Genomic DNA, 144179 nt, shown 5'->3' on the forward strand with positions numbered 1-144179 from the left:
CGAAGACCCACTTCATTTCTTTCCAGGTTCCTTGTCTCCTTGAATCCCTACAAATCATTGCAAATGTGAACAGTGGATCCACTATCCACCAACCAAGAATTGGTCGGTTCAAAAGACAAATTAGACTCATAAAGAACGTGAACATCACATGTACCTTCTTTAGCAGCCTCTGTTTCATCCGGCTTCTTATCTTTCAAAGTTACCAGGTAAGCACGACAATTTCTTTTCTAGTGACCCTCCTTCTTGCAATAGAAGCACTTGCCTTTGCCTTTATTGCCAGACTTCCCACCCTTGACTTTCAGGGTCTTGCCCTTACTTCCCTTTTTCTTCTTCTTCCCATTTGAAGAAGGCTTTGCCTCAGTTGCATTGACCTTAGCCTTGTCCTTTTTCAAGGATGCTTCAGCCTCTACCAGTGCATTAGCAAGCTCGGTGAGCTCCATCTCCTTCTCGGACATCTTGTAGGACATCCTAAAAGGTGCGTAGGCAGAAGTGAGTGACGCTAAGATCACATCAGTCTTGTATCGCAGGCTGAAATCAGTCTCCATGGATTCTAATTTTTCAAACAGATTGATCATTTTCATTACATGATCCGTCACTGGAGTCCCCTGGGACATCTTGGAGTTATGGATTTGACTCACCGCATCAGAATGTCCATGTGTTAACTGCCTATTGAACAATTCAGCAAGCTTATCCATTTTACCCCCAACAGTGCGTATATCCTTGATTGAGTCTACAACTGACTTTTCCAACGATCCTAGGATATAGAGTGATGTCTTGGAATCCCTCATGAGGAACTCTTGCATCTCTTCATTTGCCTCAAAATCGTTCGGGTCGGGTTGAGGAGGAACTTATTCATCTAGAACTGTGTACAGTCCTTCAGCAGTCAGGAGCAACTTAATGCTCTAGTACCAATCAACATAGTTTGTACCATTAAGTTTGTATTCGCTAATGAGTGTTAACAGGTTGGAATTAACGATAGCCATCATATATTAATCTACACATGCACAAGTAAATAACCACATGCTAATTAATGACCATTGAAAATAATAAATTGAGCACACACACATCAATGGTCTTTCATGATTTGGGTTTCCCTCATAACCCAAAAGATGAATTGGATACCTACAACCCTTGCATGCATAACTTACCCTGTCGGGAGTCATTATACACACCATGGTAGTGTGGACTAAGCTGTCCGCCTTATGGGCTTCCAATATTTTGGCCACTTGGGTGTCATGTCCAGATCCTGTCGGCTGACATACACCCAAGTACTTATCTATTACATTAGTTAGAATCATAGAATCATGAAAGATGGCCCACTGTTGCAGTGTCCTCTTACTATCCATACCCTAACGTATCTAGATAGAGGTAAATATAGATAAATGTGTGACAAAGGTCCTGGCAATGTCCTGTCGACTTATGCGGGGTCATGTCATACATTTTTTACATTTATCTTCAATAGGAGGCCATGGACATGTCTACCGATTAAGACTAGTTCATATCATACATGTATTGTGAATAAAGAGGGATTAATTAACTCTCACATACATGGATAGATTTAAACAACATAATTAATCAACATTAATTAAAAGTGATTATGGGATGGCGACATTTTTATCAGAAGCAATTAAAGAACCCTCCCAATAAAAATAAAACTAATAACTTTGGGTGCATTTATCATGCCATGGATGCCACGCCTCGATCATCTCCTCCGCCCGATTACGTCTTCAAAGTAGGTGACTTCCATCTCCATAAGCTTTGAGCACCGCATGTGGATCACCATCAACATGCCCTGGGAGTCCTAATTCCTCTAAAATTACAATGGAAACCTAGAAAAAATTCTATACACTTTCCTTTCCATAATAATAAAGAAACTCCGCATGGAGAAACCAACCCACCATTTGGGCTGCCCATGGGGTGGAGTATATTTGTTTATAAAAAAGATAGGGGGAGAGAGAGAAAGAGAGAAAAGCATCACATCCACCCATAGCCCCATGTATCACATACATAAACAATCCATCCATTTATTAGAATGCCATTCCCATAATCACATCATAATATAATTCCATGCATGGGCATTAAAGCAAGTAAACCAAAAATTAAAACATGGATTCCTTCAATTATTGAACCACTACATCGCATGTGATAACATGTATCCAAGCCCATACAATTAAAATCGCATTTTAATTGCAAGTGGGTAAAGAGGAAATCTCTTCACCCATCATCAACCTCCAAAAAATAAAACAAAATAATAAAATTCTGTTTTGAAAAAAAATGTTTTTTAAAAATTTTTTTTTTTTATTGTTAAACTGGAGGGAAAACAAGGGGGGTGCATGCAGCCCACATGTGCAGGCTGCAGGCACTCCCTGTGCAGCCCATAGGCACAAGGCCCACGGACAACAGCCTTGGGATGCAGGCCGCAGGCCTACTGCCCATAGGCTAAAGCCCACGAACAGCAGCTTATAGGCCCGCAGCCCGCAAGCTTGCTGCCCACAGGCAGCAATCCGCAAGGGGATGCGCACAATGGTAGGTTCATGGGGGAGGGCGTGCGCAGAGGCTTAGCAACGTGCGCTTCCCCCCCACATATAGAATATGATTAAAAATTTTAAAATAAAAAATTAGTAATCACAACCTAATTGGATACATGCTTCAATAATTGGAATAAATAAAACAAATCAAATCCATCATCACATGGTGAGGTTGTTACACTAACAACCTTGTAACTACCCATGTGCACATGGGAAGGTTGTTACAACAACCATATTTTAACCACCCATGTGCCAACTTGCATCCCACTCATGATAATTACATTAAACTATTAATTATCTAATATTCATGGGTGGGAAAGGTGACTCTGATACCACACTGTTGGCCAAACAACGGTCCAGGGATCGAACCATGGTTCCCTAGGGAGACCAAGATATTTATCCTTAGGGTTTTGCACGCCCTGGGTTAGCCCATGGTGTCCCATGGGTGCCCCATTTTAATTTTTAGGGGACGAAGAAACTCATCCCTAGTCCATCACATGGCAAGGGGGATCCATCCCAAACTCGAATGCGCAGTGGAAAAGGTCGATTTGAGTTTCTTTCGCATCCCATAAATATTAATAATCGATGAACAGAAGAAATTAATAAAGAACTGCTAACCAGGTGAGCCTCAAGTGTTGCTCCTCCAATAGACAGTGGTTCTTCCTCCAACGAGCGCTCCAAGCAAACAGATCTGAACCTCCAATGGTGCTACTAAGGTTCTACACGCCAGTCCCAGATGCCCTCAAACTCCTCAGCCCAGATCTAGGGTTTCACAAACCCTAACTCTCAAACACAGGTGAGAGAAGCAAGAAGAAGAAGAGTGATCACAAGAGGGAGAGAGAGAAACCAAAAACGTAGGAGAGAGAATGTCTGCTCCAAAAATGTGGAGAGCTTCCCTCTTCTGCATTTTATGGTCCCCTATTTATAATAATAGGGTTTAATTAAATCCTAGATAGATTTAATAGAGCCCTAGTGAGAGTCTAACTCTCTCTCTCTCAGTTTGGCAGTTCTGTTTAAACTCAAAGTGCTACCCAGGTGAAGAAGCAAAATCTTATAGGGAAAGTATTAATTAGATTCTTTATTTAACTATTAATGGATAATTACAATTAGCATCAAATCCATTAATTAAATAAAGAGTCAAATAAATTAGCAAATTCTAAATAACTCCCTATATGATAACAATTTATCATATACAACCCCCCACTAATCAACACCATCATTATGGAATCTAGGGCATGTACACATGTACTGCCAAACCCCAATCCATAGTACATGTCCATATAAGAGCGTCTGTGCATCCGATCGGGTCCCGCAAAACTCGATATAATACTTTATTTGAAATAACTATAAATAATGTATCATTTTATGTAAAATAAATTTTGCAAAATCATTTCCAAAACGGTACTGGATCCAGATTTTGATCCGACCATGCACAGACAGTCTCTATCTTGGTGTTCCCCAATCGGGCAATGGTGACCATGTTGGATAACTCCTTCACTCACAAAGTGTTCACGCATTGCCCGAACACCGGCTTTGACTCGCTTGAGTCTCAGTCATTGATGAACCAAAGAATGCGATCACACTTTGCAGTGACAGGGTTCCCTCAGGTACAGGGTGTCGGTGACACATGTCTATCCCTTCCTACATCTAACAGTAATACATGAGGGAATCGACAAAGTAGATTCTTCGCCAATGCACACATCAAACATGTGAGCACTCGCATTCGTACCCTGACATCACATGTCTAGGCATACCCAATGCGACGACCATATGATAAGGGTGCCCAGCCCAAACCCTAGTCGTGACTACCATTTTAAGTATAACGTACGGACACATAATGCTCAAAAAGTTTATATCGCATGTGGCAATATTAAACTAAAATGTATAAATGTTCAATACAAAGGTGAACTGGGTTGAACCGGACCGAACCAAGTTTGATGGACACACACTTGTCCAACACACTATTCATCATCATCATCATCACCTGTGTTTGTTGTTTGTTCATGGCTTCTGCTACTGGGTTCATCATTGGAACCGTCATTGACTTCTCAGTTGTGCTATAACCACCATTTTCTGTACAATTGATTCAGTTTTACATGTGGGTTAGTTAATCCCAATTCTTGATTTTCAAAACATTTGAAACATTTAGGTTACTAAATGGATACAAAAGATGAATTTTTAATTTTTGAAAAAAAAATAACTTTTTAATCTAGTTTATAAAGAAAGGAACAGAGAAAGGAAGAACAACTTCAAAGTAAAATTCACCTTTGGATGATCCATCTCCATTAATTGCTGTAGTATCTATAGCTTTGTCATGACTAGTGAATGAGACGAAGGAAGTCAGAGTACGTCAGGTGGTGATGGCATCATCGATCGGGGCGGTTGGGGTTGCAGAGGAGGAAGAAGAAGAAGGAGAAGAAGAAGGAGAAGAAGAAGGAGAAGAAGGAGGAGGAGGAGAAGGGACGGCGATGGGGTGGGAGTGTTTTTACAATTACCACCCCAAAAAGGGCATTTTGATCTTAAAAAATTCGTGACAATGGCACACTCTCACGACTAACCCCTTTCGTTACGAGTCTGTAACGGTGGAGGCCAGTTAGTTATTAGTATGCAATAGGGGAGGGTAACAGTTGTTTCAAAGCTTTTGGGGGGATAATAATAAATATGAAAGATTTTGGGATGGTAATTATAAAAAACCCCTTATTTTTTTGGGGAATTGCTTCTCTGATTGTAAGAATAGCTCCAGAATGGTTGTTTGATAAGAGGGCTGTACTTTAATGGGGTTTTCCTCCCCTATTTATTACTGGGTTCTAATTGCTCGCTTGGTGTAACAAAAAGTAACGTACGGTATAACTGGTTTTGAAGTTGAAAATTTGCTTTCATGTAATAGTTCAAGATTTTTCTCTATATATTTTTATAGTATTAATTGTTTATCTTCCATGCTTGTGTCTCGTCTCTGTGTTCTGTTCCAATAACTTCCAGATAGGTCATTGCAACTGTAGAGGCTTTTATTGTATCATACTCCCCTTCTGATTGGACCATTAGAGGTCCTCTTGCTATTGTGGTAATTACCTCCTTAGAGGTCCTTAGTTTCAACCAAAAAAAAAAAAAAAAATTACCTCCTTAGATACTTTGATCTCATAGCATAATAACAATCTAATGAGTCAGATTCTTTTGTATGGTCAAAAGTCAAATCGGCTGGGGATCCGCAAAAAATGCATTGATTAGATGGATACTATCACTTAATCGGCTGGGTTCTTTTTTTTTTTTTTACCTTAAACTGCCTGTGTGCTGTTTGCAATCAGTGGCAGGTATAAAACCATCACATGTAAAATGTGTGTGCATAGGGCATCTGGAAATATATGGTCTAAGACAATATTATAGTTACCTTAGGTTCATTTTAATTGGTTTGATATTCTGATGCGTCTGTCCAGATGAGTTATTGAGTTGCTTGTGGACTCCAAGAACTTCATCAGGGATTAATAAATGAATCATATCGGAAAGGTGTAGTCCATTTATCAAATTTTTATTTAATTAATTGAGTTCTATTGACTTGAAAACTTACGGGTTGCCACCTCTTCAATTCCTATCAGCATCCTATTAAGTTAGGTTGATTTAGACAATTCAAGCATTTGATTAAATTGTGTTGTCTTAAAACAAAGAAGTTAACCTCTAATACGACCTGTGTTGGACAAGTGTGTGTCCATCAAACTCAGTTTGGTTCGGTTCAACCCGGTTCACCTTTGTATTGAACATTTATACATTTTAGTTTGATATTGTTACATGCGATATAAACTTTTTGAGCATTATGTATCCGTAAGTTATACTTAAAATGGTAGTCACGACTAGGGTTTGGGCTGGGCACCCCTATCATATGGTCGTCGCATTGGGTACGCCTAGACATGTGATGTCAGGGTACAAATGCGAGTGCTCACATGTTTGATGTGTGCATTGGCGAAGAATCTACTTTGTCGATTCCCTCATGTATTACTGCCAGATGTAGGAAGGGATAGACATGTGTCACCGACACCTTGTACCTGAGGGAACCCTGCCACTGCAAAGTGTGATCGCATTCTTTGGTTCATCAATGACTGAAACTCAAGTGAGTCAAAGCCGGTGTTCTGGGAATGCATGAACACTTTGTGAGTGAAAGAGTTATCCAACACGGTCACCACTGCCCGATTGGGGAACACCAAGATAGAGACTGTCTGTGCATGGTCAGATCAGAATCTGGATCCAGTACCGTTATGGAAATGGTTTTACATAAAATGATACATTATTTATAGTTATTTCAAATAAAGTGTTTTATCGAGTTTTGCGGGACCCGATCAAATGCACATACGCTCTTATATGGACATGTACTATGGATTGGGGTTTGGCAGTACATGTGTACATGCCCTAGATTCCATAATGATGGTGTTGATTAGTGGGGGGGGGGGGGGTTGTATATGATAAATTGTTATCATATAGGGAGTTATTTAGAATTTGCTAATTTAATTGGCTCTTTATTTAATTAATGGATTTGATGCTAATTGTAATTATCCATTAATAATTAAATAAAGAATCTAATTAATACTTTCCCTATTAAATTCTGCTTCTTCACCTGTGTAGCACTTTGAGTTTAAACAGAACTGCCAGACTGAGAGAGAGAGAGTCAGACTCTCACTAGGGCTCTATTAAATCTATCTAGGATTTAATTAAACCCTATTATTATAAATAGGGGACCATAAAACACAGAAGAGGGGAGCTCTCCATGTTTTTGGAGCAGACATTCTCTCTCCTGCATTTTTGGTTTCTCTCTCTCCCTCGTGTGATCTCTCTTCTTCTTCTTGCTTCTCTCACCTGTGTTTGAGAGTTAGGATTTGTGAAACCCTAGATCTGTGTTAAGGAGTTTGAGGGCATCTGGGACTGGCGTGTAGAACCTTGGTAGCACCATTGGTGGTTCAGATCTATTTGCTTGGAGCGCTCGCTGGAGGAAGAACCATTGTCTATTGGAGGAGCAACACTTGAGGCTCACCAGGTTAGCAGTTCTTCATTAATTCCTTCAGTTTATTGATTATTAATATTTATGGGATGCGAAAGAAACTTGAATCGACCTTTTCCGCTGCGCATTCGAGTTAGGGATGGATCCCCCTTGCCATGTGATGGACTAGGGATGAGTTTCTTTGTCCCTACTGTGATAATAAATTTTATGGGACCCATGAGGGAAGAAGAAACCCTAACAGGGATGCACCAGGGTTCCCATGGGCGACCATGGGAAGCCCTAAAAATTAAAATGGGGCACCCATGGGACACCATGGGCTAACCCAGGGCGTGCAAAACCCTAAGGATAAATATCTTGGTCTCCCTAGGGAACCATGGTTTGATCCCTGGACCGTTGTTTGGCCAACAACCTGCATCTTGATCAACTTAGTTTCGGATCTCTGAGTATCAATTTTTCTGGGGATCCTGAAAAGAATATACTCATCTTGGTGACTCAACTTGGTAGCTATGTTGCCTTGACACTTTCTAATTATGAGCTGTACCATTATCCCACACCATACTCTCCTTCTCACCCGATTACATCCTTTGCTGTGTCCCGGTAGACATAGCAGCCAACATAGAGAAGCTGATCTGATATGTGTTTTGGCACTTGCATAAGATTTTGAGAACTTGAGTGCTCAGATGTTAAAAGCTACACTTCTAGTTTGCTGTTGATTACTGAGACAATTAATGGATCATTCTTGGAGCAATGAGGTGCACATTTCATGCTAGCTATTGTCTTACTCTGACTGCCATTTTGTTCATATTCATATCTGCTTAAGGCTGTGAAAGTTTGTATATGGCTCTTCGAACAAGAGCAAGCTTTAGGATTCAGCAGTGTCTCAACAAACATCCGAATGACAGTCATCAAGCTCAAGTCTGGAGGATTATGGATCCATGCGCCAATTGCTCCGAACCAAATATCTAATTGATGCTAGTGAAAATTTATGCCCTATGCCCTATTATCAAAATATCTATAGGGGAAAAATGGGCAACAAAAATTAGTATAAAAAAAGTTCACTCCAATGTGTTTACACCCTATTTTCAGTCTATTTCGGTCAATAGACAAATAGACCGAAATCTACTTATGTCAAGACTGATTTGTTAGCAAGTGACCGTAAAAACAATGATCGAGATCAATGGTCAGTTAGAAACGGTCAATGACCGAAAATGGTCGAAATGGTCAATGGCCGAAAACTATGCATACTTCAAGGTCATGCATTGCACGTGCCATGTAATAGGTTCCTTTTTGAAATTTGAATAACTAAGTGGGAAGGTGGTGAAGGAGGTTATGTGCAGTTACGTAAACACCTACAAGTGCTCAAATTTAAATTCAAATGTGAAGTGATGGAGATGGGAAGTTACTCAACCACCTAATGACTAAAAGGGATTGCCAGCTACAACTATATAAGTGATAATGGCGATGAAGAAAGGATCCACAAATCAATCAAACAATTTGCAATTTATCTTTTATCTTTTATCTTCTTTTTTTTTTAGGAGTAGTGTAACGTAAATGGTTTCTGTTCTTTTCCTTTAAAGAACCTGTTGGGGTTACTCTCCAACAACACTATGTTCTTAGTCAAATTGAAGATCTCTACAGTCCTTCAATGGCAAGATGGGAGCATCTCAAAAGAGGCGTCATTGGGCGTTAATGGAGGGTTTGTAAACATTTTACTATAGCTGTATCTGGAGAGTAAATTAATTTGATTTCTCCTTTTCTTTTTTCTTGGCATTGCATTTGAAAAGTCCTTGGATTACCAAGGCACTGGTAGAACCCACTCTTTGATTCAATTCATTTTGTGGCATCTTTAAATCACGCTGTCGATGCTGAATTTTGTGGCAACACAATGCAAACAAAGAGAGAGAGAGAGAGAGAGAGAGAGAGAGAGAGTGGAATGAGAAATCGACCAAGAGAAGGGTCTAGCTAGGTAGATCCCCAATTCCTGCTGAGGTGGTGCAAGTTTCTTTTGAGACCACCTTACAACACAATACTTTAAGTGCATGATTCTCTTAATAGCTTTGTTTTTCTTGATGAATAGGCTGGCTATATGAGATAGATCAGTTTATTATATATTCCTGAGCTAATTTTAGGTTGTACGTTTAGGCAAATGGAACCCTAATTGTAAGATAATAGTTTTTTTTTTTTTTCGATAAGTAAGATAATAGTTGGATCCTTTTTGATAAATAGATTCCAGGACGACGATATATATGAATTATCACTAATGCATTTTTAAAGGTTTTTTAATTTTAAATCAATGTATGGAACGTAACTGCAAGAAACTCTTTCTAGATGCTATTACTTTCAAGTAAAAGTGTCTTTATCTTTTAATCTCAGCATCTTATTGTTGTTCAAAAATGTTTGATCGTGGAATGTATGCTGGCTGGCTGGCCCAGTTGGTTGGTTTTGGTGGAAGCAAGGAGATTGAATGAATAAATAAAACACGAATAAAATAAAAAAAAAAAAAAAAATGTTGAAAAAAAAAAAAAGTGGGGAGGGGGGGGGTAGCAGAAAAAACGCCCCCCCACCCCAAAACAAAAAGGAGACACACAAAAAAAAAAAGCAGAGGGGGCGGCCGGGGGGGGGAAAAAAAAAAAAAAAAAACCAAAAAAAACCGGGGAGGAGGGGGGGGGGGGGGGGGGGGGGCGGGGGGGGGGGGGGGGGGGGGGGGGGGGGGGGGGGGGAAAAAAAAAAAAAAAAAAAAAAAAAAAGGAAGAAGGAGGGGGGGGGGAGGAAGGGGGGGGGGGGGAGGAAAGGAAAAGAAAGAAAAAAAAGGAAAAAAAAGGCCAAAAGAACAAAAAAAAAAAAAAAAAAAAAAAAAAAAAAAAAAAAAAAAACCCACGGGGGCGCCCCCCCCCCCCCCCCCCCCCCCCCCCCCCCCCCCCCCCCCCCCCCCCCCCCCCCCCCCCCCCCCCCCCCCCCCGCGCGCGGCCCCCCCCCCCCCCCCCCCCCCCCCCCCCCCCCCCCCCCCCCCCCCCCCCCCCCCCCCCCCCCCCCCCCGCCCCGGCCCCCCCCCCCCCCCCCCCCCGCCCCCCCCCCCCCCCCGCCCCCCCCCCCCGGCAGCCCCGCCCCCCCCCCCCCCCCCCCCCCCCCCCCCCCCCCCCCCCCCCCCCCCCCCCCCCCCCCCCCCCCCCCCCCCCCCCCCCCCCCCCCCCCCCCCCCCCCCCCCCCCCCCCGCCCCCCCGTTTGGGATTAGATCGCCCGGTGGGAAAGATTAGATTAATTATTTATTTTCCACTATATATTTAAGCACCTTTAGGGATATACTTTTAGAATAATAGAATGTACGTCGTGGTTATGTATCACATCCATGCATGAACTAATTTCTTTAGCATTTATGGCAGACCCCTACGTACGTACACATCTTAGAAATATAATGTTTTTCACTAATTTGGGTGTTAGCTAGTATATTGATGCATTAATTTATGGTGGAGCTGGAGCTGGGATAGTTGAAGGGACTAATTCTCATCTTTATTTATTAGAGTGGGAATTAAGAATTGGAATTGAAGACATATATCCATCCCAGGTCTCTCTCTCTCTCTCTCTCTCTCTCTCTCTCTCTCTCTCTCTCTACGTACTTAAATTCAACAATGCAAATAATCTGTAATTAATACCGCGCACGCGAGTACTTCAAAGTGGCCACAATGCCAGTATACATGTTCAGTTCTCAAGGTGTTCATTGTACGTTCATTAAACTGTTTAATTGATCTTGAATATTCAACTCTCTAATTAAACAGTTAATTATATGGTACCAGTAGTCTTTTTGTGAATGTGTACGTGGAACAATATTGGGGTTGTTGTTTATCTTCTTTATCAGTTAAAATACATCCCGTCGGATATATTTTATAATCTTAGTAATATTGGCTATCACTCGCTGGCGGGGCTAGAGGCATGCCAATCATTGAAATGGATGATGTAAAATGATTCTGAGCCAAGTTGCAAGCTAAGCCGGGTGGTGGTCTTAGTTAGTAAATTCGCGTATCATATGCGTATTATACGCGTTCCCATATTTTTAAATGTATAATACTTCCGTTCTCGTATTTTCCCATATTTTTATAAAAAAACACGTTTTTTACTTGATCGTGTATTATACTCGTATAATACGCGAATTATATGTTTTTTTTTAAAAAAAAAAATTACCCAAAAGATTAGAATTTAGGGAAACGATTTCACTTTCCGTTTCGTCCCTTTCGATTTGCGTTGAACATCCAACCGTAGCAGGCAACAGTAGCTGCCCTCCATCTCCAATCATCCTCGCCATCTCCGTTCAACAAAGCGGCACTTAAGTCTTGTACTCTCTTGTTTCTCTGGTCTTTGAACTTTGATGGTGGTAGTGAAGCAAATGAATCTGGTGTGATATTGGCGAGAACGGCTCAATCTCTATTCTATTTTATTCTTGTTTTTCTGTCTCTTGTAGCTAATGTGTACAGTGGAGATCCATATCTGGAACTCTCCCTCTTGTCTTGTTTTGGTTAATTAGTGGGAACTCATCCCCCTTCACAGGAACACATCTGGTTAAAAATATATGGTTATCTCATTATAGATAGAAAGAAATGTAATATTGGAAGAATGATTTAATGATACGGCAATCAACTTGCTCATGTCATTTTCAGACAATCTACATTCATTTCTTGTAGATTATTGATATTTTGGTATGTTAAATGATAATCTTAGAGATGTTATATAACATATTATATTATTGTGTTTATTTTAGTTAATAAAATCATGATATTATTTTATTTATTAGGTGGTGAATGCATGTTATATAATGAATATATGTCCGTTTTTTTAAAAGTATTATTGCCGTCTATGCCGTATTATACCCGTATTAAACGCGTACCATATTATTACCGTATACGTTTTATGAAGCCGGATTTTTGAAAAGTATTATTACCGTCTAGTCCGTTTAATTGCCGTACGTATCCGTTCCCGTTCAATTGCCGTTCCCGAACTTACTAACTAAGGTGGTGGTGCGTGGTGGGACTGGAAGAGACGGAGAGATTGAGAGAGTAGAGAAGAAAATAGCAGTAATTTATGTTACCAATAAATTGAATCAGTAGCTGATACCAATGTATCTATGATGTAACATTCTCTTTTTCTTCCATCTTCTTTCCCTTTGATGAGTCATAAATCTCCCAACCAACCGGAGGTCGCCACGTGGATGTGCTGAGACCGAGGCCTTGGGCCGAGCCGAGCACGACCCAGACCGGGCCAAACCGTTCACCCGGAAGGAAGCAACACTTCATTTCCGATCTGGCCAAGTACATAGCCCGACCGCTCAGCCCGCCGAGGACCAGGTCGAGAACCCAGTGCGCGGTACCATACCTCGTCCAAAGCAAGTAAATGATCTCCTCGGTATGGCTGAGGCTCAAGCCAGCCGAGCCATTAGCCGAATCCATACAGGTCAGCCCAAGGTCGATCACCATGATTTGGTCGAGCTCCAGCGCGGCCGGGGGAAACTCCCAGCCACAAAGTCCGAGACCGCGGACAGAGGCCAAGCACCCCAACCACGTCAGTCCGAGGCCGAGCACCGAGGTCGAGCCCTCCTCCACAGAAGCTACCATAACTCCCCACCGGGGATCACGATGCCACATCAGCACCGCCCGAGTATCGTGGGATAAGGATCGAGCCACGATCCCGTCACGATACCAAATCACACTCCAATAAGGGCTCATACCTTAGTGAGAGTCCGATCCCAAAAATAACTCTCCACTCCGCCCTGCGCGGAAGAGCCCTGCCAACAGAGGACTCTTACCATACAAGGACTCCTCCAACCACCTCACCTCATTTTATAAATACTCAGGTATGGAGCTCAAACGCTCATCTCACTTTTTACTAGCTGTTACGCTGTTGCACTGGAGACTTGACTTGTGCGTCGGAGAGTCCTAGGCCGGAGCCACACCGGCTCTCTTGCATTCACTCGGTTTTTGCAGGCTCATCCGTGGGTGAACTGGGTGACGGAGGTTTTCACACACAACAGATTTGGCGCCGTCTGTGGGAATGACGTCAACTAGTCATCGTCGTTTCTGCCAATCCAAGGAGCGAAGACAATGGTGGTGCAAACAAGACCAGGACAGCACGGCTCCACCTCCCGCGGGGATGAGCTGCAACCTGATAGGCAAGCGAGATGTTCGCCACCCCCCAAAACATCGTAGCAAGGCGCAACTGGAAGACCCCCAAGAGCGGGGGACCCGCAGGCCAGCGTGGGTGCCACGGCCAACCCGATTCCCACTGTGGATGGTGGGAATGGTGCAAGTGTACTGGACACGACGGCGAAAGGACGACTGAGGGCCGATCCAAACCACCCAGGGCAGAATTTGCCGCTGCCACTACCCGTACTGGGAAATTTGGATCCGGAAGCCCCGACGAACAACCGACAAGCCATAGGCGTTTAGCTTCAACTGCTGCACACTAATGAGATGCTGCGAACTCTCATGGGACAGATGGCCCAGGGCGGGTTGTCAGGCCAACCACCAGTTGCACCCCCCTTGGCACCGGTGCTCATAGAGGGAAACTTGTAGCAAAATGGTGGCCGACGTCAGGCCGAGCCTAGCCAAGCAGTGTCATCTCATCCGCCCAGTCAAAAAACTCCTCCTCAGCGTCCCAATAGGAGTGCTCGACGGGATGAGTAAGAGCATCGTCGGAGCTCGAGGACCGGGCGAGAGATCAAACTAGCGGCATCGGTAGCTAGAAGATCGGTATTTCCAGGCCGGCTCAGAGAGGACGGACAGCCGAGGGGACACCGAGAACAACAGGAGGTAGCCCCCAGGCATCGAAGCCCGCCTCTCTGAGAAGAGCAACCGAGAAGCCCCCGTAGGTCCAATTTCTAGGGGAAAGAAGAATAAGGAGGGGTGATGCTGATCGAGCTGACCAGAATGGCCGACCTCAACGGGATGACCGAGCGAACCGATCCCAAGCTAAAGGATAAAATGGTTGACCTCGGTCGAATGAATGGGACAATTTGCACCAGATGGACGAGCCGAACACCTGAAACTCAGCTGGAAAAGCGGCTACGAGACTTGGCCAAGCAAGTGGAGAGATTGAAGAAACAGGCGACCTCGGACGCCTATTCCCTAGTCGGACGATACCCTTATCCTCCCAAGATCATGACCACGCCACTATCGGCCGGGTTCAAGCCACCTCCCTTCGACCGGTATGATGGGATGACCGACCCGATGGATCATATCAACTACTTTAATGCGATGATGACCATGTACGAGGGAACCGAGATTGTCTCTTATCGGGCTTTCCCCGCATCTCTTAAGGGTGTGACGACCTCATGGTTCTCCTGGTTGCCACCGAACTCCATAATAAGCTTTGCTCAACTTTGCCGAGCCTTCGTCATGTGCTTCCACGGTCAACCTCCTCAGTGTGAAGCAATGGTTTGATGTGTCGATCCGAGCGTTCGTCTCACGTTTCAACAAAGAATCCTTAGACATCAAGGATTTGGATGAGGCTATGGCCCATACTGCGATGAGCAACGGGCTCACTGACATGGACCTCATTAAGGACTTGGCCCAGAAGCCGACCAAAAACCTGGCCAAGCTCTTGGAGAGGTGCAATGAGTTTACAAATATGGCAGAGGTGCTCCAAGCCCGGAAGGGGAACGAAGGCAGAGCCGAGAAGAAAAGGCCGACGATCGATGACCGCAAGGAGGAAAAGTGGCCCAAGACTGATCGCCGAGCCGAGAGATTAGACTGAGCTCGGAGCCCTGATTACACCTCACTGAATACCTCGCGTAAGGAGATTTTGATGTAAATACAGGACAGCGGGTACATCCACCGACCCTGGCCGATGCAACCCGGGTCATCTCAGAATCCCAATAAGTATTGTCAATTCCACAAGGACACCGGTCACGACACAAAGGATTGTTATCAGCTGAAAAGAGAAATTGAAGAGCTGATAAAAGTGGGGCACTTGAAGCGATATGTCAAAGGAGGCCGAGAAGAAAATGGGGGTCAGCGACCCGAGGATCACGATAGGAGAAAGGCCGAGCCGAGGACAGATGGCCGAAGAGCCGAGCACGACGAGGCCAAAGACAGGATCGAAAAGAAAGATGATGGATCCGGGCAGAGCAGTGACAAGGGAGCCCCCATATACACTATCCTTGGAGGTCCTGGACAAGAATCCAGACGGAAGGCCAAGGCGAGTGCCTGGTTCGTAGGGGTCACGGAGATGCCGAGCAAAAAGCCAAAGTCCGAGGCGACAATCTCCTTCACCGAAGCTGACCTCGAAGGTATATGTTTTCCTCACTATGACACTTTGGTGGTACAGGTAGAAATTGCGAAGAGACCCGTTCATCGGGTATTGGTCGACATGGGGGCATCTGTGGACCTCATGTCGCTCGACACGTACCGATAATTTGGCTTTGGCGATGATGCACTTAATCCAGAAGGAACTTCCCTCCATGGGTTCTCGGGGGCCGCCGCCACAATCAAGGGCTCAATCGCCTTACTGGTCACATTCGGACAAGCTCCATATCAAGTGACGACCCAAGTCAAGTTCATGGTGGTACGGTCGGTGGTGGCTTTCAACGCCATACTCGATCGCCTATCACTGACCACCCTTCAAGACATTATCTCGCCGACACACTTGAGGATGAAGTTCCCCATGAAGAACGGTATCGGTGAGATCCGAGGTGACCAAAAGAAGGCCCGAGAGTGCTACGCCACCTTCGTCAAGCAAAACAAAGGAAATGTCTGAGGAATGGCATTGTGCATTGGGCACCTTCCTAAAGACCAGCGAGATGAGCTCACTGAAAGATGTGGAAGACCCGTAGAAGACCTCATCCCATTCTCCCTCAGCAATGAAGATCCAACGAAGATAGTACAACTCAGATTATTGCTGAGCGAAGAACAAAGGAATCGGCTTGGAAACTTCTTAAAGGCGAATGCCAATATCTTTGCCTGGTCAGCCACCGACATGCCGGGCATACAAAGGAATATAGCCAAACACCGACTCCATATGGATCCAAGCCGAAAGCCGATCCAATAGAAGAAAAGGAACTATGCTCTCGATCGGCAAGCCACGATTAGAGAGGAAGTGGAGAAGCTCCAACGATCAGGGTTCATCTGGGAAGATAAGTTCCCAACCTGGTTGGCAAACATCATCATGGTTCCCAAGCCGAATGGAAAGTGGAGGATGTGAGTCGACTACACCGACCTCAACAAGGCGTGCCCGAAAGATGAGTACCCGCTGCCTGGGATCGACTTGTTGATAGATGCCACTGTCGGGCAGGAGATGCTGAGCTTTATGGATGCGTACTCCGGCTATAATCAAATTCTAATGCAAGAAGAGGCCATGAAGTATGTGAAGATGTGAGAGAAGTGTCAGCTCTTCGCACCAGTGCCGAGCCAACCTGTAACAAAGCTGACTTCGATATTGAGTCCGATCCCCTTCGCCATGTGGGGGATGGATATACTTGGAGACTTCACCCCGGCTTCCAAAAATCGAAAATACGTGGTCGTTGCCATTGACTACTTCACTAAGTGGGTTGAGGCCGAGCCCCTGGCCACCATCACCGAGAAGTGCATGGAGAAATTCTTCAGAGACAAGGTGATCTATCGGTTCGGACTACCCAAAGTGCTCATCACTGACAACGATCCACAGTTCAACAATTCGAGTTTCCGAGAGTTCTGCAAGCACTTCTACATCGATTTTTGCCCAGTCTCGATAGCTCATCCACAAGCTAATGGGAAAGTGGAGGTGTCGAACCGAACACTACTTGTGGGGATCAAAAGAAGATTGGATGAAGCCAAAAGAAGATGGGTGGAAGGGCTACTGAATGTCCTATCGGTGTATCAGACAACCACAAGAACACTGACCGGGGAGAGTCCTTTTCGGCTAGCATATGGAATCTAAGCCCTCACTCCTGTCGAGGTCAAAACATCATCATACAGAGTGCTCAATTTTGATGAGAAGACCTACGAAGATGGGCTTAGAGCCAACCTCGACTTTCTCGATGAAGTCCGAGAGAACGCCTTGCTTCGGAACACAGCTTACCAACAAAAGACGGCAAAGTACTACGACTCAAGGGTAAAGGAGTGACATTTTCACTAAGGAGACCTCGTCCTCAGAAAGCTTAGCGCGTCCCAACCAAGGTAGTAAGAAAAGTTAGCACCAAATTGGAAGGGACCGTACATAGTCTCCAGGCAAATTTTCCCAGGGACATATTACTTGCAGACTCCGGGAGGCAAGAAGGTACCGAGGCCTTAGAACTCAGAGAACTTAAAGAAATTTTTTCAGTAAAGTATTTAGCTCAGCCCGTCTACAAGCGAGCACATATGTATTTGGCTTCGGCCAAACATCTTTATGATTCAATAAATTGAGTTTCTCCCACATTTATAAATGCATTCTGAGCCTAAAAATGCCAAGTCGTAAGACCAGTCCTCATAGACTGACCGACGTATGAAGACCGACCCTCATAGGTCGGCAACAAGGTCATAAGACCAGTCCTTATAGACTAGCCGACGTCTGAAGACAGACCTTCATAGGTCAGCAACAAGGTCATAAGACCAGTCCTCATAGACTGGCCGACGTCTGAAGACCGATCCTCATAGGTTGGCAACAAGGTCATAAGACCAGTCCTCATAGACTGGCCGACATTTGAAGACCGACCCTCATAGGTGGGCAACAAGGTCATAAGACCAGTCCTCATAGACTGGCCGACGTTTGAAGATCGACCCTCATAGGTCAGTAACAAAGTCGTAAGACCAGCCCTCATAGGCAGGCAGACCGAGAAACTTAAACTCCCTCCACGGCCAAGCCGAATAGAGCCTAAAACCAAGCAAAAATTTCTAAGGCATTAAGCTCGGCCATGAAGGGCGGCTCAGACGCACGGCCATCAGTACGATAACTAACCCGAGCTGGTCACTAGAAACCAAAAGAGAAACTTCCCAAGGATATAAGGTCGGACGAAGATCCCGACCCCAGTCCAATGAAGCATTGCATGGCCGAACGGCCAGGTCGAGCCGACCACCCGAGCCAGCATTGCTAGAAGCAACCAAGTTCTTGACCTCGGCCAAGGAAGCTGCCTAGCCTCGACGTTCGGGCGGATAGAATAACGACAACAAAATGGAAAGAGACAATTGCTGAGCTCATACACTTAGCCAAAATTGGAAGAAAAATGTTGCATTCATTAAAGGCCGAAAGCTCGGCATGGTACAAAAAAGAGCCATTCGGCTCGGTACATAGAAAAAAGAAAGGGAGAAAAGAAAGCTATCAAAACCCCAAGCATGGGGATGTGTACATTAAAAGGAAAAGAAAAGTCTAGGGCTCGGCGGCATCAAGGGATTCCTTGGCAGCAGGGTCCTCGGCGGCTAGGTCCTTGACCGCTAGGTCCTTGGTAGCAGGGTCCTCGACGAGAGGGGCGAGCTCATCCCTTGGGGCGGTCTCGGTCAAGCCGGCCTGGTCAACCTCCACCCCGACATCTTCGCCCAACTCCTCGACCACAGTGGTCGCATCATCGTCGAATCGAGAAAGGTTGAGGGTGGGGTAGGTGGCCTTTATCTCCTTCAGGAGGTCGGCTCATCCTCGGTCGTAGCCCTCGGCATATGAAGGCATCCTTAGGCTATGGTACACCTCTGCGTACTCCACGGACATGAGGTAGTCGGTCATCGCCTCGGCCCGGGCGCGCTTCAGATCGGCTTCGGACTTCTTTTTGGCCTGGTCGAGCTGACCCCTCAGAGCCTTAGCCTCATCCTTGTGCTTGGCCATCTCCACCTTAAGGCTCTCGACCTCACCCTCGGCAATTCTGAGCTTCTCAGCAGTCTCGCGGCCCTCCAGGACGGCCTCATGGGCGTCCTATTTGGCTTTCTCGACTTGAACCTCAAGAGAAGCGTTCGCGGTCAGAAGCTGCTCAAACCAAAGCATGGTCTCCACTGCCTTGGCAAAGCCCTACAAAAAGACATCCGAGCTAGAATCAGGCCGAGCCCATCAGGTCAGACCAATCAGTAGGAGCCGAACAGAAGCTTACCATGTTGAAGTCCTGGAACAGAGAGGAGAGGAGCTCGGGATCAAACAACTTCTCGAGCATTTCCTTGTCCTTGGGGAGCCGACTTGGGTCGAGCCACACCTTGGCATGGGCAGCCGACGTCAGGGCAGAGTCCCCTGGGAAAAGACGCCAGTTCGACCAAAGTGGAATGTTGCTGGCCGAGGTCCTTGCCAAGACCAGCAGAGAAATATTTGTGGGCGAGGTGACCGGCGGAGGGGTGCCACCCGTCAGGTTGATGGAGATCCTATGGCGCTTGGGGTTCTTCGACGGGCTCATCTCGCCCTTTTGACCTTTCCCCTTCCTCGGTGACCCCGCCAGGTCCTTACTCTTCTCGACATTTTTCCTCCTTTGCTCCGTGAGAGTCTCGACCCTGAGCCGAGCTGAGTCCATTGGAGGAACGTTTCTGACCACTGCAGAAGAAAGAAAAAGAGAAATCAGAGCGAGCTAAAAGAAAAAGTACAAGTAACAAGCTCGGCTTAGATATCCTACCAGGGGTCAGATTCCATCTTTGAAGAAACCCCTCGTTCAAGAGTTGTAGGACATCGAAGGGCGGGTGCTGACGAATCAGATCAAGCGAGGTCAGCTCATTCTCATTCAGAGGCAGAGCCCTGTTGATGTAGCCCAGATGGATCTCCTTCTACTCAGTTCGGAAGGGGTAGTTCGGGATGGAAGTGAAGAGGAACCGAGGCTTCCAATGCTTGTTGGAGGTCGGGGTCCCGACCAGAAACTTATGGCTAATCAGGGCAGACCCCTTCCCAGTTCGATGAGTAAAATATTACCACCCCTTCTCCGATAACTTCTTTAGAAAGTAAAGCCTAGAGAAAAGGGCCACGCTCGCAGCTCAGCCCATCTCACAGAAGAGGATGTGGAAGCCGTACAACGTTAGCCACGAGTTCGGCACCAGCCGACCTGGGGATAGGTGGAAGTGGTCTAAAATTTGATCCACCAAGTCAAGCACTGGAAGCCTGAAAGCGTACTTGAACGCGATCTCGTACAAGGCCACCTCACCGAGCCAAATAAAACAGGCCACCTCCCCAGGACTGAGGGCTTGGAGCTTGATCTCCTCAGGAATGGCGTAAGTGGCTCTGAGGTGTAGGAGGTCGACTTCGGTAACTATACTTGGGACTGTGCCGACGCTACCTTCCTTCGGCTCGGGAACGTCGTTGGAAGAATCGACCGAGCCGACCCCCTCTTGAGAAGACCTCTCCTTGGCTGACTCATCGTCGTCTATGGAAGACGACCCCGAGCTCTCGGCTTGGTCTTCATAGATTGGCTAGGCCTCATGGTTAGACTCCGTGGGCATGGGGACTTCGGCGACGTCGGCCTGACGAAGCTCAACTATAATGGGCTCATCTGAGGTCTAGCCCAATAGGTCTATTATGGGGGAGTGAGTAGGGAGCTCTCGGCTCGGACTCGCACCCTCAGCTGCCCTAGTGGACACCTTGCCTGCATGACTACTACCAACTGACATGTTGAGGAGAGAGGACTTATTGGTTGCTGAAGCCTGAACGAAAGCTGAGCGCTTGACGAGCTAGAAAGCTGGAAGGCACCGAGCACTAGAGGAGCCGAGGACTCCGAGCTAACCGAGCACTCTGAAGATTTGAAATAGTGAAAAATGAGTGAAGGCGAGTCGCCTATTTATAGCCTCTGTATAGACAGGATCCGACAGCCGAGAAGGATTTAGCAAGATTCAACAGTCTAGATCAGGAGAAGATTTGAATTCCTAAGCACCATTATGGAGCCAAGTAACGTGGCACTGACACCCCAACTGTCAGGCCGTACAACATCAAATCGACAAAGTAGAAGAGCTCGGACTCGGCCTCGGGAGAAAATAAGTAGTCAGCAGAGGCTCTACTCATCAAGGCCGAGCCGACCCTTGATGAGTGGGGGGCTTGTGATGAGTCATAAATCTCCCAACCAACCAGAGGTCGCCATGTGGATGTACTAAGACCGAGGCCTTGGGCCGAGCCTAGCACGACCCAGACCGGGCCGAACCTTTCACCTGGAAGGAAGCAATACTTCATTTTCAACCTGGCCGAGTACATAGGCCGACCACTCAGCCCGTCGAGGACCAGGCCGAGCACTCGGTGCGCGGCACCATACCTCTTCCAAAGCGAGTAAATGAACTCCTCGGCATGGCCGAGGCTCAAGCCAGCCGAGCCATGAGCCGAATCCATACAGGTTGGCCCAAGGTCGGCAGCCATGATTCAGTTGAGCTCCAGCGTGGCTGGGGGAAACTCCTAGCCACATATGCCGAGGCCACGGCCGTCGAAGGCCGAGCACCGAGGCCACAGCCAGAGGCCAAGCACCCCAACCACGTCCGTCCGAGGCCGAGCGCCCATGCCACGGTCGCCCGAGGCTGAGAACTGAGGCCGAGCCCTTCTCCACAGAAGCTACCATAATGCCCCATCGGGGATCATGGTGCCACATCAGCATCGCTCGAGTATCGTGGGATAAGGATCAAGCCACGATCCCGTCACGATACCAAATCACACTCCAATAAGGACTCTTACCTTAGTGAGAGTCCGATCCCAAAAATAACTCTTCACTCCGCCCCGTGCGGAAGAGCTCTGCCAACAGAGGACTCTTACCATACAAGGACTCCTCCAACCGCCTCACCTCATTCTATAAATACTCAGGTATGGAGCTCAAACGCTCATCTCACTTTTTACTAGCTGTTACGTTGTTGCACTGGAGACCTGACTTATGCGTCGGAGAGTCCTAGGCTAGAGCCACACCGACTCTCTTGCATTCACTTGGTTTTTGTAGGCTCATCCTTGGACGAACCGGGGGATGGAGGTTTTTAGACACAACACCCTTTTTATTTACTTATTTATATTTTTTCCTTAGAAACTAAAACGGCTAAAGTCGCTATCTCTTATGGATCCCTGACCTACACACCTACATAGTTGCTCCTTTGTTTAAGCATGGTAGGCTACTAAGGTGAAGTGTCTAAAGAAGAAGAAGAAGAAAATGAAGAATGAAGATCAGAAGAACCACCAAATTAGCAAGGCTTGCCAACTGTGCAGATGAGTGCACCAGCAAAGCGAGTAAGCTCGGGGACAGGGGTGGCGGGCTTTGGGTTGATCATGTCTTCGCTGGAGAAGGACTCCTTCTTTAATGGGGATCTAGATTGGATGAAGAAGGCACCGTTCTCCATCAGATCACCCTCAGATCTCCAGTCCCAGTTCTTCCACACGTCCTCGATTGTGCAATCCCTATGGGTAACCTGCTTGAATGCCGATGAATCTGAAGCAACGCAGCGGTTACCCTGTCTAAGGATGGTTGGGTATGTGCTGCCACCAATGGCGTACATTTCCCAGTGGGTGTAATCGTTGTTCACCACGTGGGTGAATCCCCATCGGACCCTGGGCATCCTCTGTACTAATCCTTGTCCGAAGTGGTTGAATGCTACGGTGACCTGCATCTTCTTGTCATCGGCGTAGGTGTCATTTGCTCCTAACAACAACCCCTATTATTATAAAAATTAACATAATAATCAATAATAATCAATAATAATATTAGGGTCACCAAAAGCATCAGTGAGTCGACTCGGAAAGAAACTCAGCCGATTTCTAGTTAGTTATATTAAGTTTGTTCGTTCGTTCGTTAGAGAGAAATCAGTTAGTTTCAATTAGTATCATATCATCTAATATAAAATAAAAAATTTAAAAAATTTAAAAATTTAAAAAATACAAAAAAGAAAAAAGGTTAGTTAGTATCGAGAGTTACTTACATGGTCGTGGCTAGAGAAGTGGTTATTGGAGATGGTAATGGCGGTGGAACCCATGACGGTGTCGATGAGTCCATCCTTGCAGTTGGACATGGACAAGTGGTCGATCCAGATGTTGGTGGATCCGAAGATGTTAATACCATCGCCATCGCTGGCGGTGCGCTGATCGTAGTGGTCGACGGAATCACGGATATCGTCGCCGTTGGTGGCTTTGATGTCGTGGATGTGGAGGTTAGTGATGATGATATCGTGGACGAACTGGATGGTTATACCAGCGCCATTGGCGATGTGAACGTTGGCGCCACAGCCGTCGATGGTCTTGTTGGATGTCATAATGAGCTCTTGGGTGAGGCGGACGGTCATGTCGTGGGCAAAGATGATACAGAGTGGCTCCTTCTGGATGACACCGTAATGGAGGGAGCCGTTCTTTGGGTTGACCATGTCGCTATCAGAGGGGTCAGTGACGACGTAGATGCGGCTGTTCTCGCCACCCCTAGTCTTCCTGCCAAACCCCAGTGCGCACTTGGCGTAACTCTTTCGATTCATCTCCCAGTTGGCCTGGCACCTCCAGTAGCTGTCTATTGGGTTCGTTGCCTCCCCCCCCCCCCCCCCCCCCTCCCCTTCTTCTTTCTGTTGAAGCAATGACCTTCTCTTCAATGCCCCTTCGAAGTCCGCTGCTATATGGGCCTTCACAGCATAGGTGAACAAAAAGAAGAAGAAGAAGAAAAAGAAAAAGAAGATGTTGGGCTTAATAATAGCTAACTCCACCATTTTGCTCTCTCACTCTCACAGTGTCTGTCTGTCTCTATTTTATTTTATTATTATAACTTCAGATTGATAATTGTGAGATACTGGATGAGCGATGGCGAAAGGTAAGATGGATTCAGAGATAAATTAAAAGACCAACAACAAATAGAACCCACCCTCACTTTACACCATGCTCGGTTTTTACGTGGGTTGTGAAAAGCATCATCATGTCTTTATATATATAGGGGCAATGGATAGCCCAAATTAAAACAAAGATCTGATCCAAAAACCAGGACCAGAGGGTGATCCATAAATAGAGAGAAATGGGGCGACAAGGGAGGCCTTCCACTTTACCAATAACCATTTCATCTCTTGTTTTAATTTCTTCATTTTGCATGGCCTTGAGTTTTGCATGTCTTATTCTAAATAAAGACTTGTTTACCCAAAAAATAAATAAAATCTTCATTTTGTTTTGTCAACGGGGTTGAATATATCATACTATTATATAAGTGCATGAACTCATATTTCGTGGCTATTTTTTCACTTGACTAATTTACCCTTTTCTTTTATTTAAATACTATCTCTTTCTCATTATCATTTCTTTCTTTCTTTTTTATTTTCCGATAGTTAAGGTACCCTTCATTTTTTTTTAATACTAAATATTCTTTAAAAAATTTGTTCCCTCTTTCCTTTTTCACTTTCACGTCTCTCTCTCTCCCTCTCATGCTTTCTTTTTTATTATTATACTCTTTCCTTTTTCTATCTCTCGTGTTCCTCCCTTACCAATAGGAATCTCTGTAATAATTATCTCCATCCCTTACCGATATACCATATCTCTCATATTTCTTCAATAGAAACCATCTTTTAAAATAGATTCCCAATCTTCAATGCATCTCCCCTTTCCAATTACTTCTTGGAAAGATTCTCTTGATTTTCACATTGCTCCAATTTTTAACTTCCCGTCTCCAGGTATATCGTATAATTTGTAAATAATAGTTGCCCTTACTGTAACCTCCCTAAAATTGTTGAGGAATTTTTTTTGTTACATATTAGAGGAGTCAGTTTTTCCCCCTTTTCGAATGATTTTCATTTCTCCTTATGGAATCTATGCTGTAGTGATTTGCAGTATCGAAGTTTGAATTTCATCGGTATCCAAGTTGTTCTTCCAATTTTTGGGTGGGATTCACGGTTGACGAATGGAAGACGTGGGTACGCAAGTCGCTTCCCCTATTTTCTTTCACCAGGCTCTTACAGGTCGATTCTGTGAAGCGCCTCCTCTGGCGAAGAAGCGTGATCTGTCATGGCAAAGCACTACTTTTAACCACCAAGCGCAGCAGGGTTCAACTCACCTTCCCAATAGGTGAAGGGTGATTGGAGCCCCAAGGTTTGGGACTGGGACAATGCAAATTTCATTGCCAAGCCCTCGGAGGGCGATGCTCTTCGCTTGGGGAAATCTATAGTTGAACTTGGAAAGAAGAAAAATAGGAATGAGCAGGTTTTGAAGAAGAGTACTGGAGATGAAGATGGTGAGAACCTCATGTGGTAGTTTATATTTAGTTGATGAGACTGCATTGAGACCCAATAAACGAGTCCGATCTGGTTCTCTTGGTGGCGGGAGCTACCCAATGTGTCAAGTGGATGATTGTAGAGGAGATCTATCAAATGCAAAGGATTATCACCATCGACATAAGGTTTGTGAGCTTCACAGCAAGACCACCAAAGCACTTGTGGGGAAGCAGATGCAGAGGTTCTGCCAGCAGTGTAGCAGGTAAGTTCTTCCTTCAGTATCATTTGGAATTTTAGTTTTATTCTTTTCATTTCTGCCAGTAGTGGGTCTTTCGTCGAATACTTTTCTCCCATCTTTCTAACCTATACTGAGTTGCTTGTTCCAGTGCAAACTTGTAAAATTGAGTGGTTTGGGAAATTAGATACCATTTTGAAGTTGGTTTTGCCTTCCATCGATTTCACCCCCTTTCTGAATTTGATGAGGGTAAGAGAAGCTATCGGCGTCGGCTTGCTGGGCACAACCGGAGGAGGAGGAAAACACAACCAGAGGATATTTCCCCACGGTTGATGATACTTGGAAGCAGGGAGAACACTGGTAGTGGGAACCTTGATGTTGTCAATTTGTTAACTATTTTAACTTGTTTGCCAGGTGAGGAAATCTTGTTTTTCCATCTTGAGAATTGCCTCCATAGTTTCAATCTTTTAGATTTTATAGACATATATGACTGCAAATGCAGGAAATAATAACGATAAAAGTGCAAATAGTCCTCCAATACCCAATAAGGACAGGCTCATCCAGATTATCAGCAAGATTAATAATTCGCTACCTCTTGCTTCAAATTCTACTTCTCGGTCACCATCAGGAAGTTTTGAGCTAAATGTTTCACAACAAGCTTCGTCAGACCACTCTAATAAAATTAATGGCAGCACATCTGCTCCATCAACCATGGATTTGCTTACTGTTCTTTCAGCTGTGTTAGCATCTTCTCCTGATAGTCTTGGGATCAGTTGGGGCCATTACATCTCCATTCCAATGGCTCAGTATTATTTTTTTCCCCTGGTTATCTTCTTAGAAAAGTAGCTACAGATCCCTTGAGACCCATTTCGAGCTTACATCATCTATTTTGGGGAGGGAGCCGATCTATAGAAGCAATACTAGAACATACTCACTCAGGTTCGAAATCTCTTTATCTCTGACTTCACGGTCCGTTGGAATTCAAGCCCAAAAAACCACGTTGTTGAACTGAGAGCATGGAGAGCCACATCTATCCAAGAAGCATCAGTGTCATGGAGCTGATTCATATTTTGCCATCGCCTGTATTGGCTGAAGATTCTAACCCCAAGAAGACCCATTTACTTGTATGTATTCTACTCACCATTATTATGAAAATTTCCTTTCTTCCATAACCTTTGTGTTCTTCCCCCCTCTCCCTTTTCATTGTTTGTTTTGCATAAGGCTACGTTGTAGGTTACAAAAAGCCACGGTTCATCTCTCTCTCTCACTCTTTTCTTCGTTGCTTGTTTGTTTTTTTGTTTTTTGTGTTCTGTGCACGTCTCGCTAGCTATTTCCAGTGGGGGCTATTACATCTCCAATCCAATGGTTTTGTGTTGTTTTCTTTCCCAGGTTGTCTTCTTAGAGAAGTAGCAACAGATCCCCTGAGACCATTTTGAGCTTACATCATCTGTTCTAGGGAGCAGATTTACAAAACCAATACTAAAACAGTCTCACTAAGGTTTGAAATCTTTATATCTGTAACTTCATAGTCCAGTCAAGCTCACCAAAATCACGAGCGTGGAGAGCCTAAGAGCCACATTGTTTTCGTTTTTGTTCAGCACTCTGTTATTAGATTATAATTATTAATACATGTCTCTGTTGGACTTCTAAATTTATTATTACCACGGTTAGAAAATAACTATAACTATATGAAGCACCAATCTCTGTGCTTGCTGCTTAGCTTGCTCTATGTATGGTTTTGCATTCTTATTTTAGCTTTCATTTTCACTTGCATGTTATGCGTTCTTTCTTTTAACTACGGATTGATATAAACAAGATATTTGGCATGTTTTGAATGCTTACCATCTTATCTGTGGCATTTCGTGCTCTATTTGGCAAATTATTGTTGGATTTGGTATTTGGTGAATTTGATTTTGATTGTGTAATTTTTCTAATCAATGAAGTTATTTAGAAATTTGACATCATCCTCCCAGTTTGTTATTTTATTACTTAGGGCTTGAACGCGTTACTTCCTGATTTGGTTGTACTTTTTCATAAAGGATTGTTCTTTTTTTTTTTTTTTTCAGTTTGATTGTGAATCCAAAAGATTGTACAAACCAGTTACTTTGATATTCAGTTTTTAATTGTTGCACACCTAATGGTATTCATTCGACATGAGCATTTGTCTTCTTTCCTTACCTTTTACACCCCCAATTTCCTCTTTTTTGCTAGCAGCTTTGTAGGGTTTTGGCATTCATAAATATTTTAACTTTTGGATCTACTAGCAACAGGAAAAGAGAGTTAAAGGGTACGGGATGTAGAGAAATAACAATAATAGGAAATAGAAGTAGAGAGCCATTAGAGAGAAATAAAATATGAGACCTTGATTACGGTCATAGGTAGTCCAACCTTCAATCAGAACTTTACGATATGAAGTTATATGTACTGAGTTATTGATTTTCTTTTGTTTTAGGTGTGTAATCATGAAACATGATATGTGTGGATTTGAATCAGCTTCCCCACTGCTCGGGGTTAATGAAGAGCTTAGCAATTTTTTGTTAAAAGACCCGTCATTAAAACTACTTCCCAGAACAATTGACATGAGTTATGACCTTTCATATTAATATATCAATATTTCCTTTCCTCAGAGAATGTGATTTCGTTTGGATTAGTTTTTGTAAAGGCTTATTTTATCCTATGTTTTAGTCTGGTGGCTTTCACAAAGAAGCACAACAAAATGATGATGCATGCAGAAGGTAGAACACACTCGCTTTCATCTTTAAAGATTTGAATGCTAAAGACTGGTTTCAGTTATTAATTAAGGTAGGAAGCATCAAATAGTCTTGGAGTCTGGTTCATACTTTTCTGTGATTCTGGAAATTTATTTATTTTTTGTTTCTAAACCCTAATGTTCTAGCTTATTAGAACCACATTATCGAATTAAGAGTTTGCTTTCTACATGGAACTGATCATTTGATTCGTGAAGTGCTAAGTTGTTAGTTCAATAGGATGATCTCAATTTTGTTTATGATAATCTGGTTATACCATATAGTAGGTAACCTTATAAGAATTTTAGCCGATATGTCCAACTTTCATGCTGCAAGTGTCTGTAGCAGTGTGCTGAAAAAGATCTCATGACAATGGCGTTGAACGGTGACAATAATGCAAGGTGCACTTCAATGATTCATTGTTACATTATTGTCTACACGTTTAAGTTTCACTTCTTTCCCTCATTTGTGAGTTCCTATTTATATTAGTTGTTTGGTTAAGCTTTGATTGTTTTGTCATGTTTAAGGTTTACTTCTCTCTCTCTCTCTCTCCCCCTTTGTTTTATTTGTTTGGTTCTTCAGTTTCAATTCCCTGCATGGATGTATCTGGGGCTTTCTCGCATTCTTATATTTTCATAAACTTTTGTCATAAATATTCTTGATTTCTCCTATACATACTTGCACTTCCTACTAGCACGGTGTGAGCTGATTGTAATGGATATGAGCTGCCCAGAAAAATATTTGTTTTTTAATTGCTTGTGTGACTATGATTGGTTCTTTATGCTGGCCATAAACCTGATTTTACATGTAACACATTTAGTGATTTCTTAGGCTTGATTGATTAACTTTATTGTTGCATATTTGATTGTACTCTGCAGCATGCATCACAACATAGAAAAAAGAGTAACTTGTAGTGGAAAGTTAATAGTTGTGGTACATCAGTGGACAACATTGGTGAAGGATCAAAATAAATTTCTATTTCTAATACTCAAAGAAAAATAAACTAAATTACAAAGGCTTCTCCATGTCTCCAACCTTTTAGGGAATTTTATTACTCTGTTTAGAAACTATGTTTAAAGCTGAAAATTAAAAAAATAAAAAAAATTCTAACATGTGGCTCTCCTTGTTTTTGGATTTTGTGGTGATGTCATTTCATACTCTCTCCTTTTCCACAAACTACATTCATGTCCTTGAATACATTTTCATCCATTTTTACCTTGCATCAGCTATATGTGATCTCAGTTTTCCATCCTGTAAGGAGTGTTGAAGAAATCCAAAAAGAAGTTGTGAAAGAAAGAAACACATTGCTTGCTGAGTCATCAAAAGCTGTCAAAAAAAAGGGTGATGATTCAGCAAGTTTGGTTGAGTCATCAATTTCATAAGTTGGAATTGGCAATCCTTGAATTTTATCTGGGAATTATCACGACTTTTTCTTTCATGTGAACATCTACTTAACAAGCACGATTGATACTGTCAAAATATGGGAATTTTATGGAATGAATAGCCTAATAGTAAAAAGTAATGGCATATGATGAAATAGTTTCATATGAAATTTAAAAGCTTGTTGATTCTCAATATTTAGTTGAATGGCTCCTGATTGGTGTTATTAATTATTGTTAGATGGTGTATGAATAAGAGGACTGGAAAACCACGCACGGACTTATCTGGAAGTTAAGTTTACTAAGGGATTTATCTGGTCACCAACTTATTTATCCCAAGTGGGTAGCTTAGTTGGTAAAGACCAACACCTCATAATTAAGAGTTCATGAGTTCAAACCTCCTTGGGGCTTACCTATAAAAAAAAAAAAGGATTGGGAATCTGAACCGCAATAGCTACTATTGTAGCCCATAATCTATATTCTCTATGCCCAACAACAAAATGTTCTTCTCAACCGTAGGGACGTAGGGAACAAGGAAGAAAACCAAATAATGAAGAAAACACCCCCCTCATACTACTATAAACAAATTTCATTCTCTCATATCTGATTCATTTTTGTTCTTCAGATCTAACAAATTTATTTGTGTTCCAGTTTTAGCAAAAATATCTTGGGAGAATTATATATTGTAGAATCCATTGGTTTAAAAGTTATTTTTAGTCCCAACAACCATTTCTTAATTGAAGATTCAACTGAGCACTTAGGACTTACATTACATTCTCTCATAATTCCTGATAGTTACTCTTTATGCTGGACAAATCTGATTGCCTCTAATCAGTTACAAAACCAAAGAAATGGTTGGAAAGGAATCTGATACAACATAGGACCTCAGCAACAAAGTGACCCAAACGGCCAAGGGTGCATGGGAAATGACCAAGGAGACCAGTAAAAATATCAAGGAGACGATGGCTACCAAGGGCTAAGAGACAAAGGAATTTATGAAAGAAAGAGCTGAGACTGTCAAGCAAGCCATGAATCCAAGAAATGATATGCTCTACATGTCTTCCAATCATGTTCAGTCGATCTGCTCAACAGGATAGGCTAATGTTATATTTTCTATAGCTAATTTTTTCTTATTTAATTCCCTTTCATGAAGGGATGTTATTTGTTAAAAATGGAACAAAATGTACTATTTCTATTTATAATTATAAACAGTTCAAAAAGGAAATGATGAAGGTTCTGATTTTACATTATTTCAGAATATTTATGAAAGTCTTAAGATATTAGTGTTTATCGTTCATTCAACCCATAGTTTTCATTTAAAAAAAAGTTTAATTTAGCTAATTTCTCTTATGTTAAAATATCTCGGCCACTTTTAAGAGAGCAGTCTTCAATGGATACAAAATCTTGATGATCTCTTAAAGGCTTTAGTCTCGTGTCAACTTAATTGCCATATCTGTCTCCCAAGTCTGCAAAATCAATTGCTACAAACTACAAAACTATCTACAATTGCTCCTTCAGTGTATATTTATTAGTATTTGTTTCTACTATATTGTCCAGCATTTTCTATACCATAATGTTTTATGATATGCATCAATATTTATTGAAAAAAGTCAAGTACTTGATACTATTTTCTAAGTTTCGTTACCTTATAAAAAAACAAAAATAATTTGCTCTCCAACACTTTAGAAATGCTTACACGTGCATATTTATTTACTAATATATATATATATATATATATATATATATATATATATATATATATATATATCATACTACTATTATATAAAAGCACGTTGTGGCAAATCTTTCAGTTACCTATTCTACCCTTCATTTTTATCTAAAATTCCATTCTTCAATTCTTATTCATTATGTCATTCTCTCTTATAATTTCATAATCTTAGGAACCCTTAGTTATAATTAATATTAAAAATATTTCTTATTATTTAAAGCAAATCTCTCCACAAAATTAGATTTACCAAAAATAAATCGGTTAACAATTATGGAGAGAAAATCTCTCCAATTCTCTCTCATAAAATTAAGGCAATTAAAAAAAAAAACCCTTAATTAAATAAGGTAGATATTCATTCTCTCTCTATCTCTTTTGCTTGTTGTTTTTTATTTTTTTTTTCAAAAAATACTTTATTCTCAATGACATCTCCCCTCTCTCTCTATTTGAATCCACAAAATCTCAAAACGTTTCTTGTTGTTTTTTTTTAAATATCTTTTTTTATTCTCAATGATCTCTCTCTCTCTCTCTCTCTCTCTCTCTCCAATTCCATAGCAAATACCAATATCGATTCCTGGCCGATCCCGTATCGATGGGTTGGTACTAACAAGGGTGAAAATGTTAAAAAAAACCTAATTTTTGAACAAATAAAAGGGTAAACCTAACCGATTGATCGAATTAGGTTACCCTTGTTTGTACTGACCGACCGATACGGGATCGACCAAGAATTGGTATTGGTCTCAGTCAATACCGATCCAAATCGATCTGTCAGTTAGATTTACACTTTTTTGTTCAAAAATTAGATTTTTTTTGTACATTTTTACTAGATCGATTTAGTTCAGTATCGGCTGAGACCAAAACCGATTCTTGATCGATCTTGTATCGGTGGGTCAGTATAGATAAAGGTAAGAATATATTTTAAAAAAACTAATTTTTTGGAAGAAAATAGGGTTACCTAACCGATGCAGTCCGATAAATACGTTCCTCGATCGGTATCGGTGGAGATGGAGATCGATATTGATTCCTGGCCGATCCCGTATCGATGGATCGATACGGATAATGAAAAAAATGTAAAAAAAAAAAAAAAATCTAATTTTTTTAAAGAAAACAGGGTTAAACCTAACCGATCCCGACCAACACGACCGGTTTGCATCGGTTAGATTATCCTATTTTCTTCCAAAAAAATTATTATTTTTAAATATTTTTACCCTTGAGCATCTCTTTTCTCTCAATCTCTCACGTTGCCTTATTTCTCCGTCTTTTTCTCTCCTCTCTCCCACTTTCCTTTTCCTTTCCCTTTTTTCTAACTTTTTTGGAAAACTTAGCTACTAAAAAATTAATTTCCTTAATACCTTCCGTCTTTCACACGCTGCCCTCTCTCTCTTTCTAAAATATCCCACTCCTCCTAATATGGCCACCCACCCCAATTTATATCTTTTCAAATTCTCTCCTAATCTCAGTTTCCTTATCAGCAAAATCATAAAATTTTAGTATGGCCAAGACGGTTATTTTTCTCTCTTTTCTTCTAACATTGCTTTTAGTACTCTTATATTCCTTTCTCTTCCCATCAAAACCCTAGCGCCCACTACGATTGCAAAATCAGATTGGTGAGGTACTCTCTTGGTCACTTTCTCTTCTTCTCCCATCTTCAACTTTGACTCTGCAATTGAGGTAGCAAAACCACCAGAAAAAGGTAAGAAACTAGGGGTGTCAATGGGTCGGGTTGGGCCGGGCTTACCCTAAACACTAACCCAACCCTAGATGTGAATTCACTTAGAGGGGGGTGAATAGGTGAAAGTAGGGAATAAAAACTTATTGTGACAATAAACAAGTTATCAATGAATTAAACAAAAAACAAAGATAACGCAAGAGATTTATAGTGGTTCGGCCAATACTTGCCTACGTCTACTCCTCTCACCTTAGAGAGAATTCCACTAAAAATAAATCTTGAGTATGAGTAAGAGAACTCGTACAAATCTTGATTGAGAGCAAGAGGACTCACCACCACTCTTGATTCCGAGCAAGAGGACTCAACCAATCTTGATTTCGAGCAAGAGGACTCAAACTACTCTTGATTCCGAGCAAGAGGACTCAAACAACCATATAAAATAAAATGGTACTAAAATTAGGATTACCTCAACCTTAGATGTATAAAACTACTTTTCATCTTTGAAGCTTGAAGCTAATTGAGGTGGAGTAGTTTAGAGAGGGAATGTACTTGAATGAATGCTTTGATAAAGAGTGCTTTGAATGATCAAGTACCGAAGTCTTTTTTGATGTCTTTGATTAGCTTTAATTAATTGTGATTAGTCTAATTGAGCTCACCTATTTATAGGCAAAGGTGCTCAAAGCATCTAAAACTTAATGCTAATTTAGTACATAATTTAGTCTTAATTCAGTATGCCGTTTTCCAATTCGATATGCCGGATCATGGAATCTATCCGTTGACCAATGGTTAAATCCCAATAGTCAAATGCCAATTTGGTATGGTGGATCATGATTCGGCATGTTGGATCGTGATTCGGTATGCCGGATCATGATTCGGCACATTCCGTTTGGTTACTGTGAGCAAAACCCTAAGATTGTATTTTGTAGGCAAAATGGGATTCGGTATGCCGGATCAGCAAATTCTGCTGAACATTTCAAAAACTTTGTTGGACTTACTCGGGTGATTCCAAATTGGTTTGGTCATATGGATTTGGTTAATTAAACCTCCTAAAGTCCATCTAAATGAATGCATGCTTGTGTATGTGCATTACATCATTTGTGATTTTAATTATGATCATACAACTTAGTACAAATCTAAGTCTTCAATCTTCTTCAATTTTTGAATTTCACTTCTTTACACGAATGTCTTCAAAGTGAGTTCCTCTAACTTGTCTTGATCTTTGTCTTCAAAATTTTTTCTCCATTCTTTTTATTCTTTGATGTCTTGAAAGATTGGACAAGTTCAATTTGCTTTGAGCATCAATCTCTTAAATTGAGTGCTCCCCCTCACTTGGTGCTATGCTCTTATTTAAACACCTTAAACAAGAGTTAGTACAATTCGATTTATTTGTTATCATCAAAACATATATATCATCATTATAGATGATTGGAGTTAATGTATGAGGACTTTTCCTCAACAATCTCCCCCTTTTTGATGATGACAAATATAAATAAAAAATAATGCAATATTCAAAAAATATATAACATTAATTGCATAATAAGTTCAAAGAGAGAAAACTATATTACAATTGTTCCTCCCCATTTCTCTCTCCCTTTGGCATTATCAAAAAGCGAGGATAGAAAAGAAAACAACTTAATAAAAATTTGGTCCCCAAAGTGTGTTGGGTCCATCAATGTTAGTATCATACCTTTCTCTTGGTTTCCAAACCATTTGTTTACCATACCAATTTGGATATGATTGGGGGTTCCAAGGTCTTTGATTTTTGGGTGGTCTTTGCACTTTAGAATGACTTCTTCTATTTTGACCATTATAAGGTCTTCTAGGATGATGGAAAGATTGGTTCATGTGATAACATTCCCAAATAGTATGTCCCTTCTTGTTGTAATTATTATATACAACGATTTGAGGGATATAAGGAGTCTTCCCTTTGGGATTTGGTTTGCTAAATTGAGGACTTTCTTTTTAGAGTAACATTCCTCAATACAGTGTCCTTTCTTCCTACAGTAATTACAAAACTTCTTCTTTACTTTTTTATTTGCCATTTTACTTGTACTTGGCCCTTTGACTTGATTTAAACTTTTGTTCACATCATAGCCTACCCTTTCTTTGCTGAGAGGTGTTTTGGAGGCATTTCCAAATAAGATGCCAAGAGTCTTTTTCCCGTTAATAAAGGATTCTAAAGCTTTATACAATTTCTCTTTTTCTTCTTCCAAGATGTTAACTTGAGAAGTTAGAGTTGTGTTTTGGTCTTTAAGGGTATTTATCTCTTTCAAGAGATTCTTTTTGGTAGTAGCTAATTCCATGCTACTTTGGTAGAGGTCTTCAAAGGCTTCTTCCAATTCTAAAAAGTCTTTATCCTTATGAGATGGGTAAGTGGGGGTTACCTCATTTTGAGTTTCTTCATCTTCGATAGCCATGAGTACCAGATTGGTTTGTTCTTCTCCTTCTTGAGATGCTTCATCGTCCTCTTCTTCATCACTTGAATCAAAGAAGTGTTCAGCTTTGTAGGCTTTCTTGTATTTCTTTATTTTTTGACAATCTCCCCTGTAGTGTCCTGGTTTTCTGCACTCATAGCAAACAATGTCTTTTGAAGTGGAGTCAGTATTTTCTTTAGAAGTACCCTTACCTTTTTGGTCTCTTGAGAGTCTCCTCTTATTGAATGAGGTTTTGCCTTTATTCTTCAGGAACTTTGAGAACTTCTTTCAGAGATATTCGATCTCGTCATCGGATAGTTCTTTTTCATCATCACTAATTTCATCTAATTTGAATGCTACAACCTTCTTCTTTGGTTCTTTTGGTTTAACCTCCTTGGTGTCCAGTTTTAGTTCCATCTCATGGGTTTGAAGTGATCCCAACAGCTCGTCCAGACTTAGCTTGTGGATGTCTTTAGATTCTTTGATTGCTGTAGACTTGGGTCTCCATTCCTTTGAGAGAGATCTCAATATCTTTCGAACATTTTCACCATTGGAGTAAATCTTTCCTAAACCTTTCAGCTTGTTTACAATGTTAGTAAAACTTGTAAACATTGCATATATGCCATCATTTTTCATTTTAAATAGCTCATATTCATTTACAAGCATGTCAATCTTAGATTGTTTGACTTCTAAAGTACCTTCATAGGTAACAATGAGCTTATCAAACATCTCTTTGGCGGAGTCACCCATACAAGTTCTATTGTACTCCTTTTCTCCTAGAGCACATTGGATGTAACTTATAGCTACATAATTGAGTTGGACTTTTGCTTTGTCAGCTGGAGTCCACTATCCTTCGGGTTTGTTTATAGCTTGGTCCATTCTCACTGACTTTCCATGCATCAATGTTATTGGCACAAATGAAGTTCTTGAAGCGATTTTTCCAATAGGAAACTCCTTCACCTTCAAAGAAGGGGGGTCGGATAATATTGTATCCTTCAACCTTATTATTGACAAAGGATCCCATGGTCTTAAACTCTTAGTTGGATTGAAAAATAATCACAGTCTTGAGCTCCCGCTCTGATACCAAATGTGAATTCACCTAGAGGGGGGTGAATAGGTGAAAGTAGAGAATAAAAACTTATTGTGGAAATAAACAAGTTATCAATGAATTAAACAAAAAATAAAGATAACACAAGAGATTTATAGTGGTTCGGACAATACTTGCCTATGTCCACTCCTCTCACCTTAGAGAGAATTCCACTAAAAATAAATCTTGAGTATGAGCAAGAGAACTCGTACAAATCTTGATTGAGAGCAAGAGGACTCACCACCATTCTTGATTCCGAGCAAGAGGACTCAACCAATCTTGATTCCGAGCAAGAGGACTCAACCAATCTTGATTTCGAGCAAGAGGACTCAAACTACTCTTGATTTCGAGCAAGAAAACTCAAATAACCATATAAAATAAAATGGTACTAAGATTAGGATTACCTCAACTTTAGATGTATGAAACTACTTTTCACCTTTGAAGCTTGAAGCTAATTGAGGTGGAGTAGCTTAGAGAGGGAACGTACTTGAATGAATGCTATGATAAAGAGTGCTTTGATTGATCAAATACCAAAGTCTTTTTTTATGTCTTTGATTAGCTTTAATTAATTGTGATTAGTCTAATTGAGCTCATCTATTTATAGGCAAAGGTGCTCAAAGCATCTAAGACTTAATGCTAATTTTGGACATAATTTAGTCCTAATCCGGTATGCCTTTTCTCAATTCAGTATGCCAGATTATGGAATCTATCCATTGACCAATGACTAAATCCCAACAGTCAAATGCCAATTCGGTATGGTGGATAATGATTGGCATGCTGGATTGTGATTCGGTATGCCAGATCATGATTCGACACATTTCGTTTGGCCACTGTGAGCAAAAACCTGAGATTGTATTCTGCAGGCAAAATGGGATTTGGCATGCCGGATCCAGATTCGGTATGCCGGATCAGCAAATTCTGCTGAACATGTTAAAACCTTTGTTGGACTTACTCGGGTGATTCCAAATTGGTTTGGTCATATGGATTGGGTTAATTAAACCTCCTACAGTCCATTTATATGAATGCATGCTTGTGTGTGTGCATTACATCATTTGTGACTTTAATTATGATCATACAACTTAGTATAATTCTAAGTCTTCAATCTTCTTCAATTCTTGAACTTCACTTCTTTACACGAATGTCTTCAAAGTGAGTTCCTCTAACTTGTCTTGATTTTGTCTTCAAAATTTTTTCTCCATTCTTCTTGATTCTTTGATGTCTTGAAAGATTGGACAAGTTCAATTTGCTTTGAGCATCAATCTCTTGAATTGAGTGCTCCCCCTCACTTGGTGCTATGCTCTTATTTAAACATCTTAAACAAGAGTTAGTACAATTCGATTTATTTGTTATCATCAAAACATATATATCATCATAATAGATGATTGGAGTTTATGTATGAGTACTTTTCCTCAACACTAGAGGCCTTAACCTAAACCCTGACCCGATCCGACCCTGCCAGGGCCAAGAAACCCTCAACCCAGTCCTGACCCTGCCAGGGTTTTTCCTGACCCGACCCGGCCCTGATTGACCCTGTCTTAACCCTGACCCTGGCCCTGATTTTGTCTGTAATCCCATGTGCCTTTAGGGCTTTTTTTGTCTTTTACTTTTTAATTTTTTTATTAGGCTATATATATAAATAAATATTAGACCAAATATATATATATCGTCAAACCCTGCCACTGACTGACTGAAATTTTGATTGAAGGACAGGAACCCCTAACCAGGCAACCAAGTACACTGTGGAGTATCACTCCAATGATTTGAATTGATGAAGAAACCCCGTGCATGTCTTCCTACATACCTGTCAGAAGATGGATAGCTGATCCCTACAACTGCACAACTCACAGTATAATGTACTGCCTAGACCCCAGGTAATCTCTCTCCTTTCCATAACTATGGGACCCACCTCTGGAAATGTGTGTAAAAGGCTCTAATTGGCATGTGGGGACAATGCCCTAACTATGGGTCAAACCCCAATGCAAGCCCACTGAGATTCAGCCTTGTTGAAATCTCTAGGCGATGCAGACAAAGCCCAGAGACATCGCCCAGAGTGAAAATAACATATTAAATTGATTTTAAATTATGGGGACCACTTTTATTGGACATGGGCACCCTCCATAGGTTGAGGGGAGTTTGAGGGACCACCTCATACCCTTGGACCACTGTGGACCCCAACAGTGTGCCCGGAATCATTGAGAATCAGTCTAAAAACCCATTTTGAAAAAGGGCCTTAACCAGCCAAACAGGCCTTAGTCAGCCTAGGCCTATAAATAGTAGTGCCATGGGTTCATTTAAACCCTTGGCTACTGTTCAAATTGTGGGGAAGGGAGAAGAAGGAAAAGAGAAGAAAAGAGAGGAAAAGCGAGGAAGAAGAAGAAGAAGAAGGAAGAGAAGAGAACCAGCTTTGCATCCAAAGCTTAGAATCAAGCAGCCATAGACCTGTGCAGGTGTATATCTCTGCCCCTACCTGCTGCTCCCTTGGATGCTTGTTATTTCAATGAGTTTCTGCTCTATGGCAGCCCAGAACAGCTGGGAACTGCCAAGAACTGCACCAGATCTGCCATACAAGTATGAAGCATGGAAGATCTGGGGATTTGATGTAATTTTACAGGTCTATTATGCTGGTCTTGGAATCGAAACTTGGCTGTGCATGGCTGCACTGCCCAGTTTCACTATTAATTGGCTGTTTGGAGCCCTGGATGCAGGCCTTGGCTACATGGGACCTAGCCTTAGGTGGTAGCAGCCCTAGATTACCATTTCATACGTAAATCCAGCCTTGCATGTGGTCAAAATCCAGATCTGGAACTGAAGAGAACCCTGTGACACTATTCACTGGGCTGTCTGGACAATCTCTAACAACCAAGTGGTGGGCCCAGTGGAAAATCCACATGGACCAAAGTGAAGATCACCGTTGGGGTCACCTAATACCCTAACATGCATAGGGGAAAGATTTGATCACTGCCCATAACCAGCAACCTTGGAAACTCAACCAAATCTCATTTTAAAATTTCTAGCCGATGCACCCAACGCCCAGAGACATCGCCCAATGAATGAATTGCTGCTGTTTTGATGTTCTGACTTGGGGGACCTCACCCATTAGCCATGATACTGTGTGGGAAGGTGGAAAATGACTTAAATGCCCATCCCCGCATCTGTCCATATGAGCGAATGCTTGGGAACCCAAGTGGGCCCCGCAGGACTTGGAAACCCTGCCTGTGCTTGGTCCTGCAGCACTATCAAGCTCGGGACAGCACTGTGAGCCTATTGGAACCTAGGGTCAGGTACTAATACTGTAAATGGCCATTTTACCCTGGGCCAACATCTCTGGATGATGCACCGGAACATAGGCCTAAGGCCTAGTGCATGGCCCAGAGAATTCCAAGTGAAGACCAACTGACCACCGGGTCAACCGAATGAGCTTAGATCAACCCTATGACCTCCAAAGACTGGTTGGAATATTGAAATGACAATTTCTGATTTATATTTAGGATTTGATCCCGCGCTCGAGGCCTACAACCAGACTGCAGTTGGAACTGAATTTGCAACCGAGTTCTTAGAACCAGACCCAGGTGAGTGAAGTATTATCATATATGTATGTGTAACTGTGTTACTATGCCGGCAGTTAAGAATCTTAAATTATAAATGCTGTGTTATCTAATTTTGTTCAATTATTCAAATTACTACAAATTGACTGTCTATTGATCAACACTGTGAATCTTATCTGATGATTGTGAATGTTAGACTAGATGCCGTAGTCGGCTTGGAAATGAGGCCGGTGGTAGCCCGTAGTATGGGATACGGTTGACACCGCCCGACTCATATGATGCCATATAGACATGGGGCTAGAGTTTCATCACTCGTGCTACGCACCCTTGCCAACAGGGGTTAAGGTGTTGGATGCCTGTGAGGGTGACCATATGTATATATCAGAAAAGAAAAGAAATGAAAAGAAATGAAAAGAAAAGAAATATGTTTGCACCGGAATGGTGAATATGGGCTATAAGCCAGAAAATAAAAGAAAAGAACAAAGGGATGGATTGCCCCATAGGTTAATCACAGAGGACTGGTCGGGCTGACCTTGGTGAACGGATGTGGGAGCTGACTGGTCCTATCCGACAACTCAATGGGTGTATCGCGGGAAGGGGTAACCAAGCCCGCACCAGGGATACATGTATTGGGGATTGTAGTAGCACTGACCTGACTTAGTTGTATTGCTAGGTGGCTAATAAATAATCTAGACTTCCATATCATATAGGATCATGTGGATTGTGGTTGCATGTGCATGCATAATGATGTGTTTTGCTCATGAGCTCAGTGGGGCTCACACTCTGTTATACATTGTTTTTCTTCTAGATGATTCTGTAGGTGGATGCCGCTGTGGTATGGAGGCTCATTACGAGGAGGAGATCTCTGGTTATTATGATGATATTGGTGTGGACCCCGACGGAGGTCGTGCCGATGATGCGTGCATTCTCGGTGGTCATTGATGAAGACCATTGAGGAGTACACTTGATGCTTTTTCTCTTAGGGATTCCTTTTTGTTTTATTAGGAGTTTATTCCCATCTTGCTTGTGGTTTAGCTGTAGTTTTTCTTACTTTCTTTTGGAGTTGAGTCGGCTCACCCTGTATATATATGTATGTATTTTCTTTGACTTTTGTTCTTGTCAGCTTTACTTCTCAGTTTGTGGGTAGTTTGGGGAATGTATTAGATCAAACATATGTATGTATATATTATCATCATTTCCCGTATCGCTACGCTTCCTCTTTGTTATTGTAATTGTAGTTTATCTGCAGCACTCTGATCTTACTGATGGTAAAGTGATGAATGTGGGACCGTGAATGTAATAACTGCTTCTAGATCTATGGGATTTGGCGGATTACTGTTACGCAATTCGGGTCACCTACCTAATCCTCCCAGACTGTGGTTTGGGGTGTGACAAAGCTTGGTATCAGAGCGTGAGGCTCTTCTTACATTCACGGAGTGCAGATTAGGGTTATTAAGCTACCAACATTAAAATATGTAATAATTAAAAGCTACAGGGGAGGTAGATACAATTAAATAAAAGATGCATAATTTCCATTAAATTTAAAGTCAATTGTGGCTGAGCCACTACATAAGTTTGATTGAAAGTATAACTTCAAATATTCACATAAGTTGACGAAAAAAAAACTACATACATCTCGAACAAAAAAAAAAACATAAACTAAAAGAAGAGATACGTCTGAACCACGTAGCACTGAGTCAGAAGCTGGCTAGAAGAACTACTCCGACGGAGGCAAGTCGCCCGATGGAGGCTGTGACTGGCACGAGTCAACATGGTAGAACCTGTCCCAAAAGTCCAACCGCTGCTCGACAGATCCCACCCTGCTGTCCAATGATGTAAAGCCCCGATCCATCCTAGTCGACATATCAGTGAGCTGAGTACTGAGGCTCTGGAACTGTGACATCATCTGTGCCCACTCAGAAGGCCCTAGAACCTGAGAACTGGTGGCACCCATCACCTCATAAGTGGGCAAGTCTGCGAACTGAGTGTCAACTCCCTCAATGTCATCATGCCCGTCACCCTGCTCCTCTCCATGCTCGCCCTGAATGTCTCCCTCAATGTCATAATGCCCCACATCCTGCTCATCTCCTGGCATCACCATCTGCTCCTCTTCCTTTGGTGGATCACCCCCTAGTAACTTCATCTTCAGTATCGAGGTCTTATCAATGGGCCTAGACCTATCCTTCTCCATATACTCACCCGCCAGAGGAACCTCAAAGTGTCGGAAGACTAAGGTAAGGAACTTCCCATATGGAAGGTTCCCATCAAATGGGTTCTGTGCATGGTATAACATAACCTGAAGTAACAAGTATGGGAGATTTATGACCGGACCCCCTCTGACAGCTCCCAGTAAACAGTAAGTGATATAAGCCCTCATCATAGAAATGCTACCCCTATTACCGCCCTTGGTGTAGATGTTGTAGGTAACATACCTACTGATAACACGAGCACTAGGCTTGTAGGAAGCCTTTGACTTGGGTGTGCTCTCAAACCCAGTCAATGTCTTGAAGACCCTTCTCCTGGTCTCCAAGGAAAACATCTCAGAAATATCAACACGGGGCTTGTAGTAACACCTCTCCCTAGTGTTGGGCAGCCCCAGAATCCCTGCTAGTGAGGCAGTGGTCAACCTAATATCCACTTCCTTCACTCTACTCTCCAACCTAAACTCTTGTGCCCCAGATGGCACCAAGTGCCAGTAGAAATACTGAACCAAGTTGGGATAACAAGGTTCAGTAGGTGTCAACATAGAGGCGCAACCCAAGGTGTTGAACCTAGTAAAGAGGCTATATTGATGGAAGTCATCCACCTGGACCACCTGACCATTGACTATCTTGAGGGACTTAAACTTGTCCCAATCCTTAAAATGCTCATGCCTAGAGAAGAGGAATCGGTCAAACTCGGGCTCCTCGGAAGATGAATCGTCCCTGGGTGAAGAGGGAGGCACCATAGATGATGACGATGATGAATGATTGCTTTCAACCCGTAGCCTCTTGCGGGCTACCGATTTCCTAGCCGTGTGATGACTTGTAGACATTAGGCTGCAAAGAAAAGAAAAAGAGTGGTTAGGGCAAGGAAACTTAGCAAAAACAAAAAAAAAGAACCCTAGCTAGAGTAAGAAGAAACAAAGAAAAACCTAATCTAGTAAAAATAACCAAGAATCCTTACCTAGGCACGCTTGGATTCTCAAAGGACCCAAGGTAATGTGAGGATTTGGTGTGGAAATAGTCACACTACCCTCCAAAGAGCTTTCCTAGGCGTTTAGAGAAGTTTAGGGAAAGAATGAAATGAAATGGGCCCCTCTCAGACTCATATAACTGAGTCCCGATTCTTTGGGCGTTGGCACTGGGTGATGCATCCAACGCCCAGAGACAATGCCCAGTGATTATATTTTTGCTGATTTTGCGTTTTAACACATAGGAACTTGGATATTACCTAAAATAACCTTAATAAACATGGAAATATGAATTTTTACAAACCAACCATATAGGTATACAAAAAAAATAATAATAATTAAATTAATTAATTAATTACAAGAACACAAATGTACCAAATAATCTAATAAGAAAATAAAATTGCTACTTAGGGGTTTAGTGTAAAGCACATAGGAAATTGGAATTCCTTACTTTTGTGTTAGTTTAAAGTACCTATGCTTATACATCTATCAGAAATAGTGTGTGTGTAAAATATTTAATTACTATGTGCCTAATACTGTCTGTGTAAGAACTGAATGGTGTGATGCTATGCAAAACCAAACATAGGTATATAGGTATGTTGTAATATGTATTTGCGACGTGTAGGGAGCATAGATCTTGTCATACCCATAACCTAGGACAGCCAAGTTTAGGATCTAATAGGTTGTCTAGCCAATCAAAACTCTTTAGACGCTAAGGTACCTCGAGCCAACCCATATATATTCTCATTATTTATAGTCATCTGGATTTTAGTAGACATGTACTTAATTCTTTTAATTAAGTATAACCTGACACTTAGAATCCTTTTCTATGACAGGACCCATTACCTCAGCCAAGGCTGGAGACCCCAGCATCATGATCTATATTAGACAACTACGAGAGAGACTGAGACGGATACGACTAGTACTACCCCGAACCGAGAACTGGTTGGACTTTTATCTAGCCCATGCTACCATTAGTAGACCAGGGGAGCGAGACTTTTCTATGTCCTTAGCTGAAGACGTAAGAGCAGACATAGAGTACCTACTTGCGATGGAATTTGTGATCAGAAGGAAGCTGGAATTGCTTGCCTGTTAGACCAAGTAAATAATTAAAAGTCTTTTACTTAAAAATTTGAAGTCTCTCATATAGTGTCATGTATAGCACATCATTACATAAAATGTTTAAGAAAGAGAATCAAAACACAAAGTGAAAGAAACACCTCACAATAAACAAAGATGACATATCTAACAATCCACCTTACTGGTGCGACTCATGAAGTTCACTGGAACTATGGACTAGGTTTGTACCTGCACTAACTAGGAAATAATTGTTGACCCCGATGAGCAATATTGGAATATTGAACATGCTCCTCTTTTCAGAGAAGCAGCGATGGTCAACACAAGAAGAAGTTCTCGTGGTGGTCGCAAAGGAAAACAACCTCGTGTTATACCGGAGGTTGAACTGCCAGATGGGACTGAGGCTCAAAATTCTGAAGCATCGGCTGCTTTGTCAGGGGCACCAGCGACTGCACAAGCCACTGCTGCAGCACCTCAGTCGAATGTGGCAGTCGACGATGTAACTGCATTATGACCTCTATGATGTGGACCATGCAACAACAACAAGAATTGGTTGGTCAGGTGTCTACATAATTTGCAACCACGATGCATGAGCGTGCGGCACCACCACCACCACCCAACCGACTCGTACTATTTCCACCACCTGTGCCTCAACACTTAGCGGAAAACTCTACGGCCAAGGTGATGGAGAGATTTAAGAAACTCTAACCGCCTGCATTTTCCAAAATAACTTCCGAGGCATTGCAGCCGGAACGGTGGATTAGTGCCCTAGAAAAGGCATTTGAAGTACTTGAGTGCACGGACGCACAAAAGCTGATATGTGCAGGTTATCAGTTGTAGAATGAAGTCGAAGCTTGGTGGAAAGCTACTAGGCCTAATTTGGAAGCCACTCACCCGAATCCCATGTGGGAGCAATTTAAAGAAGTTTTCTTCAAGAACTACTTCCCAGAGAGTTTTAGGGATAGGAAAGAAGCTGAGTTCACTGCACTGGTGCAAGGGACCAAGTCAGTGCTGGATTACCAATAGCGGTTTGAAGACCTGTTCCATTTCGCTCCAGAGCACCTGAAAGGGGAAGTTAGTAAGGCAAAGAAATTCGAGAAAGGACTCAAGACTGAGATTGGATCAGTATTGTCAATCATGGACATCCGGGACTATGCTTAGATGGTCGACAAGGCGAAGACAATGGAAGATAGATTTAAAGAGAAAGAGAAAGAGAAGGCTACGACATTGCCTGGGTTGAACAAAAGGCCAAATAATTTTCAAACTTTTGGATGGCCAAATAAAGTTTATCGAGGAACAAATTCAAGCCCTAATCCAACTCCATACCATAGGCCGAACGTGGGTCAGAACCCTTTTCGCCCCACTTTCAATCTACCTGCTCAATCGACTACGAGTCAAGTGACAATAGCAGCCTCGCCAGCCCGATCAGCAACAAGTCAAGCAAACCAAGCCTCAACACCAACTGTTCCATCCTATAAATGTTACCTGTGCAACAAGGAAGAGCACATGGCTAGAGAATGCAAATCGTGTGGGTATAACAACAACACGCCCAACTAGCCCTATGCTAGACCATTCCAGCCATGGGACAATTGAACGCGAGGAAAGTTGTTCACAATGACAAATGAAGAAGCTGAGGCAAACCCTGAGGTATTGACAGGTACGCTCACTGAACACTACTAAGTTATAGGGAATAATTGGCTTACTTCATGTAACCTAAACTACATACAAACCCTAGGTACCCTGAGGGTCTCAACCATACCTGTATGAGTATTATTTGACTCGAGCGCATCCCACTCTTTCGTTTCTACCACTTTTGCGAGTAGGATGAAAGATCAACCGAGAGACATCGGGCACGAACTAGTAGTCAGCACACTGATGGGTAGTGTCGTGAGTTTGAAAGAGGTATATGACCCTTGCCAGATTGAAGTTTGTGAGAAGAATCTAACCGCACGATTGATAAAGCTTAATATGAAAGATTTTGACGTAATACTAGGCATGGATTGGTTGTCCGCCTATGGTGCAAACATCTTGTGTGCAGAGAAGAAGATAGTGTTTAAGTTGGAAGATGGGTCGGTTCCCACCTATCAAAGTGAACCAAGAAGGAAACCCAGAAGGATAACCTTATCTGCCCTTCAGGCACAAAAATTGTTAGACGAAGGGTATCAAGGCTTTTTGGCCACCGTGATAAACATAGAGGTAAAGATAAAACCCTTGGAAGAACTGGATGTCGTCAGAGAATTTCTTGATGTTTTTCCAGATGATCTGACACAGCTACCGCCTGACCGCGACATAGAGTTTGCGATTGATCTAATTCCTGGGGCAGCACTGGTGTCCAAGGCACCCTATCGGATGGCGCCAATCGAACTAAAGGAGTTGCAGGTTCAACTTCAAGACCTGCTGAAGAAGGGATTTATACAACCCAGCGTATCTCCATAAGGAGCACCCATGCTATTCGTGAAGAAGAAGGATGGTAGCATGCGACTGTGTATCGACTATCGCGAGCTGAATAAGCTGACTATCAAGAATCGGTATCCATTACCGTGCATCGATGACCTATTTGACCAGCTACAAGGAGCAAGAGTTTTCTCCAAGATTGATCTTAGGTCGGGATACCATCAACTGAAGATCAAGAGCGGCGACATCCAAAAAACAGAGTTTAGAACTCTATACGGACATTATTTCCTGGTTTTATCGTTCGGGTTAACCAACGCCCCAACAACGTTCATGGATATGATGAACAGAGTATTCCATGACGTATTGGATAAGTTAGTCATTGTATTCATTGATGACATTCTAGTGTACTCCAAGAGCGAAGAAGAGCACGCTCGATACCTTACCTTTGTATTACAGCGGTTGCGGGAACACCAGCTCTACGCCAAATACCGCAAGTGTGAATTTTGGCTACACCAGATTGGATTCTTGGGACACATCGTCACTAAGGACAGCATTAAAGTGGATCCAGGAAAGGTGAAAGCGGTTCTCGAGTGAGAGACTCCGAAGAGTGCCACTGAGATTCAAAGTTTCTTAGGTTTGGTCGGGTATTGCCGACGGTTAATTGAGAATTTCTCGCGCATCTCGACACCCATGACAAAACTTACAAAGAAGGGAGCCAAATTTGAATGGAATGAAGCATGCGAGAAAAGTTTGTAGGAATCGAGAAACCGATTGGTGACAGCTCCAGTCTTGACCATTCCGGACGGCACCAGAGGAATGGTGGTGTATACTGACGCATCTAGGATAGGATTGGGTGGCGTCCTGAAGCAGAAAGGTAAAGTAGTCACCTACGCCTCTAGACAATTAAAGGAACACGAAAATAACTACCCCACTCATGACTTAGAATTGGTAGCGGTGGTCTTTGCGTTAAAGATATGGTGGCATTACCTATATAGTGAAAAGAGTGAAATCTTCAGCGATCATAAAAGTCTGAAGTGTTTCTTCACCTCGAAGGAGCTGAACATGAGACAGAGGCGGTGGTTAGAACTGGTGAAAGATTATGACTGTGAAATCCAGTACCATCCTGGTAAGGCCAACGTTGTTGCTGATGCGTTAAGCTGAAAATCTCAGACTGCATCTCTCGCTTCCTTAGTCGTAAGCGAGCAGTTGGTAGAAGAAGCTCAAAAGTTTGACCTGGAACTCGTGATCGAAGGAACGACTATACAATTAGCAGCTATGGATCTACAGCCGTCGATATGAGAAGAGGTAATTGCGAAGCAACCATTGGACCCCGAGCTGGCCAAGATTATTTGGGAAGTACAACATGGAGTCCATAAGGACCCAGATTTTTCTTTGGCCTATGATGGTGCACTGAAGTTTCGAGATAGATTTTGCGTGCCTGATGATTATGATGTCCAAGACCGAATCCTTAAAGAGGCACACAACTCACCCTATAGAATTCACCCCGAAAGTACGAAGATGTACAAGGATTTGAAGAAGTATTACTGGTGGATGGGAATGAAAGAGACCATAGCGATATACGTGTCCAAGTGCCTCACCAGTCAACAGATTAAAGCAGAGAGACACCAACTGTATGGATCATTACAGCCACTTCCCATACCTGAATGGAAGTGGGAAAGGATCACTATGGATTTCGTGATAAATCTGCCCAACACCAGGAAGGGCATGAATGCGATTTGGGTGATCGTAGACGGACTGACAAAGGCAGCTCACTTCGTACCGATCAAGATAAGTTATTCAATGGAGAAGCTCGTCCAATTATATATAGAAAATATAGTCCACTTACACGGCATGCCTATCAGTGTTGTGTCTGATAGAGATCCTCGGTTTACCTCAAGGTTTTGGAGGAGTTTACAAAAGGCATTGGGATCTCAACTGAATCTTAGTACAGCTTTCCATCCGCAGACAGACAGACGGTCAAAAAGAACTATCCAGACTCTGGAGGATATGCTTCAAGCCTGTGTTTTGTAAATGAACAATAGTTGGGATGCTCACATACCTCTGGTGGAATTTGCATACAATAATAGTTATCACTCCACCATTGGCATGGCACCATTCGAAGCTCTTTATGGACGGAAATGTCGAACTCCACTATATTGGGATGAAGTTGGGGAACAAAAATATCTCAGACCTGAGATGATACAAGCGACCTGTGACAAGGTGGATGTCATAAGAGAGAAGATCAAGGCAGCCCAGTCAAGACAGAAAAGTTATACGGATAATCGAAGGAAGGACATTGAATTTGAAGTCAGAGAAAAAGTGTTCCTTCGAGTGTCTCCAACTAAAGGATTGCTACGTTTTAACAAGAAGGGCAAGTTGAGCCCAAGATTCATCGGTCCTTATGAAATTCTTAACAAAGTGGGACCCGTAGCATACCTATTGGCATTACCACCATCTTTGTCTGGCGTCCACGATGTTTTCTATGTGTCGATGCTGAGGAAGTACATTAACAACCCAACACATGTACTATCAACTGAACCTGAACAGTTGGACATGGATATGACCTACGAAGAGCAACCTACCGAGATATTGGACAGAAAGGAGCATAACCTCTGTAACCGCATGGTCGCCTTTGTGAAGGTTCGATGGCGAAACAACCCGATAGAAGAAGCTTCATGGGAATGTGAAGAGGAAATGAAGGAAAGGTATCCTCAACTCTTCGAATTGCAAGGTAAGCAAATTTCACGGACAAAATTTTTGGGGAGAAATGTCAAACCCTGGCCCTGACTAACTGGAATTTTGATTGAAAGACAAGAACCCCTGACCAGGCAACCAAGTACACTGTGGAGTATCACTCCAGTGATTTGAATTGATGAAGAAACCTGTGCATGTCTTCCTACATACCTGTCAGAAGATGGATAGTTGATCCCTACAACTGCACAGCTCAAGTACTGCCTGGACCCCAGGTAATCTCTCTCCTCTCCATAACTGTGGGACCCACCTCTGGAAATGTGTGTAAAAGACTCTAATTGGCATGTGGGGACAATGCCCTAACCATGGGTCAAACCCCTGTGCAAACCCACTGAGATTCAGCCTTGCTGAAATCTCTGGGCGATGCACTGGGCGATGCAGACAAAGCCCAGAGACATCGCCCAAAGTGCAAAACAGCATATTAAATTGATTTTAAATTATGGGGACCACTCATATTGGACATGGGAACCCTCCATAGGTTGAGGGGAGTCTAAGGGACCACCTCATACCCTTGGACCACTGTGGACCCCACCAATGTCCCCAAAATCACTAAGAATCATTCTAAAAACTCATTTTGAAAAAGGGCCTTAACCAGCCAAACAGGCCTGAGTCAGCCTAGGCCTATAAATAGTAGTGCCATGGGTTCATTTAAACCCTTGGCTACTGTTCAAATCATGGGGAAGGGAGAAGAAGGAAAAGAGAAGAAAAGAGAGGAAAAGAGAGGAAGAAGAAGAAGAAGAAGGGAGAGAAGAGAACCAGCTTTGCATCCAAAGCTTAGAATCGAGCAGCCATAGACCTGTGCAGGTATATATCTCTGCCCCTACCTGCTGCTCCCTTGGATGCTTGTTATTTCAATGAGTTTCTGCTCTCTGGCAGCCTAGAACAGCTGGGAACTGCCAAGAACTACACCAGATCTGCCATGCAAGTATGAAGCATGGAAGATCTGGGGATTTCATGTAATTTTACAGGTCTGTTATGCTGGTCTTGGAACCGAAACCTGGCTGTGCATGGCTGCACTACCCAGTTTCACTGTTAATTGGTTGTTTGGAGCCCTGGATGCAAGCCCTGGCTACATGGGACCTAGCCTTAGGTGGTAGCAGCCCTAGATTACCATTTCATACGTAAATCCAGCCTTGTATGTGGTCAAAATCCAGATCTGCAACTGAAGAGAACCTTGTGATACTATTCACTGGGCTGTCTGGACAGTCTCTAATAGCCAAGTGGTGGGCCCAGTGGAAAATCCACATGGACCAAAGTGAAGATCACCGTTGGGGTCACCTAATACCCTAACATGCATAGGGGAAAGATTTGATCACTGCCCATAACCAACAACCTTGGAAACTCAACCAAATCTCATTTTAAAATTTCTAGCCGATGCACCCAACGCCCAGAGACATCGCCCAATGAATGAATTGCTGCTGTTTTGATGTTCTGACTTGGGGGACCTCACCCATTAGCCATGATACTGTGTGGGAAGGTGGAAAATGACTTAAATGCCCATCCCCGCATCTGTCCATATGAGCGAATGCTTGGGAACCCAAGTAGGCCCCGCAGGACTTGGAAACCCTGCCTGTGCTTGGTCATGCAGCACTGTCAAGCTGGGGACAGCACTGTGAGCCTATTGGAACCTAGGGTCAGGTACTAATACTATAAATGACCATTTTACCCTAGGCCACCATCTCTGGATGATGCACCGAGACATAGGCCTAAGGCCCAGTGCAAGGCCCAGAGAATTCCAAGTGAAGACCAACTGAACACTGGGTCAACCCAGTGAGCTTAGATCAACCCTAGGACCTCCAAAGATAGATTGGAATATTGAAATGACAATTTTTTATTTATATCTAGGATTTGATCCCCGCGCTCGAGGCCTACAACCAGACTGCAGTTGGAACTGAATTTGCAACCGAGTTCTTAGAACCAGACCCAGGTGAGTGAAGTATTATCATGTATGTATGTGTAATTATGTTACTATGCTAGCAGTTAAGAATCTTAAATTATAAATGCTGTGTTATCTAATTTTGTTCAATTATTCAAATTACTACAAATTGACTGTTTGTTGATCAACACTATGAATCTTATCTGATGATTGTGAATGTTAGACTAGATGCCGTAGTCGGCTTGGAAATGAGGCCGGTGGTAGCCAATAGTATGGGATACAGTTGACACCGCCTGACTCATATGGTACCATATAGACATGGGGCTAGAGTTTCATTACCCGTGCTACGCACCCTTGCCAACAGGGGTTAAGGTGTTGGATGCCTGTGAGGGTGACCATATGTATATATCAGAAAAGAAAAGAAATGAAAAGAAAAGAAATATGTTTGCACCGAAATGGTGAATATGGACTATAATCCAGAAAAGAAAAGAAAAGAGAAAAGGGATGGCCATAGGTTAATCACAGAGGGCTGGTTGGGCTGACCTTGGTGAACGGATGCGGGAGCTGATTGGTCCTCTCTGACAACTCAATGGGTGTATCACGGGAAGGGGTAACCAAGCCTGCACCAGGGATACATGTATTGGGGATTGTAGTAGCATTGACCTGACTTAGTTGTATTGCTAGGTGGCTAATAAATAATCTGGACTTGCATATCTTATAGGATCAAGTGGATTGTGGTTGCATGTGCATGCATGATGATATGTTTTGCTCACGAGCTCAGTGGGGCTCACACTCTATTATACATTGTTTTTCTTCTAGATGATTTTGCAGGTGGATGCCATTGTGGCATGGAGGCTCATTATGAGGAGGAGAGCCCTGGTTATTATGATAATATTCGTGTGGACCCCGATGGAGGTTGGAGGTCGTGCCAATGATGCGTGCATTCTCGGTGGTCATTGATGAAGACCATTGAGGAGTACACTTGATGCTTTTTGTCTTGGGGGCTCCTTTTTGTTTTGTTAGGAGTTTATCCTCATCTTGCTTGTGGTTTAGCTGTAGTTTTTCTTACTTTCTTTTTGGGGTTGAGTCAGCTCACCCTGTATATATATGTAAGTATTTTCTTTGGCTTTTGTTCTTGTCAGCTTTACTTCTCAGTTTGTGGGTAGTTTGGGGAATGTATCAGAACAAATATATGTATGTATATATTATCATCATATCCCGTATCGCTATGCTTCCTCTTTGTTATTGTAATTGTAGTTTATCTACAGCACTCTGATCTTGCTTATGGTAAAGTGATGAATATGGAACCATGAATGTAATAATTGCTTCTAGATCTGTGGGATTTGGCGGATTGCCGTTACGCAATTCGGGTCACCTACCTAATCCTCCCAGGGGGTGGTTTGGGGTGTGACATATATATATATATATGCAATATTATATACTTATAATTAATACAAGGTCGGGTTGGGCCGGGCCGGGTTAAGCCCGGGATCTAAACCCTGACCCGACCCGACCTTGCCAAGGCCAGACTATAACTAAACCTAAACCCACCCTCAGGGTTGAAAAATCAGGGTCGGGTTCGGGCCGGGCTCAGGGGTTCGGGTCAGCCGGGCTTTATTTACAACCCTAAAGAAATGTATCCCATTGATTGAATACTTGAGTGACATATGGAGGCCTCCCTTCCAAGGAAGGAACCATTTTCATTCTATGATCTCATCTACACTCCTCCCTCCCTCTGCTTTTATTCCCACTTCACACCTTAGCTTCCATCACAAAAGTTAACCACCACCAACCGCCTTTCTTCTTCTTCTTCCAAACAGACACTCTCTGCAACCTATCTTTAATGGGCATCAAAGTATTAGTGATCTCCTTCCTCATAACATTACACCTCTTCACCCTCCTCTTCATCCCCACAATACTAACCAGACTGGCCACCGGATTCCAGCCAGTAACCACAATTCATCTTCCTAAATCCCAAAGTCCATACCCTGTAATTTTTGCCTACTGGATCTCTGCGTCGAAGGGAGACCTTGCAAAGCTAAAACGTGCTCTGCAATCATTCTACCACCCGGGGAATTACTAACTCTTCCACGTGGACCACAATGCGACGGCGACAGAGCATCTGGAGCTAACCCAATACGTCTCTAGCAACCCAGTCTTTGCCTAGATGGGTAATGTTTGGGTGGTGTAGAAATCAAATTTGGTAACCTACAGAAGACCCACTATGCTTGCCACCACTCTCCATGCCATGGCCATGCTTCTGAGGACCTGCAATTGGGAGTGGTTCATATATTAATCTCAGTGCTGCTGACTATCCCTTAATCACTCAAGATGGTAAGGTGAGTGCCCCTGTTTTTGTTTCTCCCTTTCTTTTCTTCTTGTTCTAGGTTTCTTTCTAATTGCATAATTTGTGACCCTTTTCTCAGATCTGATCCATGCCTTCTCTGACATGCCTAAAGATCTCAATTTCATATAGCACAATAGCCATTTGGGTTGTTGTAAACTGTGCGAAACTTTTCTGTACTTTTTTATATGTCTTCGCAATTTCTCTTTGCTGCAATTCAAATTCATACTCCTTAAATGCTTTTTAATATTTAGTTGTGAAGTTAGTGCAACAATATTAACTATTAGAATGTGAGCATTCCATTAATCACATAGGTTTAGGGATTACCTGAACCGAATGGAATCACAGCGGAAGGGAAGATCGAAGGCGGCTTGCAGTTACAAGCACTACACAATCTCTACAGGCTTCTCCTCAGAGAACTCCACACCACAATACCCTAGGCAATGATGGAAACCCTAGAAAACGTAAAACTCGAAAGGAGGGAGAGATCTAAAATAATTAATGCCCCTAGGGTTTATGCCTTATGTCTATATATAGGCTAAACCCTGGGATTGGCCAATCAGAGGAGGGATCGGTCACTTAAGCGATCGTCCCTCTCTTTCTCTCATTTTTGGCTCGGCCGGCCTGCCCCATGTGGGTGGACCAGCTGGGCCTCAGGCCCATCTCCGATTTACATCTCCCACTCGCCCACACAGGGCGCATATATTATGCATTCAAGTTTCTTTCATTCTGTGTTATCCTCCATATAGGTAATGGGGCATGTGACCTGTCGAGATGATACAAGGTAGGAGTACTATATCAAACTTCCATCTAGCCAACATAGTACATCACTCTCAAAAGTCTCGAAATACCCTAAACGATCCACTTACACCCGATCTAACACTCTCGACCCCTCATGATGAGCAGTGTTAATCCTTGGTATGTAATGTACTCATGACTGTGTCGATCACAAATACGACGCGTCGCCCGGGCAATGAGTCACATAACAAAGGTGTAACGTCCAATGGTTTTCCCTGAGCCCCACATATCAATCAAAATATCCCCAATAGCTTTCCCAATCGCTTCCCGCTGGACTGCATCATCCATGGTCCTAAGGAGAACGTCAAAGTAGCGTCATTGGGTGTCTTCTTCATGACATCGTCTCAGGTAATAAGGGTATTGTGGGATTAATATAATCCACGAGGCTCACACAGTGACGAAGCAGGGATCCATTCGGTCACTCTCACAATCGGTCATCATGAGCACATGCAGTATGATATGCATGCTATGGCGTAACTTCCACTAGGGTAGCCATGTCACTCACAATAAATAAATGCCATACAGATCTTAGTCTAGTCGCTACTCTAAGCGCCTAACCTGAGTCTCTAGCGCAGTCACCCTCATGGTTTCTACCTAGAACCTCACATCTTGCTTCTAACAGGCTACTTGGAAGTGCGGTGTCTTCCAAGTTGGACCAAGTAAGGGTCTCATCTTAGCTCTAACTAAGGTACCATAGAGCACACATGCTCATGGGCTCATCTCGCTCACTACACCCCAACATCGAGGCGAATCACCCATGTGAGTGGTTCGATTCTAAGCCTGGTGACTTCTTTACAAACAATGAATGTATACACACAAGATTACTTAAACAAATATATGCTCATCAATAAATGTAAGAGGAATACAGATAAATGTCCATTACAAACAAAGTGTTCTCAAAGCAAATACATATCAGATCCGCCTTAGTCAATGGATCAGCCAACATATTGCCAGTGGAGATATGCTGCAGAACCACTTCACCTCGCGCTACCATGTCTTGAATGTAGTGATACCGTATGTCAATGTGCTTGGCTCTACCATGGAACTTAGGGTCCTTCACAAATGCAAGCACTACTGTGCTGTCACAGTGTATAAACACAGCATCATCTGAGTGAGCAGAAACGCTAAGGTCGCGTTTGGTAACGGTCTGAACAAAGAACGCCCGTTCTTGACTAGATACGTTCTTTTGTGTTCTTGGTGTAGAACGGCGTTCTGAGATCGAAAATGACCATTTGGTAATGGTCTCAAGAACACCGTTCAGAACGAAAATGGTGTTTGGTAAAACCTGTTCTTTCCTATTTGATATTAATTACAATAATGTCATTTCTTTGTCAATTATACCAAAAAAAAGACTTGTAGAATCCTTTTCTCTTACCAACCTTAGCATAAAATTAAAATATCTCATTAACATAACCAAAGTAAGTATAAAAAGATGTTAAACTTCAAAGATGCCATTAAAATTGGGTTCTTGTGTGGATTAGTGGTATAACTGACTATGCTATGAACAGTTGAATAAAGAGGGCCTTGGTGGACTCGAACCACCATCCTCTTGGAACATGAGTATGTTCCAAGTGCTCTACCAATTTGAGCTAAAGACCCATCAAAACTGAGTGCAACCCCTTTCTTCTTCTTCTTTCTTTCATCATTATTATACTCCAACTCCACCAGCCCAGTTTTCTTTCCTTCGTATTTTGTTTGTCTATCTACATACTGATATAAGGTAATCATAAATCATGTTTTTCTACAACTCAATCTACTAACTATAACAGTCATATTCATTACCAAAGAAAATGGTTCAAATGACCCCAATTGGCTCGGTCCAAATGAGGGTAAGACAATGCCTACTTAGAAATGGAGTGTGCACAAACATTTTTAATTCCACAAATAAGAGAAAAAGAGTAATAATCAAAACTAAGCATAAGCCGCTTTAACATCTCACTTCTGAAGGAACTATTTACATTTCCCTTGAAACCAAACACCAAAAATAATGCAGGAAAAACAAAAGACATCACTAATATATAACTCCCTTTTTTTTCCCCCATTAACTTAGGCTCACAGTGCCTAGTTTATCAGATTCAACCACATTAGTTAGATACTTAACACAAGTTTGCTACCCTGTATTGTCCCATCTGTTTTTTCATAGCTACCCTGTGCTAACCTCATCTTCTGGAAGCTAGCTTCTAGTTCAAATGTTCCATCCAGCAGATTCAGTTTTAAAAATTCTGCTTCTACTGCCTATCAACAGAAATATGAATTTTCAAACATTCTTCATTGATATTCCAGACTCAAACAAATTTTATTAAGCTAGAGATACTGAAAGTAAACAAAAAAAAGGGGGGGGGGAAAAGAAAGAAAGAAGGAACATATATAATGGTCAGCATGAAATCACAATTTCCTAGTTGTGGAATAATGCAGGAAACAATAGGAGAAACTGATTCTGGAAACATCTTGATTTGTCTATAGTATTCTAGTGTAGGCAGATTTCAAAAAACTTGTGGGTCATTTGGGCCCAACAGAATTGAAGAATGTTGATTAAAAAAATTGAGAGAAATAGGAGGCTTGATCACAATGAGCAAGGCTAGGGTTAGTCCACTTGAAAGAGAACCACTCCTCAACCATACCCAAAAGGCCCAAACAACTCCATACAAACATGCTATTTTCAAGGGTCCATATAGGTATTAACCACACAAATTTGGCCCTTTTGGCCTAACTAGAATCCTAATATAACTCAAATTACAGTTAAAAACTCCCATGAGCGCTAGATGTCTTTAATAAATAAAAAAAACTACAGATTTAAGAAATAGTAGACTCCTAATTTAATTATACTTCTTTCTTTTTTCTCCTAAGCCACATAAAGCACACAATGACAATAAAAGAAAACTGTGCACATGAAAAGCTAGTAAAGGCTCCGTCTGTTTTAAGTTGAAGAAATGTGGAAAGACAATGATCAACTTGTTGAAAAGTAAAAGTTCTCAAATTCGATTTCGAGAATTACACATTACAACACAAAGAGAGCAGCTAGACTTTAATCACAGAGACTCTCCCTAAGAAACCAAGCAATTGACATAAGAAAGCAGACCCTTTAAACCGAAGAAACTTAGCTGCTTGAACTCTTTCGTTTTCTGATGTCCAATGAAAAAGCCATTCTAGCAGCCATGGGCCATTAAATTGAGATCAAATGTCATTTAATTCATCAAGAAATGAAAGTCTAGTCATAGGCTGAGTATGACTAGACTCATATTCTGGCAGCCATGGGCAATCCCATTTTCTTTTAACACCTTTATTGCTCTACTTAGATCCTTCCAACAAAACCAGGTTATGGTCTTGCAAACTTCCAAGACCTAAACCTTCCACTGACTTGGGAATGCACATAGATTGCCAAGCTATAGGGCAAATTGCCTTTTATGACAAGGTATTTCTTCATGTTCATTTCCTTGTGAGCATCTCTTATGGTTGCTAGTGATGCTCTAAAGAGAAACATTATCCCTCAAGAGGGTTCCCACAGCTAATTTTTGAGATTAGATCGATCACTTGTTGAAACAAAGACTTTCTATAACTTACCAAATTACAGGAATAAAGTATTCAAAGAAAAATCACAATTTCAACACTAGTAATAAACCAGATCCTCTGGTACAATCTGAGAAAAAAACCAAAACCCAAAAAATGAAACATAGCTCACACGAACCAACAACTTTGCCAGAGACGTTACAGTAGGAAAAAAATTTAAAAGAAAAAAAAAGTCTATTGTGTATGCATCACTACATCACTAGAGATGCACGATACATTAATTGGAACAACTCTTTCTGAATATATCTTGCAATCTGATTTTACTTCTCAATCAAAATGTAAACAAAGATTTGAGAAAGAATATACAGGGTTCAAGATCGACGGAAAGACAATCAGAACCGATATTCTATATTACAGTAAAAATCACAGACTAAACTAGACTACACTAAATCTGAGATATAATATTACCTGAGACAAAATGGGAAACAAAGGGGTGCTTCTCTGTGTCTGTTTTTGATTGTAGGGTGCTGATCCACTTCCTGAGACAAAATCAAAAATAAATTGGATCAATCTTCCATAATCTCCACACAGAGACGGTGAGGGGGAGAGTATGAGAGGGAGAGAGAGAGATAGAGAGAGGAAAAGAACAAAAAAAATGACACAGAGTATGAGAAGGAGAGAGAGAGACAGAGAAAGGGAAAGAGTGAGAGAGAGGTATAGAGAGTGTGAGAGATCGAGAGGGAGAGAGAGCAACAGAGAGAGGGAAACAACGTTACCAGAGCATGCGAGAGATAGAGAGGGAGAGAGAACGAGAGAGAGTGAGAGATCTCACCTAGGGTTGCAGAGCAAGTCCTACCTTCATCGTCTCCTGGTGCTAGCAGAGCGAGAGAGATGAGTGTCCTTATTTCTCTAAAAAAAATCATGGGTTTTGTGATTTATCCGTCGCTCGCGTCGTTCTTTGTTCTTTTGGTGCTCAAGACCTCCGGTTCGTTCTAAAAGAACGAAAAAAAGAACCGCAAAGCCAAAACCTTTTCATGTTTTTTTGTTCTTTTTGAACAAAAGAACTATTCAGAATGCTATTCTGAACGTTACCAAACGCACTCTAAGTCTCTACAAGAACCTCCTGAGCCAAACAGCCTCCTGTATTGCTATCGAACATGCGACGTACTCCGACTCCATCGTGGATAGGGCAATGCAGGTCTGCTTCTTGCTACTCCAAGTGACAGCCCCGCCTCCCAGGATAAACGCATACCCTGAAGTGGACTTACGCTTATCTCTATCACTAGCCCAATCAACATCACTATAGCCTCTCAGTCTCAAGTCTGAACCACTGAAGGTGAGCGAGAGGTCTGCAGTGCCACGTAGGTATCAAAGTATCCTCTTTATTGCCTGCCAATGAGCTGGCCCTGGGTTACTCTAGTAATGGCTTACCATGCCAACGACAAAGTAAATATCTAGACGCGTGCACATCATCGCATACATCAGACTGCCTACTGCCGCTGCATAGGGTATTTTGGACATTTGATTTCTCTCTTCATTACTCTTAGGGCATTGGTCTAGGCTCAAAGTGCATGCCTTGTCCATTGGAGTGTCAATAGGTTTTGAGTTGCTCATATGGAACCCCTCCAGGACTTTTTTTATGTAAGTCTCTTGAGACAAACTAAGAAGTCTCCTAGTGCGATCCCTCACAATCTTCACACCCAACACAAAGTTGGCCTCACCCATGTCCTTCATCTCAAAAGTAGAGGACAGCCACTCTTTAGTGGCGACAATCATTCCAATGTCATTCCCAGCCAATAAGATGTCGTCAACATACAATGATAGGATAAAAAACCCTACTTTAGACCATTTAACATACACACAGTGGTCCTCTTCAATCATGTCAAAACCCGCAGTGGTAATGGCATGGTGAAATCTAATGTACCACTACCTGGACGATTGCTTAAGGCCATAGATGGAACGTTTGAGACGGCATACTTTGCGCTCATATCCCTTCTTCTCAAAGCCCACAAGTTGAGCCATAAAGTTCTCCTCATCCAGTTCTCCATTGAGCAAAGCAGTTTTAACGTCCATTTGATAAAGCTCCAAATCTAACTTTGCGACAATGGCTAGAATGAGATGAATTGAGGCCATTCTCACCATAGGGGAGAACATCTCATCGTAGTCTATACCCTCCTTTTGGGTATATCCCTTCGCCACAAGACGTGTGCCTTATACTTGTCAATTGATCCATCTGCCTTTCGCTTGACCTTCAGGACCCACTTGTTCCTGATGGCCTTGCGCCCAGGTGGAAGATCAACTAACTCTCAGACTTCGTTCTTACTTATAGAACTCAACTCATCTTCCATAGCAGCTTGCCACATTTCCTTAGCTGGAGAAGAGAGCGCCTCACTCACTGAGGCTGGCTCATCCTCATCCCTTGGGGCACAGACGAGGATAGCATCCCTTTCGATCTTAAAATGACATCGAGGAATTTGTCCACATACGCTCTTACGCGCAGAGGGTTCTTAACCCATGGGTTGTGCGCTTTCATTAGGTAGCGCAATCCCACTGGGCTGATGATCACTCTCACCCTCTCTGGCGATCTCTTGATGAGTGTTTAATTCCTCACCCTTGCCAAGAGTAGGTGAGACACTTTCATCAGTCTCTACCTTAAAAAGATCAAGGTCTCTGCCAGCATCACTGATGCTAGGGAAATCGGTCTCAAAAAAATCCACATCGCGGGACTCACTCTCTGTCATTCCTCCATCTTGATGTTCACCGTACACTACATAGCCTTTTGAGGTCTCAGAATATCTTATAAAGATACTCTTTTTAGCTCTAGAGCCAAGTTTCCCAAACTTATGGGAGGTACTATGAACATATCCTGCACATCTCCATGGTCGCATATACCCCAAAGTGGCCTTTGCGCCTTTCCACAATTCATAAGGAGTGGAGGGAACTAACTGTGATGGCACGCGGTTAAGGACGTAGGCAGCGGTCAACATAGCATCCCCCCAGAAAGATATTGGGAGGTTGGCCTGTGCCATCATCGATCTAACCATATCTAAAAGCGTCCTATTCCTCCTCTCTGCTACACCATTTTACTATGGAGTATGGGGAATAGTCAACTGCCTAGTGATTCCTTTTTCCTCACACATCTCTTTAAATTGATCAAACAAATACTCACGTCCTCGGTCAGTGCGCAGAGTTTTTAACCTCTTGCCTTGCTGATTCTCAACCTCTACTACAAAGTGTTTGAAACAATCTAGCGCTTCGTAGCGGTGAGCAATCAGATATACATAACCATATCGTGAATAATCATGGATAAAAGTGAGAAAATAGGAAGCACCATGACGTGCCTTCACGTTCATTAGTCCGCAGATGTCTGAATGGATAAGCTCTAGGGTCTGGGTTGCCAATTTAGCCTTTCCAAAAGGCTTCCGGTGGGCCTTATCTGCTAAATAGGCCTCACATATCGGTAAGTTGACTTTAACGAGTGACCCAAGAAGGCCTTCTCGAGCTAACCGTCCCATCCTATCTCGACCTATGTGTCCTAGTCTAGCATGCCAAGTAATTAAATCAGGACTAGTATTAGAATCAACTACAAAAGATGAAGAGAAAATAATAGGAATTATCAAATCTAATTTAATAAAACCATTCTCAAGCCTACAATGTCCAAAACTACTACCATCCAATCGTATCTCAAAAATGTCACCATAAAAAATAAATGAATATCCTAAAGTCAATAATGTAGTAACTGAAAGTAGATTATACTGGATTTCTTGTGCATATAGCACATCATGAAGTAGCCAGACGCGCCCAGTGCGCAAGGTGAGCTGGTAGGTACCAACTCCTCGAACTGCTTCACTAGTGCCATTCCCCATGTATATACTTTGGGCGCCATCCGGAATCTTTCTATAATCTACGAACCCTCCTTGATCTAGCACTATGTGTCTTGTTGCACCTGTATCCACAATCCAATCAGATTGGGTTTGGGCAACCAAAACATGTGTACATACAAAAGGACAAGGAGAGAGAGGCAGAAATGGTACCTGCTTCGCTTCATGCAGTCACGAGCGAAGTGCCCCATCTTCTGCCAGTTATAGTACTTGACCTTGGTGATATCTTTCTTTCCACCTCGCTTGCCACATCGGTGCTTGGTGGTCTTATGCCCAGTTGGCGCACCTTTCTGAGCTTGATCCTGATTCCCAGTGGTCCTTTATCTCTTGCCCTTAGACCCATTCTTGCGCTACCCCGCTTGGGCGACAAGGGCATGTGATTGGGTCGCCTCTAGGCGCTCCGCCTCTAGTTCTACATGAGCGGCAATGTCATTAAATGTCTTGATAGTGTTGTTATGTATCAGAACTATCTTCATCTGCCCCCAGAAATCAGGCAACGTCCTGATGACGGCTTGTACTTGCTGCTCATCGGTAAGGTGTACCCCAGCATCATCCAATTTTGGATCATGTCTTTCACGACCCTGAGGTGTTCAACCATAGTGTGCTTGGGGTCCTTACGGTACATCTCAAACTTCAAGGTCATGGACCTAAGTCTTGTCGTGGATGTACAGCCACAATCGAGCCTTACCTGGTCCTACATGGACTTGGCAGTCTCGCACTTCTCATACTGGCCGATGAGATCATCGTGCATCGTGCTTAACATAAGAAAGTGCACACTACGATCTCTCTTAAACCAATTGTCGTAAGCCTCTTTTTCTTGACGGTGACGAGCGGTACTACCCACTTCGGGTGGGGCCATCTCAGTGGTCAGGAGGTCTAGGTAATCTTGCTCATTAAGCAAGAACTTGGCCTTTCGGTGCCACATGTCATAGTTGGTGCCATCCAACTTGCTGCCTTGGTTAAGGTCGGCCACAACAGTCTTAGAAGTCATCACTACAATGTGCAAGGGAGGACATTTAGTATACATCCATAGATCCACACATGTGTTCAAGAAACCCTAATTAAAATTAATGGTACCCTTTCCCACACGGTGAGACCAAAAACTTCGCTAAACTGGTAATCAAATCTCACAATGTGTGGGTCTGGGGACGTATAACTTTAACTGATTTCGAAAAAATGTAGGAGAAAAACAAGAATCTCCTAACCGAAGTTTAATGCGCCATACATACGGGTGCGCAAGGGACTCACACAAGAGACCCAAATTTGGTACTCGAAGTGATATGCTGAGTCGGTACAAGGTTGTGATATGCAGTACAATAGCTCCCATTACATGGCTTCTCAAAAAAAAGATATTAAAATTACAATCGGCTCTTTACATTTAAGATCCCTACTACAAACTACCGGCGAGCACTGCACTTTGTATCACTTTCAGGTACTAACTCTAACGCACATCTATCCAAATAAAACACATCACTCAAAGTACCAAATCCATCCCATGAAGATATCAAAATAGCAAAACACATGGTGTGCATGGAATGGGGTGTTTGACAGCAATACTGTAATGGCAGCGTCAAATAGGTATGTACCACAATTGGGGGAATCACATGTTTCTTTATTAACAAAGTGGCCCTGGGCGATCTCCAATACACATGGAAAAAATATGAAGCGATTTGGGACAAACCCCTATCTCCCATTTTTCTCCCATGGATCTCACAAAATGGTTTCACACTAATATGGGTTGTACATGACATAAATAAAATACCCCCAAAATGAGAAACCCTACAGGGGAGATCTTCAAAATTTGATGGGATCCACAAGAATAAATAAAAATATGATTTAATTCTAGATCATGAAACCATATAATAACCAATTCAAAACAATCTCCAAAAACGACCCATAACCATACATATAAGCCCATTAGAGAAAAAAGGTAAGGAGGTGGGTGAAGCGATTCTCACTTCACCCACCTCCTTCCCCCAAAAAACCCTACCTAACAAATCCTAAAGATATCGATTCTGTCTTCGTTTTTTTTAATCTGTGGGGCTGGCTGCCATTCTAGCAGCCTTATGGCACACAGCTGCGGCAGCAGCAGGCCGTCAACCGCGGCCAGCACAAGCAAAAGAAAAAAAAACCAGAGAGTGCTCTGTCTTTAAAAAAAAACTTAAAAAAAAAGAATCTGCAAAGTAATGATTACTTGTAATCATGATAGCTTTTTTTCAAACCATAAAAAGTTATGAGAACTTTGCTAAATTCTCACGTCATGAAATTTTTTAAAAAAAACACAAGAAACGCAATCATTACCTTTTAAAATAAACCTTTCTTTATTTTTTTTCTTCTTCTCGTTTTCTGGTTTTTTTTTTTTTTTTTATACTACTCGGCAGCAGTTGCTTGGCCCAGCCAACGGCTGCTGCCATGTGTACACCTTGCCTCACACGGCCGCGGCAGCGTAGGCCACGGCCTGTTGCTGCAGCTGCTATGCACGGCCTAGATAGTACGCGCCCCTACACACATCCGCGGCAGCCATTGCTGTGGGCGTGGGCCAAGGGCAGCGAGGCGTGGAGAAGAAGAAAAGAAAAAAAAATGTGCAAACAACAAGCCCTAATCGGCTCTAATACCACTGTTAGAATATGAGCATTCCATTAATCACATAGGTTTAGGGATTACCTAAACCAAATGGAATTGCAGCGGAAGGGAAAATCGAAGGCGGCTTGCAGTTAAGCACTATGCGATCTCAACAGGCTTCTCCTCAGAGAACTCCACACCACAAAACCCTAGGCAATGATGGAAACCCTAGAAAATGGAGAACTTGAAAGGAGAGAGAGATCTAAAATAATTAATGCCCCTAGGGTTTATGCCTTATGTCTATATATAGGCTAAACCCTAGGATTGACCAATCAAAGGAGGGATCGGTCACTTAAGTAACCATCCCTCTCTCTCTCTCATTTTTGGCTCGGCTGGCTTGCCCCATGTGGGCGAACCAGCTGGGCCTCAGGCCCATCTCCAATTTACATTAACTAACTTGCTTTAAAATTTGTAGGAATAAGAGAGGAAAACCTATCATCATTGACCTTGGACTCTATAGCCACAACAAATCAGAGATCTGGCGGATTATAAAACAGAGGGCTCTCCCAACTGCTTTCAAGCTATGTACAGGTTTTTGTCCCCTAATCCTTTCTCCTTCGTCTTCAATGTTATGCTTCGTTATAGCTATAAACAAACACACACACACAAAAGGGCACCTGCAAGACATGTAGAAGTATCAGAAAAGTATATAAACCATCCAGTGTGTGACTAATGTCTAATGAGATGAAAATCAAAATGCTTGGTAGAAGACAATAACCACCAATGACCATTCCAGTATTTATGGAAAAAATGTAAACCAAGGCAATAACATATTCATATATCCAATTGGGAAACATTAACATTTATAAAATTAATGTACTTATGTTTCTCATTCCTTCATTTTCCTACTTTCCAGGTTCTGCTTGGACTGTTTAATATTAACTACTATTGTTGAAGAATTTTGATTGCCTATTCTAGCTTCATTTTCATGTTTTACTTTTGGGGATTTATAATCTTATAAGGTATCCTCTTTATGTCAGGCCAAATATTAGATAATGGGTGGATTTGCTTTTCCTCTTTATGTAAGGATATTACGAATCTTGGTTCTTCCTGAGATTCTTCAATGACTTAGTATAAAATTAATTGGATCTTTCGGTCTGTTCATTTTGTTACAGAGAGTGGTGTTGAAGCTAGACTTTACATGATGCCAAAGGCAAGCAAAAGACCATGAAGTCAGTATCTACCCTTTTCCGGTACTGGTTGGGTGTTTTGCAAAATTCATCTTTCTGACTTGAAGTAAGAAAAGCGGACGAGTTCAGAGTTTTAATAGTTCTTCATGGGAGTATACTCTAAACCAGTTGTGCTTTAGGCAATGGGTTTGGAACTTCTAATATTGTTGTAGTTAAGAGTGTTTAAAAAGGTTAGACGGAGTTTTGAACTTCTTCCCAAATTATTGGTACCTTTTTTTTTATTTTTTATTTTCTTATATTGAAACACTTGTCTCTCCATCGTACCTGTGCCATCTCACACCTTCGATTCTCTCCACTTATTTTGAAGAGTTTCTCTTCCCTGACCGTCCATGGTCTTCTTCCCAAGTCATGGACGTTCAATGTAATGCTGATATATTTCTCAGCTCTCCCCCTACAATCACTCACATCTCTCTCTTTCTTTCTCTCTGACCCTCCCCTTAACTCTCCCTTTTATCGTCTCTTTCTGAGTTAGGGTTTATAGCATTTTTTTTTCTCTAAACTATTTGATTCTTACCCATTGCAGGTTTTAGTTATCATTGAATGGCAACCAGACTATTTCAGTCCCAAATGAGCGACAAAGCAGAGCCAAAGGCTTGAGGTAAAGGGGAATTCGTAAAATCAAGACAGAAGATCATTGAATACATCTAATCCTCTCTTTTTCTCATCGAAATCGAAACTTCAAACATTTTTTTTCTTTTCTCCATAGGTGTTCATTGATTTGCTTTCTCTAATTTGTTGGTTACCTTGATGAAACCATATGAATTAGATGTTTTCATTAATGATATAGCAATAGTGTAATTGGCTCTTGGTCTGTCATGTTACTTGACTTGAAGAAACTATTTTGTAAGCTAATGATTGAGTTCTTTTACCTGGTTTACTTACTGAAATTGGTGCATTATGTATATTGTTTCATCAAAATTGTATCATCCATTCATATTTTGTGCTTACACGTGATTGTTGAAAAATGCTCACACGTGCATTTGCGTCTGCATAAGAACATCAACACAGATGGAATTCATTAAAAAAAAAAGAACATCAACATGGATGGCATTTTTTATTTCAGGAGGGGTTGGACAATAATTTCAGGTACTATTGTGTTTGGGTGTAGGAGCCAGTGACAAAGTAATGTTCTTTTCTCCATATATTATTTAATTTAATAAACTCTCTTTCTCTCGTATACATTTTAGAGGAGACTATTTTTTAACTCAATCTCTGTCCATACTCTTCCCCTTTACCTCCTCCACTTCTCTCTTTCGGTCTCCTTCCCAATCTCTCTCTCTCTCTCTCTCTCTCTTTCTAACACACACGCACATGCACATGCACACACACAAAGCTTTAGACTTAACTCTCCCTCCATCCATGATCTACCCCTCCCATGATCCTCATTCTCTCTCTGACTCTCCCTCATGTTCCTCTTCTCTCAAAATCTCTCGTTCTCTCAATGATCTAACCCGACTTGTTTTTTTATTACCCCAACATATACTCACATGCATTTGCACGTGCACATTTACTATCTAATTTTTGAACAAAAAAGTGTAAACCTAACAGGCAGATCGATTTGGATCGGTATTGATTGAGACCAATACCAATTCCTGACCGATCCTGTATCTGTGGGTTAGTACAAACAAGGGTATAAATATATTAAAAAAATTATTTTTTCTTTTAAAGAAAATAGGGTAACCTAACCAATGCAATCCTATACATATCGTTCTGGACCGGTATCGGTGGAGATGGAGATCGGTATCGATTCCTGGCCGATCCTGTATCGGTGGATCGGTACGAACAAGGGTAAAAATATAATTTTCAAAAAAAGAAAAACCGGGGTAAACCTAACCGATCCCGACCGGCATTGATCGGTATCTACTGAGACCGATACCGATTCCTGGCCAATCCCATATCGATGGATTAGTACGGACAAGGGTAAAAATATTTAAAAAATAATAATTTTTGGGAAGAAAATAGGGTAATCTAACCGATGTAGACCGATCCGTGTTGGTCGAGATCGGTTAGGTTTACCCCTGTTTTCTTAAAAAAAATCTTTTTTTACATTTTTTTCATTGTCCATATCGATCCACTAATACAAGATCGGCCAGGAATCGGTATCGATCTCCATCTCCACCGATACCGATCGGGGACCGTATTTATCGGACTGCATCGGTTAGGTTACCCTATTTTTTTTCTAAAAAATTACTTTTTTTTAAAATATATTTTTACCTTTGTCTATACTGACCCACCGATACAAGATCGACCAGGAATCGGTATTGGTCTCAGCCGATACCGATCTAAATCGATCTATCGATTAGGTTTACCTTTTTTTTTGTTCAAAAATTAGAATTTTTTTTTACATTTTCACCCTTGTCAGTACCAACCCACTGATACGGGATAGACCAGGAATCGATATCGGTATTTGCAAAGGAATTGGGGAGAGAGAGAGAGAGAGAGAGAGAGATCATTGAGAATAAAAAAAGATATTAAAAAAAAAATAGCAATAAACGTTTTGAGATTTTATGGATTCAAATAGAGAGAGAGGGGAGATATCGTTGAGAATAAAGAAGTAATTTTTGAAAAAACAAATAAAAAAACAGCAAAGAGCTAGAGAAAATGAATATCTACCTTATTTAATTAAGGGTTTTTTTTATTGCCTTAATTTTATGAGAGAGAATTGGAGAGATTTTCTCTCCATAATTGTTAACTGAATTACTTTTTGTAAATCTAATTTTGTGAAGAGAATTGGAGAGATTTGCTTTAAATAATAATAAATATTATTAATTTAATTAATTTTAATTACAAAAAGTAATTAATACTAAGGGTACCTAAGATTAAGAATTTATAAGAAAGAATGACAAAAAGATTAAGATTTGAAGAATGGAATTTAAGATAAGACTGAAGGGTACAATAGGTAAATGAAAGATTTGCCACTATTAAAAACAATAATAATTAATACTAAAGGTACCTAAGATTATGAAATTATAAGAAAGAATGACATAAAGATTAAGAATTGAAAAATGAAATTTTAGATAAGAATGAAGGGTAGAATAGGTAACTGAAAGATTTGCCACAACGTGCTTTTATATAATAGTATGATATATATATATATATATACACATGTGGATGTAGAATAGGTTTCCAATAGAGAAGAGAATCGAAATCTGGAGGAGATCGAGAGGGTTTACCTAATCATGGTGTTGGGCGCAAGAATCTTATGGTGGAACCTTGTATTGATGAGAGCAATGCTTGGAAGGAGTCTCTGGTTGGTCTTAGAGAAACCACTCTCCCCAAAATCTAAAATGAATTGTGAGGAATGAATTGCGATTTGGGGTTTTAAAACCTATCCTTGATAATCTGGTCGATGTGACCGGTCGACACCTTCCATCGACCAGAGACAGGCAGAACAGTGAAATTTAGTTGGGGATGGATTGAGCACTTTTAAAATTTAGTTTGGGTACCTCACTCATGATTTAACCCCTATATTCACAAGATAAATTAAACCATCTATTTGGACATGCTTCCCTTAGTAAAGAAAAATTTTAATTATACACTGGCGGATCGGGATACATCTAACTTAAACTCCTAGTTGAACTTACTCTAGATAACTAACACACAAATCTCCTGTAACAGGGAATGATCATGTTAGCCAAGCTTAACCATCTCCTCACAAAATGATTTGGATTACCCGACTGAGAAGAAGAGTAACCAAACTCGAAGGTATTAAAGTCAGGGCTAAAGAAGAGTTGCAAAGGATAATCGAACAGGTTGATATTTATTGGATTGTAGACAAAGAATACTACCTTGCTTTAGCCGAGGAAGTAAGAAGTGACATATTTCATATTTATCTAGAAATTTACATGACCAAATAGAGACTCGAACAACTGGCTTTCTAGTTGCATGAGGTACCTAAGCCAGCTCAGAAGAAGGATATTTGAGCTTAACATTACTATTGAAGTTGCAAGGAGAACATTGGATGAATATGAGGAATTACACAAAGTTAGTAGAATAGATGAACAAGGCAATTACTCTCAGTTGATCAATGAACAATGGAAAATAATAATTCCTCAAAGCTGGGATAGATTCAATCTTGAACTTGAACTTCAACAATTAGCTATTGAGAAACAACAAATACCCTATATATATGTATATGAAATTTCCATGCCAATTATTGATTTAGCTTTTCCTTCCATAATATCCCAAATAATGATTTTGTATCTGATGATAATTATTCCCATTATAATTTGGTCAAACATATATGATGAGAACTATGATCGAAAGATAGAACATCCATGATGTATTATTTATATATCTCAATCCTCACTGAAGGCACTCATGACTAGAACAAGAGGTAACAGAAATATCCTTCAAGGGTTTGTAGCCCTAAACATTGGACTGTTGCCTCTTCTGCCAGCGTATCGAATGCCCAATATGCACCAGTGTCTGAGGATCCTCCAATTATTCCTTCAACTAATCCTCAAGTTGTTCCTCCAAATGCTCCTCCTGCTCCTGCTCCTACTCCCGTACCTCCCCCAGTTGCGGCCACTGGTGACACGACCTCCATCATGGCCATATATTACAGATCTAGCAACAACAACAAGAACTAATGACCAACATGAATAACCAATTCATGGTGACCATGCAACAAAGGAGAGCATCGCGACCCAACTATGTTCCAAATTTTCCTCCTCCTATGCCTCTGAATGCTTAGGATAACTCTACCTCAAAATTAATGGAAAGATTCAAGAAGCTCCAACCACCCTCATTGTCTAAGATCGGCACAAACCCACTACAACCCGAGCGGTGGATCAATGCCATGGAAATAACTTTCGAATTATTGGAGTGCACAGACGTACAAAAGTTTATCTATGTTGGATTCCAGTTGCAAGATGAGGCTGCGGCTTGGTGGAAGTCAACAAAGCCCAATTTGGAAGTGACTCACCCCAACCCCATTTGGAAACAATTTAAGGAAGCCTTCTTTATAAACTTCTCTCCAGAAAGCTTCAGGATGAGAAGGAAGTGGAGTTTGTAGCTCTCACCCAAGGATCAGGATTAGTCTTGGACTATCAACAACAGTTCGAGGACCTATTTCATTTTGCTTCGATACACATGAGAAATGATGCATGCAAATCAAAGAAGTTTGAGAAGGGGCTCAAGCCCAATATTAGTGCCATGTTGGCCATTATGGATATACAATATTATGCTCAGATGGTTCAAAAGGTGAAGATTCAGGATCGGTTAAAGAAAAAGACGACGACATCATAAAAATTGGGAAAAAGGCCAAGCACTTTTCAAAACTATGGCTGGCCCTATAAGTCATTCAAAGGACTTGTGTACAACCCTACTCCAATGCAATATCATAGGCCCAAGTCAGGACAAGCTTCACAAACTGCTCGACCTATGTTAGTCAATCCACTCAATACAATCGCTCTGATTCGAACCAAGCTACGACAACTGCCCAAGCTCCTCATCCGGCTACCAGTCAAGCAAGTCAGGCTTCCTCTCATCCTACAAATTCCTCGTCTGTTCCACGATCCTATGGTCTGGTCCGATGTTATGAGTGCAATCAACCCGGACACTTGGGCAGGGACTATCCTTGCCGAAGAGTAGGTACATCTTCCCAGTTTCAGCCTACCAACCGACCTTTCCTGCCCCATGGTAATAGGACTCAAGGGAAGGTATTTGCCCTGACCAATGCGGAAGCCAAGGAAAATCCCAACATGATGACAGGTACATAATCAGCAGCTGTTAAATAGAATATAATACCTCCAAAATCCTTTGCAAACTTTGATTGCATCATTATCTTCTACTTGAAAATCCTAGGTACTTTGTCTACATCAGCCTCAACTGCACACGTATTATTTGATTCTGGTGCATCACATTCCTTCGTATCAAAAGTTTTTGTTGATAAGATGAGACCCCCCACAGAATCTGGGACACAAATTGGTAGTTAGCACTCCAACTGGGAGTGTTGTAAGTTTGAAAGAGGTTTACGAACCCTATCCGGTGGAAATCTGTGGGCAAAGCTTGATCGCTCATCTAATCAAGTTCGACATGAAGGATTTCAACGTGATCCTAGGTATGGATTGGTTATCCGCTTATCGAGCCAATGTCATGTGTACAGAGAAGAAGATTTTATTCAAACTTCAGAGTGGTGCCAAATTCATTTATAAGAGTGAGAAACCAAAGAAAGTTAGGAAGATAACTATTTCAGCCCTCCAGGCAAAGAAATTGTTGGATGATGGGTGTCAAGGGTATTTGGCCACAGTTCTAGACACTGAGGCTAATGTCAAACCTCTGGCAGAATTAGATGTGGTCAGAGAATTTCCAAACGTGTTTCCCAATGACCTAACTGACTTACCTCAAGACCAGGAGATAGAGTTCGTGATAGATTTTACCCCTGGGTTGGCGCCAGTGTCCAAAGCACCATATAGAATTGAAAGAGTTGTAGACCCAGTTACAAAATTTATTGAAGAAAGTTTTTATCCAACCCAGAGTGTCACCTTGGGGAGCGTCAGTGATGTTTGTTAAAAAGAAGGATGGAAGCATGTGTATGTGCATTGATTATCAGGAATTAAATAAGCTCACGATTAAGAATCGATATCCCTTGCCTCGCATCAATGACCTATTCAATCAATTGCAAGGCGCTAGTATCTTCTCCAAGATTGACCTTCGGTCTAGTTATCACCAATTGAAGATCCAGGGCAACGATATCCACAAGATGGCATTCAGAACAAGATACAGACATTACAAATTCTTGGTGTTGTCTTTCAGTTTAACAAATGTCGCGGCCGCATTTATGGATATGATGAATATGGTATTCCATGATGTGTTAAATAAGTAAGTCATAGTCTTTATTGATGACATCCTAATCTACTCCAAGAATGAAGAAGATAATGCCCAACACCTGAGATTTGAATTGGGATGTCTGAGGGAGCACCAGCTATTTGTGAATTTTACCAAATGTGAATTCTGGCTCCATCAGATAGGATTCTTAGGCCACATAGTTACAGAAAAGGGTATTGAGGTTGACCCAGGGAAAGTAAAGGCAGTACTTGAATGGGAAACTCCAAAGAACACCATGGTGATCCGTAGCTTTTGGGTTTAGCCGGTTATTACTGACTATTCATAGAAAATTTCTCATGCATATCGGCACCAATGACAGGGTTAACAAGGGGTGAAGTTCGAATGGTCGGATACTTATGAAAAGTGCTTTTAAGAATTGAGGAAGCGGTTGGTGACAACCCCAGTTCTAACCATTCCAGATAACAATGGTGGCATGGCAGTTTACTCTAATGCATCCAGAATAGATCTGGGTTGTATCTTGATGCAAAAGAATAAAGTGGTAACCTACGCGTCGAGATAAGTGAAGGAACATGAAAAGAATTACTCCACTCATGACCTAGAACTGGCAGGGGTGGTGTTCGCTTTGAAGATCTAGTGACATTACTTGTATGGAGAGAAAAGTGAAATCTTCAGTGATCACAAGAGCCTGAAGTATTTCTTCACCCCAAAAGAGCTAAACATGAGACAAAAAAGATGTCTGGAGTATGTAAAAGACTATAACTGCACCATCCAATACCATCCAGGCAAGGCCAATGTAGTGGCTGATGCATTAAATAGAAAATCCCAAACCATGTCACTTGCTTCTCTAGCTGTCAGCGAGCAACTTATTGAGGAGGCTAGAATGATAGATTTGGAAATTCTTTTGGAAAGAGCGTGTCTATCTCTGGCAACCCTAGATATCCAATCATCAGTCAGAGAGAAGATAAAAAAGAAACAACCCAGAGATCCAAAACTGATAAGAATAATAGAAAACATCAAGCAAGCGATCCAGAAGGATTCAGACTTCACACTGGCTAATGATGTCAAACCCAGCCCCTGACTGATTGGAATCTTAACTAAAGGACAGGAACCCCAGACATGGCAACCAAGCACACTATGGAGTATCACTCTAGTGATTGAAATTGAAGAAGAAACCCTGTGTAGGTCCTCTTAGATACCTGTCAGAAGATGGACAGTTGATCCTTGCAACTGCACAGCTCATAGCATAATGTACTGCCTAGACTCCAAGTATTCTCTCTCCTCTTCATAACTGTGGGTCCCACTCTTGGAAATGTGGGTAAAAGACCCTAAATGGTATGTGGGTACAAGGCCCTGACCTTGGGTCAAACCCCTGTGCAAGCCCACAGAGTTTCAACCTTGCTGAATTCTCTGGGCGATGCAGACATCACCCAGAGACATTGCCCAGAGTGCAAAACAGCATTATTTTAATGATTTAAATTATGGGGACCACCCATATTGGACATGGGCACCCTCCATAGGTTGAGGGGAGTCTGAGGAACCACCTCATACCCCTGGATCACTATGGACCCCACTAGAGTGCCCAGAATGGCTGAGAATGCAGTAAAAAATGCATTCTAGAAATGGATCTTAGCAACCAAACAGACCCTAGTCATGGGCTAGGCTATAAATAGGGGTACCTTAGGCTCATTTAGAGCTCTTGGTACTGTTCAAATCGCGGGGGAAGCGAGAAGAAAGAAAAGAGAGGAAATAGAGGAAGAAGAAGAAGAAAAGAGAAGAAGGAAGGAGGAGCAGCCCTGCCTTCAAGGTCTGATTCGAGCAAGCCCCTATGCATCCAGGTATAAAATCAAACCCCTGAGATGCTGTTCATATGCTGCTACTGTTCATCCTCATACATCTCTATGGTTTTGAATACTATCTGGCCACTGGCAGCCTAGAACAGCTGGGACCTGCCATGTACCACCTCAGATCTGCCACGCAAACATGGTGCATGGAAGATCTAAGTGTTTAAAGATGTTTTTCATACCTATTTTACAGATCTGGAACCGAAACCAGGCTATGCATGGTTGCACTGCACAGTTACACTGAAAACAGGCTGTTTGGAGTCCTGATTGTATGATCTGACTGCATGGGACCTAGCCCTAGGTGGTAGCAGACTTGAATCATTGTAACAAACCTGAAATCAACCTTGCATGTGGCTGAAACCAAGTTTGGTACCTGGAGAAATTGTGGGTTACTATTCACTAGGCTGTCTGGGCAGCCTCTGGCAGCCAAGTGGTGGGCCCAGTTGAAAATCCACAAGGACCAGTGTACAGAACACCCCTGGGGGTCCATGATGACCTAACATGCATGGGGGAATGAAGTGGCCATTGCCCATGGCCAATAACCTTGGAAACTCAGCCAGATCACGTTTTTGAAATCTCTAGGCGATGCACACATCACCCAGAGACATCGCCCAGTGAATGAAATTTTGCTGGATTGATGATCTGACTTGGGGGACTTCACCCTAAGGCCATATAACTAAGTGGGAAGGTGGAAAATGACCTAAAAGACCTTTCCCATATCTATCCATATGTGGGAGTGCTTTGAGAACCCAAGTGGGCCCCTCAGGACTTGGAAACCCTACCTGTGTTGGTCCAGCAGCACTGTCAAGTTGGGGACAACACTGTAAGTCTAATGTAACCTAGGATCATGTACCAATATAGTAAATGACCATTTTGCCCCTAGGCCACCAACTCTGGATGATGCACCAGGACATAGGCTTAAGGCCCAGTGCAAGGCCCAGAGAATTCCAAGTGAAGACCAACTATACCTCGGGTCAACCTAGTGAGCTTAGATCAACCCTAGGACATCCAAAAACAATTTGGAATATTAAATGACAATTTCTGATTAATATCTAGGATTTGATCCCGTGCTCGAGGCCTACAGCCAGACTGCATCCGGAACTGAATTTACAACTGAGTTCTTAGAACCAGACCCAGGTGAGTGAAATATTATCGTGTATGTATGTGTAACTGTATTAACATGCTGGCAATTAAATTCTTAAATTATAAATGCTATGTTATTTGATTCTGTTCAATTACTCAAATTTATTACACAATGATTGTCTGTTGATCAACACTGTGATTCTTATCTGATGATTGTGAATGTTAGACTAGATGCCGTAGTCGGCTTGGATATGAGGCCGGTGGTAGCCCGTAGTGTGGGATACGATTGACACCGCCCAACTCATACGATGCCATATAGACATGGGGCTAGAGTTTCATCACCCGTGCTACACACCCTTGTCAACAGGGGTTAAGGTGTTGGATAACTATGAGGACTACCATAAAACCCTAGAGGAGTTTACGTTGGGAAGCCTCAGCACAGCTGGGATGCCCCAGGGCAGATTTATCAGGAAGCCTCGGGCTATAAGCTTGGGAAGCACCGAAAGGTGAATTTTTTTGGTCGAGTGCCACACATAAAGATTATGCACTGGTTTGGTGAGATTATATTGAGTCGGTTACCTCACAGCAGTTAATCCAGAGGGCCAGTCGGGCTGACCTGGGTAGGGAGATGCTGGAGCTGGTTGGTCCTCTCCAATAACTCAATGGATGTGTCGTGGGAAGGGGTAACCAAGCCCACACCAGGGTTACATGTATTGGGGATTGTAGTAGCACTAACCTAACTTAGTTGTATTGTTAGGTGGCTAATGAATAATTTGGACTTGCATATCATGTAGGATCATGTGGATTATGGTTGCATGTGCATGCATAATGATATGTTTTGCTCACGAGCTCGGTGGGGTTCACACTCTATTATATATGCTTTTCTTCTAGATGATTTTGCAGGTGGATGTCGCTATGGCATGGAGGCTCATTACGAGGAGGAGAGCCCTGGTTATTATGATGATATTGGCGTGGACCCCGACGAAGGTCGTGATGATGATACGTGCATTCTCGATGGTCATTGATGAAGACCAGTGAGGAGTGTACTTGATGCTTTTTGTCTTGGGGACTCCTTTTTGTTTTTGTTAAGAGTTTATCCCCATCTTGCTTGTGGTGCAGTTTTAGTTTTCTTTTCTTTTGGGGGTTGAGTTTTCTCACCCTGTATATATATATATATGTATATATTTTCTTTGGCTTTTGTTCTTGTTTGTTTTACTTTCCAGTTTGTGGGTGTATGGGGAATGTATCAGAACAAACTTATGTATGTATATATTATCATCATTCCCGTATTGCTATGCTTTCTTTTTGTTATTATAATTGTAGTTTATCTACAGTACTCTGATCTTGCTTATGGTAAAGTGATGACTGTGGGACCGTAAATGTAATAACTGCTTCTAGATCCATGGGGTTTGGTGGATTGCCGTTATGCAATTGGGGTCACCTACCTAATCCTCCCAGGGGTGGTTTGGGGTGTGACAGAGCTTGGTATCAGAGCGTGAGGCTCTTCTTACATTCACGGGATGCAGATTAGGTCTAATAAGTTACTAATATTAAAACATGTAATAATTAAAAGCTACAAGGGAGGTAGATGTAAATAAACAAAAGATGCATAATTTCATTATCATAAAGGCGATTGTGGCCAAGCCACTACACAAGCTTTGACAGAAAGTACTACTTTCAAATATTTACATAAGCTGACAAAAAAAAAACTACATACATCTCAAACAAAAAAAAAAAAAACAAAAGTACATAAGTTTAAAAAAAAAGATGTGATAAGTCTGGACCACGTAACAGGAAAGTCAAGTGTTGGCTGGAAGAACTACTCCGGCGGAGGCAAGTCGCTCGGTGGAGGATGTGATTGGCGAGAGTCAACACGATAGAACCTGTCCCAAAAGTCCAAGCGCTGCTCTACAAATACCACTCTGCTCTCCAAAGATGAAAAGCCCTGATTCAGATATGTTTGTGAGCTGAGTACTGAGACCTTGGAATTGTGACATCACCTGTGCCCACTCCGATGGCTCTGGCACATACAAACTAGTGGCCCCTGTCACCTCATAAGCAGGTAAATCCGTGAACTGTGTGCCAATGCCCTCGAAGTCTCCCTGCTCCTCGCCCTGAATGTCACCCTGCATCTCTCCTAGCTCCTCATCTCCCTGCTCCTCATCATCCTGCCCCTCCATCTGCTCCTCCTCCTGTGGATCACCCCCTGGCACCTTCATCTTCAAAATTGAGGTCTTGTTGATAGGCCTAGACCTATCTCTCTCCACATACTCGCCCTCCAAAGGAACCTCAAAGTGCCGGAAGACTAAAGTAAGGAACTTCCCATATGGAAGGTTCCCATCAGATGGGTTCTACGCGTGATATAGCATGACCTGAAGCAGTAATTATGGGAGGTTTATCTCTCGACCTCCTCTGCCTGCTCCCAATAGGCAGTAAGTAATGTAAGCCCTTAGCATAGAAATGCTACCCCTATTTGTGCCCTTAGGATAGATGTTATAGGTCACACACCTACTAATGATGCGAGCACTAGGCTTGTAGGAAGCCTCTGACTTGGGTGTGCTCTCAGACCCAGTCAATGCCTTGAAGACCCTTCTTCTGGTCTCCAATGAAAACATCTCAGAAATGTCAACCCAGGGTTTGTAATAGCACCTCTCCCCAGTGTTGGGCAACCCCAGAATCCCTGCTAGTGAGGCAGTGGTCAACCTAATATCCACTCCCTTCACTTTGCTCGCTAGTCCAAACTCTAGTGCCCAAGATGGCACCAAACTACAATAAAAATATCAAACCAAGTTGGGATAACAAGGTTCTGTGGGTGTCAACATAGAGGCCCAACCCAAAGTGTTGAACCTAGTAAATAGACTGTACTAATGGAAGTCATCCACCTGTACCACTTGGCCATTCACAATCTTTAGGGACCTAAACTTGTCCCAATCCTTGAAATGTTCATACCTAGAAAAGATAAATTAGTCAAACTCGGGCTCCTCCGATGAAGAATCGTCCCTAGGTGAAGAAGGTGGAACTGTAGAGGAAGAAGAGTGTTCGCTCTCGGATCGTAACCTCTTACGGGCTACGGATCTCCTAGTCGTACAATGACTTGTAGACATTAGGCTACAAAGAAACAAAAAGGAATGATTAGGGCTAAGGAAAAATTGATAAACCCCTAGCTAAAACAAGAAGAAAATAAGAAAATACCTGATGTAGAGAAAAGGATCAAAGAATCTTACCTAAGCTTGCGTGGATTCACGAAATACCCGAAGAAATGCTAGGATTTGGTGTGGAAAAGGTCACACTACCCTCCAAGCTGCCTTAGGTGTTTAGAGAAGTTTAGGAGAAGAACGAAATGAAATGGGGCCCTCTTGGACTGTTATATCTGAGCCCCGATTCGTTGGGCGATAGCACTGGGTGATGCATCTAACGCCCAGAGACATCGCCTAGAGATTATTTTGCTGCTGTTTTTGTGCAACAACTTATGGAAACCTCAAATTTGACTCAAATAACCACAATAAACATGAAAATATAAAATTTTATAAAATAACCATATAGTTTAAAAAAATAAAAAAAATAAAAATATAATTAAATTAAATAATTAGATGGATCTAGTTTGGTTGGAATATAAACACTACTTAGGAATTTTTGGTGTAGACACATGGGAATTTGAAAATTTCTTATTTTGATCTAATGATAGATAAATATATGCACGCCTATAAGAAATAGTGTGTGTGTAAATAATTAATATTATGTGCCTAATACTATGTTTGTATGAACTGAGTGGTGTGTTGCAATGCAAATCCGAACATAGATATGCAGGTATGTTGTAATACGTATTTACGACGTGCAGTGAGCGTAGATTTTACCATACCCACAGCCTAGGTCAGCCAAGATTAGGATCTAATAGTTTGTCTAGTCAATCTGAGCTCTTTAGACGCTAAAGTACCTCGAGCCAACCGAATTATATTTTTATTGTTTATAGACGCTTAAATTCCAGTAGACATGTACTTAATTCTTTTAACTAAGTATAACCTGATGCTTAGAACCTCTTTATGATAGGACCTACTACCTCAGCCAAGACTGGAGACCCCAGCACCATGCGGTACATTAGGCAACTGAGGAGAAGACTGATCCAGATACGTGAAATATGAGCTCGTGCCGAAAACCAACTAGTAGTTTACTTAGCTCTTGCGAACGCCAGTGAACCTGTGGGTTGAGCCATATACCTATCCCTAGAAGACGAGTTTAGAGGCGATATAGCTTACCTTTACGTGCAGCACATTATCACTAGTTGGCAATTATAGAGGCTTGCCTGTTAGATCAGGTAAGTAACTAAAAGACTTTTACTTAAAAATTTGAAGTCTCTCATATAGTGTCATGCATAGCTTATCATTATATAAAATGCTTAAGAACAGAATACAAAAACGAAAGAAACACCTCATAATAAACAAAGAAGACATATCTAACAATATACCTTACTGGTGCGACTTATGAAATTCACTGGAACTATGGACTAGGTATGTACATGCACTAACTAGGAATTAATTGTTGACCCCGATAAACAATATTGGAATATTGAACATGCTCCTCTTTTCAGAGAAGCAACAATGGTCAACACAAGAAGAAGTTCACGAGGTGGTCATAAAGGAAAACAACCTCGTGTTATACTGGAGGTTGAATTGCCAAAATGGGATTGAGGCTCAAAATTCTGAAGCATCGGCTGCTTCTTCAGAGGCACCAGCGGTTGCGCAAGCCACTGCTACAGCACCTCAGCCGAATGTGGCAGCCGACGATGTAACTGCATTCATGACCACTATGATGCGGACCATGTAACAACAATAAGAATTGCTTGGTCAGATGTCTACGCAGTTTGCAACCATGATGCATGAGCGTGCGGCACCACCTCCACTACCCAACCGGCCCGTACTATTTCCACCACTTGTGCCTTAACACTTAGCGGAAAACTCAACCGCCAAGGTTATGGAGAGATTCAAGAAACTCCAATCGCCTGCATTTTCCAAGATAACTTCCGAGACAATGCAGCCGAAACGGTGGATTAGTGCCCTAGAGAAGGCATTTGAAGTACTCGAGTGCACGGATGCGCAAAAGCTGATATGTGTGGGTTATCAGTTATAGAATGAGGCTAAAGCTTGGTGGAAGGCTACTAAGCACAATTTGGAAGCCACTCACCCGAATCCCACGTGGGAGCAATTTAAAGAAGTTTTCTTCAAGAACTACTTCCCGGAGAGTTTCAGGGACAGGAAAGAAGCTGAGTTCACCACACTGGTGCAAGGCACCAAGTCAGTGTTGGATTACCAACAATAGTTTGAAGACCTATTCCATTTTGCTCCAGAGCACCTGAGAGGGGAAGTTAGTAAGGAAAAGAAGTTTGAGAAAGGACTCAAAACTTAGATTGGATCAGTACTATCAATTAGGGAAGATAGGTTTAAAGAGAAAGAGAAGGCTACAACGTCGCTTGGGTTGAACAAAAGGCCAAATAATTTTCAAACTTTTGGATGGCCAAACAAAGTGTCAAACCCTGCTCCTGACTGGTTGGATTCTTGATTTAAGGGCAGGAACCCCTGTTCAGAAAACCAGGATCACTGTGGAGCATCACACCACTTAATGAGATCAATGAGAATACCTTGAACAGGTTTCCCTATAAACCTGTCAGAGGATGGATAGCAGACCCTTGCAACTGTGCAGCTCATAGCTTGATGTATGACTTGGATCCCAAGTAATCTCTCTACTCCCCAAACAGTGGGACCCACCTATGTGAAAAGTGTGTAAAATCTCCTACTAGGCATGTGGGGACCATACCCTGACTTAGGGTCAAACCCTGTGCAAGCCCCGTTGAATTTCAGCTTGCTGGAATTCTCTAGGAAATGCAGCAGGGCCCAGAGACATCGCCCAATGACTGATTTTGAATATTTTAATGGATTTTATTTGTGGGGACCACCCAATATGAACATGGGCACCCTCCACTGATAGAGGGGAGTTTGAGGGACCACCTCATGACCTCAATTCACTGTGGACCCCATCGGTGAGCCCAGAATCAGTCAGAATCAGTTCAAAAACTGATTTTTAAAAAGGGACTTAGTGACCAAACAGACCTTAGTTGGTCTTGGTCTATAAATAGGGGAGGCTTAGGACTCATTTAGAGATTTCAGCTCTAGGAGAACCCGTAGCAGAGAAAGGAGAGAAAGAAGAAAGAAAGAAGAAGAAGGAGAAGAAGGAAGAAGGAAGGAAGAAGAAGGGTTGCTGCCACCCCCATCCCTGCTGCATCTGAGCCCTTTCTCAAGGTATTTCAGGTATAAAACACCCTTATATGCTGCTGTTCCCGATCCCTTCCTTGCTTTCACTGTGTTTATACTCCCTAGGCAACCCAGAATAGCTAGGGTTTGCCCAGTACTGGTCCAAATCTGCCATGTAGACCTTGTGCATGGAAGATCTGGAATTTTTGTGTACTTTGAGCCTTTAGTTATGCTGTTCCTATGGCCAAAACCTGGTTGTGCCCACCTGCACTGCCAGATGGCCCTATTGATCTGTGATTTGGAACCTTGGGTACAAGCTAGGGTTGCAGAGACCAAACCCTAGGTGATTGCAGCCTTGAACCCTTATTATTCATGCATTTCCAGCCCTGCATGTGGCTAAAACCAACTCCCAAGCCTGGCCAAAACTGGCACTATTCATCTGGACTGCTTGGGCAGCTCTGGTAGCCTGATGATGGATGATCCAATTGGACCATTGGGTAGGCCATCTTAGGGGCTACCTGATCTCCTAGACATGTAGAGGATCAAGTATAAGCCTAGCCTGAAAAGCCCACCCTTCAAAACTCAGCCCAACATCGATTTACAGCCTCTGGGTGATGCACTGGGCCATGCAGACATCGCCCAGAGCCAATGCCCAGTGAAGGGAAATTGGCTGGATTGATGGACAGACCTGGGGGATCTCACCCACTGACCCCTGACATTGTGGAAAGGCTGGAAAATTACCAAAAAGCCCTTCCTCACATCTATCCTTACATGGAAAATATTTTGGAACCCTAGTGGGCCTCGCAGGTAAAGGAAGCCCTGCTGTGCTTGGTCCTATAGCACAGACAAGCTGTGGACAGCACTGTAAACATATTCTGACCTAGGGTCAGGTACTACCATTGAAATGACCATTTTACCCTTTGAGCCACTGGCATTGGTTGATGCACCGGGACATGACCTAAGGTCCAGTGCAAGGCCCAGTGATTCCAAGTGTAACCAACTAAACCCCGGGTCAACCCAGTAAGTTTAGGGTAACCCTAGGACTTCCAGTGACAGACTGATAACTTAACATAACAACTTTTGATTTACATCTAGGACCTGATTCTGTGCTCGAGGTCAACGACCAAACAACTGCTGAAACTAAGATTGTGACTGAATACCTAGAGCCAAGTGCAGGTGAGTGAATAATTCTATCATATGTGTAAATGTAATTATGATCTGATGCTGGCTAATAAGAATTGAATATAAATGCTGTGTTATTTACTTTTGTTCAAACTACTCAAATCACTACATAATGACTGTCTGATGATCAACACTGTGAATTCTTCCATGATGATTATGAATGTTAGACTAGATGCCGTAGTCGGCTTGGAAATGAGGCCCGTGGTAGCCCATAGTATAGGATGCGGTTGACACCACCTGACTCATACGATGCCATATAGACAAGGGGCTAGAGCTTCATCACCCGTGCTATGCACCCTTGCCAATAGGGGTTAAGGTGTTAGATGCCTATGGGGGCGACCATCAGAAAAAGAGAAAAGAGAAAAAGAAATTAATAGAACACGAAATGGTGCATGAATGTATAGAACACCGGAATGGTGCACATGGGCTATAAGCCAGAAAAGAAAAGAAAAGAAAGAAAGAAATGGATTGTCCCACGGGTTAATCACAGAGGGCTGGTCGGGCTGACCTTGGTGAACGAATGCGGGAGCTAACTGGTCCTCACCGACAATCCAATGGGTGTATCGCAGGAAGGGGTTAGAAGCCCGCACCAGGGATACATGTATTGGGGATTGTAGTAGCACAGACCCAACTTAGTTGTATTGCTAAGTGGCTAATAATTAAACTGGACTTGCATATCATGTAGGACCATATGAATTGTGAATTGTGATTGCATGTGCATGCATGATTGATGTTATTTGCTCACAAGCTCAGTGGGGCTCACACTCTGTTATGCAATGTTTTTCTTAGATGATTTTATAGGTGGATGCCACTGTGGCATGGCGGGTCATTTCGAGGAGGAGACTTTTGGTTGTTACGATGATATTGGTGTGGACCCTGATGGAGGTTATACTGATCCTATGCACATTTTCAGTGGTTGTTGATGAAGACCATTGAAGTATGTTTGTGACAGCTTTTTGACTTGGGGACTCCTTTTGGGTTATTTGGAGTTATCCCCTTTCTGACTTGGTTGTTGTAGTTTATTTTTCCTTTTTCCTTTTTGGGGTTGAGTATGCTCGCCTTGTACATGTTTTTGTATGTAGCATTGTACTTACCAGCTTTGCTTCCTAGTTTTCTTTGTGTGTGGGTTGATGGGAAATGTAAAACTTTTGTATGTATATATTATCACTGTTTCCCCATATCGCTATGCTTCCTTTTATTATCGAACTGTAGTTTATCTGCTGCACTCTGATCTTGCCTATGGTAAAGAGATGGTTGTGGTTCCATGATTGTAAGCACTACTTCTAGATCCGTGGGATTTGGCGGATTGCTGTTATGCAATTCGGGTCACCTACCCAATCCTCCTAAGGGGTGGTTAGGGGTGTGACACAAAGTGTATCGAGGAACAAGTTCAAGCCCTAATCTGACTCCGTATCGTAGGCCGAACATGGGCCAGAATCCTTTTTGCCCTACTTTCAATCGACCTACTCAACCAGCCATGAGTCAAGCGACAACAGCAACTTCCCCAGCTCGACCAGCAAAAAGTCAAGTGAGTCAAGCCTTGACACCTGCTGTTCCACCCTATAAGTGCTATGTGTGTAATAAGGAAGGGCACATGGCTACGGAATGTAGATCACATGGGTATGGCAACAACTCACCAAATCATCCCTACGCTAGACCTTTTCAGCCACGGGATAATCAGAAGCGAGGAAAGGCGTTCGCAATGATGAATGAAGAAGCTAAAGCAAACCCCAATGTATTGACAGGTAAGTTTGCTAAACACTACTAAATTATAGGAAATAACTGGTTTACTTCATGTAACCTAGAGTATGTACAAACCCTAGGTACCTTGAGTGTCTCAACCATACCTACACGAGTATTATTCGACTCGAGCGCATCCCACTCTTCCGTTTCCATCACTTTTACGAGTAGGATGAAAGATCAACCGAGAGACATCGGGCACGAGTTAGTAGTCAGCACACCAACGGGTAATGTTGTGAACTTGGAAAAAGTCTATGACCCCTGCTAGATTGAGATTTGTGGGAAGAATCTAACCGCACGGTTGATAAAGCTAGATATGAAGGACTTTGAAGTGATACTAGGTATGGATTGGTTGTCCGCCTACGGTACAAACGTCATGTGTGCGGAGAAGAAGATAGTGTTTAAGTTGGAGGATGGGTCCGTTCTGACCTATCAAAGTGAGTTGGTAAGGAAACCCAGAAGGATAACCCTATCTGCCCTCCAGGCGTGAAGGTTATTAGACGAAGGATGCCAAGACTTTTTGGCCACTGTGATAGACACGGAGGCAAAGATAAAACCCTTGGAGGAACTTGACGTCGTCAGAGAATTTCCTGATGTTTTTCTAGAAGATCTGACCCAGTTACCACCTGACCGCGACATAGAGTTCGCGATTGATCTAATCCCTGGTGCAGCACCGGTATCCTAGGCACCATATCAAAAGGCACCTATTGAACTGAAGGAGTTACAGATTCAATTACAAGACCTGCTGAAGAAGGGATTTATACGACCCAGCGTATAACCCTGGGGAGCACCCGTGCTGTTCATTAAGAAGAAGGATGGTAATATGCGGCTGTGTATCGACTACTGCGAGCTGAATAAGCTGACCATTAAGAATTGATATCCGTTGCCATGCATTTGATGACCTATTTGATCAGCTACAAGGAGCAAGAGTTTTCTCCAAAATTGATCTTAGGTCGGGATACCATCAATTGAAGATCAAGAGCGGTGATATTCACAAAATGGCATTCCAAACTCAATACGGACATTATGAATTCTTGGTCTTATCATTCGGGTTAACCAACGCCCTGGCAGCGTTCATGGATATGATGAATAGAGTGTTCCATGACGTGTTGGATAAGTTCGTCATTGTGTTTATTGACGACATTTTGGTGTACTCCAAGAATGAAGAAGAACACACTTGATACCTTACCTTTGTGTTGCAGCGGTTTTGGGAACACCAACTTTATGCCAAGTTCAGTAAATGGTGAATTCTAACTTCACCAAATTGGATTCCTAGGACACATCTTCACCAGGGACGGCATTAAAAGGGACCCAGGCAAGGTGAAAGCGATTCTTGAGTGGGAGACTCCGAAGAGTGCCACTGAGATCCGAAGTTTCTTAGGATTGGCCAGATATTACCGATGGTTTATTGAGAATTTCTCACGAATTTTGGCACCCATGACAAAACTCACAAAGAAGGGCGCCAAGTTTGAATGGAATGAAGCGTGTGAGAAAAGTTTTCAGGAATTAAGAAATCGATTGGTGACAGCTCCAGTTTTCACCATTTCGGATGGGACCGGAGGAATGGTGGTATATACTGACGCATCCAGGACAGGATTAGGTGGCGTCCTAATGCAGAAAGGTAAAGTAGTCGCCTACACCTCCAGACAATTGAAGGAACACGAGAAGAACTACCCCACTCATGACTTAGAATTGGCAGTGGTGGTCTTCGTGTTAAAGATATGGCGACATTATCTATATAGTGAGAAGAGTGAAATCTTCAGCGATCACAAGAGTCTGAAGTATTTCTTCACCCAGAAGGAGCTGAACATGAGATAGAGGCGGTGGTTAGAACTGGTGAAGGATTATGACTGTGAAATCCAGTACCACCCTGGTAAGGCCAACGTTGTTGCTGATGCGTTAAGTAGAAAATCTCAGACTGCATCTCTCGCTTCCTTGGTCATAAGCGAACAATTATATGAAGAAGCTCGGAAGCATGATTTAGAACTCGTGATCGAAGGAATGGCTATGCAACTAGCAGCTGTGGATTTGCAGCCGTCGATATGAGAGGAGGTAATTGTGAAGCAATCATTGGATCCCGAGCTGGCCAAGATTATTTGGGGAGTACAACAAGGAATCAATATGGACCCAGATTTTTCACTGGCTCATGATGGTGCATTGAAGTTTTGAGATAGATTATGCGTGCCTGATGATTATGATGTTCAAGACCGAATCCATAAGGAGGGGCACAGATACAGTTCACCCCGGAAGTACAAAGATGTACAAGGACTTGAAGAAGTATTACTGGTGGATGGGAATGAAAGAGACCATAGCAATATACGTGTCCAAGTGCCTCACCTATCAACAGATAAAAGCAAAGAGACACCGACCGTATGGATTGTTGCAGCCACTCCCTATACCTGAATGGAAGTGGGAAAGGATCACTATGGATTTTGTGACAAATCTGCCTAACACCAGAAAGGGCATGAACGCGATTTGGGTGATTGTAGACGGACTAACAAAGGTAGCTCACTTTATACCAATCAAGATAAATTATTCAATGGAGAAGCTTGCCCAGTTATATATAGAAAACATAGTCCGCTTATACGGTGTGCCTATCATTATTGTGTCTGACAGAGATCCTCGATTTACCTCAAGGTTTTGGAGAGTTTACAAAAGGCCTTGGGATCTCAACTGAATCTTAGTACTGCTTTCCATCCGTAGATAAACGGACAATCAGAAAGAACTATCCAAACTCTGGAGGATATGCTCCGAGCCTGTGTTTTGGAAATGAACAACAGTTGGGATGCTCACATACCCTTGGTGGAATTTGCATACAATAATAGTTACCACTCCACCATTGGCATGACACCATTCGAAGCTCTCTATGGTCAGAAATGCCGAACTCCGCTATATTGGGATGAAGTTGGTGAACGAAAATATCTTGGGCCAGAGATGATACAAGCAACCTGTGACAAGGTGGATGCCAGAAGAGAGAAAATCAAGGCAGCCCAGTCACGATAGAAAAGTTATGCGGATAATCGAAGGCAAGACATTGAATTTGAAGTCGGGGAAAAAGTGTTCCTCCGAGTGTCTCCAACAAAGGGATTCCTACGTTTCAACAAGAAAGGTAAGTTGAGCCCAAGATTTATCGGTCCTTAGGAAATTCTTAACAAGGTAGGACCCGTAGCATATCGACTGGCATTACTACCATCTTTATTGGGCGTCCATCATGTTTTCCATGTGTCGATGTTAAGAAGTACATCAACAACCCGACGCATGTATTATCAACTGAACTTGAATAGTTGGACGTGGATATGACTTACGAAGAACAACCTACAAAAATATTGGACAGAAAAGAGCACAATCTTCGTAACCGCACAGTCGCCTACGTAAAAGTTCGATGGGGAAAAAATCCCAGAAGAAGCTTCATGGCAACGTGAAGAAGAAATGAAGGAAAAGTATCCTCAACTCTTTGAATTGTAAGGTAACCAAATTTCGAGGACTAAATTTTTGTAAGGTGAGGAGAAATGTCAAACCCTACCCTTGACTGACTGGAATCTTGACTAAAGGACAGGAACCCCAGACATGGCAACCAAGCACACTGTGGAGTATCACTTCAGTGATTGAAATTGATGAAGAAACCCTGTGCAGGTCCTCCTACATACCTGTCAGAAGATGGACAACTGATCCTTACAACTGCATAGCTCATAGCATAATGTACTGCCTTGACTCCAAGTATTCTCTCTCCTCTTCAAAACTATGGGTCCCACTCTTGGAAATGTGTGTAAAAGACCCTAAATGGAATGTGGGTACAAGGCCCTGACCCTGGGTCAAACCCTTGTGCAAGCGCACAGAGTTTCAGCCTTGCTGAATTCTTTGGGCGATGCACTAGGCAATGTAGACATCACCCAGAGACATCGCCCAGAGTGCAAAATAGCATTATTTTAATGACTTAAATTGTGGGGACCACCCATATTGGACATGGGAACCCTCCATAGGTTGAGGGGAGTCTGAGGGACCACCTCATACCCCTGGATCACTGTGGACCCCACCAGAGTGCCCAGAATGGCTGAGAATGCAGTAAAAAATGCATTCTAGAAATGGACCTTAGCAGCCAAACAGACCCTAGTCATGGGCTAGGCTATAAATAGGGGTACCTTAGGCTCATTTAGAGCTCTTGGTACTGTTCAAATCGTGGGGGAAGGGAGAAGAAAGAAAAGAGAGGAAAGAGAGGAAGAAGAAGGAAGGAAGGAGGAACAGCCCTGCCTTCAAGGTCTGATTCGAGCAAGCCCCAGTGCATCTAGGTATAAAATCAAACCCCTAAGATGCTGTTTATATGCTGCTACTGTTCATCCTCATACATCTCTGTGGTTTTGAATACTATCTGGCCACTGGTAGCCCAGAACAGCTAGGAACTGCCATGTACCACCTCAGATCTGCCATGCAAACATGGTGCATAGAAGATCTGAGTGTTTAAAGATGTTTTTCATACCTGTTTTACAGATCTGGAATCAAAACTAGGCTATGCATGGTTGCACTGCATAGTTACACTGAAAACAGGTTGTTTGGAGTCCTGATTGTATGATTAGACTGCATGGGACCTAGCCCTAGGTGGTATCAGACTTGGATCATTGTAACAAACCTGAAATCAACCTTGCATGTGGCTGAAACCAAGTTTGGTACCTAGAGAAATCGTGGGTTACTATTTACTGGGCTATCTGGGCAGCCTCTGGCAGCCAAGTGGTGGGCCCAATTGAAAATCCACAAGGACCAGTGTACAAAACACCCTTGGGGGACCATGATGACCTAACATGCATGGGGGAATGATGTGGGCACTGCCCATGGCCAACAACCTTGGAAACTCAGCCAGATCACGTTTTTGAAATCTTTGGGTGATGCAGACATCACCCAGAGACATCGCCCAGTGAATGAAATTTTGTTGGATTGATAATCTGACTTGGGGGACTTCACCCTAAGGCCATATAACTGTGTGGGAAGGTGGGAAATGACCTAAAAGCCCTTTCCCATATCTGCCCATTTGTGGGAGTGCTTTGGGAACCCAAGTGGGCCCCGTAGGACTTGGAAACCCTACCTGTGTTGGTCCTGCAGCACTGTCAAGTTGGGGACAGCACTGTAAGTCTAATGTAACCTAGGATCATGTACCAATATAGTAAATGACCATTTTGCCCCTAGGCCACCAACTCTGGATGATGCACAGGGACATAGGCTTAAGCCCAGTGCAAGGCCCAAAGAATTCCAAGTGAAGACCAACTGTACCTCGGGTCAACCCAATGAGCTTAGATCAACCCTAGGACATCCAAAAATAGTTTGGAATATTAAATGACAATTTCTAACTTATATCTAGGATTTGATCCCGCGCTCGAGGCCTACTGCCAGACTGCAGCCGAAACTGAATTTGCAACTGAGTTCTTAGAACCAGACCCAGATGAGTGAAATATTATCGTGTATGTATGTGTAACTGTATTAAGATGCCGGTAATTAAATTTTTAAATTATAAATGCTGTGTTATTTGATTCTGTTCAATTACTCAAAATTATTACACAATGATTGTCTGTTGATCAATACTGTGATTCTTATCTGATGATTGTGAATATTAGACTAGATGTCGTAGTCGGCTTGGAAATGGGGTCGGTGGTCGCCCGTAGTATGGGATACGATTGACACCGCCCGACCCTACGATCCCATATAGACATGGGGCTAGAGTTTCATCACCCGTGCTACACACCCTTGCCAACAGGGGTTAAGGTGTTGGATAACTATGAGGACTACCGTAAAACCCTAGAGGCGTTTACGCCGGGAAACCTCAGCACAGCTGGGATGCCCCAGGGCAGATTTGCTGGGAAGCCTTGGGCTATAAGCTTGGGAAGCACCGAAAGGTGAATTTTTTTGGCAGAGTGCCACACATAAAGATTTGCACCGGTTTGGTGAGATTATCTTGAGTCGATTACCTCACAGGAGTTAATCCAAAGGGCGGGTCGGGCTGACCTGGGTAGGGAGATGCTGGAGCTGGCTGGTCCTCTCCGATAACTCAATGGATGTATCGCGAGAAGGGGTAACCAAGCCCACACCAGGGATACATGTATTGGGGATTGTAGTAGCACTAAACTGACTTAGTTGTATTGTTAGGTGGCTAATGAATAATCTGGACTTGCATATCATGTAGGATTATGTGGATTGTGGTTGCATGTGCATGCATGATGATATGTTTTTCTCACCAGCTCGGTGGGGCTCAGACTCTGTTATATATGTTTTTCTTCTAGATGATTCTGCAGGTGGATGCCGCTGTGGCATGGAGGCTCATTACTAGGAGGAGAGCCCTGGTTATTATGATGATATTGGTGTGGACCCCGATGGAGGTCGTGCCGATGATGTGTGCATTCTTGGTGGTCATTGATGAAGACCAATGAGGAGTGTACTTGATGTTTTTTGTCTTGGGGACTCCTTTTTGTTTTTGTTAGGAGTTTATCCCCGTCTTGCTTGTGGTGCAGTTTTAGTTTTCTTTTCTTTTTGGGGTTGAGTTATCTCACCCTGTATATATATATGTATATATTTTCTTTGGCTTTTGTTCTTGTATTTTTTACTTTCCAGTTTGTGGGTGTATGGGGAATGTATCAGAACAAACTTATGTATGTATATATTATCATCATTCCCGTATTGCTACGATTTCTTTTTGTTATTATAATTATAGTTTATCGGCGACACTTTGATCTTGCTTATGGTAAAGTGATGAATGTGGGACCGTGAATGTAATAACTACTTCTAGATCCGTGGGATTCGGCGGATTGCCGTTATGCAATTCGGGTCACATACCTAATCCTCCCAGGGGGTGGTTTGGGGAGTGACAAATGATGGGACAAATAAATTTTGAAATAGGTTGTTCATGCCTGATGATTACGATTTACAAGATTGAATCCTTAAAGAGGCACGCAATTCACTGTATTCAATACATCTAGGTAGTACCAAGATGTACAAAGACTTAAAAGGATATTATTAGTGGGTTAGAATGAAAGAAATAGTAGCCAATACGTGTCAGAGTGCCTTACTTGCCAACAAATAAAGGTGGATAGGCATAGACCATATGGTTTGTTACTACGTCTGCCCATGCCAGAATGGAAATGGGAACAAGTTACGATGGATTTTGTAACAGGCCTACCCTGTACAGCCAAGGTTAATCTGGGTGGTAATTGATAGGCTGACAAAGACAGCTCATTTTGTTCCCATAAAGGTCACCTATTCTATGGACAAACTGGCCCATCTATACATTGAGAATGTAGTTCGTCTTCACGGTGTACCAGTCAATATCGTATCCAACAAGGATCGCAGATTTACATCTAGGTTTTTGAAGGGTTTGCAACGAGCAATGGGAACCCAATTGAATTTGAGCACCGCCTTTCACCCTCAAATCAATGGGCAATCTGAAAGAACCATACAGACACTTAAGGATATGCTCAGAGCCTATGTGTTGGAAATGAGCGAAAGTTGGGACTCACACATCCCATTGATAAAGTTCATGTCACACCCCAAACCACCCCCTGGGAGGATTAGGTAGGTGACCCGAATTACGTAACGACAATCTGCCAAATCCCACGGATCTAGAAGCAGTTAATCTTTTCACAGACACACATCCATAGTAATACACATGTAAACTTAGAGTGTTGTAGAGAACTATATTTACATTAAAAGATAAAAGAAGCATAGCAGTACAGGAAATGATGTTATACACAATAGTAAGTTGAATCATTCCCTCTCTCACACCCACTAACAGAATAGTGAAAGTTAATATATACATCAGCTGAAAATAAAAAGAAAATATACATAGGGCGAGGTAACTCAAGCCCCAAAAAAAAAAAAAAAAAAGAAAACTAAAGGCAAAAAACGAGGATAAACTCCTGTTAAAGTAAAAAAGGAGTCCCCAAGATAAAAAACAGCATCGGCATCCACATCAACACCCTTCATGGGTCAGTCCTCCGTAGTCACCGAGAACACTTGGACCATCGGCACGACCTCCGTCAGGGTCTACACCAATATGGTCATAACCACCATGGCTCTTCTCTGGGTAATAAGCCTCCCCGTCACAGTGACATCCACCTGTACAATCATCTAATAGAAAAGAATGTATAACAGAGTGTGAGCCCCACTGAGCCCATGAATGAAACATATCATGGATGCATGCATATGCAGCCACAATCATATGGATCCTACATGAAAATGCAGTCCAGTTATTTATTAGCCACCTAACATCACAACTAGGGCAGGTTAGTGCTACTACAATCCCCAATACATGTATCCCTGGTGTGGGCTTTTAACCCCTTCCCGTGATACACCCATTGAGTTGTCGAAGAAGACCAGTCAGCTCCCATATTCGTTCACCAAGGTCAGCCCAACCAACCCTCTGTGATTAACCTATGAGGCATCCATCCCTTTTTTTCTTTTCTTTTCTTTTCTGGCTTATAGTCCGGCATATAGCCCATAATCACATTTCTTTTCTTTTCTTTTTCTTTTCTCATATATGCGGTCACTCCCACAGGCATCCAACACCTTAACCCCTATTGGCAAGGGTGCGTAGCACAGGTGATGAAACTCTAACCCCATGTCTATACGGCATCGTATGAGTCAGGAGGTGTCAACCGTATCCTATTCTACGGGCTACCATAGGCCTCATTTCCAAGCTGGCTATGGCATCTAGTCTAGCATTCACAATCAGCATAGAATATTCAAACAGAATTATCCAATAGTCAACACGGTGGTATAATGAATTAATAAGGTTTGAAATCTACATATATCACAGCATTATTATTATGAGAATTTAATTCTAGCACATCATTCATGTTACACGTACATACGAGATGACATTCCACTCACCTGGCCTGGTTCTATAAGATCAGTTATTGTTTCAGTCCCAGCCGGTGTCTGGCAGTGTACCTCGAGCGCGGGGCCAAATCCTAAAGTATTAAATCAGACATGTGTTATTTAATATTCAAAACTATTTTTGGGTGTCCTAGTGTTGACCTAAACTCACTGGTTTGACTCGGTGCTCAGTCTGATATCACTTGGAATTCTCTGGGTCTTGCACTGGGCTTTGGGTCTATGTCCCGGTGCATCATCTGGAGAATGTGGTTCAGGGTTGGGTATGGTATTTTACCAATGTAGTACATGGTTCATGGTCCCAACAGTCTCACAATACAGTCCCTAGGTCAGCAGTGTAGCTGGACTGACTCAAGTAAGGTTTCCCAGCCCTGTGGGGTACACTTGGGTACCTAAGGTGCACATATTTATGGACAGGTGTGAGGAGGGGTATTTTGGTCATTTACCACCTCCTTACACTGTTCATGGTCCATAGGTGGAAGCCCCCAAGGTCAGATCTGCATATCAGTCCTTTTTAGTTCTCTGGGAGACTCACTGGGTGATGTGTGCAACGCCCAGTGCATCGCCCAGAGCCTGTTTAAAACGTGAACAGGCTCCAGATCTTGGGTTTTGCACCACAGGCAGTGCCATGGTCAATCCTTCATGCATGTTAGGTCATTGTGGACCCCATGTGGAGTGTTTTACAGTGGTCCACATGGATCATGACTTGGGGCAACCAGGAGCTGTCCAGACAGCACAGGGAATAGTAGCTCAGCTGTGTTTCAGCATATGGCCTTGGTTTGGGTGACATGAAAGGGTGATCCTATGTAAAATAGGGTGGTCTGAGGCTGCTGCAACATAAGGTTAGGCTGAGAGCAGCCTGTGTCCACAGATCCAAGCCCATTTGTTCTTAGTGCAACAGGGCAGTGCAGTCTGGCACATGGACAGATTTCAGTCCCAAGTATAAAATAGCAGTAAAAATTACTTCAAAATGCTTAGTTCTTTCATGCACTTGGTTTGCATGTCAGATCTAGAGCAGTACATGGCAGCCCCTAGGTGTTCTGGGCTGTCCATGACCAGTTACACCTTCAAAACTCAGAGATCTAAGGAATTAGACAGAGAACCAATAGGGGCAGCATATAGGTATGAATTTATACTTGTGAATGGACTGAACACATTGCTGGAGCTGGGTTGGATGGCCTGCCCAGGTTCTCCTTCCTCCTTCCTCTTCTTCTCCTTTCTTTCTTCTTCCTCTACTTCTCTTTTCTCTCTTTTCTTTCTTCTCTCCCTTCCCACGGTTTGACCAGTAATAAAAGGTTCTAATTTCAGGCTAAGACCCCCTATTTATAGACCAGCTATAATTATGGTCTGTTTGGCAGCCTGGCCCCACCCCAAGAATGCATTTTTGTAACTGATTCTGGGCCATTCTGGCCACTCTAGTGGGGTCCACAGGGGTCCAAGGGTAATTTATGGTGCCCAAGACTCCCATCTACCTCTGGAGGGTGTCCATGGTCTGTGTGGGTGGTCCCCACACTTCTGCTGATTAAAATATTACTTTTTCCCACTCTGGGCGATTCACTGGGTGATGTGTGCATCACCCAGTGCATCACCCAGAGAATACAGCAAGGTTGTATCACATTGGGCATGCTCAGGGACTTGGCCCAGGGCTTAGGCCTTACACACACACCTCACCCAGGGTCAAATACACCTCTTTACATGAGTGGGCCCCATATTTATGAAGAGGAGAGAGAATACCTGGAGTCCAGGCTGTACATTATGCAGTGGGCTATACAGTGGCATGGAGCTGCAATCCACCTTCTGGCAGGTATGTGAGAGATCATTCCTGTTGGGTCAGCTACTGGTGTGATGCTCCACAAAGTGCTTGGGTGATTGGCCAGGGTTTCCTGTTCTTCATCCAAACTCCTAGTCAGTCAAGGGGCAGGTTTGACATTTCTCCCCACCTTACAAAAATTTTGTCCTCAAAATTTGCTTACCTTGTAGCTCGAAGAGTTGGGGATACTTTTCCTCCATTTCCTCTTCGCATTCCCATGATGCTTCCTCTACGGGACTGTTTCCCCATCGAACCTCGATGAATGCGACCATGCGATTATGGAGGTTATGTTCTTTTCTATCCAATATTTCCGTAGGCTGTTCTTCATAGGTCATATCCACATCTAACTGATTAGGTTCAGTTGAGAGCACATGTGCCGGGTTGTTGATATGCTTCCTTAGCATCGACACATGAAAAACATCATGGACGCCTTGCAGAGATGGCGGTAATGCCTGCCGGTATGCTATGGGCCCCACCTTGTTGAGGATTTCATAAGGACCAATGAATCTTTGGCTTAACTTGCCCTTTTTGTTGAAATGTAGCAATCCTTTTTTTGCAGACACTCGGAGGAATACCTTCTCTTCGATTCTAAATTCAATATTCTTCCTTCGATTATCGGCATAACATCGCCACGTTCCAATTACCTTATGGATGTGTTTCCCCAACAATGTTGGTATGCGAGACCCACATATTGATCCAAGTAGCGAATTCGGCTTAAAAATCTGTTTTGGGCCAATTGGGCCATTAACAAACAAGTCCCTAGCATCCACTAGTATATAAACCCACCTAAACTCTAAAATCCATGTTTCCTATTCCTATCTCTATTGTTGTAAACGTTGGAAGAGAAAGGAGAAGAAGAAGAAGAAAGAAGAGACGGAGAAGGAAAGAGAAGAAGAGTTGGAGTTTGGATCATCACTCATGCTGTCCAAATTCTGATCTAAGGTAGGAAAAACCACCTTCTCTACTCTCATGCTACCTCAGTTCTGCCCTTGCATCAGACCCTCACAAGATTATGTTTCTCCTCTAATTCACTAGGCTTGAGTGTAAAGATCAAGTTAGGGAACCATCACTTGTCTAAGATCCCAAGGTAATCCCTTAACCAGCTCAATTCCTTTCTTTCGATTCTTCCTATAGCTAGAGTTAAACACAAGTGCTGAATTAATTATGATCTATGTTCCTTAATAATATATACATATGAAATTAACTTAGAATTATAGAATTGGAAACCCAATTCTTGCTTGCATGTCTAATCCAAACTCATTAACCTAGGCCTGGAATAATTCCACTTAATCATATAGCTTTTTCTCAACCTGCATGCTAGTTTTATGTAATCAAAAACCCAATGCTGCCATGCATGGCTGTTTTGACTCAATTGAAACCAAAACCCAATGCATGCACCCAATCTCAACTCCAATCCATCAAATTGCCCATTTCCCTAACCCAATTTGAGTCATAATAACCCACATTCATATGTAATTATCATCTTTGGGATCAATTGGATGAAACCCAACCAAAAACCCCACTATAACCCTATTTCTTTTAAAAATTCGACTGTTGTACAGACTCTGGTCTGTGCCAGCGGTCGACATCTTCCATAGACCAGTGATTGCAAAACTCAAGAAAAATTATATGTTTCAATACTGTAACCCTCTAGTCTGTGCCAGCGGTCGGCACCTTCCACTGACCAGAGCTGCTATCAAATGTGAATTTGATTCCAAACCTATCCTAACCTGACCCTAACCTATCCTAAGACTCGATTATCACTTGGACACCTCCTAACACATATCTATGACTTCATAATCATAGGATATAGCTTCTCGATCATCGAACCTATCAAAAATCAACTCGAGAACCAATTCAGCTTCGCAAACACGAGTATAACAAGGTGAGTGGGGATAGAATTTGAATTCTTTTGAGAATGTTTAATTCATTTAAATTATTTGTTAGGAATCATGCACATGAATGAATGTTGTCCTTATTTGGAAATGATTTATTTGTTAATTTTTTTATGGTTTATGGATATAGAACTATGGATTGATGTTGATGCGATGTGGAATGATTTGAGATGTGAATCTTTGTGTTAGAATAGATGTCGTAGTCATTTTGAAAACAAGAGGTATGGTGTGCCGTAGTATGGGATGCGGAAACACTGTACACCTCATACAATGTCATATAGTCTACATAAGGCTAGGAACCTTACCAGCAGGGGTTCAGGTGTTGGGTGATCATAGCCCCTTATCGTTTGAGGAGTGTAGTTGTAAGTCGGGATGGGGTCCAGGCTATGATTATCAGGATCTTCCCATGGGGAGGTATTGAGTATACTATCGATGCAAGCTCCATACAACAATTGAGGTTACGTCTCGAGGAAAGGGAAGGAATCGATATTATTTTTCAAGTTGTTGGCGTAGCATAGACTTAGAGACTTAGACATTTTTTATAGGTGGAATTAAGATTAAAATTGAATCAATATAGGATTTTTCCTTGTGTGTGCATTATGGTTGTGTGTGGTTTATCCTTTACTTGCTTAGCTCGGTGAAACTCACCCATGTGAAATATTTTCTTTTAAATGATATTGCAGGTGGATGTGATGGTAGAAAGGAGGATTAATTTGAGGTGGAGGCTGATGATTATTGTGAGCATGCTGGTGTGGACCTAAAGGGTTGTGTGACACCTATCACGCTAATAATTAGGGTGTCCCTGGAGAACAAGAACTGATGACGTGGTCTTTTCTTTTTGTTTTTTTTTTGTTAAACACTATTCTTTTCATGGAGGACTTTCCACTGTAAATATTTTAGAATAGTTTATGCTTTGGCCCGATGGTTGTGAACCTAGGGATATCGGGCTATTGGAACTTTCAATGTAAATAATGTATATAAAACTAGTAAGTATTTACTATTTGTGCACTCTGATCAAGGAAACACTTGCTATCCCGATATTGTGTTGTGCTTATGATGTGTATGTACTGTATCTAGATCCTGGAGGTCTTCGAATACTTTGGGTATTCGGGTCAACCATCGGACTCTCCCAGGGGATGGTTCCTGGTTGTGACATAGAACCTCCTACCTAAAGCTGAATTATGTGTAGGTTGGCTGGGCAGCAATAGTTCAGTAAGAACTCCTCAGGGTCTTCCTTCTCCTCTCCTTCTTCACTTCTTCAGAGCAAGAAACCAGTAGTTGAGTGAAGTTGAAATGAAATTCTAAGACTGATTTGTACTTATATAGCGAAGCCCACTAGGGTTTGTTTGGTTCGGTTCACCTAGAATTAGTTTGGACCATATAGAATTAGTTTGAATTAAAATGCCATCTAGCCCAGGTGGGACCCATTACCAAGTCTCGAGAAAGGTTTTCTGTAATGTAAACGGGAACCCGATTGAATGGTCTATGGGAGCTAAACGCAGTGGGGTCATGTGGGACCCACAAGGAGGATCCACATCCAAGTTGATACAACCATCCGGTTGGGTCACCAGATGGTGGATGACTATCCAGTGGTCACCTCTGTTCCACCTTGGTTTGAGCAACAATGGTCTTTTTATGAATCACTAAAGGGGGTTTCTTACCTACTACCTAGTGTCCAAAAGTGATAGGTTTTGCATGTGTTCAATCCAACATTCCTCGCATGCAAAACTTATGTGTGTAATCCCATATAGTCTTTCAGACTCCGTAATAGCTACATCAAATGGTTCTTCGAAATTCGACACCGATGAACTAGAGGATTGACCCGAATCATCAACAATTAGAGCCCACATTATAGAGGCATACATAGATGTTAAACCTAGACCTAAAATCATACAATTTCAATTAGACCCGGATTAGGGGTGGGTTTTACAAGTTTCCTCCCTTCTCTTCGTTTTCTTTCCTTCTATGGCTTGTTGAACAAGAATAGCACAACTCTCTCTCTCTCTCTCTCTCATACCATAAATGACTACAACCTGAACCAAAATGAACCAAACCCTTGGTTCACCCCTGACCCAACATGAACCCACTTAATTCCTTTGTGTATACTACACATGCGAACCCAGTTGACCCAAATGGGTTAGTCCCATGGTTCAACCCATGTATTCTACATTATATTAACCCTATAAATCCTTAATTAAACCAAACACATATTAAGGCGTAGGTTATTATAGCTAAAATAATATTCCTCATCTTATTCTTAAGATCTTCTATCAAAGATATGAATAGAATTACAGAATTTCCCTTTATAAGTATAATACCAAAATTATAAGCAATTTAGGAGTAAACAAGGTATACAATCATCAAGGAAACTAATTATGCATATGTATCAAACATATTAAGCATAAATACTTACTTTCGGCATTCATGACCCCTCAAATCGTATACTACTATAGCAAAGGAGTAGTCTCTGAATTCCTCTATTTCTTTCAAAACACCAAAATTCCAAGGTTAGAAAATTGGGTCAATACATTCCTTCCCCCTTATAAAAATTTCGTCCTTAAAATTTACGAGGAATAATTGTTTAACATTAAAGAATTTTGGGTGATTGATCTACATTTCCAACTCTCGCTCCCAAACTACCTCTTCAACTAGGTGGTTCTTCCAATGTACTTTCACTTAAGTACTTGTACGGTTATGTAATTTATGTCCCTTATGGTCTATGATTTGGGCAGGCCATTCTTTGTAAGATAAGTCCTTTTCAAGGTGGAGTAGTTCATAGTTTAGTACATGTGACATGTTAGCCATGTACTTCCTCAGCATGGATACATGGAATACATCATGGATACCTGATAAATCTGGTGGAAGTATCAAATTGTACGCCACGTGCCCAACGTTATTCAATATTTCAAATGGACCGATAAGCCTGGGAATCAACTTGCCTTGCTTCCCAAACCTCATAGTTCCCTTCAAAGGAGATATCCAGAGAAATACCATATCTCCTACTTTGAACTCCAAATGCGTCGTCCTGATATCAACATATTTCTTTTGCCTATTCTGAGTTGCTTTGATTCTTTACTGTATCTTCTTCACCTTATCATAAGTCCTTTGCAAGATCTCTGGACCAAGTCCTCTCACCTTCCTCATCCCAATACAATGGCGTTTGGCATTTCCTCCCATATAATGCCTCGTATGGTGCTATGTTTATGGTAGCTTGGTAGTTATGGTTTTAGGCGAACTCTACCAGTGATAGGTGATACTTCTAGCTTCCCTTAAGATCTGCAACATAGGCTCTCAATATATCCTCCAAGATATGAATGGTATACTCTGATTGGCCATCGGTCTGAGGATGATACGAAGTGCTAAAATTGAGCTCAGTACCTAAAATTGTCTGCAAACTTTGCCAAAATCTTGAAGTAAATCTCAGATCCTGGTCTGATACTATGGAAATTGGTGCACTGTGTGGCCTGACAATCTCATCAATATACAACTATGCTAGTTTGTCCATCGAATAAGTCTTCCATATAGGTAAAAAATGAGTAGACTTAGTCAAACAATCAACTATAACCCACACAATGTCGTGACTCTTAGGTGATTTGGGTAATGTTGTCAGGAAATCCGTGGTGATATTCTCCCATTTTCCATTCTGGAATATGAAGTGGCTGCAACAATCCTGAAGGCCTTTGGTGTTCGGCTTTTACTTCTTGGCAAGTCAAACACTTCTCAATGTACTTTACTATTTCCCTCTTGTTCCATTAGTAGGATTCTCTGAGGTCTTTCTACATCTTGGTGTCTCCTGGATGTATGGTGTAAGGGTTTTTCTTTCAACTCTTGTTTGTTGGGTACATAGATTCTCGCCCCAAATCGAGTATGCCATCAGCGCCAATACATAAATCTTTCGTCTTACCATCTTGTACCTCCTTCTTAGTCTTCATCCTACTTGCTCTTTATCTCTTCCATTAAAGACGGTCGGACTGTGATACTTGTTAGCAAAGCATTGGTATCATCGGTTGTTGCCTCAATATCCATCTTCCGTAAGTCCCAAAAGATATAGATCTGATTGGTCAGCCGCATATCAACACAAGTTTAGGACTTCTTGCTCAATGAATCTGTTACTACATTCGCCTTGCCTGCTTGTAATATATTTCACAGTCATAGTCCCTGATTAGCTCAAGGTATCTTTTCTGCCTTATGTTTCAACTCCTTTTGTGTGAAAAAAATACTTAAGAGTCTTGTGATCTATATATCTCGCACTTCTCACCATAAAGGTAGTGTCTCCATATTTTCAAGGCAAACACCACTGCCGCTAACTCCCGATCGTGTGTAGGTAGTTTAATTCATAATTCTTCAGCTTCTCTTGAAGCATATGCTACCATCCTACCTTGTTGCATTAGTACACAACTGAGTCCCTTGTGTGAATTATCACTATAGATGATAAATCCTCCCACATCGGTTGGGATTGTCAAGATTGGGGCAATTACCAACTTCTTCTTTAGTTATTGAAAGATTTGTTCACATTCTTCATTCCATTTAAACGGTACTCCTTCCGAGTCAATTTAGCCATGGGTAGTGAAATTCAAGAAAACCCTTCAATGAATCTCCTGTAATATTAAGCTACGCCAAGGAAACTCCGGATTTTTTGTGTTAGTTTTCGGTTTAGGCTAATTGGTCATGGACTCTACTTTACTAGGGTCCACAGAGATACCCTTTGCTGACACTATATGTCCTAGAAAACCAATCTATTTCCTGTAGAACTCACACTTTTTAAACTTAGTGTACAACTGTTTCTTCCTTTGAATCTGCAACACCTTTCTTCAGTGTTCCTCATGTTCCTCCTTACTCTTTGAGTAGATCAATATAGTGTCATTGTGGAACACTTGTTCATCAAATCCATTAATACAGCCGAGGCATTAGTCAAGCCGAATGGCATGATTAAAAACTCTTAACGCCCATACCTCATCTAGAAGGCTGTCTTAGGAATGTCTTCCTTCTTTATCTTCAAATGATGATAACCCGAACGGAGTCTATTTATAAAAACACCCTTACCCCTTGTAATTGATCTAGCAAGTCATCAATACGAGGTAAAAGGTACTTATTCTTGATTGTGACTCGATTCAATTCCCCAAAATCTATGCACATCCTCATGGACCCATCCTTCTTCTTCACGAATAGTACAAGTGCCTCCCACGATGACCTGCTAGTTCGGATAAAACTCAAGTCAAGAAGTTCTTGCAATTTCTCGTACAGTTCTTTTAATTTCGTGGATGCCATTTGATGGGGAGCTTTGGAGATAGGTGTTGTTTCTGGTACTAGATCAATGGTGAATTCTATTTCTCTATCAGTTTTTTATTTTTCCAGAGACACACACAAGTCTATTAAGCTTATATTGAACTTTCACCCTTGTAATATAAGGGGGTAACCCCAAAGAAGAGGAATTCAAACAAATCACCAACTATTTACCCAGGCAAGCCACTATCTGCCTAATATCAAGGAAAGAACAATCAGTAGGAACATCATAAATTTGAATCCATAAAAGAAGAGATTCAAACTCTTTATGGTGCTCACAGGAATTCAGTGTGTAGAAGAAGATGAATCATATTTTTATGAAACCACCACGGTGATATTGCAAGTATTCTATCTCTTACTTCAATGGAGCAAAAATCCATAAAAAAGTTGCCTTTATCATAACAGATAACATAGACGGCTCCCACAAAGAAACTAGGAAACCACTAAGAACGTCTCTGCATGGTTTAGGAATCCCAACCACATAAACCATGAAGCCCTGATGAAACTCTTTGATCAAGGTCCATCTCTGAGTAAGAGGGGAACCTGTACTGTATAGGCGAAGACGGATGTAACCTCAAATCATTGAGAACTATAACAGCACTCGCCTGGCCACACCGATTAAGGTATGAGTGTAGGTGGGACTGCCCCAAACCGGTCAGTTTGGTCTAACTGACCTAGCGGAAGTTCAATCACCAGGAAAATGTTGAGGACAATGATCTAATCTACTGAACTTGGAAAGGTTGGATGCGTGTCCTTGTAATGTTTGCACCGAATTAACCCTGTCTTCTTTTTTTTTTTTTTTTGTGATAAAGAATTAACCCTGTCAACATCCTCAAAAGCAGTTGGAGATGGGTACGCCTAAGGGGGGATATCAGCCATGAAAGAAGATTTTATTTTACTTGTTGGTCAAGCAACAGTCCAGGGATCAAACCATGGTTCCCTAGGGAAACCAATATACAGAAAAATTAGGGTTTTGCACACCCTGGGTTATCCAATGGTGTCCCATGGGTGCCCCATTAAATTTTAGGGCTTCCCGTGGTCGTCCATGGGAACCCCTGGTGCATCCCTATTAGGGTTTCTCCTTCCCTATTGCGTCCCATAAAATTAATTATCACAATAGGGACGAAGAAATTCATCTCTAGTCCATCACATGGTAAGAGGGATCCATCCCATACCCGAATGCGCAGCGAAAATTAATCGATTCGAGTTTCTTTTGCATCCCATAAATATTAATAATCAATAAACTGAAAGAATTAATTAAGAACTGCTAACCTGGTGAGCCTTAAGTGTTGTTCCTTCAATAGACAGTGGTTCTTCCTCCAGTGAGCGCTCCAAGCAAACAAATCTGAACCTCCAATGGTGTTACCAAGGTTCTTCAAGCCAATCCCAGATACTCTCGAACTCTTCAACACAGATCTAGGGTTTCTCAAACCCTAACTCTCAAACACAGATGAGAGAAGCAAGAAGAAGAAGAGAGATCACAAAAGGGAGAGAGAGAAAACCAAAAATGCAGGAGAGAGAGTATCTGCTAAAAAATGTGGAGAGCTTCTCTCCCTTCTGCGTTTTGGTCCCCTATATATATTATTTGGATTTAATTAAATCCTAGTAGGATTTAACAGAACCCCTGTGAGAGTCTGACTCTCTGTCTCTTTGTTTGGCAGTTCTGTTTAAACTCAAAGTGCTACACAGGTGAAGAAGCAGAATCTAATAGGGAAAGTATTAATTAGATTCTTTATTTAATTATTAATGAATAATTACAATTAGCACCAAATCCATTAATTAAATAAAGAGCCAATTAAATTAGTAAATTCTAAATAACTCCCTATATGATAACAATTTATCATATACAGCACCCCCCACTAATCAACACCATCATTATGGAATCTAGGGCATGTACACATGTACTGCCAAACCCTAATCCATAGTACATGTCCATATAAGAGAGTCTGTGCATCTGATCGGGTCCCGTAAAAATCGATTAAACACTTTATTTAAAATAACTATAAATAATGTATCATTTTATGTAAAATAAATTTTGCAAAACCATTTCCAAAACGACACTGGATCCAGATTTTGATCCTACCATACACAGACAATCTCTATCTTGGTGTTCCCCAATCGGGCAGTGGTAACCATGTTGAGTAACTCCTTTACTCACAAAGCGTTCACACATTCCCAGAACACCGTCTTTGACTCGCTTGAGTCTCAATCATAGATGAACCAAAGAATGCGGTCACACTTTGCAGTAACAGGGTTCCCTCAGGCAAAAGGGTGTCGGTGACACATGTCTATCCCTTCCTACATCTGGTAGTAATACATGAGGGAATCGACAAAGTAGATTCTTCGCCAATACACACATCAACATGTGAGTACTCGCATTCGTACCCTGACATCACATGTCTAGGCATACCCAATGCGACGGCCATATGATAAGGGTGCCCAGCCCAAACCCTAGTCGTGACTATCATTTTAAGTATAACTTACAGACACACAATGCTCAAAAAGTTTATATCGCATGTGATAATATTAAACTAAAATGTATAAAAGTTCAATACAAAGGTAAACCGGGTTGAACCGGACTGAACCGGGTTTGATGGACACACATATCCAACAATCTCCCTCTTGTACATCAAAGCCAATTCCCATACATTTTAAACCCATGCCCTCCATGTGTTTTTCAAACACTCCAGGAGACAAACCCTTTTTCATGGCATCTGACACATTTTTAGTTGTGTCTACTTTGGAGATACTCACGTCGCTCTGCTGGATAATCTCTCTGATGAGATGATACTTCTGCTGCACGTGCTTGTTCCTCTGATGAGCCCTAGGCTCCTTAGCTTGTGCATTGGCCCCTCTGTTGTCACATAACAGGAGAATAGGGCCTTCGACAAGATCAAGGACTACTCCAGAAATGTTAGGAACTTCCTAACCCAAACACCTTATTAGCCGTATCATATGATGCAAGGTGCTCATAAAAATTGGGATCGACTGTAGATTTTTGTTTTGTACTCCTCTATACAATGGCATATCCACTCATTAGACTCGTAACGACTCACAATACCTACTGCATAACAAATATCCGGCCTCGTACATGACATGACGTACATAAGACTCCCTATCAGAAAGGGACACTTCCCCTTTTGGAGTTCTCCATGCTAAATCTGGCCAGGACTTTGTCTATATAGGTAGCCTGTCACAAGCCTAGCATCCTTTTCTGGCGATCTCTTACGAGTTTAATCCCAAGGATATAACTAGCTTCACCAAGGTCTTTCATCGAAAACGTTGTGGATAACCACTGTTTTACTGATGAAAGGGATCCTACATAGTTACCCATCAGTAATATGTCATCTACATATAAAACAAGAAAACATACTGCCCTCCCACTGATCTTCTTGTAAACGTATGGTTCATCCATGTTTTGATCAAAACCAAACGATTTGATTGATTGATCAAACCTGATGTTCCAGATCCTGGAAGCCTGCTTTAGCCCATACATGGACCTCTGCAATTTGCACACCTTTCTTTCTTCCTCCAAGGAAGAGAACCCCTCTGGCTGTTCCATGTAGATTTCCTCTTGAAGGAATCCATTCAGAAATGCAGTCTGCACATCCATCTATCAGATTTCATAATCAAAGTGTGCAGCGATAGCCAATAAAATCCTGATGAATTTCATCATCGCCACTGGTGAAAAGGTTTCCTCATAGTCTATATCTTCTTTCTGGGTATAGCCCTTTACCACCAGTCTCGCTTTGAATCTTTCGACCTTTCCATCTACGCCCTTCTTTCTCTTGAAGATCCATTTACATCCAATCGGCTTAACGCCAAGTGGTGGATCGACTAGAGTCCAGACCTTGTTGGAATGCATCGAATAGATTTCAGAGCGCATTGCCTCCAGCCACCTAGTGGCATCAACATCCTTTAGAGCCTCAGAGTATGCCATCGGATCATCATTCGATTCAACCGATACCATGTGGAACTCTTCCACTGTTTCCTCTTCGGTTAGAAGAGTAAGCCTGGTGGGTGGTCTAATAGTCCTCCCACTACGTCGAGGTTCTTCAGGTGTTGGTATTTCAGCGGGTATGTCAGTTGGTCTCACTTCTGGAAGTGATGTTTCTGAGCTATCTGATAGCTCTTTAATGACTACTGGTTCGGACCTCTGGGTCATCATTTCTTCCTCCAGAAATGTGACATGTTTACTTACAATGACCTTTTGGTCAACCAGGTCATAGAAATAATAGCCTATCGTGCCTTTGGGGTAGCCTAAGAAATAGCATCTCGAAGTCCTAGATTCCAACTTGTCTGTCTGTTGCTTTCGCACATGTGCTATGTAACCCCATACCCTAAGGTGTTGAATACTAGGCCTTCACCCTTTCCACAACTCAAAGGGTGTCTTGGCTACAGACTTAGATGGAACCCTATTCAAGATATATATCGCTGTCTCTAAAGCGTACCCCCAGAAAGAGAGAGGCAGCTCACTATAGGTGAGCATCGTCCAGACCATATCCAATAGGGTTCGATTGCGTCTTTCGGATACACCATTTTGTTGTGGTGTGCCTGGATTAGTTAGCTGACTAACTATCCCTTGGGATATGAGATGATCTTTAAACTCATCTGATAGATACTCCCCTCCATAATCTGATCGTAAGGGCTTGACACATTTATCGAGCTATCTTTCGACCTCGGCTTGAAATTCTTTGAATTTATCAAAGGCTTCTGATTTCCTACGCATCAAGTATATGTAATCATATCTAGAGTAATCATCGGTGAATGTGATAAAGTGATCATACCCATATCTTGCTTGTATATTTATGGGTCCACACACGTCAATATGTATCAACTCCAACAGAATTGTGACTCTAGCACCTTTATTGCTAAAGGGTTTCCTAGTCATTTTGCCCTGAAGGCATGGCTCACAGGTGGGGAATGGTTCCACCCTCAGACTCTCTAAGGGCCCATCCCTCACCAATCTGTTGATTCGGTCCAAATTAATGTAACCTAATCTTAGATGCCACAGGTATGTTAAGTTCACTGGAGCTGCTTTTCGTTTCAAATCAACATTTGAAACTACATTCTTTCTAATAGGGCAATCTAGGAAATACAAACCACTTTGCATACATCCAGATGCCATAAAGGAATTCTTAAAATGAATAATTAATTTAGAATTAAAGGAAAAACTATATCCGTCCAAAACAAGTTTTGAAACTGAAATTATCTTCCTCTTGAAAGAGGGTACATAATAGCAATCCTTTAAAACTAAACTAGCAGAACTAAATTTCAAAATAAAAGTTCCCAAAACCATCGCCATGGTCTCAGCTCTAGTGCCCATCCGAAGACACACCTCATTTCTTTCTAGGTTCCTTGTCTCCTTGAATCCCTGCAAATCATTGCAAATGTGAACAGTGGATCCACTATCCACCAACTAAGAATTGGTCGGTTCAAAAGACAAATTAGACTCATAAGAAATGTGAACATCACAGGTACCTTCTTTAATAGCCTCTGTTTCATCCGTCTTCTTGTCTTTCAAAGTTTTCAGGTAAGCACGACAGTTTCTTTTCTTGACCCTCCTTCTTGCAATAGAAGCACTTGCCTTTGCCTTTATTGCCAAACTTCCCACCCTTGGCTTTTAGGGTCTTGCCCTTACTTCCCTTTTTCTTCTTCTTCCCATTTGAAGAAGGCTTTGCCTCAGTTGCATTGACCTCAGCCTTGTCCTTTTTCAAGGACGCTTCAGCCTCTACCAGTGCATTAGCAAGCTCGGTGAGCTCCATCTCCTTCTTGGACATCTTGTAGGACATCCTACAAGGTGCATAGGCAGAAGTGAGTGACGCTAAGATCACATCGATCTTGTATCGCAGGCTGAAATCAGTCCCCATGGATTTCAGTTTTTCAAATAGATTGATCATTTTCATTACATGATCCATCACTAGAGTCCCCTGGGACATCTTGGAGTTATGGATTTGACTCACCGCATCAGAATGTGCGTGTGTCAACTACCTGTTAAACAATTCAGCAAGCTTATCCATTTTACCTCCAGTAGTACGTATATCCTTGACTGAGTCTACAACTGACTTTTCGAATGATCCTAGGATATAGAGTGATGCCTTGGAATCCCTCATGAGGAACTCCTGCATCTTTTTTTTTGCCTCAAAATCGTTCGGGTCGTGTTGAGGAGGAACTTGTTCTTCTAGAACTGTGTACAGTCCTTCAGCAGTCAGGAGCAACTTAATGCTCCGGTACCAATCGACATAATTTGTTCCATTAAGTTTGTATTCACTAATGAGTGCTAACAGGTTGGAATTAACGGTAGCCATTGTATAATTATCTACACATGCACAAGTAAATAACCACATGCTAATTAATAACCATTGAAAATAATAAGTTGAGCACACACATATCAATGGTCTTTCATGATTTGGGTTTCCATCATAACCCAAAAGATGAATTGGATACCTACAACCCTTGCATGCATAACTTACCATGTTGGGAGTCATTATACACACCATGGTAGTGTGGACTAAGCTGTCCACCTCATGGGCTTCTAATATTTTCGGCCACCTAGGTGTTATGTCCATATCTTGTCGGCTGACATACACCCAAGTCATGTACTTACCTATTGCATTAGTTAAAATCATGGAATCATGAAAGATGGCCCACTGTCGCAGTGCCCTCTCACTATCCATACCCTAACGTATCTTGATAGAGGTAAATATAGATAAATGTGTGACAGAGGTCCTGGCAATGTCCTGTCGGCTTATGCGGGGTCATGTCACACACTTTCTACATTTATTTTCAATAGGAGGCCATGGACATGTCTACCGATTAAGACTAGTCCATATCATACATGTATTATCAATTAAGAGGGATTAATCAACTCTCACATATCATGGACAGATTTAAACATTCATAATTAATCAACATTAATTAAAAATGATTATGGGATGGCGGTTTTTTTTATCAAAAGCAATTAAAGAACCCTCCCAATAAAAATAAAACTAATAACTTTGGGTGCATTTATCATGCCATGGATGCCACACCTCGATCATCTCCTCCACCCGATCACGTCTTCAAAGTAGGTGACTTCATCTCCATAAGCTTTGAGCGCCACATGTAGATCACCATCAACATGCCCTGGGAGTCCTAGCTCCTCTAATATTACAATGGAAACCTAGGAAAAATTCTATACACTTTCCTTTCCATAATAATAAAGAAACCCCGCATGAAAAAATCAACCTCCCATTTGGGCTGCCCATGGGGTGGAGTACATTTGTTTATAAAAAAGATAGGAGGAGAGAGAGAAAGAGAGAGAAGCATCACATCCACCCATAACCCTATGTATCACATACATAAACAATCCATCCATTTATTAGACTGCCATTCCCATAATCACATCATAATATAATTTCATGCATGGGCATTAAAGCAAGTAAACAAAAATTATAACATGGATTCCTTCAATTATTGAACCACCACATCACATGTGATAACATGTATCCAAGCCCATAAATTAAAATCACAATTTTAATTACAAGTGGGTGGAGGGAAGAATCCCTTCACCCATCTTCTTCCTCCAAAAACAAAACATATTAAAAAATTCTGCTTTGAAAAAATCTGTTTTTTTTTTTTTAATGTTAAACTGGAGGGAAAACAAGGGGGTGCATGCAGCATGTGCAGGCTGCAGGTACTCCCTGCACAACCTTTAGGCCCAAGGCCCACGGGCAGCAGCCCATTGCTACAGGCCATAGGCTTGCTGCCCGCAGGCAGCAGCCTATTAAGGCATGTGCACAAGGGCAAGGAACAAGGGGAGGGCGTGCGCAGTGGCTTGGCAGCTTGCGCTACCCCCCCCCCCACGTATAAAACATGATTAAAAAATTTAAACTAATAAAATTAATAATCACTCCTTAATTGGATACATGCTTCAATAATTGAAATAAATAAAACAAACCAAATCCATCATCACCTGGGTAGGTTGTTACACTAACAACCTTGTAACTACCTATGTGCACATGGGAAGGTTGTTACAACAACCATAATTTTAACCTCCCATGTGCAATTTCCATCCCACTCATGAAAATCATATTAAACTATTAATTATTCAATATTCATGGGTAGGAAAGGTGGCTCTGATACCACACTGTTGGTCAAGCAACGGTCCAGGGATCAAACCATGGTTCCCTAGGGAAGCCAATATACAGAAAAATTAGGGTTTTGCACGCCCTAGGTTATCCCATGGTGTCCCATGGGTGCCCCATTAAATTTTAAGGTTTCCCATGGTCGCCCATGGGAACCCTGGTGCATCCCTATTAGGGTTTCTCCTTCCCTATTGCGTCCCATAAAATTAATTATCACAATAGGGATGAAGAAATTCATCTCTAGTCCATCACATGGCAAGAGGGATCCATCCCATACCCGAATGCGCAGCAAAAATTAATCGATTCGAGTTTCTTTCGCATCCCATAAATATTAATAATCAATAAACTAAAAGAATTAATAAAGAACTGCTAACCTGGTGAGCCTCAAGTGTTGCTCCTCCAATAGACAGTGGTTCTTCCTCCAGTGAGCGCTCCAAGCAAACAGATCTAAACCTCCAATGGTGCTACCAAGGTTCTTCAAGCTAATCCCAGATGCTCTCGAACTCTTCAACACAGATCTAGGGTTTTTCAAACCCTAACTCTCAAACAAAGATGAGAGAACCAAGAAGAAGAAGAGAGATCATAAGAGGGAGAGAGAGAAAACCAAAAATGTAGGAGAGAGAATGTCTGCTCAAAAACGTGGAGAGCTTCTCTCCCTTTTGCGTTTTGGTCCCCTATATATATTATTTGGATTTAATTAAATCCTAGTAGGATTTAATAGAACCCCTGTGAGAGTCTGACTCTCACTCTCTTTGTTTGGCAGTTCTGTTTAAACTCAAAGTGCTACACAGGTGAAGAAGTAAAATCTATTAGGGAAAGTATTAATTAGATTCTTTATTTAATTATTAATGGATAATTACAATTAGCACCAAATCCATTAATTAAATAAAGAACCAATTAAATTAGCAAATTCCAAATAACTCCCTATATGATAACAATTTATCATATACAGTCCCCCCCACTAATCAATACCATCATTATGGAGTCTAAGGCATGTACACATGTACTGCCAAACCCTAATCTATAGTACATGCCCATATAAGAGAGTCTGTGCATCTGATCGGGTCCCGCAAAACTCGATTAAACACTTTATTTAAAATAACTATAAATAATGTATCATTTTATGTAAAATAAATTTTGCAAAACCATTTCCAAAACGGCACTGGATCTAGATTCCGATCCGACCATACACAGACAATCTCTATCTTGGTGTTCCCCAATCGGACAGTGGTAACCATGTTGAGTAACTCCTTCACTCACAAAGCGTTCACGCATTCCCAGAACACCGGCTTTGACTTGCTTGAGTCTCAGTCATAGATGAACCAAAGAATGCGGTCACACTTTCCCGTAACAGGGTTCCCTCAGGCAAAACGGTGTCGGTGACGCATGTATATCCCTTCCTACATCTGGTAGTAATACATGAGGGAATCGACAAACTAGATTCTTCGCCAATACACACATCAACATGTGAATACTCACATTCGTACCCTGACATCACATGTCTAGGCATACCCAATGCAATGACCATATATGATAAGGGTGCCCAACCCAAACCCTAGTTGTGACTACCATTTTAAGTATAACTTACAGACACATAATGCTCAAAAAGTTTATATCGCATGTGATAATATTAAACTAAAATGTATAAAAGTTCAATACAAAGGTAAACCGGGTTGAACCGGACCGAACCGGGTTTGATGGACACACATATCCAACAATACTTTGGTAAGAAAACACAGAGTTATTGATACTAACGTGTAATACACATGGATGGAGCAGAAACTAACTCCAAAATCTATGGATTAGAAACAAGAATTCTGTCGTACACGCAACCGACGGTGCCTTCTTTACCAAGAAGTCAGCCAAGCTATTTTGCTCCCTTGAAATAAAAGAGAAAACACAATCAATAAAAAAAATGATAAATAATAAATATCATCCAAAATAAGCTAAAAAGAAGACAAACTGGAAGACTGAAGAAAGCAAAATAAAAGGGCTAACTTACAAGTAAGATAATACCTCAGAGACAGTTCACAAAATTAACTTACATAGGAAAAGAAAGGAAAAGGGGGAAAGAGAGAAGGAAACACACCACACCTACGAAGAGCTTGACAGGACAGGAGGGAAGAATACCTTCATGGCTCCTCCATTCCCAACCTCTTTATCACATTTATTAATAAATATCCCCCTCAAGTCAAAATACTCATAAGAGCAAGAGTAAACCAAAAGAATCCAGTGGTTCTACAATTCCAAGCCTCTTTTGAAAACTTTTGCCAAGTATTGTATTAACAAAAAGGATGGGACATATATAACACTAGCTCATCAACTTACAGTTAATGCTTGGGGTAGTAAAATGAAGACTTGACACGAATGACAATGTATCTGAATTTATAGTTTTTTAATGCATTTTTTTTCCTATCAAAAAGAAAAAAAAAAACAAGAGGAAAAAACAAACCGCAACAGCTAGAAACTAGAGAGAGCAGTAAGGAAAGAAAAAAGAGGAAAAACCATCGCAACAAAGGGCATGGACCTGATAACCATCACACCCACCATAGAATGAAAATGCGGAATAAGGAAAGACTAGATGCAAGAAGATTAAAACCAACAATGGAGGTGATACACCACACTTTACCTATCCAATCTGCGGGCAACACGTGGGGTGACTTCAAGTCCAAGCCATCAGGCCCCGTATGGAATAGATTGGGCTGCTAATGAAATGGTTACGCTAGTCTGGACACATCAGCGAGATCAGTTGAAGAGCACCCTAGTGGATGGAGGCTAATAACCGTAATTCACGTGTGAGAGGATTCTGGATCCCGAGATCCGAGGAGAGGATCCCCTTCTTCTTAAAGGGTTTCCTAATCCAAAGAGAGGGGGACCACCTTACAAAGAAGGAAAGCCATCTAGTGAATCAGGGGGAAGATCAGAGAAAGAGCGCTAGGGAAAATCTTATATAAAGAGGGGCCTTTGCACCCATCTAAGGGGGACTGAAAATATTCTTTCATCAAGAGAGAAATCAAGAAAACCCTAGAGGATCATCTTCATTTTCCTTAATTGTTTCTAGTCTAATCTAGCTTTGAGGTTGCAGTGTTTGAGGAACTCCCTCGAGCACCTTTCTTTGTGCAACATTCTTTGGCGCCGTCTGTGGGAAACGAAGGAGAAAAACCTACGAGGATTCCATCATGATGAATACTCAAAATCAATCTAAGATTTTGAAGGCCGCTGCCGCCGCTCCTGTAGTCATTCAGGGAGGAGCTCTGGGTAGACCTGCAAGTTCTCACCCGGGGATGGATGATCTGATCCTAGAGGTGAACGAATCCCAATAAGAGGAATCTTAGTTGAGACTCCCTGGAGATCAGCAGTGGTACATGACAGTGGAACAGTTTGATGCGATGCAAGCTCGATGGCAAAACAAGATGGACCAGATGATAGAGCTGCAGTGTGATTTCCTGTAAGGAATCCTGATACCACCACATCCATCGCAAGCAAGGGAAAGAACCCCTTCCCTTGAACATAGCGAGAACCACAGCAAAGCGAACAACGCTCGACAAAAGGGTAAAGAAGTCTAGGGGAACAGCAAGCGCCAAGGTTCCCAGATGACTAAGGTCGAACAGGCTTTAAATGACAAAGTGTTGGAGTTGCAGGATCAAATTCAGGAGGTCATGAGAGGAAAGAACCTAGCCCCAAGCCACGACTTCCACTTCACCATCGATCTCTCCTTCACAGATGAGATCAGAGCGAAATCCCTATAGAAAGGCTTCAAGATGCCCACGATTGAGCAGTATGCGGGCATGATAGATCCAGAGGTTCACCTGTTCTTTCAGGGAGCCTCTGGCGCTATCATGTGTAGAGCATTCCCATCTACCTTGAAGGTGGCAGCAAGACAATGGTTCTCACACCTCAAGCCGCGCTCCCTGACCAACTTTGTGGGGCTTGGGTAGGATTTTCTTGCCCCGGCCAATCTCTTGGCTATTAAACAATGCCCTGATGAATCAGTCAGAAACTTTCTTACAAGATTCAACAAGGAGGCACTGGAAGTATGAAACCTGGACCAGATCGTGAAGTTCCAAGCTCTACGCAGCGGCATCAAGGATGTCGAGTTGAAGAGGTCCCTAATCATGGACGAGCTAGCAGACATGTATGAACTCTTCTCACATTGCGAGAAACACATCAACTTGGCTGAAATTCTTGCATCCGAACAGGAAAAAGAAGGCAAACCCGAGAAGATAAGTCAAGAAAAGAAAGATACCCAGGTTGGAGAGAATGGCCCGAAGAATGGCAGAGACCAGAATGAGGGGAAGAGAAAGAGAGATGACAAGGCATGGGTTCTAAAGAATGCGGAGCCAGTTAACACGGCCCTCACTCACAATCGGGCATATATTCTAAATGAGATAAAGGACCAAGTGACGTTGTGCTGGCCAACCAAAATGATCAAGCCCGCACATGAACGCAACAAGAGAAAATACAGCAGATTTCACCAAGATCATTGTCACACCCCAAACCACCCCTGGGAGGATTAGGTAGGTGACCTGAATTGCATAATAGCAATCCGCCAAACCCCAAGGATCTAGAAGCTTTAATACCATTCACAAACACACATACCCACAACAACGAATAAGATAGAAACACAAAGTGCTGCAGAAGCTAATATTTCCATTAAACCCCAAAATAAATATTTACAATAATGTGTTTGTTCATGCTCTCTCTCTCAACATATACCGGCAGTCCCAACACTTCCAACCGAAGCTTTACAAAAAAAATAACAAAAGGGGCAAGACAACCCGAGCCCCAAATAAAGCTTATACAAAAGGGGATTGGTTAGTAGATTCCTATCTACAATAAAAGAATCCCAAGGTTAGAAGAAAATTTAGCTGCCCGCCCATAACGGGTCATCATCAACAATCACTGAAAACACCAGCACCAAAGGAATGACCTTTGACCAGGTCCACACCCACACAGTCATAACAAGCATGGCCCTCCTGCTTGAGATGAGCCTCCCCGCTATCGAAACATCCACCTACAATATCATCTAGCAAAAAGACATATACAAGAGTGTGAGATCCACCGAGCCCGTGAATGAAATATAACCATGCACATGCAAGCACAACCAAATGAGTCCTACATGCAATGTGGTCCATTTTATTAATTAGCCACCTAACATCACAACTAAGGTAGGTAGAAGTGCTACTACAATCCCCAATACATGTATCCCTAGTGTGGGCTTCTAACCCCTTCCCGCAATACACCCATTGAGTTGTCAGAGAGGACCAGTTGGCTCCAGCATGTAACATAACTCTATTCCTTTTTCTCTTTTCCATTTTCTCTTTTTCATTTTTCTCTTTTACTTTTTCTCTTTTCCCTTTTCTCTTTTATATAGGTACTCCTATAGACATCCAACACCTTAACCCCTGTTGGCAAGGGTTCGTATCACTGGTGATGATACTGTAGCCCAATGCATTCTATATGGCATAGTATGAGTTGGGTGGTGTCAACCGTATCCCATTCTACGAGCTACCACAAGCCTCATTTCCAAGCTAGCTACGACATCTAATCTAACAATTTCACATACAAGCATTATTATCTATTACCAATATTCATCAGATAAGAATTCATCATTTAGACAGAACATAAAGCAATTAAAGTAATTGAAGACAGTGAATATTGTTGTTGTAAGTGTCATGACTCATTAGTCATGTTACACCTACACCCATGGTGTAATTCCACTCACCTTACACTAGTCCTGCTTGCTCTGCAGTCAGCTCAGTCCCGGTCGGTATCTAACACTGCACCTCGAGCTCGAGGTCAAAACCTAATTTAATCGGATCATTAAAGTATGTCAAACAAAATTCAAAAGTATGTTAATGTCCTAGGGTTGGTCTAGGTATAGTTGGAGTTGGCTTTGAACATACAAGTATTATTTATAATTCTCTGGGACTTGCACTAGGATTTCGGGTCAAACTCCCAGTGCATCATCCAAAGATGTAGGGTTCATCTTTTATGTATTTTTACAGCAAGGTTTGCCTATGCATGGCCCTATCAATCCCATAAAATAGTATCAAGGTTCCCAGCCTATGTTGGGCTAGTCTATGTGTGGGTTCCTGGCTCTGTGGGGTCCACTCAAGCTTCCAAGGTGTGGATGACAGCAAGGACCAATGGGGTAGGGTTTTCAAGTCATTTTCATTCTCTCCAAACTGTTCTAGACCTGTTGGTGAAGGTCCAAAAAAGGCTGGAAACAGATCTGAGCCCAAACAGTACCATTGGGCATTTGGGTTGATCGCTCAGTGCCTATTAAACATGAGTTTTGACTCCAAAATTGGGATTTGGCTGCTAGTTTGGCCAAGATCTCGATCATGGATGTCCTCAGGGGGATTATGACCCTATAATAAAGCTAAATGGACTGGGTTTAGGGGATCCAAGATCTGGTTATTCATTTGGGAGTTGGGTTGGGTTCTGATATCACAGAGAATGACCTGTCATGGTCATGTTTAGGCTTTGAATTCGAAATTGACTGCATGCAAGGCATGGATCACCTATGTTCACCTACAACAGGCTTGGTTTTAAGCTAAGACATGGAGAAATCATATGCATGCAAACATCCAAGCTTACACTGCATGATCTGGGTGTAACTTTGTAGTTTAGCTCATCTCAAAGACTGATTTCTATCCTGAACACAGTAACAGATTTCAATCTCATCTTAATGGCTAGATCATGCATGAAAAATACATGCATGCATGATCCAAAGCTCCTCTAGGCACCTAGGTGGTGTTCTTAGCATTACTAGCTAGAAACTCAGCTTATAGACACAAGGATCAAGTGCAACATTAGGTGGACAGCAATGATAAGAACTAAATCATGTTACCTTCAAGCTATGGAGAGGTTCAAATCCAGTCCCAAGTCCAATCCTCTACTCCTTCTTCCTTCCTTTCTTCTCTTTCCTTCTCTTCTTCTTCCTTCTCCCTCTCTTTCTTTCTTTCTCTTTACTATAGGAACAGTAGGAACGAAATAAGAGGTTGGTCCCTCCTATTTATAGTCCCCATGGCCTTAAGGCCTATTTGGCCATGTTGTCCCTCCTTAAAAAAATGCATTTTTAAGTGCATTCTAGCCCATTTCAGCTGCATAGGTGGGGTCCACTTGGTTCTAGAGGTGGGTAATGGTTTCTAAAATTCCCATCTACCTCTAGGGGGTGTTCACAAGCTGTATGCATTGGTCCCATTTTTTTGGAATAAAAAATATGAGTTTCAGACACTCTGGGCATTTGGGTCAATCACCCAGTGCATCACCCAGAGAATTGATCTCTGCTGTATTTGCTTTGGCCTTGCACAGGGGTTGAGGCTTCCACTTGGGCACTTCACCAATACCATTTTCAAGGCTAAATGAACATCTGAATGTGCATGGCCCCCATGTATTTGTTAGAGAGAGAGATTACCTGGAGTTGGAGTTGTAATCAAGCTGTGGGCGAACAACTGCATGGGTCTGCAACCCATCTCCTCACAGGTATGATGGATGACATCCTTAGGGATTCTCCACTGAATTCAACCATAGGGGTGACACACCACAATGTGCTTGGGTGGTTGGTCTCAAGCTCATATCCTTCAAGCAAAGTTCCAGTCAGTCTGGGGCAGGTTTAACATTCTCCCTACCTTACAAAAATTTCATCCCCAAAATTGGCTTACCCAATAGCTCGAAGAGTTGAGGATATTTATCTCGCATTTCTTCATCGCGTTCCCATGATGCTTCCTCTATTGAGTTGATTCCCCTTCGAACCTTGACGAATGCGACAGTGCGGTTATGAAGGTTATGCTCCTTTCTATCTAGTATCTCCATCGGCTGTTCGCCATAGGTCATATCCGCGTCCAGCTGCTCAGGTTCGTCTGAGAGCACATGTGTCAGGTTGTTGATATATTTCCTTAGCATCGACACATGGAATACATCATGGATGCCTTATAAGGATGGTGGCGGGGCCAGTCGATACACTACTGGTCCAATCCTCTTCAGGATTTCATATAGGCCAATATATCCTGGGCTCAATTTACCCTTCTTGTTGAAATGCATAACCCCTTTGTTGGAGAAACTCGGAGAAATACCTTCTCACTGATTCCAAACTCAATGTCCTTCCTTCGATTGTCGGCATAACTCTTCTATCTGGACTGAGCCACTCTGATCTTTTCCCTGATCACATCCACCGTCTCATAGATTGCCTGTATCATCTTAGGGCCTAGATACTTTCGTTCTCCCACTTCATCCAGTATAGTGGTGTGCGGCACTTTTGGCCAGACGAAGTTTCATACAATGCCATGCCAATGGTGGAGTGATAGCTGTTATTGTAAGCAAATTCCACCAAGGGAATGTGGGCATCCCAACTATCCTTCATTTCTAATATGCAGGCTCTGAGCATGTCTTCCAGAGTCTGAATGGTCCTTTCGGATTGTCCATCAGTCTGGGGATGGAAAGTCGTGCTGAGACTTAGCTGGGATCCCAGCGCCTGTTGTAGACTCTTCCAAAATCTTGACGTGAAACGAGGGTCCCTGTCGAACGTAATGCTGACGGGTACGCCATGCAAGTGGATCACATTTTCAATGTATAGCCTGGCGAGCTTTTCCATCGAATAAGTTATCTTAATGGGAATTAAGTGAGATGCCTTCATTAACCCATCAACAATCACCTAGATTGCATTCATCCCTTTTCTGTTGTTGGGTAAATTGGTCACGAAGTCTATGGTAATCCTTTCCCATTTCCACTCTGGCATCGAAAGTGGTTGCAATAATCCGTAAGGTCTGTGTCTCTCTGCCTTTATCGGCTGGCAAGTAAGGCATTCAGACACGTATAGTGCTACGGTTTGCTTCATTCCAATCCACCAATAGTACTTCTTTAGATCTTTATACATTTTGGTGCTTCCAAGGTGTATTGAATAAGGTGAATTGTGTGCCTCCTTAAGAATCTGGTCTTGCACATCATAATCACCAGACACGTACAATCTGTCTCTGAACTTTAATGCCCCATCATGGGCCAATGAGAAGTCTGAGTCCCCATGAACTCCTTATTTTATTTCCTAGATTATCTTTGCTAGGTCGGGTTCTCTGGGATACTTCTAAATTATCTCTTCTCGGATCGACGGCTGTATGTCCATAGTTGCCAATTGTATAGTCGTCCCCTCAATCATGAGTTCTAAATCAAACTTCCGAGCTTCTTCTATTAACTATTCGCTTATGACCAAGGAAGTGAGGGATGCAGTTTGGGATTTTCTGCTTAGTGCATCTGTCACTACATCAGCCTTGCCAGGGTGGTATTGAATATCACAGTCATAATCCTTTACCAATTCTAACCACCACCTCTGCCTCATGTTTAATTCCTTCTAGGTGAATAAATACTTCAGGCTCTTGTGATCGCTGAAGATCTTGCTCTTTTCACCATAAAGGTAGTGCCGCCAGATTTTTAAAGCGAAAACTACCATAGCCAACTCTAGGTCATGAGTGGGGTAATTCTTCTCGTGTTCCTTCAACTGCCTTGAGGCATAGGTGACTACCTTTCATCTTTGCATTAGTACGCCACCCAATCCTGTTCAGGATGCATCTGCGTACACAACCATGCCACCGGTGCCATCTAGAGTGGTCAGCACTAGTGCCGTCACCAATCAATTTCTTAGTTCTTGGAAACTTTTCACACAAGCGTCAGTCCATTCAAACTTTGCACCCTTCTTCGTTAGCTTTGTCATGGGTGCCAAGATGTGCAAAAATTTTTTGATGAATCGGTAATAATACCCAGCTAATCCTAAGAAGCTACGAATCTCCGTGGCATTCTTTGGAATCTCCCACTCAAGAACCGCCTTCACCTTGTCTAGGTCTACTTTGATGTTGTCCTTGGTGACGATGTATCCCAAGAATCCAATCTGGTGGAGCCAAAATTCATATTTTCTGAATTTGGCGAACAACTTGTGTTCCCTCAATCGTTGTAATACGAACCCAAGATTTTAGGCATGCTCCTCTTCACTTTTGGAGTAGATTAGAATGTTGTCAATGAATACAATGACGAACTTGTCCAACACATCATGGAATACCCTATTCATCATGTCCATGAACGTAGCTGGGGCGTTGGTTAACCTAAATGCAATGCCTGTACCGAGTTCTGAACGCCGTCTTATGAATGTCGCTTTTTGATCTTCAACTGATGGCACCCAGACCTAAGATCAATCTTAGAGAAAACTCTTGCACCTTATAATTGATCAAATAGGTCATCAATGTGTGGCAATGGGTATCGATTCTTGACTGTCAGTTTGTTTAATTCCCAATAATCGATGCACATTCGCATCCTTCCATCCTCCTTTATAAACAGCACAGGTGCTCCCCAAGGAGACACGCTTGGTCGAATGAGTCCCTTCTTCAACAAATCTTGTAACTGAGCCTACAACTCTTTTAGCTCCACGAGTACCATTCAATAAGGTGCCTTAGATACATGCACTGCACTGAGGATTAAATCAATCGCAATTCTGTCTCTTGATCAAGCAGTAGCTGGGTCAGATCTTCCAAAAAAACATTGGGAAACTCCCTAACAACATCAAGTTCTTCCAATGGCTTAATCTTCACCTTGGTGTCCATTACCGTGGCCAAATAGCCTTGACACTCTTCATTTAGCAACCTTTGTGCTTGAAGGGCGGATAGGGTTATCCTCTTGGGCCTTTTCATCGGTTCACTTTGATAGGTGAAAACCGAGCCGTTATTCAACTTGAATATGATCTTCTTCTCCCCACACATGACGTTTTCCCCATAGGCGGATAGCCAATCCATGCCTAATATTACGTCAAAGTCTTTCATGTCAAACTTGATTAGTTGGGCGATCAGGTTCTTCCCACAAATTTCCACTAGACAGGGGTCGTAAACTTCCTTCAGGCTCACGACGCTTCCAGTTGGCGTGCTAACTACTAAATCGTGCCCTATGTCCCTTGGTTGGATGGCCATCCTATCCGAGAAAGCAATAGAAACGAAAGAGTAGGATGTACCCTAGTCGAATAACACTCGCGCGGGAGCGGACGATATAGTCAAGGTACCTAGGATTTATATAAAATAAGGATGCAATCAAATTTCCTACACCCATTGGTTTGTTTTATACAATTTAGTAGCGTCATGCGGACTTACCTGTCATTACTTCTTGGTTTGCCTCTGCTTCTTCATTGATCAATGCGAACACCTTCCCTCGCATCCGATTGTCCCGTGGCTGAAAAGGTCAAGCGGGGGACTGGATTGGCAGGTAAGTATTGTATCTGTGGTTTGCACAATCTCTAGCCAGGTGTCCAGCTTTATGGCATACAAAGCATCTGTTAGATAGTGCATTGGGGGAAGAGGCCTGGCTTGCTTGGCTCATTGCAGGTCGAGATGGTGGAGCAGAAGTTGTCGTCTGGCTTGGAGTGGGTTGAGCAGGCCGATTGTACATGGGACAGAAAGGGGTTTGGCCCATGTCTTGCTATCGGTATTGTATCGAGTTCGGACTCGAGCTAGTTCCTCAAAATTCCTTGTTTGGCCACCTAAAGTTCTAATAGTTGCTTGGCCTTTTGCCCAATCCAAGCGATGCAGTAGCCTTCTCATTCAGTCTATCCTCCATAGTCTTTGCTTTGTCGACCATTTGAGCGTAGTCCTGAATGTCTAGGAATGACATAATAGACCCAATCTCCGGCTTAAGTCCTTTCTCAAACTTCTTTGTTTTGCTGGCTTCCCCCTTCATATGCTCCGGGGTGAAATGAAACAAATCTTCAAACTGTTGTTGGTAATCCAGCACAGTCTTTGTTCCTTGTATGAGAGCAGAGAACTCAGCTTCTTTCTTATCTCTAAAACTTTCAAGGAAATAATTCTTAGAGAAAACTTCTTTAAACTGATCCCAGGTAGGGTTGGGATGAACTACCTCCAAGTTAGGCTTTGTTGCCTTCCACATGCTTCCGCCTCATTTTGTAATTGATACCCGGCACATATCAATTTCTATGTATCGGTACATTCGAGTACTTCGAATGCTTTCTCTAAGGTGCTAATCCACCTTTCCAGTTACATCGCCTCAGAATTTATCTTAGAGAATGCAGGCGGGTGGAGCTTCTTGAATCTCTCCATCACTTTAACTGTGGAGTTTTCCACCGCATGTTGAGGCACAGGTGGTGGAAACTGCAGGGGCCGGTTGGGTGGTGGTGGTGGCACTGCTCGCTGTTGCATCATGGCCGTGAACTGTGTAGATATCTAGCCTAACAACTCCTGTTGTTGTCACACCCCAAACCACCCCTAGGAGGATTGGGTAGGTGACCCGAATTGCATAACGGCAATCCGCCAAATCCCACGGATCTAGAAGCAATGCTTACATTCACAGAACCACATTCATCTCATTAACATAAGTAAGATCAGAGTGCTGTAGAACTACAATTCAATAATAAAATGAAGCATAGCGATATAGGGAAATGGTGATAATATATACATAAGATAGTTTGTACATTTCCCTCCACCCACAAACAAAGAAACCAAACTGACAAGTACAGAACTACATATATAGACATATATAGGGTGAGCATACTCAACCCCTAAAAAAAAGGAGAAGTAAAAAGAAACTACAACTGATCCACAGTCAGAACGAGGAAAACTCCTAGCAAAACAAAAAGGAGTTCCCACAATAAAACATCAGAAGCACTCCTCAACGGTCTTCATCAATGACCACCAAGAAAGTATGCAGGATCGGTATGACCTCCGTCGGGGTCCACACCAACATCATCGTAACAACCAGGATTCTCCTCCTCGAGATAAGCCTCCATGCCACACTGGCATCGATCTGCAAAATCATCTAAGAAGAACATTATACAATAGAGTATGAGCCCCACTGAGCTCGTGAGCAAATAACATCAATCATGCATGCATATGTAATCACAATTCACAGTTCATATGATCCTACATGATGTGCAAGTCCAGATTATTTATTAGCCACCTAACAATACAACTAAGTCAAGTTAGTGCTACTACAATCCCCAATACATGTATCCCTGGTACGGGCTTCTAACCCCTTCCTGCGATATACCCATTGAGTTGTCGGAGAGGACCAGTCAGCTCCCACATCAGTCCCCAAGGTCAGCTCGACCAGCCCTCTGTGATTAACCTGTGGGATAATCCATTTCTTTTCTTTTTTCTTTTCTTTTCTAGCTTATACCCCATATGCACCATTTCGGTGTTCTTTCATTCATGCACCATTCCGGTGTTCTATTCATTCATTTTCTCTTTTCTCATTTTCTGATAGTTGCCCCCACAGGCATCCAACACCTTAACCCCTGTTGCCAAGGGTGCGTAGCACGGGTGATGAAACTCTAGCCCCATGTCTATATGGCATTGTATGAGTCAGGTGGTGTCAACCGCATCCCATACTACGGGCTACCACGGGCCTCATTTCCAAGCCGACTACGGCATCTAGTCTAACAATCACAATCATCATATAAGAATTCACAGTGTTGATCAACAGACAGTCATTATGCAGTGATTTGAGTAATTTGAACAGAAGTAAATAACACAGCATATATAATTCAGTTCTTATTAGCCAGCATAGCATCATAATTACACTTGCACATATGATAGTATTATTCACTCACCTGAGTTGGGTTCTAGATACTCGTTAGCAAACTCAGTTCCAACAACAGTCTGATTGTTGTCCTCGAGCGTGGGATCAATTCTTAGATGTAAATCAAAAGTTGTTATATTAGGGTTTCAGTCTATCACTGGTACTCCTAGGGTTAACCTAATCTTACTGGGTTGACCCGATACTTGGTTGGTACTCATTTGGGATCACAGGGCTCACACTGGGCTTTAGGCTCATGTCCCGGTGCATCAACCAGTGTCAGTGGCACAAAGGGTAAAATAGTCATTTTAATGGTTGTACCTGACCCTAGGTCAGATCAAGTCCATGGTGCTGTCCACAGCTTGTCTGTGTTGTAGAACCATGCACAGTAGGGTTTCTTTCACTTGCGGGGCCCACTTTGGGTTCCAAAGCATTCTCCAATTAAGGACAGATGTGGGGAAGGGCTTTTTGGTCATTTCCCAACCTCCCACAGTGTCACATGGCCAATGGGTGAGGTTCCCATAGCCAGATCAGCATTTCAGCAATTTTCCATTCACTGGGCGATGACTCTGGGCGATGTCTGCATCACCCAGTGCATCGCCCAGAGGCTGCAAATCGATGCTGGGCTGAGTTCCCAAGGCTGGGCTTTTCAGGTTATGCCCAATCCTGATCCTCTACATGTTTGGGGGATCAGGTAGCCCTTGGGATGGCCTACCTATGGGTCCAAATGGATCATCCATCAGGTCCACCATCAGGCTGCCAGAGGCTGCCCAGACAGCCCAATGAATAGTATCACAAGGTTTTCTCTGAACTTGGAATTCGATTCCAGCCACATGTAGGGCTGGAAATGGGTGTAAAACAATGGTTTAAGGCTGCAACCACCTAGGGTTTGGTCTGTGCAACCATGGCTTACACTCAGGGTTCCATTCAGTCCAACAGGAGTAAGGCTGGGCAGTGCAGCTATGCACAGCCAGCTTCGGCTCACAAGAACAGCATAATAGAAGAATGAAATTCAATAAAAATTCCAGATCTTCCATGCACAAGGTCTGCATGGCAGATCTGAAGGTGCTCTGGGCAAGTTCTAGCTGTTCTAGGCTGCCCAGAGAGCAAGAACACATCATGCATAGAGAAGGGATGGGGACAGCAGGCATAGGGGGGTGCTTTATACCTAAAATGGCCTGAGAGGGGGCTCGGTTTCCAACTGGAATGGGTGGCAGCAGTTCCCTCTCCTTCTTCCTTCTTCTTTTTCTCCTTTCTTTCCTCTCTTCTCTCCCACGGATTTCAGGTTTACTAAGGGTTCTAAATGAACCTAGAACCTCCCTATTTATAGGCTCAGCCCTCACTGAGGCTTGTTTACTTGTGAAGACCTCTTTTAAAAATCAATTTTTAAACTGATTCTGACTGATTCTGGGCACACTGGTGGGGTCCACAGTGAACTGAAGGTATGAGGTGGTCCCTCAGACTTCCCTCTATCAGTGGAGGGTACCCATGTTCTTATTGGGTGGTCCCCATAATTAAAAATCAATAAAATATACAGAAACAGCCACTGGGCGATGTCACTGGGCCTTGCTGCATCGCCTTGTGCCATCGCCCAGAGAATTCCAGCAAGCTAAAATTCAATGGGGCTTGCACAGGGGTTTGACCCTTGGTCAGGGCTTTGTCCCCACATGCCACATAGGGGATTTTACACACTTCCTCAGAGGTGGGTCTCATTGTTTGGGGAGGAAAGAGATTACTTGGGATCCAAACCATATATCAAGTTGTGAGCTGCACAGATGCAAGGGCCTGCTATCCATCTTCTAACAGGTATATAGGGAAACCTGTTCAAAGTATTCTCATTGATCTCATTGAGTGGAGTGATGCTCCACAGTGATCCTGGTTGGCTGGCCAGGGGTTCCTGCCCTTTAATAAAAAATCCAACCAATCAGGAGTAGGGTTTGACATTTCTCCCCACCTTACAAAAAATTTCGTCCTCAAAATTTGCTTACCTTGTAATCTAAAGAGTTGAGGATACTTCTCTTTCATTTCTTCTTCACTTTCCCATGAAGCTTCTTCTATTGGGTTGTTTCCCCATCGAACCTTTTCAAAAGCGACGGTGCGGTTACGAAGGTAATGCTCCTTTCTATCCAATATCTCCATGGGTTATTCTTCATAGGTCATATCCACATCCAACTGTTCAGGTTCAGTTGACAGTACATGTGCCGGGTTGTTAATATACTTCCTCAACATCGACATATGAAAAACGTAGTGGACGCCTGACAAAGATAGTGGTAACGCCAGTCGGTATGCTACGGGTCCCACCTTATTAAGAATTTTGTAAGGACCGATGAATCTTGGGCTCAACTTGCCTTTCTTATTGAAACGTAGCAATCCTTTAGTTGGAGATACTCGAAGGAATACTTTTTCTCCGACTTCAAAATTGATGTCCTTCCTTCTATTATCCGCATAACTTTTCTGTCTTTACTGGGCTGTCTTGATCTTTTCTCTTATAATATCCACCTTGTCGTAGGTTGCTTGTATCATCTCAGGTCTGAGATATTTTTGCTCACCAACTTCATCCCAATATAACGGAATTCTACATTTTCGTCCATAAAGTGCTTCGAAAGGTGCTATTCCAATGGTGGAGTGATAGCTATTATTGTATGCAAATTCCACCAAAGGTGTGTGAGCATCCCAACTGTCATTCATTTCTAAAACACAGGCTCAGAGCATGTCCTCCAGAGTCTGAATGGTTCTTTCTGATTGTTCGTCCTTCTACGGATGGAAAGCTATGCTAAGATTTAGTTGAGATCCCAATGCCTTCTACAAACTTCTCCAAAACCTTGAGGTGAACCGAGGGTCTCTGTCAGACACAATACCGGCAGGCTCACCATGTAGCCGAACTATGTTTTCAATATATATACGGGCAAGCTTCTCCATTGGGTAACTTATCTTGATCGGTATGAAGTGTGCCGCCTTTGTTAGTCCGTCTACAATCACCCAAATTACGTTCATGCCCTTCCTAGTGTTGGGCAAGTTTGTCACAAAATCCATAGTTATCCTTTCCCACTTCCATTCAGGTATGGGAAGTGGCTGCAACAATCCATACAATCGGTGTCTCTCTGCTTTTATTTGTTGATAGGTGAGGCACTTTGACACGTATATTGCTATGGTTGCTTTTATTCCCATCCACCAGTAATACTTCTTCAAATCTTTGTACATCTTTGTACTTCCGGGGTGGAATGTGTAGGGTGAGTTGTGCGCCTCTTTAAGAATTCGGTCTTGGACGTCAAAGTTATCAGGCATGCATAGTCTATCTCGAAACTTCAATGCACCATCATGGGCCAAGGAAAAATCTGGGTCCTTATGGACACCTTGTTGAACTTCCCAAATTATTTTGGCCCGCTCGGGATCCAATGGTTGTTTTGCAATTATTTCCTCTCATATCGACGGCTGTAGGTTCATAGCTGCTAACTGCATAGCCGTTCCTTCGATCACGAGTTCCAAATCAAATTTTTGAGCTTCCTCTATTAACTGCTCACTTACGGCCAAAGATACAAGGGACGCAGTCTGAGATTTTTTGCTTAGTGCATCCGCCACAACATTGGCCTTGCCGGGGTGATACAGGATTTCACAGTCGTAGTCATCACCTTTGTCTCATATTCAACTCCTTTTGGGTGAAGAAATACTTCAGACTTTTGTGATCGCTGAAGATCTCGCTCTTTTCACCATATAGGTAATGTCGCTAGATTTTTAACGTGAAAACTACCGCCACCAATTCCAAGTCATGAGTGGGGTAGTTCTTCTCGTGTTTCTTCAACTGCCTGGAGGCATAGGCAACTACCTTACCTTTCTGCATCAAGATGCCACCTAATCCTATTCTGGATGCATCAGTGTATACCAACATTCCTCTAGTGCCATCTGGAATGGTCAAGACTGGAGCTGTTACCAATCGGTTCTTCAATTCCTGGTAGCTTTCCTCACATGCTTCATTACATTCAAACTTAGCACCCTTCCTTGTAAGTTTTTTCATTGGTGCCAAAATCTGTGAGAAATTCTCAATAAACCCCGGCCAATCCTAAGAAACTTCAGATCTCAGTAGCACTCTTCGGAGTCTCCCACTCGAGAACTGCTTTCACCTTGCCTGGGTCTACTTTGATGCCATCTTTGGTGATGATGTGTCCCAGGAAACCAATTTGGTGAAGCCAAAATTCTCATTTACTGAATTTGGCAAAAAGCTGGTGTTCTTGCAATCGCTGCATCACGAAAGTAAGGTGTCGTGCTTGTTCTTCCTCACTCTTAGAGTATACCAGGATGTCGTCAATAAATACTATGATGAACTTGTCCAACACATCATGGAATACTCTATTCATCATGTCCATGAAAGCCGTCGGGGCGTTGGTTAACCCGAACGATAAAACAAGGAATTCGTAATGCCCGTATCGAGTTCAGAACGTCATTTTGTGAATATCGCCGCTCTTGATCTTCATATGATGGTATCCCGACCTAAGATCAATCTTGGAGAAAACTCTTGCTCCCTGTAGCTAATCGAATAGGTCGTCGATACTCGACAGCGGATATCGATTCTTGATGGTCAGCTTATTCAACTCGCGGTAGTCGATACACAGCCGCATACTTCCATCTTTCTTCTTGACGAACAGCACGGGTGCTCCCCAGGGTGATACACTAGGTCATATAAATCCTTTCTTCAGCAGTCTTGAAGTTGAACTTGCAACTCCTTCAGTTCGACAAGTGCCATTCTGTACGGTACCTTAGATACCGGTGTTGCTCCAGGAATCAGATCAATCGCGAATTCTATATCGCGGTCAGGCGGTAACTGCATCAGATCTTCTGGAAAGACATCAGGAAATTCTCTGATGACTTCTAGTTCCTCCAAGGGTTTTATCTTCGCCTCCGTGTCTATCACAGTGGCCAAAAAGCCTTGGCATCCATCATCAAGCAACTTTCGTGCCTGGAGGGCTGATAAGGTTACTCTCCTGGATTTCCTCTTGGGTTCACTTTGATAGGTGAAAGTTGACCCATCTTTCAAATTGAACCTTATCTTCTTCTCCGCACACAAGACATTTGCACCATAGGCCGACAACTAGTCCATGCCTAGGATTACGTCAAAATCATTTATATCCATCTTTATCAATCGTGCGGTTAGTTTCTTCCCACAAATTTCAATCTAACAAGGGTCGTAGACCTTCTTCAAACTCACCACACTCCCTATCAGCGTACTGACCACTAACTCATGCCCGATGTCTCTCGGTTGATCTTTTATCTTACCCGCAAAGGTTGAGGAGATGAAAGAGTGGGTTGTGCCCGAGTTGAATAGTACTCGTGCGGGTATGGTTGAGACACTCAAGGTACCTAGGGTTTGTAGGTAGTTTAGGTTACATGAAGTAAGCCAATTATTCCCTATTAGTTAGTAGTGTTTAGCAACTTACCTATCAATACATCAGGATTCACCTCAGCTTCTTCATTCATCACCGCGAACACCTTTCCTCGCGTCCGATTGTCCTGTGGCTGGAAAGTCCTAGCGTAGGGTTGATTCTACAAGTTGTTGTTGTACCTAAGTGCTCTACAATCTTTGGCCATATGCCCTTCCTTATTGCACTGGTAACACTTAAAGGGTGGAGCAGAAGGTGTTGAGGCTTGGCTTACTTGACTTGTTGCTGGTCAGGCTGGCGAAGCTGCTATTGTCGTTTGGCTCATCGCAGGTTGAGCAGGTCAATTAAAGGTGGGGCAGAAAGGGTTCTGACCCACGTTCGACCTACGATACAGAGTTAAGATGGAGCCTGAGTTGGTTCCACAATAAACTTTATTTGGCCAGGTATAGGTCTGGAAATTATTTGACCTTTTGCCCACGGACGACGTCACAACTTTCTCTTTCTCTTTCTCTTTAAATCTATCTTCCATGCTTTTTGCCTTGCCGACCATCTGAGCATAATCCCTAATGTCCATGATTGACAACACAGATCCGATCTCAGTCTTGAGTCCTTTCTCAAATTTCTTCGCCTTACTAACTTCTCCTTTCAAATGCTCTAGAGCAAAATGGAACAAATCCTCAAATCGCTGTTGGTAGTCCAACACTAACTTGGTTCCTTGCACCAGTACGATAAAATCCGCTTCCTTCCTGTCCTTAAAACTCTCAGGAAAGTAGTTCTTTAAGAAAACTTCCTTAAATTGTTCCCACGTGGGGTTCAGGTGCGTAGCTTCCAAATTAGGCCTAGCTACCTTCCACCAAGCTTTGGCTTCATTCTGCAACTGATAACCCGCACATATCAACTTTTGTGCATCCGTGCACTCAAGTACTTCAAATGCCTTTTCTAGGGCACTGATCCACCGCTCCAGCTGCATCGCTTCTGATATTACTTTGAAAAATGCAGGCAGTTGGAGTTTCTTGAACCTCTCCATAATCTTGGCGGTAGAGTTTTCCGCTAAATGTTGAGGTACTAGTGGTGGAAACAGTACGGGTCGATTAGGTGGTGGTGGTGGTGCAACGCGTTCATGCATCATGGTCGCAAATTGAGTTGACATTTGACCATGCAATTCTTATTGTTGTTGCATGGTCCGCATCATAGTGGTCATGAACGCAGTCACGTCACCAGCTGCCACATTTGGCTGAGGTGCAGCAGTATTGGCTTGAGCAGCCACTGGTGCTTCTGAGGAAGCAGCCGATGCTTCAGAATTTTGAGCCTCAGTTCCGTTAGGCAATTCAACCTTTGGTACAACTCGAGGTTGTTTTCCTTTACGACCACCATGAGAACTTCTAGTGTTGACCATTGTTGCTTCTCTAAAAAGAGGAGCGTGTTTAATATTCCAATATCTTCTATACGGATCAAAAATTATTCCTTAGCTAGAGCAGGTACAAATCTAGTCCACAGTTCCAATGAGTTTCATGGGTCACACTTGTAAGGTGGATTGTTAGATTCATTGTCTTGGTTTATTAGGTGATGTGTCTTATTGAATGCTTTATGTTTCACTTTCTTATGCATTTTATATGTCAATATGCTATACATGGCACTAATGAAAAGTTTCAAATTTTTAAATAAAGACTTTTAATTATTTACCTGATCTAGCAGGCAAGCATCTCCAGCTTCTTCCCGGTCACAAACTCCATCGCAAGTAGAAATTCTATGTTAGCTCTTACCTCTTCAGCTAATGTTATAAAATACTCTCGTTCTTCGGGTCCACTAATGGCAGCGATGGCTAAATAGAAATCCAACCGGTTCTCGGCTCGGGGCAACACTAATTGTATCCGTCTCAGTCTCTCTCGTAGATGTCTAATATAGATCATGATGCTGGGGTCTCCAGGCTCAGTCAAGGTAATAGGTCCTATCACAAAAAATGGTTCTAGGCATTAGGGCATACTTAATTAAAAGAATTAAGTACATATCTACTAAAATTTTAGTAACTGCGGATAAAATTTATAACTTTTGGGTTGGCTCGAGGTACCTTAACATCTAGATGTTCTCGACAGCTAAACCGCCTCTTAGATTCCTATTCTCGGCTGACCTACTTTGTGGCTAGGGTAATACCTATGCTTCCCACACGTAATACATATATAATACAACATACCTATGTAACTATGTTCGGTTTACATAGTAACACTCCAATTGGTTTGTACATCACAATATTTAAGCATGTAATAATTAGATAGTACACACCATATGTCATTATACTCATCTATTTATATTTACATATATTAAATACTTATTATAAATATAACAACAAAATTTTTCCAAGCCCCTATGTGTTTTACTCAACCTCATTGGGAAATTTCACCCCTTTGGGTTTAAGAAGGTTATGTTTGATTAGTGCAAAACTATTTATTATTATTTTTTTTTTATATTATTATTATTATTATATTATTTTTTTTTAGTAATAAAAATCTGTATTTTAGTGTTGTCTGAAGTCATTTTGGGTATTCCCCAAGTTTCCATAAGCTAAAACCCAAAATCCAGTAAGGGAGTGAGGGATGTCTCTGGGCGTTGCCACATCGCCTAGTGCCATCGCCAAGAGAATCGGGGCACAGGGTTTTAAATTCGAGAGGGCCCCATTTGACTCCTATCTCATTCTAAACTTCTCTAAACACTTGGGAGAAGTCCTTGGGGAGTAAGGGGACCACTTCAACACCAAATCTGGGCATTTCCTCGGGTTATTTGTGATCCTACACGTGCTTAGGTAAGTTTTCTTGGTTACTTTGTCTTTTCTCGAATTCTTTTATTCTCTTTTGCTTAGGTTAGGGTTTTTGTAAATTTTCTAGCCATAACTATGGTATTTCCTTTCCTTTTTGTAGAAAATGTCTACAAGCCATCGCACCGCTAGGAAATCGGTAGCCCAGAAGCGGTTACGGGTTGAGCCAGAGGACTCTTCGACATCCTCGGTACCTCCTTCATCATCCACGGACGATTCTTCTTTGGAGGAACCTACTTTCGATTAGTTCTTCTTCTCTAGGTACGAATATGCCAAGGAGTGGAATAACTTTGAATCTATAAAGATAGTAAACGGTCGGGTGGTACGGGTAGAAGACTTCCACCAATATAACCTTTATGCCCGGTTTAATGCCCTAGGTTGGGCATCGATGTTGTCTCCTACCGAGCCTTGTTATCCCAACTTGGTTCGGTACTTTTACTGTAACCTGGGGCCTTCTAGTGCCCAGAAATTTGGAGTGGAGAGTAGGGTGAAGGGGGTGGATATCAGGCTGACCACTACCCTATTGGTAGAGATTTTGGGCTTACCAGACACAGGAGAGAGGGTTTACTATCAGGCTCGTATGGACATATCAAATATGTTCTCTTTGGAGACCAGGAGGATGGTCTTCAAAGCATTGACAGGTTCTCTAGACATGCCTAAGTCTGAGACCTCTTACAGGCCAAGTGCTAGGGTGATTAGTAGGTTTGTAACCTAAAATATTTATCCTAAAGGCGGGAATAAGGGCAGTATATCTATAATGAGGGCATATATTACCTACTATCTTCTAGGAGCTGGGAAGGGGGGTCCAGTCATCAACCTTCCCTATTTATTACTTTAGGTGATGCTCTACCATGCCCGAAACCCAGCAGATGGGAACCTTCCCTATGGGAAGTTCCTCACTTTGGTCTTTCAGTATTTTAGGGTTCCATTGGAGGGTGAGCATGTTGATAAGACCAGGTGCAGGCCCATAGACAAGACTTCCATTCTGAAGATGAAGGTGCCTGGGGAGGATCCACCAGAGGATGAGGGGCAGTTGGGGATGCAGCAGGGAGAGGAGCATGGAGTGGAGCATGCTGATGATGTGCACGAAGAGGAGGTGCAGGAGATGGAGCAGGGAGACATTGGGGTAGCTACCTAGGGCATACATGTAGAGGAGTAGGGTATAGGTCCAGACGACTTCGACGGTTTTAACACTCAGTTTACTGACTTACTTGCATAAAAGACGACCGGTGCCACTACCTCTCAGGTTCCAGGACCTTTCGTTTGGGCACAGATGATGACACACTTTCAGAGTCTTAGCACTCAGCTTTCAGACTTGGGGACCAGGATGGACCAGGGCTTCGCTTCCTTAGGGAGTAGAGTAGGATCTGTTGAACAGCAGTTAGATTTCTAGGACAGATTTTACAAGGTTGATTCACGTCAGTCTCAGCCTACTCCAGATGACGTACCTCCGACTGAGTAGCTCCAGTGCAACTCCGGACATTTTATGCTTCATGGTTCTGATTACTTTTTATTTTCTATGCTTGGCTTATTATGTACTTTTTTTTTTCTTTAGGATGTTTCAATTTTTTTTATCAACTATGTAATTGTTAAACTTTTAGTTTAGCAATGAAACTTATGTAGTGACTTGGCTGCAGTTATCTTCTATTTAATGGAAATTGTGCTCCATTTTATTTAATTACAACTACCTCCCCTGTAGCTTTTATTTATTACATATTTTACTGTTTAAAGCTTATTAGTCCTAGTCTGTACTCAATGAATGTAAGAAGAGCCTCACGCTCTGATACCAAGCTCTGTCTCACCCCAAACCACCCCCTAGGAGGATTGGGTAGGTGACCCGAATTGCATAACGGCAATCCGCCAAATCCCACGGATCTAGAAGCAGTGCTTACATTCACAGAACCACATTCATCTCATTACCATAAGTAAGATCAGAGTGCTGCAGAACTACAATTCAATAATAAAAGGAAGCATAGCGATACGGGGAAATGGTGATAATATATACATAAGATAGTTTGTACATTTCCCTCCACCCACAAACAAAGAAACCAAACTAATAAGTACAGAACTATATATATAGACATATACAGGGTGAGCATACTCAACCCCAAAAAAAAAGAAGTAGAAGTAAAAAGAAACTACAACTGATCCACAGTCAGAACAGGGAAAACTCCTAGCAAAACAAAAAGGAGTTCCCACAATAAAACATCAGAAGCACTCCTCAACGGTCTTCATCTATGACCATCGAGAAAGTATGCCCGATCGGTATGACCTCCATCGGGGTCCACACCAACATCATCGTAACAACCAGGATTCTCCTCCTCGAGATAAGCCTCCATGCCACACTGGCATCGATCTACAAAATCATCTAAGAAAAACATTGTACAACAGACTGTGAGACCCACTGAGCTAGTGAGAAAATAACATCAATCATGCATGCATATGCAATCACAATTCACAGTTCATATGATCCTACATGATGTGCAAGTCTAGATTATTTATTAGCCACCTAACAATACAACTAAGTCAAGTTAGTGCTACTACAATCCCCAATACATGTATCCTTGGCGCAGGCTTCTAACCCCTTCCCGCGATACACCCACTAAGTTGTCAGAGAGGACCAGTCAGCTCCCGCATCAGTCACCAAGGTCAGCCCGATCAGCCCTCTATGATTAACCCATGGGATAATCCATTTCTTTTCTCTTTTCTTTTCTTTTCTGGCTTATACCCCATATGCACCATTCCGGTGTTCTATTCATTCATTTTCTCTTTTCTCATTTTCTGATGGTCGCCCCCACAGGCATCCAACACCTTAACCCCAGTTGCCAAGGGTGCGTAGCACGGGTTATGAAACTCTAGCCCCATGTCTATATGGCATTATATGAGTCAAGTGGTGTCAACCGCATCCCATACTATGGGCTACCACGGCCCTCATTTCCAAGTCGACTACGGCATCTAGTCTAACAATCACAACCACCATATAAGAATTCACAGTGTTGATCAACAGACAGTCATTATGCAATGATTTGAGTAATTTGAACAGAAGTAAATAACACAGCATATATAATTCAGTTCTTATTAGCCGACAAAGCATCATAATTACACTTGCACATATGATAGTATTATTCACTCACCTGAGTTGGGTTCTAGATACTCGTTAGCAAACTCAGTTCCAACAACAGTCTGATTGTTGTCCTCGAGCGCGGGATCAATTCCTAGATGTAAATCAAAAGTTGTTATATTAGGGTTTCAGTCTATCATTGGTACTCCTAGGGTTAACCTAATCTTACTGGGTTGACCCGGTACTTGGTTGGTACTCATTTGGGATCACAGGGCTCGCACTGGGCCTTAGGCTCATGTCCCGGTGCATTAGCTAGTATCAGTGGCACAAAGGGTAAAATAGTCATTTTAATGGTTGTACCTGACTCTAGGTCAGATCAAGTCCATGGTGCTGTCCATAGCTTGTCTGTGCTGTAGAACCAAGCACAGCAGGGTTTCTTTCACTTATGGGGCCCACTTTGGGTTCCAAAGAATTCTCCAATTAAGGACAGATGTGGGGAAGGGCTCTTTGGTCATTTGCCAACCTCCCACAGTGGCACATGCCCAATGGGTGAGGTTCTCATACCTAGATTAGCATTCCAGTAATTTTCCATTCACTGGACGATGGCTCTGGGCAATATCTGCATCGCCCAGTGCATCGCCCAGAGGCTGCAAATTGATGCTGGGCTTTTTAGGTTATGTTGCCCAATCGATCCTCTGCATGTTTGGGGGATCGGGTAGCCCCTGGGATGGCCTACCTATGGGTCCAAATGGATCATGTGGTGCCGATTCCTCCTCCACCTACTCCAGAAGCTCCTCAATTCCAAATTGTAGCACCAGCTTGGGCTGATGCCTCCAAGATGTCCAAGAAATTTCAGAAACATTGCCCTCCAACCTTTTACAAGTTAGCTCATGAGTCCTTATTTCTGGCAACTTGGATCAAGAATCTAGAAAGGATCTTCGAGGTCCTTAAATGCAGTGACTTGAACAAGATCAGATGCGCAATGTTCCAACTCTGAGGTGGCACTGACACTTGGTGGTGATCCTCCAAGGAGAACCTTTGGGCCAAGTACCCTATTGCTAAATGGGCACGGTCCACTGAGGCCTTTCTTGAGAATTACTTCCATTGGAACTTCCATAATAAGAAGGAAGCCGAGTTCTTGAGCCTGAATCAAGGATCCAAATCAGTCCTTGAGTACCAACAGGCATTTGAGGACCTTTTCTATTTCGCTCCAGAGCATATGAAGCCCGAGAATGTCAAGGCAAGAAGATTTGAGAGGGGACTGAGGCCCAATATTAGTACTTCTGTGGTATTGCTTGAGTACCCTACTTATGCCCAGTGGTTCAAGCCACCAAGGTTATTGAGGATCAACAGAGGGAGAACTACAGGGCCAAACAAGCTAGCAAGAGGCCCATGGGTTCTTCTAGCTTCAAGGGGCCCAGTAAATTCCAGAGGGTATCTTACTCCACTAGTTCCCCAACTTAGTACCGTAGACCTGATGCGGCCCAGGCTCCCAAGACAGTTGTTTGAGTTTAAAATAATACCACAAGCGTACGGGTCAATCGTAGCTACGGGTCGAACACGAGGAGGTCAACCTTGAATAAATTTTCACTTTTAATTAAGGTGAAGTGTACAACTTACCAAATATGAAAACAACCTATATATAGAAACTATCAATTATGGAAACTAGCAAATATAGAAGTAACTAAATTACCAAAGATAACAAATTAAAAATAGAAACTAGGGCAACCACTAAGGGAATGGATGAATTAAAAGTAAGAAAGTCACTTGGGAATGGTTTCCACCATGAGAATTAGGGTAAATCAATGACTAGCATATTAGGGAAAACATGCATATAGCCTAGGTCTATAAGATATGCGGCACGGCTCATATACGGCTAACATATCCTATGAAAATAGTGCTCACACAACATACAATGTAAACAAAAAAATACATGAACATAATGATGTCACAATGGATATGGCTAACGAACATTTATATAGTTCCCCTTGGAATGACATACAAGTTGTGGGCGGTCATCCATTGTAAGTCCAACATTGATCATGTTAATTAATCACATAAACAATGCTAGCCATCAATTCTTCCTTCTCTCATGTTTTCACCCACTCCCAAGAGGAGAGATTTAGCTAGCCATGAAAGCAATGAAGAGGGAAGGAAGGATTGATGGAGAAAAAGACATAGAAATTACTAAAACTAAAATTTATAGGAAGAAAAACTTAGCTGATTCGAATAACTCCAATGAAGACGATTTTGTCACTTGAATCCCATCACTTGAAGCCGCATCCAATATTGAAGAACAAATTACCAAAGTATATAATAAAAATTACACATATGATCTAAGGGATGGGGAAATAAAAATTAACCTAACAATGATTCTAAAAATTAAAATTACATCCAATAACCTAATTACATAAGATCTAAAAAAAACACTCAAAAAAAAAGGAAGATGAGAGAATCGGGAATGGGAAGAGGGCTGTTGTCAACTAAAATTTTGAAGGAAACTAAACCAATCTGGAAATCAATTTTGCTACTGCTGTATTCAAGAATTAAACCGCTACTATAACAGAAAAATAAAACTAACAAAGAAAAAACTAAGGAATCCGAAAAAGGGCTGTGTTGAGTGTGGTCAAGAGATGGGGTATTTATAGGGGGGGAGAGAGAGCTCGAGAAAGGGAGATAGGAGAGATGAGAGAATTTGAGAGGAAATGGGAGAGAGAGAGAGAGAGAGAGAGAGAAGCCGAGAGGGTTTAGAGAGAGATGGTGAGAGCCGTAAGTGGGAGAGAGTTAAAGAGATGGAATGTGAGTGGTGATTGAGATGGAATTGTGAGATAAAAAAATAGGAGAGAGGTGGAATGGTGAGAGAGAGTCCGTGAGAGAGATGGGTGTGAAAGAAAGAAAGAGATAATAGGATGAGAGGTGGAGAGAAACGTGAATGGGGGAGAGAAAGAGATGGATTAGGAAAGAGGGAGAGAGAGGCCGTGAGTGGGAGAGAGAGAGATGGATTAGGAAAGAGGGAGAGAGATTATCTCTTCTTTGTTTTTTTTTTTTTTTTTTTTTTGTTTATCTCTTTTTCCTCCTATCTCTCCTACTATTTCTCCTTTCTTTCTTGCACAAAATCCCATCTTGGCCGATCCTTGCTTGCAGCCCACTTTCTAGTCAAACTTCTAATTTTAATATGAAATTCCTCTTTTGTCATTGGTTGCTTCAGACTGGCCCGGGCTTGCGTTTCGGCTCATTTCTGGCCCATTATTCTTTTACGGTCCAGAAATGATAATTGCTTGCATGGAGGCCTAAAAGGATGCAAAATTGAATTCTGTCATGTCCATCTTGCTCAAAATTTAACTCTGAACATAGCCATGCAAAAACATTGGACAACTTTACGTGTAAATTTGGAGATGTAGCCCACGATAGTCCATAATAGCAATAAATAGCCCAAAGACCCGAAAAGCACAAGAATGCACCGAGTAACTTTGTCCAGTGTGGTAAAATATATGCTTTATGCCCTAAGATTTCACACATAAATGTGCTCATCAACAGCTTCAGCACGTCATTATGGCACTCAGACCCTTACGTGCTATGATTGCAATGAAACCATGCACATGATTAGGAATTGCCCATATCCTCGACAAGGAGGTTCTACTGCTACTCCTCCTCCTAAGGTTCCCCAAACACGGGCAGCCGGTCGTGTGCTCTCTACCCCAACTGTCAATAGAACACAAGGGTATATCTACTCTATCACAAATGAGGAAGCCCATGTTGATCATAGTGTCATCATAGGTATCACACTCAATCCTTAAAATGATGCATATATGTAAGTTTATTGCTATAATTGGTTGTTTGGTGTCTATCAAGTATGATTTCTATTTTTTCACAACCAGCGTATGTGTTGTTTGATTCAAGGGCGTCACATTCTATTGTATCCCCATCTTTTCCCAAGAATATGTCAATCAAACCAAAGCAAATGGCTTAGAACCTTACTGTTAGTACACCAACGGGTAGCACTGTCAAACTCAGTTTGATATATGATCCTTGCCATGTACGTGTATGTGACCGCGGTCTAGTGGAAAGTTGGATAGTACTGGATATGAGGGACTTCGACGTGATCTTGGATATAGATTGGCTATCCGCTCATGGTGCCAATCTAATTTGTGTAGAGAGGAAGATCCTGTTCAAACCGGAAGAAGGGGTAGAATTTATATTAAAGGGTATTCAAAGGGAGAAGCCCAAGAAAGCCATCATCTCTGCCCTTCAAGTCCAAAAGCTATTGGGTGAAGGATGTCAGTGTTACCTGACCTCTGTAGTAGACACTGAAGCAAAGGTTAGACCTCTAGGAGAGATAAGTGTGGTGAGGGATTTTTCGGATGTCTTTCTGGAAGATCTAACAAAGTTGCCGTCGGATTGTGAAATGAAGTTTATGATAGACAAAATACCGGGTGCAGCCCCAGTGTCTTAGCCTCCCTACAAGATGGCACCAATTGAATTGAAGGACCTACAAGCACAACTTCGAGATCTATTGAAGAAAGGCTTCATTAGACCCAGTGTATCTCCATGGGGTGCACCTATTTTGTTTTTGAAGAAGGATGGTAGTATGAGAATGTGCATCGACTACCGTGAGCTTAATAAGGTGACAATCAAGAATGGTATCCTTTGCCCAGGATCGATGACTTGTTCGATTAACTACAAGGGGATGTGCACATATATGTGTGAAATTATCCCATGTAATTCTGCATTTTTATCTGCTTAGAATGGAGCTATTCAGGTACTTTTCTATATTTTCAGGGTATAGGGGTATTTTTGGCATATTGGAAATATTGGAGGACAAGTGCACTTTCAGAGCCTAAATTGGGAAAACCAAGTTGGAGGAATTTAATGCTACACAAGCCCGGCCTAATGAAGACCTCTTGTATTTTCAATCAAGTTCAAGGGGTGGTCCCCACCTAGTTCCATCGAATTTGATCTCAGGGGTAAAAATGTAAAAACGGTGTTACAGGGTCATGCGTATAGAAGATGCTGAATGAAATGATTTGATGCAATATAGGCACCAATCTACCCATGGATCAACTCACATGTGATCAAGGGCAAGATGGGAAGAAGTTTCACTGAAGACCTAAGGGCATAATCATAATTTTAAAAAATTAAAAAATTTTCAGAAGATATCCGATATTGGGCTCATATCCTCCGAAATATTAATTGGAGCAGCTTTAATTCTCAGATTGGGTCCATCCGGGTTCAGGATGGAGAGATATTTTCAAAAAAATGGTTTTGAACAAATTAGAATTTAGGTTAAATTCTCCCCTCTTCAATTCTCTCCCTCACGTATCTCTCTCCCTCTCTTTCTTCTCTTTCTTCTCTCTCCCCTTTTTCCAAAATCCTTCCTATTTTCTCACCCTTTTTTCCCAAATCTCTCATCCCATCTACGGTTCCCATCTCTCCTACTTCTCTCAATTGTCTTCTCTCTCCTATTTCTTCTCTTATTCCTATAATCTCTCTTTCCTCTCTCATCCCACTACGGTTTCCCATCCTTCCTAAATCCCATCTCTTTTAAAAAAACCCTCTCTATTAAAGATAAATAAAAAAGGAAAACATAATCTCTCTTAAACTCTCTCTTTTCTAAACTCTCTCCCCTCTTTCCTCTAATTCCCTCCATATACCACCCACGGCTCTAGGGGTGTCAACCGATCGGGCTCGGTCGGGCCTAGCCGGGCCTCATAGTGCTTAAAGCCTGCACTGTGACCACCCATTTAAGTCTTCAGTGCCGGCCGAGTCGGGCTTGGTCGGGTTAGGTCGGGCTTCGGGCTATAATCGGGCTATTGTAATAGGGCCGTAACCGGGTTTTAACCGGACTGTGGGCATGTTTAACTCTAAACGGGCCTTAACCGGGCTGTGGGCATGCTTAACTCAAACTGAGACTTGAAATCTATGTCCATTATCAATCTTTCTACACCTCCAAATAAAATTTTACAACCCCTGTTAGCTCAAGTAATACCAACCTGAAATGGGTTGGCTTCAAAAATTTAAAGCGAAGAATGTTAGAACAGAAAAACCTTTTTTCCTAATCTGTGAAATAAAGTCTAAGCAACTGAATTCAAAATGCCATTGGTTTTGCTTCTGGAGTGGTATGAATTAGCAAAATAGTGGCACAGTTGTTAATAAAATTATCTTTGGCTTCTTTGGCTGGATTCAATAATTTAGAGCAAATCATCCCATATGTGCATATACACACCCAAAAAAGACACAAAGATGCAAGAAAGGTGAGGAGAATCCTTATTCTTATTTTTTCCATTAAACCCCATTCAAAGTCATACTCTACTATTCTTTCGCCTTTTACATCAGTCTCAACCCATGCATTCAGTTGACACCCCTATGCTTGAGGTTTCAAAACCAGCAAAGAGGTCGGGCTAGACTTGGTCGGGCAAGGTCGGGGTAGCATTCGGTCGGTTCGATCGGGGGCCTGACGGGCTAGAACCCCACATCGGGACCGCCAGAATACTAAACATGTCAGGCTTAAGCCCAACACGTTTAGTAAATGGGCCGGGCCGGGTTGGGCTTTAGCCCGGTGGGCTCGATCGATTTTGCCGGGCTGGGCCTGGAATTGACACCCCTACACAGCTCCCCCATCTTTCCTAATTCCATTCCACTTTTCTCTCTTTTCTCTCTAATATCTCTCCAACTTTCAAATCTCACACAATCTCTCCTTTCCATCCACGATTTATATAGCAGCCCCATCCATCCTCCACCATACTTCTTCTCTTCTTAATCCCTTTCTTCTTCTTCACATTTTATCTTGGGAGCCTAAGTGGAGAGTAGGCTTGCCATCACTATTTCAGCAGCTTTGTCTTCAACGCATTGCAGCCTCATCACGAACCAGCAATTTCATCTCCATGGAAGATCACCATTGCTGCCCTCTGTCTCTTAGCACCATGATCGGCTAAGTTCTTTCTATCTTTAGGTGTAGATGAACTAATGTTGTTTGCTATTTAAAATTCTGGTTTGCATTCTTGATTGCTTGATGTTGAGACCCCATCTGTATTTGGATAATTTTAATAGATATATTTAGTTAGAAAATTCTATTTCTGTGATTCATTATTTTTCATTCTAGCAATGGTATTCTGTTCTTATGTGATTGTATCAATGATGGATTATAGTTGAACGAACTAAGCGTGCCAAGCCCTATAAGTGAAGGATGATAGTACTTGTCAAGATAGTCCATACCTAGGAGGAACTCTACATTCTATGGTATTATTAGGCCTGTGGTTATAATAAAACGAAGCATGCAACCGAATTGAATAACAATTACATTGGGGATTCGAACCCTAAAGATAACCTCCATCTCGTAACTTCACATCGTTGTTGGTTTAGATTTGTTTCTTTCATTCGTAGTTTAAAAACAGATTTATTGCATTTTAATTTTCATCACTTTCATCTTATCATTTTAGTAATTTAGTCTTCTAGTTCCTCGTAGATCGACCCCTTACTTGCTAGATTAATTTAGGGTTTTATTTTTGACCGGTTAATGGCACGATCAAATTTTGGCGCCGTTGCCGGGGAACCGAAGCATGGTTGCTAAGATTGATTGAGTTATTTTGTGTTACTTTGTTTTAGTTTTAATTTTATAATTTCAGAATTTTTATTTATTTATTTATTTATTTTTAATCTCTTTATTAGGTTAATTTTAGTATACCTAACATTCTCTTTGTTTGTGCAGGAAGCCGAGTAGATCAAGTAAGGACAAGTTGTCCGTTTGGTTTACTTTTAATTCCTAGACTTTATGTAATTAGGGTTATTTTATGTAATTTTTTTATTTTTTTTAATTCCAGCATTAGATTGGTTGTTTAGGTTTAATTTTAATTCCCCCAGTGTCAAGCCCTGCCCCTAGACTGGCTGGAATCTGACTGAAGTGCAGGAACCCCTGGCCAGGTCACCAGGATCACTGTGGAGGATCACTCCACTCATCAATGAGATCAATGAGAATGCTTTGAACAGGTTTCCCTATATACCTGTTAGAAGATGGATAGCGAACCCGCACTTGCACGAGTTCACAGGATCGATGTATGACTTGGATCCCGGTACTCTCTCTCCTCCCTAAAATGGTGGGACCCACCTTTGAACATAATGGGCATATGGGGACAATACCCTAACCCAGGGTCAAACCCCTGTGCTGTTCCCCTTTGAATTCTGTTGCTGGAATTCTCTGGGTGATGGCACTAGGCGATGCAGCAAGGCCTAGAGACATCGCCCAGTGGTTGATTTTGGGTATTTTTAATTATTATAATTACGGAGACCACCCAACATGACCATGGACACCCTCCAGTGATAGAGGGGACTCTGAGGGACCACCTCATATTCCTGGTTCAGTGTGGACCCCACCAGTGGACCCAGAATCAGACAGAATCAGTTCAAAAATGGATTTTTAAAAGAGGCTTAAGAGGGCAAATAGGCCTCAGCAGAGGCTGAGCCTATAAAAAGGAGGCCATGGGCTCATTTTAGAGCCCTTGCCAAATCTGAATCCGAGAAAGAAAGGAGAGAAAGAAGAAGAAGGAGAAGAAGGAAGGAGGAAGGAAGAGGGGAGAGCTGTAGC

The 144179-nt window shown here is 42.2% G+C and overlaps 2 protein-coding genes and 1 pseudogene across 2 annotated transcripts; 2 read left to right on the top strand and 1 right to left on the bottom strand.

The window, feature by feature from the left end:
• Positions 1–22541: 22541 nt before the first annotated feature.
• LOC122638806 (probable pectate lyase 7) lies at positions 22542–25952 on the bottom strand. The gene is made up of 3 exons (XM_043831655.1): positions 25893–25952; positions 23274–23921; positions 22542–23009 (listed from the first exon to the last, which is right to left on the bottom strand). The coding sequence occupies exons 1-3, from the start codon at positions 25950–25952 to the stop codon at positions 22542–22544; spliced, it is 1176 nt and encodes a 391-aa protein (XP_043687590.1).
• A 29-nt stretch (positions 25953–25981) lies between these two features.
• LOC122638807 (squamosa promoter-binding-like protein 15) lies at positions 25982–28361 on the top strand. Its single transcript, XM_043831656.1, has 3 exons — positions 25982–26172; positions 26261–26564; positions 28211–28361. The coding sequence occupies exons 1-3, from the start codon at positions 26091–26093 to the stop codon at positions 28359–28361; spliced, it is 537 nt and encodes a 178-aa protein (XP_043687591.1). The 5' UTR covers positions 25982–26090.
• A 25045-nt stretch (positions 28362–53406) lies between these two features.
• LOC122638809 lies at positions 53407–65379 on the top strand (annotated as a pseudogene).
• The last annotated feature ends 78800 nt before the right edge of the window (positions 65380–144179 follow it).

Source organism: Telopea speciosissima, chromosome 9 (assembly GCF_018873765.1).
Source record: "Telopea speciosissima isolate NSW1024214 ecotype Mountain lineage chromosome 9, Tspe_v1, whole genome shotgun sequence".
In the NCBI taxonomy this organism is placed as follows: Eukaryota; Viridiplantae; Streptophyta; class Magnoliopsida; order Proteales; family Proteaceae; genus Telopea; species Telopea speciosissima.

Excerpts from the sequence above, each read along its gene's own strand:
- LOC122638807 (XM_043831656.1), top strand. The coding sequence starts at position 26,091 with ATGATACTTGGAAGCAGGGAGAACACTGGTAGTGGGAACCTTGATGTT. Across the intron at positions 26,173-26,260 it reads TATTTTAACTTGTTTGCCAG|GAAATAATAACGATAAAAGT; the intron begins GTGAGGAAATCT and ends CTGCAAATGCAG. Across the intron at positions 26,565-28,210 it reads ATCTCCATTCCAATGGCTCA|GTGTGTAATCATGAAACATG; the intron begins GTATTATTTTTT and ends CTTTTGTTTTAG.
- LOC122638806 (XM_043831655.1), bottom strand. The coding sequence starts at position 25,952 with ATGGTATCTAATTTCCCAAACCACTCAATTTTACAAGTTTGCACTGGA. Across the intron at positions 23,922-25,892 it reads GCACTGGAACAAGCAACTCA|AGAAGGTCATTGCTTCAACA; the intron begins GTATAGGTTAGA and ends GGGGCATTGAAG. Across the intron at positions 23,010-23,273 it reads ACTTCTCTAGCCACGACCAT|GGGTTGTTGTTAGGAGCAAA; the intron begins GTAAGTAACTCT and ends TTATAATAATAG.